The following is a 144,179-nucleotide window of genomic DNA, read 5'->3' as shown; positions in this document are numbered from 1 at the left end:
ACAGAGGCAATTTCCTTTCCTACCAGGGGCTTGCAGGACGGGTACTGAGAGATTCAGGCAAACCCCAAAAGGAGAAAGGAAGACTGACTTCCCCATTATGGCTGCAGGGGCTTGGCCCTTACTTGGTGTCACCCCACACTGCACTGCGGTAGTGTTAGGGTCACCCTCAGTGGTACCCACACCAGACCAGTGTCCCATCTTATCTGACAGAGGGTGGGGTCATACCGATTCTACCACATAACTGTCGCCCCGTTAGTTAACTGATGTGCTCTACTTAAGGTGGCCCCGAATTTTGGTAATTGTGTTTTTATCCCCTGGGAAACAGCATTTGGAAGCTCTGCCAGCAGAGTTCTCCTGCGTGCATCAGAAATCTTTGCAAATCATGTCCATGTTAACGAATGATAGGACATTTCGAGGCAAATGGAGCAACCCTAAACATTTTCATCCACTTATAGTCACCAGAATCTCACGCTTTAAACAGATGAAAGAGAATTTGAAAGGCCCAAGTCATGGCAGAAATAGCCCTGGGCCATGAGTTACTCTATTCTGTTACATAAAGTCTTGCTGCCCTGTGTAACGGCCTATAGACTAACGCAATACAAATGGATCTAAAGATTTTCTTAAATAAAGATTTGATATTCTCAACCAAAGCTTCTTTCGAAGATCACATTAGGACAGGCACTCAGATTTACTAATATAAATATTTTTGTAGCACAAATACCTGCATTGAAAAAAAATACCAATAACTCCAGACTTCAAAGGTCTGAACTTCAAAAGGTTTCTTGCATTCTGCTTGATGGGACAGCATCTTACGCACACATGCTTTTTCTGCCCTGCTAAATGCCTTCATAATGAGCTTGGGTTCAGATTTTGTGAATCGGAGCCAAGTAAGTCTATTTTATTATATTTGCTGGGAAATGAACTAGCTCGGGGTAATTAGGAAAGCAATTTTATTAGCTTCTATTTCATAAAGATTGTTTTTTAATCAGAGTCAGAACTTACTAGAAATGATTCTGTGCTCATTGCTTGGGTCTCAGGAAATGAAGGGAGGCACCATAGGTCCTAACCCACGGTAAAGGCAACGTGATGAAGACAGAAGCTGGGCTCTTAATCTCCTATGGTGCTGTAAAAAGAACCCCAAGCTGACGACACTGTAAATAAAAGGGTCACAGCTAACGAGTACCTGTGTCTAGTTTATTAGAGACGGGAACCTTGAGAGCTAAAGCACCAACAACTTACTTTTAATTGACTGTGGAGTCTTGGATTCAAGTTGTGGCTTGGCTTGGGGGCCAAGCAGGGGGCCAGAGAGAAGGAAAACCACACTGGGTGACTGTATCAGCAAGAGACAAATGTGAGCAGGAATTGGGCCTGATAGTGCATTCAGATAATATAGTGCAGCTGCGAAAGACAAATGTCTTCTGGGCAGGCAGCATACACGGGGGGCAGGTGCTGAGAGGACAATGGAGATCGCCGCTCATGCTTCTCCCGGCAGCCACGTCGGGAGCCCAGCGCACTGTTTGGGGCCACCTTATTAGAAAGAAGACATCCATACTGTAAATTAGTGAGAACTCAGAAAAGGGTGACGAAAAAGATAAAAGGATTAGAAGAGACGACCTATAAAGAAAGGTTAAAGGAACATAACATTTAAAGCTTGCAGGGGAAGGAGCCGCAGGGATGGAAGGCTATGCTAACTGTCTACAAATATTTAAGCAATAATAATTTTCAGGACGGATAGGAGTGGTTGAGAATGGTCTAATAAGAAGTAACGGCGTGAAGCTGAGGAAAGGGGAAGACGTCGGTTAGCGGACATTAGGAAAAATTTCTTCCCAGTAAGGGCAATTAGGCACCGAAGTGAACTGAACTGCTGATGTTTGTGAACGTACGTGTGTGTGTGTGTGAGTGAGTGTGTGTATGTGTGAGTGCATGTGTGTGTGGACTGCAAGTGTAGCCAGTCTATAAGGAGTGGTAAACTGGGTGTCCAGGGTTGTGCTCTGGACAGCACAACCTAGCCTCTCCAGAGATAGCCCTGCCTGCACCCAGGGAAGCTCCTGGCTTTGTTCATGTCTGCTACCGTCACCAAAGGTTTTTAAATGAGCACACGCAGGCTGGAGGCGAATATGTAGCTGCTGTCCAAGAAAAAGGCCGTCATATGTATATGGGAAATGCCTTTCCAGAAAACTGTTCTTTTCTACTCTCAGCCATTAGTGTTGGTAATCTTTCTTTCCCTCGCCAGCCCTCAAGACATTTACCGAAATCACCACCCAGCACCCCAGAAGTCAGAGCCAGTGGGAAGGCTGGGTGCTTCTGACAGGGGAGTCTGCCTAGAAATGAATGGCATGTGGTTGTGCAAGCAAAGGGAAATAGAGAAAATTGCCGTGTTTTGTCATGTTGGACGAGCTTGAGCGGGTGACACCTTGATCAGGTGTGCATCTATAACCAGCTCCCCAAACAATCGCCATGTGGAATAATCCCCCTCCCAGATCTTGCAGCTTCAACTTATTCTGTACAACTGACTCATAAATCTTGGTGTTGAATGTGAATCAAGAGTCCGAGCTGTAGGCTCAGCGGTTTGTTGGATTTATTCAACTCTACTCTTTATTTATAGACATAAAAGTATATTATTGGTTGTAATATCCAAACAAAAGAAAACAGATTGTAAGCATCCACTAATGTTTTCCCAAAAGGGAGACGGCACATTTCTCTCGGGTCTTTCATTCTCTCTCTTGTGCTATTAAGATGATGTCATAAACTTGTAATTACTGTGTGATGGTCTTAAGCCCTTCCCACATCACTTGGTACAGAGACACAAACTCCCTCTCTGATCAGATGCACTGAATGATTTGGTGGCTTGCCATTTAGAGATCTGTGAAGTTTTGAATCCATACAATTCAACTCTGTTTTCTCAGGGAGAAGGATACACTTCAAATCATGGACATTACATTATGTACATATGATGAGTTATTAATCTTCTGGATGTGTTATTCTTATATCAGAAAGGAACAATTTTGGGGGCTAGTACATGCCTGGAGGAGCTAGGTAAAAAACCATTATTTCATTAATCATGGAGACTTTTTTTTAACTCAATAATCATATCCAGGAAAACAAAGATACTTTGTAGGAGGGATCACTTATACATCATAGTATTAGATGCATGATTTTTAAAATATTTGATTGTGTTTATGTGTTTGAGGGGCACATGGTGTGCATGTAGCAGTCAGAGGACTAGCTGGAGGAGTAGGTTCACTCTGTAGGTTTGTGGGACTTGAACTCTGGTCGTCAGGCTTGTTGGCGAGTGCTTTTACACGCTGAGTCATCTTTCTGGCCTGGGTGTTTGGCTTCTAGGCACTTGCTTCTTTGGGTTCAGAAGAGATAACCCACAGGGCTCTGAGAGAACAAGAGGTGACCAGCTGCTGACTCTCCCAGCACATCCCTCCAGTGCTGCCGGAGGCGCGGCCATACAATCCCCTTCCATGTATCTTCTTACGCTTGGCTCAGAGCTCTCCTTGCTGGTTGCTAGGCACTTTCATTTCTGACCTTCTCTGTTCTACCAGACCCGAGGACTGACTCCCGGATTTCCAATGCACCGATTCGTGCTGTTGCCAGATTCCCACACCCCTAGTATCAGCTCTGTAGAGAGAAGGGGTTTCTGTCTCAAGCTTTGCATGTCTTAATAGCTGTAAGCTGTGGAGACCGAGTGGGAACATTTCTCTGAGTGGGGTTTGCGGCAGGATGAGGGAGCCAGGATCCTGTAGGTTCTAACCTGATCAATAAAGCTGTTGACTTGTTTGTGAGGCAGGTGGGAAGGGTTAGGAGAAGTCTGCTTCTTCTGCCTGGGCCTCAGTGCCATCTTTCTGAACTGGGGAGGCAGAGCTCTTTTGCTTTATTTTACCAAGGGCTCAAGGGCTCGGGAACCATCATGAAGGAGCTCAGTCCCTTCATCATGTTTCGGCTGCTGCTCTGCTCTTCAAAACCGATAAGCAGACCAGCGATTCTGGGTGCTCTTTGCCACCCCCAGCTGTTTGCTTCTAGTTCGTTGCTTTGCCCACTTCCTACAAAGTTTTCTCTGCATACCCCCCCCCCCGTTCATTTCTAGTCCTTTCCCCTTCCTTTGCTTTCTTTATGCCTTAGGCCTCCAGCGAAACCACCAGACTTGCGTGAGCTCTGCGCACGTCACTCTGCGCACATCAACGTCTCTCTCCCAGGAGGCATGCGTTATGTGGGAACACTGTTCAGACCTCAACACAGATGCAAGCTGACGAGCTTCTTTGTCAGAGTGTGGGCATGCCCCACGCCTCGACCATCCTGCTTAGCTATTAGCATCTGAAAACTTAATCATATGCTCTAAGAGGGGGCTTTCATAAAGAATTTTACTCCTGCGTGTTCATTTAAGATTTAGGCTTGACATATTAACGCCAAATTTAAAATTGTGTCCTCTTCATTGCAATCCTCTGTAGTTATGAGGTTCTAATAAATATTATGTCCTCCCATCACGCAATTAAAATTTTCCACCTCATTTCACAATGCAAAACATTCACATGTTGTCAATCATTTTGAAACATGATTTTTTGACATCATATAATTTCACTTCAGTTTTGCAGACAGACATCGCACCAGGAAATTATTTAAGGAGGAATCCTATTATATCTTTATTTTTCCACCAAATTTCACCTTCCAGTGCAGTCATTTGTGTACATTTCAGTAATTTCAACAATAAAACGTGCAAGGAGAAAGAATGGTAGTCCTGAGGCAGAAACTCACCAGCGGGTTTGGCAATCCTCAGGGCCGAGGCTCAGTTGCCAGGACCGGTTAGAAAACTCGGTTTAGCCATGGGAAGTTTGCAAGCCTTGCTGCAGAAAGTGAAAAGGTTGCTGTTTCAGACAGCTACCACCTGGGGAGCTGGGAGGAAAACATGCCTGGGCTTTTGAACTCTCCTCTGTTTCATAACTAGCAGACACTAATGATTTGCCAAGCATCCTGATTTAAAATGGCGGGAGTCGAAAGCAAGGCTGCCTGCTGGCTGTCAGGTAGCCCACCTGTTCTCCACGCGAAAGGTGCCCTGACCTGTGCCCGGCAGAAAGCTGTTATCCTCGAAAGCGCTGGTAGACGCGCGCCTGCATCTTGTTGGGTTCTCCTGCTAACACTCTGTCCTGCTGTCGGCCAGAAGCGCCTTCCTGGAAACTCCATGTTGCCTTTTTAATGAAGGAAGATCCTTGGGGAATGATCTCTCGTGCGCGTTCAGTCTTTGGAGGGGCTGGGATGGGAGGCTGGCAGGTGCGGGACGGCTCCTCCCATCTGAGCAGGGAAGGAGAGCCCCCATTGGAAGTGTGGCCATGGAACTGAGCTCCGCAGTCCCAATAGGAGGAAGAGTGCTTCTTCGATTTTTTTGAGAAGGGTCAACTATGTTTTCAAGGTCCAGGTCCAGTGTCTGCGGGAGGAAAATAAGAACGAACCTAGACGTTGAGTGTGGAAGAGATCCTGGCTAAGAGAGTGTAGTGATGGTCTGGTCCGGTACAGTGGGAAACACGATGTTTAGAGCAGAACACATTTTGTTGTTACCTAAAGTAGAAGAGGATAGTAAGCGCCAACTTGTCATCATTTGTTATCCCAGGGAAGTTAATTTGATTAGCCTTGCACCAAGATCGCACAGACTTTATGATGGTCTGAGTCATTGTTTCCAGCTCATCACAGAGTGACAAGAACACAAGAACCACTTATCATCCACGAGGCTTTGTCCTCCCCCACTGTTTGGTGCTTGGTTAAGCTGATCTAGGTTTAATGTGAATAGGGCAACATAAGTGTCAATATATGTATATATATCAGAGGGAAAGTCTTCGTCGCATAAGAAAGAATTCTCAAAAGTTGGTTACATTTGATTATTATATTAATTACGTTCAGAATTTTGAGATTTCACAGAACAGTCTACTATATGTTGTGCTTTAGGAAATTACGTCTCTTAAGGGCACAGTGACTCAATGGATTTGATATTATTGTCTCTGTTTGACACTGTGCATTCCAAATTGCAGGACCGGAGTGGCAGAGCTAAGGATCAGATCTCCTGCATCCTAAATGTTTGTTCGATGATTGTTGACAATTAAATCCATACCATATTCATTTATGGCTATTCATACATGGTTTTCCATTAATTATACCCACATGTGTCAGAATTCCCATCTGCTTTCTGATGGACTGACTTGAAAAATCAGGGCGCCTTCATGATTAAAGCACAGGCCACGGCTTCCCCATTCTATTTAAAGACCGATGTAATGCTCCCAATCCAGAGGATTGTCTCCAGGGGCAAGGGATGCTTAACTTTGGTCTCTAAAGCCAATTGTGCTACAATGAAGATCACAATTAGCATTCATTGTCCTTGGTGATTTTTCTCTACCTCTATGGGGTTACATGGTACTTACCGCTGTGCTATCTGAGCACACTGACATGCTTGCTAACTTCTCATGAACTAACATCCCCATCCTCTGAAATGTTCAATGCCTAGTTGTTGTAATATGAGCGGCGGGGCTGCGTCCCCGGCACCCGGCCGCCCGCATGGCTTATGCCCCAAAATAATTACACGGAAACTGTATTCTTTTGAACACTTCCTGGCCCATTAGTTCTAACCTCTTATTGGCTAGCTCTTACATATTGATCTAACCCATTTCTAATATTCTGTGTAGCACAACGAGTTGGCTTACCAGGAAAGATCTTAACCTGCGTCTGTCTGGAGTGGGAGAATCATGGCGACTCACTGACTCTGTTCCTTTCTCCCAGCATTCTATCTGTTTACTCCACCCACCTAAGGGCTGGCCTATAAATGGGCCAAGGCAGTTTCTTTATTAAATGAAAGTAACTCCTCCATCACCTAGTTAGTTCACCAACAACTGTGGAACCTTGTCAGCATCTCAGCTGTATCATTCACTGAACGCCCATATTGCCTCCACTTGTGTGACATTGTAGCAAACAAAAGTGTATGGGGTAGCAAGTAACCCTATCAATTGCAAGATACACTTAAAAGTCAGAGCTGTGTGTGTCTACTTACTAATTCATCTGGCAGGAATTACTTGGTATAAAGTAGAGGAGCTGCTCCAGACAGCTTTAAAGAAAGTATCATTAAAGGGCTTCATGGACATTTCCTGCAACCCTCTTGTACTAACAGGGATGGGGAAATGAACACCGCATAAGCCCTCTTCCTCAACCCTTCATCGCTTTTCTGTTCCTTTTTGTCTTTATTTTAATTTTTCTAAAGATCGTTTTTTGACTTACATATTACTCATCATGGCTGCCTTCAAATGGTGACCTGAGTCTAGAAATCTATATCGTTTTTCAGTTTAGTTTATGTTCCTCGCAAGCTGATACCATTTCTAGTTTGCCATTTCAGATTCCTGAGAGAAAAAGTCCTCACCATGGGTCCACTCACATGGCCTTTTCCTTTCAATAGTGATGACCAGGGAGGGTAGGTAGAGATGGAAGGACATAAATATAGGTTTTTATACTGTGAGCAAGTCTCATAAAAAATAAAACAAGGATAGAGAGGTCCGTATCTTTCCAACCAAGTCTGTAAGGATGGTATGTGGGGCTAGGCTATGAAGTAGCACAGACAATGATATCAACAATTAATGAATGGGACTTCCTGAAACTGAAAAGCTTCTCTAAGGCAGAAGACAAAACAGCAGCCTACAGAATTGGAAAAGATTTTCACTAACCCCACATCTGACAGAGGACTGATATCAAAAATATATAAAGAACTCAAGAAACTAAACATCAAAATACCAATTAATCCCATTATACGGATATAAACAGAATTCTCAACAGAAGAATCTTAAATGGCCAAGACACATTTAAAGAACTGTTAAACATCCTTAGCTATCAGAGAAATGCAAATCCCAACAACTTTGAGATACCATCTTACACCTGTCAGAATGGCCAAGATCAAAATCACTAATGCAGCCAACGTTGGAGATGATGAGGAGTAAGGGTAACACTCCTCCACTGATGGTGGGAGTTTAAACTTGTACAGCCACTTTGGAAATCAGTATGGTGGTTTCTCAGTAAACTGGGAATTAATCTACCTCAAGACCCAGTGACAACACTCTTAGGCATACACTCAGAGGAATCTCGATCATACCACAAAGATATTTTCTCAACTATATTCAAAACAACATTATTTGTAATGGCCAGAACACAGAAACAACTTAGATGCCCCTCAACTGAAGAATGGATAAAGAAAATGTAATATGTCTATTCAATGGAATATTACTCAGCAGAAAAAAACAATGACATCATGAAATTTGCAGGCAAATGGATGGAACTAGAAAAAAATCATCCAGAGTGAGGTAACCCAGACCCAGAAAGAAAAACATGGTAAGTACTCACTTGGAAGTGAATATCAGGTGTAATGCAAAGGATAACCAGGCTACAATCCACAGCCCCAGAGATGCTAGGTCATAAGGAGGACCCTAAGAGGGAAGCATGGATCTCCCTGGGAAGGGGAAATAGATGGGATGTCCTGGGTAAACTGGGGTTAGGGTGGAGAGTAGGGTGGAGGAGATGGGGGGAATGGGGATATGAGGGATCAGGATGGTTGAGTTGGGGGCAGGAAGGATGTAGAGAGTAATGAAAGAGATATCTTGATAGAAATGGCCATTATAAGGTTATGGAGAAACCTGGTGTTACAAAAGCTCCCAGGTATCGACAAGGATGACCCCAGCTAAAACTCCTAGTAGTAGTGGAGAGGGTGCCTGAACTGGACTTCCCCTATAATCAGATTGGTGACTCCACTAATTGTCATCATGCAGCCTTCATCCAATACCTGTTAGAAGAAGATGCAGAGATCCACAGCCAAACACTGGGCCTCTGTGAGTCCAGTTGAAGAGAGGACAGAGGGATTGCATGAGCTACGGAAGTCAAGATCATGATGGAGAAACCCACAGAGACAGCTGTCTTGAGCTTGTAGAACTCACAGACTCTGGATGGAGAGCTAGGGAACCGTCATGGGACCAACCTAGGTCCTCTACATTTGAGTGACAGTTGTGTAACCTGGTCTTTTGTGGGGTCCCAAACAGTGGGACCAGTATCTGTTCATGATGAATGAGCTGGCTCTTTGGAACCTGTTCTGTTTAGTAGGATGGTATGGGAGGTCCTTCTGTCTATGTGTTGCTTTTATTGGTTAATGAATAAAGGAACTGCTTTGGGCCTATAGCAGAGCTATAGGGGAACAAAACTGTGTGGGGAAAACTAAACAGAATGCTGGGAAGAAGGCGGAGCCAGAGAGACGCCATGGAGCTGCTGCTGGAGATAGAGGTGCTGAAACTTTGCTGGTAGGCCATGATCTCATGGTGATACACAGACTAATAGAAATGGGTTAAATTAATGTGTAAGAGTTAGCCAATAGCCGGGCGGTGGTAGCTCACACCTTTAATCCCAGCACTCGGGAGACAGAGGCAGGCGGATCTCTGGGAGTTCGAGGCCAGCCTGGTCTACAAGAGCTAGTTCCAGGACAGGAACCAAAAAGCTACGGAGAAACCCTGTCTCAAAAAATCCAAAAAAAAAAAAAAAAAAAAGAGTTAGTCAATAAGACGCTAGAACTAATGGGCCAAGCAGTGATTTAATTAATATAGTTTCTGTGTGGTTATTTCGGTTCTGGGTGGCTGGGATGAACAAGTAACCCCCTCTCCCAACAGTGGGATGCCTTGTTCAGTCTTGATCTGGCGGGGGAGTTGAGGTAGGGAAAGGTGGGGGGAGGGGCTTGATTCTCCTCAACTTGATATGCTATGATTTGTTGATTTCCATGGGAGGCCTTAGTCCATCTGAATAGAGACAGAGGAGTGGATGGGGGGGTGTAGAAGGGAGAGGGGAAGGGAATGGGAGGAGAGGAGGGAGGGAAAACTGGTTGGTATATAAAAAACAAAACAACACAACAACAATGAAAAACCCAACTCCAATATGGAAGTAATACATGGAATATTTTAGGTTCACCTGCTGCCAGAGTGACAGGGAGAAGAAATGGCTGTCAGAGATTTGGTGTCAATTCTCCATTCTTCCCTTGCTGAAGTCACAAAGAAGTGAACAGAAGCTTAAATTTCTGTTTTCATGTACAAATAAACTTGATGGGGTTGGGGGATAGAAGTTGATTTCAGCTGACTCTTCTTTCACCCTGTCTACCTGAGAACACACAGAAGGCCATCTTGTCCACCCTGACCTCTGTGTGTCCATAGATCTGCTCAGCCATCACCAACCACTGCCAGAATTGCGGGAATGGTACCAGTTGTCTTCTGGGCACTGGCAAGCTCAGTTCTCTCTTCCTCTGTTTCTCTCAGGAAAATAACCAGCTTCCCAGAAACCTTGGGTAGATTTCTGTGATTTGCTAAGAACAATTAGATTAGACTTAATGTTAGGAAGGGTTCCACTGAAGGCCAAGTTCTCTGGGTCATGATATTGTCTTACCTAACTACTTCTCTCAGTTCACTAGTTTTCTGTTAGAGCAAGAAAGCTGATTCATCCCCATGAGCTAAGAGTATCTGTATTCTATCAGGCTGAGGTATCAAGTTCCTTCCTTTCAATTTTTGATCCCAAGCAAAAGTATTATGCAGATCACAGGATGAAAAAATGTGTCTGATTAAGAAATATGATACCACTTCTAATACTTTATTTGCATACTTTTTTTTCTTAAATGGTTTTTGGTCCTAAATTTGTGGCTGTTTCCACTTTTAAATGGTTTTCCCCCTCAGTGAGAAACAGACCGACTTGGAGGAGCATGAAGCCTATGTTCTAATCCTACTGAGAGACACGTACCAACACAGAGCACCACTGCATGTCCCAGGTTCTAAAGACCACGGAGGTGTTCCTCTCAACAGGGGTAGTCTTCTGCCCTTCTGAGGGGCTTAACCTTGGGGTGCGGATACTGAAAGATGGCCATTGTATGCACCATCTAACTGTTCCATGGGTAGAATACAAAATGGAGTGAACCCCAACATGACTGCAATCGTACAGCAACATGAAGAGACACTTGGTTCTTTAAGGGCTGCTGGTTTATTTGTTTTAAGGATTGTTTCTCAAGAGGGAAGAGCCTGAGTCTTTCAGGACCCTGTAAACAATAGGACTAATAGAATCTAGTGAGTATTTATTAGACCAAATGTTCAACATGACTCATACTGATCATCCCACTTAATTCTAACCCTATTTTTGAGGTGACATTTTCATTATCATAACTTAGATGAAGAAGTTGAGGTCCAGAGAGGTTATATAACTTAACCAAGAGTCACAGAACATACAACAATTTATTTCGAATCTGAGCCAAGTGTGAGTCCAAGCCATTACATGCATAAATAACCATTATCTTATATTGCCTTCTGGATAAGACTCAAGCCAATCCACTCTGATGTGTATGCTAAAAGGGACTGGACTTCCAGTCATGAACAAACTCTCCCTTACACCCTCTGAAGACTGACGGCGTGCCCACCTATCACAGTAGAAGGTTGAAGCAACCAACAAAAAAGAAGATAACAAGCTAAAGAGGAGAAGAACCCAAAGAAGAAGTGGGGAGGGTGCCAGGAGGCTCATTTGTGAAGCCTGGGAGGAGTGTGGAGGAGGAGAGAGGTACACTGTCTCTCCTTTCTGGTAGCGTCCCTCTGCACTCAAGGGGCCCATTGGTCACAGTAGTTCACCAGGGGGCAGATTCCAAAGGGCAGGGAGAGCTGTCCTAGATATGGAGACATCAGCGTGAATTTCCCACAATGCGTCTATGCTCAAAGAACTGTCCCTGCTGGAGAATGTGGGAAGCAGATGCTGGGTTCACCCACAGCAGAGGAAAATCAGGACAGGCCTGTCATGAGGAGGGATTCATAAGAGATATTTGGGCAAAATCTAGTTGGGACATTAGAAAGTGGTGAGATGGCAATGAGACAAGGCACAGACCCCTGGGTAGACAGGGAACGAACTGCCAGGTTCATGGGGGGGGGGTAGTGCCCAGGAGAACCTTGCTTGCCGCCCCCACGCATCCCTGGCCTTCAGACTACCTCTCTGGACACCATGTGACTTATTTAGTTGTTTGCTTCCTCCTCTTGGGAGTGTAAGCCTTGTGTGATTAGGGTTTTTTATGTTTTGATCACATTTTAAAAGGTTTATTTCATGCATTATAAATAGTGTTGAGCAACTGAATGTGTCATTGGACATCCAGCAGGACAGCAGTCTGGAAGTTGACAATGTCCCCTGCTCAGCCTTGTTCTTTGAAGCCTGCACTGCAGCTGTTTATGTCTAGGTGTGGTGCATGCACTCGCCTGTCCTTCTTTTTGCTTCTCTGCTCTCCTGTCTTCATCCCCCCACCCTCACCCCTACCCCACACTTCTCTATTCATCTCCCCCGCCCTCACCCCTACCCACACTTCTCTATTCATCTCCTCTATCCTCACCCTCACCCCTACCCCACACTTCTCTATTTCTCCTCCACCCTCACCCCTACCCCATACTTCTCTATTCATTTCCTCTATCCTCACCCTCACCCCTACCCCCACACTTTTCTATTCATCTCCCCCACCTTCACCCCTACTCTCACACTTTTCCCTTTCTCTCCCTTACCTCTATCCTCACTTCTTCCTTCATCTCCTCCACCCTCTCTTCTACCCTACACTTGTAATTCCACCTAGTATTTTTTCAAGTCCCTATTTCAAGTTTCTCTTTTTGTTTCTTTCTCCCTATCTTTTCCAGATTCTGAATGGCAATCCTTAGGGTATGAAAAGATGGAGGTGACAATTTCAGGTAAACAAGATGACTAGTCATGAAAAACTTTTGCAGTCAAGGAAGCAGATCCCAGGGATTACAAGGCCTCTTGTTCTGGATTCATAGAACACAGTTTGCCACGATATAGAACCAGGGCACCTGTGCTCACAGCAGGCTGCGTTTTAATGATTTGCCACCATGAATACATTCAGACGCAACGGGCTTTTTCATTGGCAAGAAAGACTTCAAACTTTGCTCCTTGGATAATGTTTTCCAAGTAAATACTATGTTTGTGAGGAATTTTTCTTATTTATCTAACAAACATTTCTATAGCTCTTATTATACACCAGAGATGGTTCTACGTAGCTTTAAAGCAAATATTATTACTCCCCTTCACAAACAAAGAAACAGAGGAAGGGGGCATCGGTTAAGCCGCTGCACATCACTGCTGTCATAGAGAACTGCAGCTTCTGTCCCAGTTGGCAGGTCTGCCTGGTCCCCAACACACAGCCCCACTCCCAGCTATCAGCCCAGAGAACCCGAACTTGATTTGTTGGTGGTACCGCTTGTGGTCTCATTAAGAATCTTCCATGAATTTTCTACATCCTCACGATGACAAAAATCCTACAGTGGAGGTAAACAACTGGTTTGACTTCTAAGAAACAAGAGTTTCCTACCTGACTTGTCTTAATATATTGATTAGCTAGTATGTGTATGTGCATAAATTACATTTTACATATATAAGCATACATATCAGAATGTGTGTGCTTATACATATATATTCAAATGCTACATGAATATATTTTGCCTAATCCATAGAGAGCATCATCAATATTTCTTCTTTATTCTTTTTGGTGCCAGCAGCTTTCTTTATGCATTTCCATTTTTCAGAGTGATTGGATTAGGTCGCACACACTTCTCCTGAAATATTAAGTACATACAATCACATCCACACACATTGGGCCCGTAGTTATGATCTATCATTTTAAAAATCCACATGGTAACAAAGAACACAACAAGGGCTGAGTGCGGTGAAGTATTAGATCCAAAGAACGTCCTGCCATTTGTCTTCTCCTAATGCAGGGCCTAACAAGACCCTGGAGTTGCTGCCCCACTGGCAGATCCTCTGTGCTAAAACTCTGAAACTACACACAAATGCAAACATACACATACTCAATAAAACACACACTCAACACACACACACACACGTATGCATATTACACTGGTCTGCTTACACTAGCCTCATCTTTATTTATGAGGAGGAACCCATGTCATACAGAGTTATACCCAAGCAAAGGGTGGCTATGGAATGTGCCATGCCTGGGCTTATTCACAGGTAATGAAATGCCAGGCCAAGTGTCCATCTAACTTGTGGAATTTTGTCCTCACATGTAGCTCTGGAAAGAGCATGCTAGATGCAGAATAGAATAGCTGGGCCAGACAGGTGTCATTTTTAGGCTCATTGACTCCACCTGACTCCTCTCTCCATCTTGTTTTCCCTCAGGAACCCCTAGGTTGAAGGTTATGTGACTAGGTGTCTAGGTCTCACCTGGTTCTTTTTCTTTCCTCACAGGTTTTTCTCTAACTTGTGGAGAACAGCATTTCTGCTTCAGAGACAAGTCGTGTAGAGTATAGTATAATTTCCTGGCTGGTAGATTTCACTATGCCTACTTCCTAAACATCTCCATGTTTTCCACATCAAGTCATTTTATTTTGTATTCTGACATTCGATTTGAGCATGCATCGACTTTGGTATCATCTTCCCTTAAAGACCAGAGTTCCAAACTTCTGCATTCTTGCTCTTTGCCTTAGAACAGTTCACAATTGATCTAAAGTTGAATCTATGAGTAGAAAGAATAAAACTACCAATATCTTCGGTATTTTCACATACAATTCATGGAGAAAGAAATTTAGTTTAATTGGCCACTTTGTTCCACATGGGAAAAATTATGTATCTCGTGAAGACACGGGATGATTTTTCCATGTGGAAAGCATGTTCCAATCATTTCATAGGTGACTCACGGACTAGTCCAACCATAGCTATTTTATATCACCTACAAAACTCAAGAGCCAGATTTAGTGGTCATTTTGTCCATACAACTTAACATATAAGGATTTTCTTACATATGTACAGATCCCTGTGGTTAAAGTCATGGACCAAACAACCTGGTTATTTTGTGCTTTTGTTGTTGTTGTTGTTGTTGTTGCTGCATTTCAGCTGGATGCTTTGGCTTTGCGCAGACAGACTGCAGCATGCCTGCCAGTATGTATCCTTTTGAATCTGATTTATTGATGTAGAACAAAGTTTCATTTGCTCACCGATTTTAATTTGAAAAAGAAAAGCTAATGAATGTTGGATTGCATTCTCCAGAGAAGGTAATAAGCCTCGCATGTTTTGTAAAAAGCTACCGCCCTGATTGTCAAAGTTTACTCCTTTCTTTCCAGGTTCTTCTTTGTATTGTTTTACAATCTAGGTATATCTGTTTAACATGAAATGCAGAAAATGACAGGGCTCAGACAGCTACTGCATCCAGTGACAAAGATTACTGTCATCCTGGCTCATCAGTTAATTCATCATTGGCAATGGTCCATTCCATTTCCCGGTAGCCTAGCAACAGCCAATGATGGGGAGGGCTGTTTGCCATGTGACAATGGTATGTGGTACTTTCCAGAATGCTTTTACATAAAAATAGGATGATAATTTATAAATTTACATTTTTATTTTAATAAATGGGGATATTTGGTTTTAGGAGTTGACTTTCACATGGGAGCCGATTTTATTGTGCAGACCGTGACTTTAAAGCCCCGGACTGGTGACTGGAGGACAGAAATAAAGCCGTCAGTTTCCACACATAAGTGGGGTTTAAAGTTGAGAGCCCGAACGCCTTACTTTACCTTACTGTGAGTTATGCTTTCCCACAGCTTAAGCACACAACAGTAACATAGTGGAGGGGCAGCTGTTCTTACAACAGTGTGAGCACACACACACACACACACACAAGCACGCCCCCCCCACAAGTCCGCACATGTGTGTGCACACACACACTATGAGATTTTGATTCTACTCTGATGTCTAGTGTTTTCACATTGATTGTAATTTTTTTAAAAATGCAAAGCCATCTTAGTGTAACAACTGTTGTCCTCAGTGCTTAAGTTCAATTTGCCAGAGCTCCTAAGCCTCTACGGACGACGCACAGCTCAGTAAGTCATTTCAAACCCTGGCTATTTGTTTCCACTGACTGAATTTCCCAGTTTTAGTGTGTCTGGGTGTACGAGCTGCTACTGAAGCTCTCTTCTGCTGAAGGAGGCATGGAAAGTCCGATTTAAATGCCATGATGCTTTTTCTCTTGTTATGACAATATCATTAAGTAAATAGTTTTATTTTAGTGCTATAGTTAAGAAAATCTATAATCACCTCCATATAATTTTTTTTGAAAAATCTATATTTAGCCCCAGCTTCAGAGACAGAAGTGGAAAATAGGCAACTACCTAAGACATGAATCCCGTTAAATATTAAAGAGAACTCATCAATGATTTTATTAGTCTCTGAGCTCAGTAAAGGCCTCACTGACATCTGAAGTCTAATGATTTTTTTAAAATATATTTAAAGCCTTGCACTGCACCTTTAAATATTGAACAATATTGAAAAATATTGAAGCCCTTTTACGTATATTAGCTTTAGGCAGCGCTGTTGTGTGATTTCCACTCTTCTCATGACATTGTAATGATGTTACCACATACAACTTTATCTTGCATGAAAAGGTGAAGTCATGAGTGATTTCTCCAATTTAAAAGCACTCAACCCTCACAGTGCTAGAAATGAATATTTTGCATATATTCATGCAACAATGATTCAATTTAAGATTTCTATTTTCAAACATTGCTCGAAACCTTCAGTATGTTAGCAGTAAAATTGCCAAAATGTGTAATAAGATTTATTATAGATGAGTAGCATTTTATTTAGTATTTCATGTTAACACGCTTTTAGGGTTACCTGCGTGAGCAGGAGAATCCATCTTTCTAATCAGTGATAACATTTTATTGTAGTTTTTAAAATATTCCTTCCCAAACACACATATTATGACACAAACTGATTTTTTTTTTCCTGGCAATGCAAATCCATGCATTACTTGTGTCGACACTCAGCACCCTCACACAAAGCCTCTCTGGTTAAAGACAGGGGCGATGTCCTTCGGCATCTGCTCTCTGACTGTGACTCCTGCCTGTCCTGTGCAGAATGTCTGGGGGCCCCTTCCCGTGCATCCTTTAAGTGAGCTAAAATTTTTTCTGTTGAGGCTCCATTTTCCAGGGTATTGTCCCACATCTGTTTCTATGGTGAGGGTGCTCAGTGCCACCGAGAATGAAAAGGCTCTGAGTGTTGACATCAGATCATTGAGGAGAAGTCCAGGCTGGCAAAAGCCATGTTTCTGGAAGAGGTCTGCACAGACTGATGCAGGAATGTGTCTGAATGTGGTTACCTGTGGACTCGGAGATGAGAGATAAGGATTGTGGAACCATTTCTCAGCCGTACCTAGGATTGTCACAGCGAAGCACAAAGAGATGTAAAGTCACCCGGTTTCTGTGGTCATGGTTCCTCTTCGGTTCTAGTCTTGCTTGCATCTGAGTGTTCAATCATGTCAGCAGTGAACAAGGGGGGCTCTTCACAGCCTGCCTTTGTGAGCTTTAAAACAGCACCGTCCCTCTTCGAGGGTTTCCATACACGTACACAGTTGTGCTTGTGGGTGAGTTTCTACCATTTGTCTGGACACAGGATGGACAAACTGACTGATTTTCATATAGAGGACACCTAGAGTTCCTGGGAGCTAGTTGTATGCGCAGTCATTCATAGAAGACAGAGCAATACGGATGCAAATTTTTCTTTGGTTATCTTTAATTACGCTGTATGAAAAGTTAGTGCAAACCGGAGAGGCATCGTGGCAGTTAGTGACTTGTCCTGTATTTTCAGGAGGGAAAGATGGTAGTGATCTTATTAGGCCCCTGGGTGGGCCAAATTTTCCTAATTACATGGAAATCAGAAGCAGCCCTTCGACTGTGGTCTCTTACCTGTGAGGAGTAAACACTCCCCTGCTGTCACTAATGTCCTGTAAATCATGTTAAAGAGAAGCATAATTAACATTTTTGATCAAATCAAGCCTTCAAAGCTAAGAGGTGCTTGAATGAGTACAGCCACATTTCCTAGTCTACCGTGAACAGATTGTTCAGGAAATGACAATACTTAGGGCATCGCTGCACGCCTCTCCAGCCTCCCAGCCTCACTCTCCGGACACCTACACTAGGTGAGGAGAGCTTTGGGGAGAACAGCCTCAGCGGTCCCTCCTTGGGTTTCTGGGACTAAGGCTCTTGGGAACAAAGGATGTGAGGTAAGATGCAGTGAAGGGCAGCCACCCCGGGTCTGAGAAGAAACCTCCTACTCTCTATGCACAAAAGAATCTATTTTCCGGGCATGACCAAATTAGCTCTGCTTGTCGTACACAAACCGTTTAAGGAGAACAGTGTTCTTGGTTAAAAGACAGGTGGCTTGGCATGAACTATCCCCATCTTCGTGTTTTTAAAAAATGTACTTTGCAAAAAAGATTCATCAAATTGCCAAAGGCTAATTAGAAATGGAGCGGGTGTGCAGGTGAGTGCCCAACTGGAAGAGTTGAGCGATATTTCAAAGGCGTTTAGACTCCCAAGGACACCGCGCAGAGACAGCCCCTGGAGTCTCTACAGGAAACAATGCGGTACATTCTTTCAAGGACAAAGAAAGACGGTGTGGGGCAGAAGGGGAGGAGAAGGATGGATGGGTGGATGGGGTTGGGGGAGAAAGAAGCAGAAGCCACCTCCCTAGAACCTTGGGGACAAATATGTTTCAAAGTCAGCAGTTAACTTGGTCTCTTATTGGGACTTTAGTGTGGTCTGCGGTTGGCTCTGGATCTGGGGAGCCATGGAGAAGCATCATCAACAATCAAAGCAGGTTTAGGGATGAAATCCATCTCCTGCCCTCTCATCCACTGAAACAGAGGGAAAAGAATTTCTTTGTAGGTCCTCTTTTGGGTACCAGGGAGGAAAGTTCCCAGGTGACATTGGGTTTTGGAGTGACCTATCTGGGATTAGTTTAAGGCTCCTCCTATATCTCTTCTGATTCCTTCTGAAGCATGTGAATTTGCTTCTACAACCCCAAGATACAATGTTGCTTAGTGGCCTCCACCTTGGGCTGAGATGAGTCTCTCTGAGGAAGTGATCTTACTCTCTATTAGTCGGTTATGCGAATGAGCCAAGTCCAATCACTGTATATACCTGGAAATAAACTGTATTTTCTATTAGGATCAAACAAATAACAGTTATTTTAACCAATGTAAAAGCATTGCCGCATAGAACAGAGGGACTGTAGGTTGTATATTTCTGGAGTCTATTTCAGTTTTAAGGTTTAAACACCTTTTACCGATACAGACATGCAAGTGTTGATGTGTGTGCAATAAAATGTACATTTTTGCTTATATGACTATACTATTTTTAAGAAATGAATTTTAAAATATAAGAAGGACAATACCATTTTGTAATTTGAAAGTTGTCTATAAGAATTCATAAGTCAGAAAAATCCCAAGTCTTTTCTAAATTAAGACTTAAGAAGTGTGGAGAGTACAGATGTGCTGACTGATTCTCTTTTGGGGGCCAGAATGCTTAGAAAACAAATGGATTGAAAAGACAAATCTGGGCTGGGGAGATAGATAAGCTGCTAACATGCTTGCCTTGAAGGTCGCTGTGAGGATAGGAGTTCAAATCCTCTGTCTGGGGATGGTTGCCAGCCTGTAATTCCAGCCTCAGAAGACTGAAGAAAAGGAGCGCTCTGGCTAGCGAGTCTAGCCAATGTCGACGGAGTTCTGGCTTTGACTGACAGACCTGTCCCAGTGAAAGAGGTGGGAGTGGATGGTTCTCAACATCAATGTCAGGCCTCCTCGTGACTCTTGCACACTCGTGCATTCATACCCACACGTGTGCATACAAAACCACCTACATACATCAACAAATAGGTAAAACCATGAACACACGTGTGTCACACACTTGGGGTGGTGGAAGGGAGAAGGGAAAAAAAAAGGCGAATCTAGTCATGTTGAAACTGTGTTTGCTTTAAAAGCTAGGTCTAACTTTCCTGGTACCCTACCCCAGAGGGAGTCCACTTCAGCACTGCTCTTTCTTCTGATTTGGATTTGTGTTGTTTCTGATGAACCAAGATGAACTGGTCCGTGTTTAAAACAAAGAGAGGCACACCAATTGCCTTGTTCTGAGAAGCGTGTTCATTCCCTCTTTGCAAAGCGGGATCTCATCAACATGAGCAGAGTCCCACAGGGCCTCTACACCGCGTCCTCCTTCCTCTGAGGATGGGCTCCAGTTACCCTTTCAATATGTTGCTGGATCAATTTAGTCATTTCTGTCCAAAGAGGGAACAGACAGCATGTTCAAGTGATGGCTAAGCTTTAATCTTACTAGGTTGAGGGTCTTTATTCAAACAGCATCCTCTTGTGAAGGTCTTTACTGACCAGCATATTTTAAATTGCATAAAATCTCTCTCTGAATTTGCTTTCTGCTTTCTTTTCTGTTAATTTGTCTCTAAGGTACATACTACCATCAGGTCTGAACCCTCCCGTCACACACACCATAAAAGCTCTACAGAGGGAAATACCTTTTGTCCACTTACTCACCAAATCCCTGAGGCCACAGACTTGTGTTTGATACAATGTAGGCAATTGAGAAATACTCAGTAACTATGTTAAGTGGAATAAATGAATTTAACCCACCAAGTAGGCTTTTGTTTTTTTAAAAAAATGTAACAAATTTAATAATTCATCAAGCTTAATTTCCTCATTTGTTCTCTATGTCTTCCTGTCTTTGCCTGTTCTATAATTTTCAAAGTAACTTGTTGTTACTTTGATAATTTATGTGACATCAAAATGTGGGCAAAGGAAAAAAAATCATTTCTGTTGTTTTACCCCCCCATAGACCAAGAAAACTGACTATGTCAGCAAAGGTTTTGCTTTCAGACTGGTTGTTTTGACACCTTGAGGACAGTTATTTCTTTCCCTGATGCTATGTTTCCATCTCTGTAGTTTCTTGGCATGGGAATTTGGTCATAAGATACTTGAACCATGACCTTATCAAAAAGGTAGCTTTCATACCGTAGATGTCATTTGTTGATTCAAATACAATTATCTAATCCATAGCTATTGGCTTCCCACTATTTTAAACATACATACTGCGCATATCCTATTTTTCTTTTGCTTTTGAGGATATTGAACACACACACACACACACACACACCTCCTCTTTGGAAATCATCACCTATCTATCTGCTTATCTAACCATAGAGAGGGGAAGAGGAGGATGGTTAATGAAGTAAGTAACCTGCAGGATATGAACACAGTTCTGTTCTTTGCACTGGGCTTCTTCTGCAGGGAGGGAGATGCAAGCATGCTTTATACCTGCTGGAAGGTTCTGGGAGAATGTTTGGGATTTTCCCATGGCTTCTACAGAGGTGGTTGCGCTTCAGAATTGAGTGACTATTCAGAACAGCCTACAGGCTGCACACACTGAGCAATCATGAGGAATTCTTCAAAACAACCTCTCAGGTTGGTAAATTTTTCCACCCAAAATAATAATAATAGCAACAATAGCAGAAACAGCAACAATAAACAAGATATGCCCTGTATGCTTCCACCCAATTATTAGCTAATAATGCATAATTATGATTAATTTCACTCTTTAAATGCAGATTCTAAAGAGCAATAACCATGTATTTGATGTTTTCACGTTATTTCCTGCCCGTCCTTTATGTCAATTATGTGTTGTCAGGCACATCTGATTGTGCTCCAGTGTGGTTTCGATGCTTTGGTAATTGTACATTAAAAAAAAAATAACAACACGTGTTTAGTATAAAAATTAATTATGTTAAGCATTGCTACTAATTTTGCCAGGCGAAAATAAATGTTATCCCACAAATTTTGCGCGTAAAGCGGGTCGCCAGCATACTTAGGGGCTTTATGATCTGTGGCTGAGTCTGTGGGGGAGTTGTTTCTCAGAGCTGAGACAATGCAGTGGACGGCAATCTGCCACGTCTCTGGTCCCTGTGTTCCCTTAAAATCTGTCTTTGGCCTCCGCCTAATCAACCACTTCCCAATTTCAATTATAATAACACTGCCGAAAAGATCATTTTGAAAAGATGCTGCATTCCAAATCCACAGAGCTTCTGCCAGCAGGCTGGACGGTCAAGGATACAGTTCCCGTCTTTTAGATCAGCCCTCTTTATAAGAGGCCGATTCTAGGTGATAACGAAGAAACGCATTAGCTATGCAGTAGAAATCTACCCAGAAAATTCTGTGGGAACAGGGAGGGAAGACGGCAGAGAGAGAAAAGGGAAAGGCAAAATCGGGTTGAATTGGATGGAACAAAGTCTGCTCAATATTGCAGCCTTTGGGTAATATTTTATTGTGATGTATTAAAAAAAATATTTGGCTCTTAAAATAATGTTCTGCTCCTGTAACCCAAAATAGTGTTTGGTGGCGGGGGGGCGAGGGGAGAGGAGCAAGTAGTCGGCTCTATTCTGAGGTCTTATCACTCTGATTCCTTTGATTTAATCAACCACGAACACAGTTACCAGCAGACGGTGACTTTTCCCTGAGACACGCTTCCTGCCCAGAACGCTGCCTTGTGATTGTAGGTTAATGTTAATGAAACATGAAAAGGCAGGCCTTTTTTAGGAAAATTTGTTATTAACAAGTAAAGGGTTGGTAACATTTAGAATCACACCACAAGTCCCACACCGTCGGGAATACGGCTGGAGCCGACTCTAGAGTCAGCCTGCCCGTGTTCAAGTGATAAATTTGTTTACATCCCTTAAAAGTTCTAACTCACGACAGATGAGGTGACATCCTCCTTTTCACATTCATGCTCGATTCCCAAACATAAGAGACTCTGAGCCATTAGGAAAGCTTTCATTTTGGCTGGGGAAGGACGAAATGACGGTGATAGTGGCTTTCATGGCAGAAAATAATTGTATACTTTTCTTATTATTATTTTTGGCAAGACGCGCACATTTCGGCTTTCCGGTGTATTACATCATTACATTGTATAATGCATCATAATGATAGAGTGAATAGAGATGAAGAAATGCCAGCGTCTGCTCCAAGTCTAAAGACAGAGAGACATTGCGTGCATTTTCAGCCAGGGAGGCTGCTGCTTAGGAAGTACTCTCTGAGATGAAAGAAAGCTGCCTTCCCACTTGGCGTCCACATTAATTGTGGACTTGCCAACCGGCCAGTTTCATTGGCGTAGAAATTAGTGGGGAATAATTCCACTTGTCTCAAGACACAGAATATCTGAGGAATGCTTCCTGCGCTGACGATGGCTGCTTTTGCTCTGTTTTGCCCTGAGCTACACAAAAACAGCCCGTGTTCTCCCCCACCATAACCTGTCTGAGAGGTGACGGTGGCCACCATGACAAATACAATGTGTGTGTGTGTGTGTTTTTTTTAATTATTCTTTTAAACAGTATTTTTAAAAATCTGTTAAAGTAAATCCATTTTCAAATCCTCAGTATTATAAAATGAAAATCTACTGAAGCCCCAGGAAGGAAATTGAAGTATTCTGGTTGTTAGTAAGAATACCAGGAACTTTTAACCAAAAGACCCAGGTGATCGGAGCTGCCGTGTGGGGTGCCGATGGGAGCTAGCTGAGATGTTTACAGGAGAAAAGGAAGTCTTGTTCTATTTGTTTGTTTGTTTGTTTATGCAATTGTGTCATGCAGTACTTTTTTCAGAGGCTAATTTTTAAAGATGTATTTATTTTTATTTTATGGCTATTGTTTTTTGCATACATTTATGTCTGCACACCGTAAGTGTGCATTGGCCACATAGCCTGGAGAAGGGCTTTTGCATCCCCTAGAACTTGAGCCAAAGCTCACTGAGAACTGCCTTGTGGGTGCTGGGATCAAACCCCAGGTTTCTGGAAGAGCGCCTAATTCTCTTAACTAATGACTGAGTCATCCCTTCAGGACCTCAATTTTTTGTAATAATCCAAACTTATTTTCCTGCCAAATTATTTTATACTTTTAGTTCTATAGCCGTGACCCCAAATATATACATTAATTAAATAATAAACTTCAGGATTTTGTAGCACAGGCTGGTCTTGAAGTCCTGATCTTCTTGCTTCAGCCTTCTGAGTATAGGGTACAACCCTAAGCTTTGCCCCCCTTTAACAGTCTGTAATGAACTGTATGAGAAGTATTCGCTCCTTCATAGGTCCCCTAACAGTGAGACTGGCATATGCTTTGCATTCTGCTAGCTATGAAAAAGAAACAAAATCAACCTGAATCCTCCCCCCACAGTTAAGAGCTTCAGACCTCACTGCACTAAATGACATAGCAATTCTGGCCACACCAGGGTTTTAACATTCGCATAAAAGCTATTTCAAAAGTCGCTTTAATTGGGACATTCAGACTCAGATTTATTGAAAAGAGGCACACTGGCCTAAATATTTTTCCGTAGTTTTAAATTTTAGCAAAAAAGAAAAAAAAAGATGGAACCAGAGAGTAGATGCTTTGCGCTGGGTGTGGCTAAGTGTTATTTTGTGCTCAGCCTCTTCAAGGCTCTGGGTTCAACTGCCAGCATCAAAATCAACAGTAACTATCAGTTTTCAGGTGAGAGAATGTTTTGTGTTTTCTCCACTTTGTGCAATGCAAGGGCTACTTAACCAAGTAAAAAAATAAAATGGACATGTGTTTAGTTATTGAGAAAATTCATAGTCTGGAGTTAGCTAGCTAGCCCCCTAGTCGTTTTTGTGCTTGTTGTTTGGTGTGATGGGCTGTGTTTGCTGATATCCACACACTACAGCTCCTGTGTGTTAGCCTTCACAAAGTTCTTAGACACACAACTTTATTGTTTAGTGGCTAGAATCATGGGCTTCTGAATCATGGATGAATAGGCCTGGGACCTTAACGTCTTGAAGCTTCAGTAATATCCTAGAAAGTTAGAAGCGTTCATTCTTCAGGATTTTGATGAGTAGATGAGATGACTCACATAAAATAGCCTACAGAAAACACTCAGCCAACAGTGCATTGTGTTTTGATAATTTCTAAATCTCGTTACAACCTTATGAAGGAGTCCCCTAATGAGTTCTCTAAATGCTCTTACTTTTTTTTTTTATTTCTGCATGACTACAAAAGCAAGGTCCCTTCCCTGGGAGTCCTCTGTTACCTTCTCTGTTTGAGTATTTGCCACTCATTTCTTTGAGCTCCGTTAGAGGTCTCTCTTGACTTCAGCACTTTAATTCAATACATTCACTCACCATAAATATTTATCCAGTCCCACTGTAGACTGCCGGCCAATGTGTCAAGGGCTAGAAAAAACACTGATCAATGTGGTAGTGGCCATAGTTCTTGTCACCATGCATCTCCCGTTCCTACTGAGCAAGTGAGCCTCTGTCAGTCCTGCAGAGATGGCTAATGCCTTGCAGCAGGCGACGAACACAGAATGTAAGGTTCGGACTGCAGCAGGACATGTCCCTGGGCCCTGGTGCAGTCTGGGTCTGAAGGATTTTCTCAAGGAGGTGGTAGTGGGCTGGCATATAGAAGAGGACAAAGAGGAAGAAGACTACTAGGTAGGATGAGAAGAGACTCTCTCTTGTTCCCACCTGCGCAAAGTCCAGAGGCGCTCAGCCTGCCATCCAGGAACAGCTGATTTCAGAGCACATTTGCTAACCCCACAGTGAGCAGTCAGTTGCCTCTCCTTGGCAGCTCACGTATAATTACTGTCAAAAATATTTATTTGACTTCCTTCCAAATACACCTCATTCATCTATCCGTTCATTTAGTCAACAAACATTTACAAGACATCCAGGGAGGTCCCTTTCATACTTTGTATATCAATCCTGGAACCACACACCTCCTAGGTGTGTTCCTGCGTCTCCAGAGCTGCTCTTATTTAACCCCATGGCGTGGCTTCTGTGTCAGAATCTCCTTTGCTGATAGAGCAGCGCAGAGAGGTGGCAACTCTCAGAGGTTATGTGTCGTGGGGACTAGGTCTTCAGGAATGTGTTGATGTCGTCACCATAGAGTGGAGTGGGGTGCTGATGGAAGAATGTGCTCCCCTTCTTGCCCTCCTGTATTTCCTTTCTGCACACACCTCTGCTATCTGCTACTGTTCACTCTCTTATGTGGCCCCTCAGTCTCATACATCTCAGCCAAACATACTCCTATTGTATATTAAGCCCAAACTCACTCCTATTAAATATACTCCTATTGTTTATAAACAGCCTAGCTCATGGTATTCTGTAGAAACCGCAGAAAAATTTCTAAGACATCACGTTAAAACCCTGCAGTAGGAGACATCTTTGATGCCCCACTTACCGACTGGCGCATAGCTGCCACTCCGGAAGCTGATGACCTTTGACCTCCGTGTGAATATCTCCCACAGCCATCATCCGTTGCCCTTTATAAGTCCCTGGCAGCATCCTACAATGTTGAATGTTTCTAGCCTAACAAAAAACATAATTAGGAAGGTAAATCTGCTGAAGCTGAAACAAATCATTTAATTCATTCCACAAGCCAAATGGAAAATGATTTCGAGATTATCCACCGTATTGGGTTATCTGCTCTACTGCTCAGTACCATTAGCTTAGGCAGTTGGGAATTGCTCGCAATTCACAAAGAAGCAGATTGTGTTTGGTTTGCATTGGCTGTGAATCCTCCTCTGAAGAGGCTATGAGTCCTCTCCAATTTAGCGAAGGCAGCCAGTCAGGGCGGCCTGGAAGCCAAGTCGGGTTCTCCTGTGTTGGTGCTTGTGTGCAGTGTGAGCATCTGCATACGTAGACGGATTTTCTTCTGCTTAGTTTATCTCCTCGGGGTTCTGGGAATGGATCAATCATCTGGGCTTTTGGGTGACAGAGACTCCACTTAGGGTGCCCCTTTTTCTTAGGAGATGTGATTGGCTTGATACTTCCCTATCTAGAGGTTCTAAAACCTCTTCACTGTAACAGACTTTGGGATGCTGAGCATCTGAGTGGTCAGGTTCTCTTGGATGTCGTCTATGCTGTTCCTGCGTCTGGGATTGGGGGAGGGGGAAGAATGGTAGGGCCACCGTGAGTCATTTTTTGCAAGCTCAGAGTAAATCTATCCTGAGAATTTCTTGCCATCATTTAAAGATGACATTTGAAGGAGCCTAGCAAGAGAGGCTATGACTGTGAAGGACGCAGTTCAAAGACAAATTGTCCCAATACTACAGTTTTGAAGAGAGTTTGGCTATTTGCAAAGCCTGAGACTGAGTCTTTCTGAAGTATACAGGAGAACATATGGATGCATGGATAGATACGTAGAAGATTATCGAGTACATAAGGATTCGCTTCTCTTGTGCTTTTGCTCCGAATATGGCTAGTTAGTCTTAAGAGAGTCTCTTTGTCCTCTTCCCCAAATTAATTTTTTATTTTCTAGAGTGGTGTGGCTGCCAGTGATGGTAGGTCCAGCTGCATCTTTGGGACCAATGTGAGTCACCCTAGTAAGGTTCGGCCTCTTAGGCCAACAGAGGCAGAGGCAGGCATTGGAAGGTATCACACTTTCTTACTGGCCTTCTTATGAATTTGGCTGTACTTTCTCAGAATATAGGAGGGTTGAAGTCTTAAGGGGGAAACAGTTAATAAAAATGTAATAGCTGGTCCAAAACAGAGTATATAAGATGATGAGGAGTTTACTAATACAATACTACAAATGATGTTTTTAATGTTAACCCAGATAGAGTAAAAGACAATGGAGAATATCTTATTTTGTAAAGTAGTGTAATACTTGTATTAAAAAAAAACATTACTTTAGAATAAAAGGAGTATATTGTCAACTGTATTGGCAGGTTTTAAAAATACAAAACAAAAACAAAAAAAACCCCAAAAAACGAAAATCAACTAACCAACCAAACGAACAAAAAATCCCAACCAACTTAGGGTGTTACCACATGATAGAAATGATAGCTCAGTCCTTTTGTCCTAAGAGAGCTCCTGAGCTGTTAAAAAATTCCCATAAGACTTTGTTAATACCAACAGCGCCAAAGAATACTAGATGAGCTTTGTCGTTGCTCCTATGGCGTTGTCTTCCCTGTATCTCTGCTTTAATGTTCAATTCAAATGTTAAGGGGTGGCTCTTAAGGACAACTGCTAAGAAACTAGCCATATGACCACAAGCTCTGGATTCTGCCAACCATCGGGAACAGACCTCTCCCTGACACTGTGACTACAGACCTCTGAGACCCTGTGGAGAGAGACCTTCAGCAAGCATTCCCAGACCACTGGCCTGCAAAAACTATGAGATAATTATTGCATGCAGCCTGAAGTTACTATATTTAGATAACCAATATAATTATTCTTTTTATTAAATACTACATATTCACACTTTGAAAGGGTCAGGTCTGCGTACTCTTGTAGGATCTAATGCATGAAGTTATACTTTGTCTATACTTTTTGACCTATGCATATTACAATATTAGATGCCTTGCTTTATATTTATGTCTGTGCTCCTGCTACCCCACCCCCGCCCCAGGTGTTTCCAGCTCCAAGGGATAGAACTGTCTGGTACCTAGAAACAATCAAGCATGTTCCATAGCACTCACGATCTATCATTTCATTTGGCTTCACAGGCTTCCTCGGTCCAGGTAAGACTAGTTAGCTCTAAGGGGCCTGAGAGCAACCGCTGGTGACAATTCTTGCTTCACTAAGAGGCCTACCCATATTGGAATTTCTGCTGAAGCTATTCATTGATACTCTACAGGACTATCTAGGCAGCCTTTCATGTTGGTCCTTTTCTGTTTCGCTCCGGGGGAGAATCTGACCAACTATATATTCATTGCTATTTTCCCCATTATTTATTACCTAGACAGAATAGCATGATTAATTATTGATCATAGACCAGTAACTGATTAAAGTGAGGTTCTGATCAGGAGTCAGAAGTCATCTGTTTCCAGGCATCCGTAGTTCCTGCATACAGAGTGACAGAGCAACGCCTTCTCTTATTTTCTGTAGACAGACTGGATTTACCAGCCAGGTTGGAGCCCTTCAACAGCACTTTGTCTTAGTAAATGTGAAATAGGGATTTGCCAAAAGAGAGAAACTGTTTGGAAGATTTACATGTAGTGAACGCGATGTGAAATATAATAGGACGTTCTAATCAGAATTTGTTTCTGATGGACTGAATGCTGAACAGAAACGCACTAGGAACATCTCTCGACCATCTGGGAAGTAGATCAGATTTTGTCTCATTCCTCTCTGTCTCTGTCTCTGTCTCTGTCTCTCTCTCTCTCTGTCTCTCTGTCTCTCTGTCTCTCTCTCTCTCTGTCTCTCTCTCTCTCTTTCCCTCCCTCTCTCTCTTTTTCTCTCTTTTCCATTCCCTTCTTTTCTTGTTCCTCTCTCACTGTTTTTCTTATAAATTTTTCATTTCATAGTCCTGAAAATAGTCAATTACTGAGGTATGTCGGGGAAGGAACTCAAGGCAGGAACCTGGAGCAGCAGCAACCGCAGAGGCTACTGAGCGATGCTATGCCCTTGCTTGCCTTCTCTGGGTGGTCCATGACCCTGCTGGCTTCATAATTACCTGACTATTTAATGGTACAATGTTCTGGGAGGTAGGATGATGGGATGAGGGGTTTCTGAATGACATGCTTGGAGAGCTAAGTAATGAATAGGTATTTGGCAAATAGGGTTACAAGGTAACACACTGGTGAGGGTCATGGTTTATTTGAGAGTCTCCTGGTGGTATGGAAGTAGAGGGAGGACTTGGTTCTATAGCTCAAAAAGATTCTTTAAGGACCCACAAAATATCCAGTCATCCAGTCAAAGGTTTCATAATTCCCTCTGCAAGGGGTTCTGATTTGTTATCATTGTTTGTTTCTACCTAGTGTCCAATTTGCCACTAGGCCTTCTTCTCTCAACAGTTACACAAGCTCCAAGTGGCTGACTCATTTCAAGACCATTGTTTCTGTCCACTTTGGATGCTTTGCAGGCCATGTAAAAAAAATGAAAGTCCAATTATGAAAATCCAGTGAAGACCAGAAGCTGGCTGCGTCCAATTTGCAAAACTCTTCATCAGAGGCTGAGAGTGAGACTGGAACCTGCCTGCTCTCTACAGAAAGGAACAGTAGGAAACACTGCAGTCCTTTAAAACAAATTCTTAAAAATCAGGACAGCAAGGCTAAAATTCACCAAAGTGTTGGCAAAGCCTTCAAAATTGTCAAAGTCTCTAAAGCAGAGGAAAGATGTCTTTATGGAGTGGGAACTAAGAGATGGAGGCATGTGTGGCTGATTTCGACTCTCAGACATACATAGTGAACCCTGAGTGGGGTTGTTGGGTTCTCTAATCTGAGCTGTAGAAGCGCACTCAGAGAAGGTGATGGTGTTGAGGCACAGGTCTGAGACTTGAGCTAGTCAGGCTTGTACTTGAGCTCCCGTTATTTCTATAGCCTTGGCAGAGTCTCCTAACTCTCCACTGCATATTCTCTTCATCTGTACCACGAGAGCAAGATTAGTGAGATTCAGCTGTGAGATTCTCATGAAATAACATGTGTAAACCCAGTAGTTTCATGGCTGACACACCAGAGGCCATTGATACATCTTGGCTTTTTTTTTTCTTTCAGATAACTGTTATGGGAATTTAATTTCCAGGAGGTCTGGGTGGCATTACAGAACGATTAGGGCTGAGACTCATATTTGCCCACACGTATTCAGAGTGTGCTCTCAAGTCAATTAAAACCAGAATGGTGCTTACAGAGCAATTTGTGAATGCAGATTTCTAAATGTCTGTTGAAGCATGGACAGCAGAAGGGACAATGGGATCTTTAGGAGACAAGTCTATTTACCGAACACCCATTGAAAAAGCATTATGTGCCAGACACTGGGCAATGGCCTGGGAGACAAAGATAAATAAAATGTTGTTCTTGGCTCAAGATTTTATAGTCTGGTTACTCTATGAACATGTGAGGAGAAGATTGTGAGTCTGCGTGAAAGTGTCAGAATGGGGGCTATGGGATTCAGATGGCAGCTTGGGCACAAAGAAGGATACGTGCAAGAAAGAGCGTTTGAGCTGAATTTCAAAGAGGGAGCCAGGGCTTTGCGGCCAGATAGGTGAAGGGAGGACCTGACAGGCAATGGAAGAGATGCAGAAAGAGAAAGTATGGAAGCGTAGTGTTTCTGTGTCACTGGAACCCAGAGCGCATGGTCGCGATGGTGGAGGGAATGCAGCTGGATAGGCTGGTCAAGCCTGCACACTATCCCACACATTCTATTTGGACCTCCTAGATGAGGAAGAGGAAGAAAGATGCATAAGGGATGCAAGGGTATACAGGTGAGAGGAGGGTGCAGAGCACTCATACAGCTGTTGGGAATAAGATGCAGGAGTTTCTCAATCTGCAGAAGCACAGACTGAGCATAGACTCTGTACTTACCTGGGAGCCCTTCCTTGGCCAGCTATGAGGATCTCCTTGAAATTCTAAACAGACTATAGTCATGGCACTCCAACTCTGGTAATTGTTGATGTGGCTTATGATGGAGGAAGGTCATCTGTCTATGTGTTACTTTCATGGGTTAATAAAGAAACTGCCTTGGGCCTTTGATAGGACAGAAAATTGGGTAGGCGGAGTAAACAGAACAGGATGCTGGGTAGAAGGCAGTGAGGCAGACGCAGTGAAGCTCTGACCTGAGACGGATGTAGGCTAGAATCCTTCTCGGTAAGCCACCACCTCGTGGTGCTACACAGATTATTAGAAATGGGTTAAACAAGATATGAGAGTTAGCCAAGAAGAGTCTAGATATAATGGGCCAGGCAATGTTTAAAAGAATACAGTTTATGTGTTGTTATTTCAGGTGTAAAGCTAGCCATGCGGGAGCTGGGCGGGACAAAAAGCAGGCCTGCTAACCTCATCACTACAGGCTTAGCTAAAAAGTTAAAGAGTACCCATTGTCCCACTGCCTGTGAACTTCAAATTGTTGTTGAAAGGATTTGTAAAAATGAAGATGTACACATTTTCTAAAAGTTATAGCTTCCTGAACACTTTAAATAAAAACTGTGACCACTAAGATATCATGTCTAAGCACAAGTTATTGGAACCATCTATCCATTCATCTATCCATCATCCATCTGTCAACATGTTTATGATCCCCTTTGAAGAACCATAAGAGCCACTCCTGAGCTTTCACAGATAATATGAATCGACTCACCAACCAGTGGATTCTGAAAATCGCTGAGAAAATTTAGGGTGCTAGTGTGGAACCACCCTTTGTAAAGCTAAACCCCACAAAAATCTGTTTACTTGCTTTCGTTATGCAAATTTTATGTTTGTTATTATCTAATATGCAATTTTATAAATGCAAATGTAAGTATTTTACACACGCATTTTCTATGTCTGTGACTAGAATGTTTCAGAGAGTTCCCTCCTAATAAAGTAATTACTGTGGATATAGACTTTGGGTAGATGCATATGTGTACAAATATGTACATTTTTGTTTGCATATGTGTATATATATACTTTCACCTTGATTCTTTACATATGCTAATCTCCCTAGATCAGGTAATATTAAAAGAAAATTTGGTAGTCCTTTAAGGTTCCGTCTTTGTGAATTCATTTTATATTCATTGTAATAGCATTGATCAAAATGAATTCATTTGGTATTCATGTAGATGTCACATGTACTTCCATAGGTGTTTCATTGTAAATTAGCATTTCTCAGAGGACACTTAAAATAAGTGTTACTGAAAGTCTTCATTACACATATTGCTGAGATTAGTACATTAAGGACCATGTACTTACATAATACTAATGCATTTCTGCCACTTAAAATACTACATTACCCATTTCTGATATCTAGCAAATATCTAAGGCAATTTTGAGAATTACTGACATCCTAAGGAAAGTAGTACTTCTATGAAGCCTGTATTTTGCTGATTTTTTAAAAGCAAAAGTATATTAGATACAAATAAAAAGAGAATTAGAAATGAAATTTATGTGATGACCACAGTGATATTTAAATGGCTTTACATAGTCAGACACCAAAAAAGAAAATAAAAAAAAATAAATAAAAAAACTTGCCAATTTTGATTTTTGACACAAGATCGCCCTTTACTTTTTTAAAAAGGCAAATGAAGTGGAGAAGTTGTGGATGACATATTTGCCCAGAAAACATTGAATTGCTGGAGGTACCCTTTTGGAGCTAGATTCATCTGAGAAACAAAAGCAAATAAACCACCACAAAAAATAAACATAGGGCCATTGATCTTGCCTATCTACGCCTTCCTTGTACTTTTCCGGATGTTATCTTGGGCAGAATTTTGTTGAGATTATCATAGTTTGGGCAAGAAAAAAAGCAGCTCCAGGGCCACCCCTTTGCTGGAGCAGTCAGCAAGGGCTGGGTCTTGCTGATTCAGAGCCAAAGAGCAATCTGGCAGCAGGCTTGCAGGTCCATGCTGTGAAAGTTTGGGGGCACAGCAGGCTACTCCATGTCCTGGTGGGGGTGACTGTGTCTTCTTAGAACCATGCTTTAAAGATGATAATGATTTGAAAAGTGGCATTTCCTGCTACACTGTGCGGTTGTGAAGCAGCTCAGCCACAATGGAACATAACAGGACAGATTTTCGGAAAATTAAAGCTAGAACCACCATATGATCAGGAAATCCCACTTCTGGGTCTTTATCCAAAAAAAGATAAGATCTGGATCAAGAAGGGTATTAGCACGCTCATGTTCATCGCGGCACTTCCCACAACTACAAAGATGTGAAAACACCCAAAATGCCCATGGACAGACAAATTGACCAAATTATATCAACACACAATGGAAAACTCTTCTGTTTCAATCAAGTCATTACCATGAGGGCCAGCGTGGGTGAACCTCAAGGACATAAAGTTAAGAGAATACAGTCAATCACTAAAAGATACATATTACCCAAGAAGTCTAAAATGCTCAAACTCATGGAAGCAAAGAGTGGGATGGTTGTTGTAGAGATAAAGGGGAGGCTGAACTAGGAATCACTCATAAAAGGGCTGTAAAGTACAGTTCACGCAAATCTGAACGAGTCCTAGACACCTGCGGACAGTGCTGTGCCCACCGCACAGGTCAGTGTTTTGTCCTTAACAATTCGTCAAAAAGACAGGCCTCTTTTCGCATTTCCTTACGACAATAAAACATTTGAAGAAGTGTGTTTCTGGATTGAAAGACTGGACACACCAGAATTTGGGGGCCCGAGAGGCAGACCTTTACTGCTTTCTAAGACGCATGACTCATCAACTCTAGAACCCCAATTCATCGACTTTGTACAGATTTCACTTGTTTTGAGCCTTCCTTGATGCGGATTGCCTGACTGTCCTCCACACCTGTTACCGTATTCCAGGGCCGTCCCTTAGAGCCGCTTTGCTTTCTCCTTCCAGACACTGTCAGGACACATCACCTTATTTGGTGCTGACTCAGTGGGAGCCAAATTTCCAGCGGTCTACCAACTCACACCTGCAGAATTTGCCGGCACATCCGTTTTGCAAACACACAAAATGGGTAATTGGGTACACAAATGCCTATTTGCATTGCAATTTGGCATTTGTATACACAGTGATGGATTTTTTTCATGTGCAAATGAGAGGGACACAAGCGCAAAATGGATGTCCTCAAGTAAGAAGGGTGCCTTTAAAAACACAGCCATCTTTCCGGAGCCCTGCTGAAATTGTGAGGCACGCCAGGAGGATCGGCAAGGAGTGGACACATGGTCACCTGGCCTCTTTAGGTAAAGTCTTCAGGGAACACAGTTCATTCATAGCACCCCCACTCCCCCACACACCCAAGAAAAGCAGAGGGACGGCCATCAGAGTTGTTGCTGTTGTTTAAAACCATAACAAAGGACTTGGGGAAAGTATCACAAAATCAAGTAACAAATATTAACACAATGGCTGTCATGAATGTAAAGAGGTTTTACATTCTTACAGTACTTGGCATTTTCTGATGGCAGCCTTATGAGGCCACCCAGTGCCACCCAGTTCTGCTACAGTGGTTTTAAGGTGTGCCATTCTGTATAGCAATAAAATTAACGCACACACATATACACAGAAACATTTGGAAATATATAATTTTTTTTGAAACTAATTAAAAGGAGGCAGAAAGTAACGATGGGCCTGCACCAGGAAGGGGTGCAGTTTTGAGGTGACTCCCACGTTCTGGCTCTTTCTCTGGTTGGTTTGTCTCTTCTGTCCATCCTTGACACCGTCAGTGCTGCTCAATCCAGCCTCCTCATGTGCTGAGGGGCCCAGGACAGGGAGTGGGGCTCACTAAATGTGTCCTTAGTAGGTGTCTGTGCCCTCCTCTGTCAACCCCACACTCTGTCTGTCCTAGCTCCAGTCCTTGGTCCTGCCTTGGCTTCCTGTGGTTCTCTCCATTCTGCCTTTGGCAGCTCAGAAAGACCTCCTTTCTGCACTTTTAGATTGTGAATTTCCTGTTTGCCCTTGGCTTTTCTTTCTTCCTGGGCTCAGGCTATTCCTGTGATACTCCAAGGAACCGCTCCCAGAAGGGTCTGCCTCTAGCTTTGGGCATTCCCAAGGCTCACTCCCAAGAGTAGTCTCAACCTGAGCTCTTGTGGGAGGGATAGCCAGGGCTGCCTGTGCACGCTATTGGTGTGGTGTCTCTGTGCAGTCACCACCTCTGAAGGAACATATACCCCACCCCAGCCCCACCCCCTCCAGGCCCTGGCTGCTTTCAGTTTCCTCCTCCTAGTATCTGACTTGCTGGCTCAAGCCTCCTCATCCCCTCTCCTTCCGTTCTCATCCTAAGGGCCAACAAACCTCTTTTGGAAGGAAGGTCTCAGGATCCCAACCTCGCTGTTCCCTTCAGGCAGCATGGTCTTGCCCTACGCCTAACTGTGGCAGTTTTTCCACTGTGCTCCGAGTGCAAGCCACCACCGTGCTTCACACAGTGAGAAAGGAAAGCATAAGACATGGATCTATCAGACACTAGTCTCCCTCCGTGCAGTCTTTACACTTCTTTGGCTCCAGCGCACCTCTTTCCTGTGTGTTCCTGCACTCTTCTGCGCGAGCATATGCTCATGCAGCTCTCACCCCCCCTCCTCCTAGTTCTCTAAAGCCAAGTGCACTGCTCATGACTGACCGGCTAGAACGTCAAAGAAGCTGAGTCTTCCTCAGCCCAACACTGTATTGCTAACTCACTCCTACAGCTTCATTAGGGTTACCCTAGCCATTTGATAAAGTGCTGGAAATGAAAGAAAAATGTATATACACTATACAGAATTATTATTTATATAGAAACATGCATATACTATGCGATGTAGATATCTTTTGTAGTCCTTCACTAGTCATACGGTACACAGAAAGCTTTAAGTGAATGCTCGCTGATTTCCTTCTCCTTCCTATCACGGGGAACTGAAGGTCAGCAGAAGGGGCTGGAGAGTTAGTAGCTGGGCAGAGCCCCGAAGCTCATCTAGTGCTCTGCCTTCAGAGTGAGGCAGCCCATCAGGTTATTATTATTGCTTTATATTTAAACTCCGGTTCCTCCCCTTTCCGCCTCCTCCAGAGTAACAAGGGCCTAATAGGCTTCATGTACAACTGCCTATTTTTATTAAAGACAAGTGTAATCTTTTGTAGACCAAATGTCCCTATCATAAATGTTAACGTAGAAAAATATTAGGACTCATTTATTTATGAACCTGTTAATAATGAGGTGCAGTTATGAATAAAGGCTTCCTCAGCAAAAGCTCCTGAACAAACAATGCACAGTGGGGAAAAGGAGCTAGTTAGCCTTCTTGACTTAGATAAAGCTATGGAGAAATGACAAGTGCCAGTAATTAGCGCAGCCTCTTCAACAAGATAACCCTATAAATCTTTGTCTATTTCAATCACCAAAGACTCCGATCCAGTGTAAAATTAAACCTGGGACGCCATCAATTTCTGTTAACCTCTTTATATTGTTCTGTGTTCGTGCCTATGTGATAGATAGATTTTGTCATGTTATTAAATGGTGACATCTCCGCACACGTGACCTAAAAATCTGTTTGCTCCTTCGCAAAGTGTTCTTAATCATCTCCTGTGTGCTTTAACAACAGGACAGCTGCGGGCCTTCCTGTGTGCTGCCCAGGAAGTCCTTGTAGTTAAGGGCTCAGCATCTATGTGTGTTGAGCAACTAAGACCTAGCTGGAACCCCAGTCAAGGTCTAGGATAGAAACCAAACTGCTTATTCACATAGCATTTAAAAAGCTAGATTGGCAGGGTCTTACCTGGTCCAGCCCTCCAGCCTATTTTAAAGGCCACTAATTATCCACATTGCAGCAGTACTTTTGACCTAGGCTCTTGACATTTTTTTATTGAAGTCGCTGCCAATAGGTTTTCATTAATTTATTCATTTGCTATTAATCAGAAAAAACAGCAAAAGCCAGCATCAAAATTGGGGTGCTGTTGGAAGTGATAAGACGTCCATTTGACCTAAGGTAGGTTCAGGTTCAGATGCAGGAAATCCGGGTGGGCTCAAGAACTTGTAAAACCTCCTTGGTGCTCTAGAGGCACTGGCCAAGTGGTTCTACAGCTGTGGGTGAAGAAAACCCTCAACCAGGGCTGAGGAAACATCACTCACGTTAGAGGGCAAGAGTCGCGTGTCACCTAACATGAGTCACATGTCGCCTAGCATGCTCTGTGCCCCTGTTCTCCTTCACTAACTTCAGTAGGATGCATCCAGACACTTCCAACCAGGAAGTTCCTGCTTGCCCTTTTCCTGGGAACACTTGTGGCTTGAGCCACATTTTTGTTTTAAGGTGTCTCTCTCTGCTTTGCTTAGCTCTCTCTCCCTTCATCTCAACTAGCAGGACAACAGACTTGGGCCCTCGTGGTGAGAAACGTGCTAAACTTCAGCTTTTGTAAACTTCCCACTTCAGGAGCTGATTGGCAAAGCTAAGTCCTTGGGAAATATTAAATATTATTATTTAAAGTTATTTTGCATAATATTTTAAAGTAGATATTCCCTATCCGGTCCTGCATAACATTTCACATAATATAAATGCAGTAAATGCAGTAGGGCACATTGAGGCGCTGTTTAGAAGCACAAGTTTGCTCTGTGCTAGGTGGGGAGGGGTGTTTACCATGAAGACTCTTCTGGGCCTATCTGCCTTATGGGAGGTCCCTGTGTGCTACATAAAAAAGACCAGCAAGAGTCACTCTGATCATTAAACCGGGGAATCATCAGTAGTTAAGAAAGGTAGCAAGGGAGGGGAAGGGAAGGATGGATGGAAAACTAAGAGGTACCCACAGACACATCGATACATGTACACACACATGTATATGCACACATACACAGGCACACATACATACACATGCGTGTGCACATACACAAGCACACACATGTGCATGCATGCACACACGGGAGCACACACAAACAGATACACTCACACGACACATACAATTGCGTACCTTACTGGTAAGTGCTTAGGACCTGGGCCGATGGAATCATGGGGCAATCCTCTGAAAGGCTGGCTAATCACAGAAACCCCAGTGCAGTGGAGAGGGGAAATTTGTACAAAGCTCTGTCAAACAAACACAATCCATGACAAATGGAATGGTTTCCTTTGTGGAGAAAGTGGTGTCTATGTTGCATCACAGGTACTGAAAACTTCCCAGGATCCAATGCTCCAGCTCACAGGCAAGAGGCTCTGCGTGGCTCCAGTTCTTGCTCCTGCTTGCCTGGATCTCCAGCTGAGGCCCTAGCACCCCAGGCACCAGGGGAGGCCACGTGCGAGGCTGCCATTTCTGCTCACGTCTTTCCTGCTCGCTTCCCTCCTACCTTTCCTCTCCTGTGGCTTAGGAGGTTACATAAAAAATGTAGGTGTGTTCTGAGTTTCCCTCTTCTAAAAAGGAAGGAAGAATAAAAGAAAAAAGAGGGGAATGGAGGCAAGGAAAGAGAAAAAGAAAGAAGAATAAAGTCGCGTGTGGTTTAATTTTCATTATTTTTAGGTGTTAAGTTTTTGATTAGCATACTATGTCTTAAACTACTGTATTAGAATGCTGCTTGACTCACTTCCAAATTGAAGACCTTTTAAAAAAAATTGAAGCAGTCCAATAATTTTAAATCACTCTACACTGTGCATTGCAATTTAAAATTATTGGAGTGCTTCAAATTTTTATAAGCCCTTGAATTTGGAAGTGATCAAGGTTCTAGGCATACTCAGTGTAGAGCAATTTAAAATTATAAGAGCTGTCAAATTTTTATATAAGCACTTCAGTTAGAAAAGGGATTTGGGTTCTGGGCATGTGCAGAGAAGAGCCATTTAAATTATTAAAAGTACTTCCAATTTTTTCCCCCAAGCACCTGATTTTGGAAGTTTTGGTTTGTGCAGCGGAAAGCGACAACTTCCTGTAGAGAATCAGTGTGGAGAGACTCGGGAACTTTCATATAGGACTGTACTGCAGGAAGAGCAGAGGCTGCTGGCTTTCTGATGGGATCGAGGGTACAACAACTCTCCCTGACGATTTCTTCAGTGGCTTGGGGACATGTCACTGCTACCTTTCTTTTGGGGCTAAAGGCAGTTAGGGAAGACCCCTGTTAAAATGACATTCTTGACAGGTATAAGACTGCACGCCTTTAATCCCAGCACTTGAGAGGCACAGGTGGGTGGATTTCTATGTAGGTCCAGCCTGGTTAACAGTGAGTTCTAGGTCAGCCAGCCAGGGCTACTTGGGGGAACTCTGTCATAAAAATGAAGTAAAATAAAATAAAATGTCAGTAACTTGAGACAAATCACAGATGCACGTATTCTTCTCATAGTTTGGATCTAAACTGTCCCCTCGTGGCTCATGGCTTTGGGAATGTATGCCCCAGATGTTGGCATTATTTTGAGAGGTCTTGGAGCAGTTGGGACACAGCCTAGCTACAGAACATTCACCACTAAGGTTGGACCTTGAGAGTTCTAGTCTGGTCCTGCCTCCATGCTGAACTCTCTGTTTCCTAAGTCAGCAGGTTCTGAATGAGCCTCACCCCAAGCTTCCGTTGCTATGAATGATACTGTTCCAGCCGGCATGCCTTTCGTGCCTTCTCCACCACAATAGCCATCTCGCCCCTTGCGCCTTCTCCACCATGATAGACTTGGTGAGTCTTTTCTCCGCTAAGTCACATCTGTCAGCCACTTTGTCACAGTCCTGAGAAACGTGATGAAGACAGTTATCATATATGATTGGCATATGCCCGATGAACCTGAGCTATGTTCTTCTTCACTAGGGATAGGAGCGGGAGTTAGACACATTTTGGTAGCGAAGAGGGGAGAGATGGCTGTCTCATGTAGGTCTTGAACAGGCAGCATGGGAGATATTGGTTCCTAAGGGTGTGGCTGAGAGAATTTCAGATGGTATTATAAAAGGAAATGGTCAAAAATCACAAAGTGTACTTTAGCTGTGTGAAGATTTAACTGAGTGCAGAGCCCTCCCCAATAAAATCTAATCATTAAGAAGGGTAGATTCTCTGATACTTTTAATGTTCATTTGCATTATGACTTGTATAGGATGTCAATATTCTCTTTTCTGAGAAGGGAACATTATTCATCTGAAAGATTTTAAGGGAAAAATTGAAAGGCAGGTGGAATCGATAGGTTCAGCTGGAAGGTTGATATTTTTCATTTCATCTTTTGGCTAGCATTTCACATCTGTGAAGGAAAAAGGAGGGGGCACATATAACAAAATGAAAATAACGCTTCCCTTATAAAGATATATTTACAACAAAGGGGAAGGAAAGACAAATGGCATAGGAAGTAAATTCTTCACAACTGTGATTTGGACTGATTCCTGTCCTTCAGGGGACCTGGGAATCCATTACAAATATTGACTTTATCACAAATGAGACAATCACGATGTTACAAGTGACTTACGATTTGCGGAATGTTTTGGGAGGGATTGGCCTCAATCAAGGGTCTTTAATATTAACAATAATTTACTCATTTAATTTTCTACAAGTGACTGCAGGTTTTCTCTGAACGTTGAAACTGTCATTTTCCGCAGAGTGGGAAGCACACTACACCCATTGTGTTCCGAGGGCTCCACGCCCATTGTGTTCTTGCTCAGGAACCCACAGTCAAGGCCACAGCCTGGAGAGACGCTGACCTCCCACAGGCCCCTTCCCCAGCCTTCAGAAAAAGGAAACACTACTACCCTGGCTTTCCTGATGACTGGAGGGAGGCCCTGAGTAGTGTTTAGAAGGTAGGAGCCATTAGAGCTATTAAGTGGTTTGCACTTCCATAAAAAGTAGTATGATTGACAGGTATCTCCACCTGTTCGAAAATTAAGCAAATGCTTCAGATTTGATGGGGTTTGGTCAGAGCCAGCAAGCTCTCTTCCATCTTCCATCCTCACAGGGGGGTGTCTTTGGGGTGCAGTTCTTCGCAGACTGTCATACGAGGATAAGGCAATTTGGTTTTCTTTCTTTCTTTCTTTCTTTCTTTCTTTCTTTCTTTCTTTCTTTCTTTCTTTCTTTCTTCCTTCCTTCCTTCCTTCCTTCCTTCTTCCTTCTTTCCTTTTTTCCTTTCTTCTTTCCTTTTTCTCTCTCTCTTCTTCTCCCTCCCTTCCTCCCTCTATCTCTCCACCCTTCCTCTCTCTTTTTTTCCCTCCTCCTTGCAGTGCTGAGGATTGAACCCAATACTTGTTGCTCTTTCAGAAGACCCAGGTTCAATTTCTAGCACCCATATGGCAGCTTACGGCTGTCCTTAACTCCAGTTCCTTGGCAAACCTCTCTAGGTCTTGGTGAGCACCAGGCATGTGTATGGTAACGTGCACATGGGCAATCAAACACTCATACACATAGAATTTCAAAAGAATTCTTAAATTTTTGAGATAGTGTCTCCCTTAATTGGCCACGCCGCCTTTGAACATGCCCTCCTGCCTCAGTTTCCCCCATAAGTGGGATTACTAGTCTGTAACCTTGGGCCCAGTGTGAGGTTCTGTTTCAGAGCTAATAATGTGGGGACAGCTTTCTGTTTCTTTCAGCTGGATGAGTTTAAAGCTAAACTGTCATTCCTTCACATTAATCCACAATTAAGAAATTAATAAGTATATTAATTAATGAGTTACCATCTGTTTATTGAATACAAGTCATTGTGTTAGGTGCTAAGAGATACGGAGGTAAATGAGAGACATTTAATTTCTCGAGAAATAACAACAGAAATATGGGCACAAATGGTTAGGCTCATACGATACATTTTATTATAACTCATGTTTATAATCTAGTATAAAGCACGATAAAAATATAACATATTCTATAGAGTTGTTACTGTTTATGGTGGGCCTAATTCACTGTAGTATCTGTACATACAGCACAATTACTTTACATGGGTTATTTGTTCAATAAATACATGTTAATTAAATGGGGAAAGTAGAAAAGAATGCAAACCAGTTCCTGAACAGAGCTTCTCAAACTTGGGCCAAGTGAAAATAACCTGGGACCTCTCAAGGAATGCTAGCTTCCCAGGGCTTCCTCCCCAGAGAGCCAGAGCAGACACAGCTTCTGAGGCTGAGAATGCTGCATAGTCTAGGTAGAGTGCCTGCCTAGAAGCTGGGTCCTGAGTTTGGTTCCCAGCAGCAAATACATTGAAGAGGTTGTCCATACCTTGGTCCCAGCACTTGGAGGCAGAGGCAAGGAAGAGTTCAAAATAATCCTTGGTTATACAGCAAAGGCCAGACTGTACATGAGACCCTGTCTGAGAACAAACAAGGAAATAGCCTCCTTGTAAGAATTTACTGTACCAGGGGACCTCAGTGGAAGAAAAACTGAATGGCACCTGATGAGGGAAACAAGGCTATTTTTCATAGGTAGTGGTGTCTGAACATGAAAGGTAGGGATAACATGAGCAGGGGTTGCTGGGAGTTGAGACGGGAAGCATGGTTGTCCTAATAGTTGGAATAACAAGGGCAAAGGCAGAAGCAGACAGGTCATAGTCTGTTCTGGAAGAATCAAACCTAACTTAGCACGACAGTGTGACAAGGAGTGGTGGGGACAAAGAAGAGGGTGAAGCAGTTGAGTTAGTGCGTTTCCTCAAAGAATTCGACTTTCTTCTCCCTCTTCTGTGGGAGCTATTGGAGTCTGGAGGCTGAAAGCAGGGAGTTTATCTCCGTGTCTTAGGAAAACACTGGGGGCGCTACAGAAAATGAATGGGGTGCACGGTGAAATGAAGGGAGAAAAGTAGTTTGGAAGTCAAAACTTAGGGACTGAGAATCTGAGACCTGGTGGGATGGGACTGGGGTTTAGGGTTTGGGAGACAGGTATGAAAGAGCCTTAGCTAGATTTTGCTGGGCAGTTACGGCGTGAAGATGAAGACCAGGCTTCAGGTAATGAACGCTCAGAGGGATAGGGACACTGTAGGTACAACACCAGCCAAAAACACTACCTAGAAGTTCCAGGACAAGAGGTTACAGAAGGAGTGACCTGGAAGCTATTCCTCTCCTTGCTTAGGCCTTTGTCCCCAGTTTTCTTTCCATCATCAGCACATGAAGTAAACATCCACCTGTTGTAATATGAGCGGCGGGGCTGTGTCCCCGGCACCCGGCCGCCCGCATGGCTAGGTTATGCCCCGAAATAATTACACAGAAACTATATTCTTTTAAACACTGCCTGGCCCATTAGTTCCAGCCTCTTATTGGCTAGCTCTTACATATTGATCTAACCCATTTCTAATATTCTGTGTAGCCCCACGAGCTGGCTTACCGGGAAAGATCTTAACCTACGTCTGTCTGGAGTGGGAGAATCATGGCGACTCACTGACTCGGCTTCTTTCTCCCAACATTCTCTCTGTTTACTCCACCCACCTAAGGGCTGGCCTATAAATGGGCCAAGGCAGTTTCTTTATTATTTAACCAATGACCTTCCTCCATCATCCACCCAGTTCCCATTCTCCCGTCTTGCTCGCCAGAGCTGCTGTTTCAAGACAGCTAGAAGGGTGTCCGTTTTCTATGCGTGTGCTACACTCTGAAATGAAAGTTTTGACTAAAAGCCAGTCTGAGAATTAAGTCGGGGCAGGGCGGTGTCAGGGGTGAAATTCAAAAGACAATACGTAATAATTGGTTTTAAAACAGGTGCCAGATGAATCACAAGGTCAGACATATGAACAGAAAAAGCTTTCTTGAGAAGACTTGGGACTGAGGCTTCAGGAGCTGTCAGGAAGCCTGTGGCAGTGATTGTGGTGGGGTCCAGGTGTGGCCAGCTTCCTGGAGGCTGCGTGCCATGTACAGTGGTCTGAAAATGCCACAAGAAGGCAGTTCTGCTTCTCCTCCTTGCCCATTGTTTCCACAGAAATCTATTTTCAAGGTGTACCCCGTCATTGATGGATTTACGTCCAGAGACTCCTTGATCTTGGGAAGGAAGAAAGGTCAGGATGTCACTGTCTTCGCTGGAAGTCTCTGGTCACCGATGGTAGTAGCTGATGGAGCGGAGTGTAGCATCCCAGAGAGATACATCCACATTTGGACCCGAAAAGGAGATGAGATGTTGCCTTTCACTGCAAGTTTACACCGAAAGTGAGTGAAGAGTGACATACTCAGTCAAGGGTCTTGGTTGCAGTGCTGTCAGGAATGAGTTCTGGACTTCCAATCCAGAGCTGGCCTTCCTACCTCTTCCCGAGACAGGCCACTTCAGTTTGGACATCTGTGAGGTCCTGGACCACAGCCAAAAGTGTGAATGCAGCTTGGGATTCAGAAGCCTTTTTGATCTCTTGATCTCTCATTCTTTGCTCCACTCGCTACTAGCTTTAACTCTTGTTTGTTTTCCTGAAGTGCAAATTTCAGATGGCCTTTGGGAGTTGGCATACAGGAGGCTGAAATCCGATTTTTCCATTGGAAGCAGTAGGCAGTGATTGTCCAGGTGTGTATTTCCTCTGCTGACATGGCTCCTCTACCTGGTAGTGAATACTACAAGGTATTTATTTATAGATTGAGTTTATTTTATGTATCTGAATGTTTTATCTGCATAAGTGCCTGGGCACCCTCATGTATCGTACAGTTCAGAAGAAGGTATCAGATCCTTTGGCACTGGAGTCATGAATGGTTGTGAGGCACCATGTGGGTATACTGGAACCATGACCAGGTCCTCTGAAAATACAAGGCTTCTCAACCATGAAGCCGTGTCTCCAGCTCCTAAAAGAGATTCATTGTTAAGTCCAAGTATTGATATTGACAATGTAAACCCACTAGGATCCTCTGGGTCAAGGCCATCCTGAACATCATCCCCCAAGCATCGTGAACTTCCTGACACGCCACTCAGACCATGGCCAGCACAGAGCCAGCGGTACCTTCCTCTCACACTGCCCACTTGGTATTTTTCTGAGACTGGGAAGCGCCACTGTGTTTCCTTCTCCAGGTTCACATTCTGCTCAGTTCAACCTTAGCTGTTGACAGCAGAGTTCCTGTGACTCATTGTCAAGACTCAAATGCCAGCTCCACCATGCCCTAATGGTTCAACCTTGGTGTATTGGCTGCTTTTCTATTGCCGTGACAACACACAGTGACCAAGGTGACTTATAAAATAAGAGTTTAATTGAACTTACGGTTTCCAAGGATTAAGGTCTATAATGGTAAGGGCAGGGCGTGAGTGCGGTTTCCAAGGATTAGGGTCTATAATGGCAAGGGCAGGGCGTGAGTGCAGGAACAGCTGAGAACTTACATCTCACACCTCAAGCCGGAGGCAGAGAGAGCACTGGGAATGGAGGGAGGACTTTGAAACCTCGAAGCCTGCACTCGGTGACACCTCCTCCTCCAACACGTTCATACCCCAAACAGTTCCACCGACTGGGAACTAAGTATTCGAAGATATGAACCTATGGGTATGTCATTTTCATTCAAAGCACTGCACTTGGTCACATCTTTCTGCTTCAATTTACATAGTTGTAAAAATGTAAATAAGAGTAAGTTAATAAAAACAAATAGTAAAATAAGAGACTTGCTGTGTTAGAGAGGCTCCTGTATTTTGTGCTTAGGATGAAGGTATATCTACTCAAGCGCTGAGTTCCTGCTCTATTCCTGGTAATCCTGCCGCTGTGATGCTGTCTGAGTTTGAGCCTGGAATGTCCTCTGATGGCATGCATGTCATCATTTTGCTACTATGGAGAGATGGCAGAAACTTTAAGAGGCTAAACCTTACTGGAAAGAAGTGTTTTCCCCGTGTGTTGCCTTCTGAAAGGCTTTAGTGGCCCTGGTGGAGCTTTGGCCATGGCTGCCTTTGTCAAGGTCACTTTTCCTTAGCAAGGGTTGATCTCAGAACAAGCTTTACTCTGAGCCTACAGATGAACTCTGTGCAGAGTAAGACGTACCCATTGAAACGACCTTCACAGCAATAGTGTTCCTAGGGAGCACAGCCTGTTCCAGCCCAGTTTCTACCTCCATCACCTCCCAAAGTGCCAGGCACCTAGCGGAGCTCACCTCTGTGTTCAACAAATAAACGGGGCCATGTGTGGGCTAAGTGGCCAGGCAAGGAGAGCTTATAAAGCGAGAGAGAGAAGGAATGGGCCCTTGGGGAAAGGATGACATTTTCAGTCTTTGGTGTCCCTGGTGGAAGTGTCTTGTGGGACAGCTTTCCAGCTATAAATGTGTCCCTTTTTATCTGCGGTCATAGACCTCCTTCACTTGTAATTATTCAATTTAAAAATGTCTAAAATAGCGGACATAGGACACTCAAGACTTGTACTTATGTAGATTTATTATAGATTTTATTTTCCATTAATTTAACATTAATTAATTCATTGCATTTTTAATTTCATGGTTGCTCAGGGTTTGGCTGCAACCTTTACAGTGTGTGGGAGCCCTCCAAACTTTGTGATCTGGCGACGGTGCCCTGCTTTTCCTTTCCGTTCTCACTGGACTGAAGGGGGAAGACAAACACACTGAAAACCTCTACCAACGCGTTAGCCTCCATCTCTCTGGGCTATTCAACATTTAAACCATTTAGGTTCTAGTAAGTCCTGGTACCTGAGAGATGGCCAGTCTCGCTCCTGATGCAGAGGGTTAGCTGTGAAAAGCCTTCAGATGAGTTTTCTGAGTTAGAACCTGACCATCTCCAGGTGGGGCTTCTGTGGCTTTGGAAGGGTTATTTTCTTTCAGAATCGGCAGAAATCTCTGAACTTGTAGACAAGAGGTATTTGTGTGTCCACCCAGCCAGAAGGCAGCGCAGCCTGCTGCAAGGTCAACACACCACAAGCCATCCCCATAATTGAATCTAAGGCTACTGTTTCTTCTCGACTCTCCCAGTCGGGGAAATGGAAGCAATTTTCAACACTTGCTTCATTCCATTACTTAGAAAAGAAATGCAGCCAAAAGGGAAAAATGAAGGGATTTTTGTAGTGAGGCGCCCGGCTCCGGCCTTTTGCATCTCTTTTCGCCCACCTTTGTTTAGTATCTGCTCCATGTGCCCAATGCAGATGCCTAGATACACTTAGAGACGGTTGGGGAAGGACACAGCATTTTTGGAGCCAATTTGTACCGTGAAGAATGAGAACAGCCGATGCTTGTCTCGTGACACACTCCGCAGAGAGACACTCGCAGTTGCCAGCCGGCTTTTCCCCTTGAACAGAAACTTCCCTCCTCGCCTCTCACTTCACATGGGCTTTCCCTAAACCTCTCTGTGGCTGGAATCATGCTAATGTTGACAGCTCTCCCCGCCCCCATCCCCTTTGTTACCGCGTGCAGCCCAGGGAGAATGGGAGGTGAGCTTGTCGGAGGAGATGAAAGATGGCAAGAAATGGGTGTTTGGGGACCAGTTCTTTGGTGACATGGCTCCACTATCCTTTTTTCACTCTCCGGCGCCTCACTCCTCTCTCGCCTTCTCCCTCTCCCTCGCTCCCCCTTCAGCCCCCTCTCATTCTTTCTGAAATGGTGTGTGCCTCCGGTAATTTACATAATACTCTTCTGACACCTTTACTTCAGTCATCAATCACGGTACCTTCTCTCAGTCTATCTTTTGTGTGAGCATGTCTCTTCTTTATCAGGCCATGCACAAAAGATTAATTTCACAGTTTTTCTCCCTTCTTTCTTTCCTTGCAAGATACAAAGCTCATGAAATGACAGAAGCAAGATAATGGAAACAACAATGCAAGCAATTTTTTTTTTGTTCTTGCGGGTTGGATCTCAAGATACTTTTTCTAACCTCATTGTGTGCCATCTGTCTTAGAGAAGGTCTGCTCTGTATTTTTTTTTAAATACCTTTCCGATTCTGCTCAGTACCTGGAAGGGGGTAGATTCCATATTTAAATCAGGTCAGAGGCTTCGGTTTTCCTAATCTCAGGGACAGTTAAAGTGGGGGCCCACCTCTAAGGGCAGCATGGACTGCTGCACAATGCCCACACCCCAATTAATATTAATGAGGTCTTATGCATAGCCAATTTATGACATTTGATTGACTCACCCAACTACCCTTCAACCTGTCTTATAAAGTGAAATATATGGTGAAGAGTGTCTTGTTTGCATATGCATATGTTCTTAATATTAATTAGGCTAATGGGTCTAAGGACTTGGAGATAATATGGGCAAAGAAGAAAAAATTTGCCACCCACAAGACAGTAAATGGTTCCCCATCCTGTCCCTGCGTCTGTCTGAACAAAAGAAGTTGAACCAGAAGCTAAGCCCAACTTAGGGCAGGCTCTCCTGTTTTCTTTCCTGGATTCTACAAGGACCGCTAAGCTTGAACAGGGAACATGCCTGCCACAGGCATTAATATGATTTATTGTTTTCTCACTTAAACTTGGAACAACTTATAAACATAAAAGCCTCATTCCACGAGTGCCATAGGTCAGTTCTGTCAGCTAAGGTAATGCTGCGGCTTCCAGCACATTCAGGAATATATACTGATCACAGGACAAAGGTGGTGTCAAGAGGAAGCATACCCAAGAACACCTGCTTTAACACCTCCCGAATGATTTCTGTCCCCTCAGGGCAGCTGGTAGAAACCATTTGGTACAGCCTAATTAAGCGTATGGCTAAAAAGTGTGGGATCCTCGTGGATTTTGTTGTTGGATGTGGGCAGAACATGCTAAAGCTCTCTTTGGATGTGATGGTGAGATTCTCCAATGATACCACAGATGTGACTGCTGAGTGGGCACAGGGGAACATCCCAGCACTTGGAGGCTGAGGATGGAGGACTACACAAATTTGAGGCTAGCCTGGTCTGTGTAGTCAGTAGTAAGCCAACTTGAGCAACAGAGTGATACTCTGTCTCAAAATTATTTTTTTCTTTACTAGTTCACTCTCTGTATACTAAATAAAGGGACATTCAGATAGGCCAGTCGCAGTTCTAGGATCTGCCTTCATGGCACGCTTAATTTATCCAGACATCACGGGAAGCAGATTCCACATTCTATCTTTTCCAGCTCTGCAGAGTGACATCAGAACCCTCCTTGAGAAATCACTGTTGCTGTGACCTGAGCTAAAGGGACCTCATGGAATTTGTCCAAGATTATACCGCTAGGAATCCTGGGGCTGCATCTCATACCAAGGGCTGTGCTTTCCAAGTCTTTGGCCTGGTTGTCCAAGGTGAAGGCAGCCCACGGTGGCTGTGGACTAGAGGCAGTGGGTGTGACGTCTGTAAAAACAGCAAAGGGCACATCTGAAGAGAGGGACTCTTCCTTTTAAGACCCCTGATGGCTCAGCTGCCATCACAGTGCACACGTGAATAGTTCCAATCAGAAAAGGAAAGTGAGGTAAAGAAAAAAACTCAATTTATCAATAGGTCAGTGGGTAGTTAAGAACAATGTGCATTTATTTACTGTCAACACTTTGGAGTGAACGCTCTGGAGAATGGAGTCTCTCACTGGGCAAACATCTTCTAATGCTGGCTCAGGCTCGCACTCATGGAGAATGAAAAGGGGTTAGGGAAGAGAAGGCTGTGGGAAGCAATCCAGGAGGTAGCATCAGACACAGGGAAGGAAAGGAGGCCTGAGGGACCAGACAGGGCCCTGTCAACCCTTTGTATTTCAACTGCCTGTCTTCTCCAAGTCTTGGCAGTTGGGCACAGCTTAATCCCAAAGCTCTAGAAGATTCCTATTGATAATATGCTATGCCATGCCCCTCATCTGGCTTTCTGGCCAAAAGTGTGCGCATGTGTGCGTGTCCGTGTGCATGTCTCTGTGTGTGTGTGTGTGTGGATGTGTACTTATGAGGCGAGAAGGGGAGAGGGAAGGGGAGGGTTTCACTGCAAGAACAAGGGGATTAGACACCCCTCTTCTCAAAGGCCCCAGCTTGAGCTCAGCATCTGTGAAGCTGGTGGGGGGCCATGATGGCAAGTCCTCACTGATAACCATCTATTCTGCTCAAGCTTGTTCCCTTTCTCTTTCAAAACAATCTGTGCTGCCGAGAATGCTTTGACTGCGCTGTAAAGACGTGACAGGTAGTGAAAAAGAGTGTGGATGAAGCAATCACGGAGCTGATGTGCTTTATTCTCCTCTCACATTAAATATGTGTTCATTAAACAAGGGCTTGTTTGCAGAGACAGTGGGAGAGGGAGGTGGGAGGAGAGAAAGGACGGAAGTGCGCCTGGTGCCGGCTCTCCACGTCACAGCTGCTTGGCAGGAACCTGCCTTGCAGGATGGCAGTGTGTGGGCTCAGTATCCAGCATCCCCTGCAAGCTGGGTGCCCTTGGATCTGTTACTTAACCTCCCTGCACCTCAGTTTATCCTTAGGGAAACGAGGCCCTGTAAGAGTAGGGGCTTCTATAAGATTGCCATCAGTGCAGAGCAAGTGCCCAGTCCTTGGCTAACTGTCCTTATATTATTTCCTGGGTTTCTCTACCTACTGAGTACATTAAACCACTCCCTTTTCTCAAGAAGGAGTCTTGCAATTCCTTCAAGTATCATTCTCTTTTAGGGAATATATGTTAGGGTTGCCAGACCCCATGCTAGCTGCTGAACTCAAGGAAGGTACTGACCTCTGAGAGCTTAGGTTCCAGCTGTCAGAAAGATATTTAACAGCTGGAAACGACAGAATACATGGAGTGGTAAAAGGGAAGATTGATGAACATGACCAATGAGACAGAATAGGGATTGGCCTGGGTTCTAATTCCTAGGCTGGGATGTGAAGGGCAGTTCAGAGAGCTACTGGAGTGGGTAGAGCTACAAGGCGGGTGGGATGGAGCTGGTAAGGACAGCCGCGGGAAACATCCAGAGCCGGATTTCCGGTTGCCAGCCAAGCGGGCTGATCCCATTGGTCAGATGTACCTTTAGAGAAGCTGGCTACCCTGGAAAGACAGAGGGAGTAAGGACAGACAGACCCTTAGGTCAGAAGCAGGCAGCTCCAGGGCTATGGTGGGGTAGAGACGGTGGCTCTCCTCTGTCCACCCACAGGCTGGGCATCTAGCTATCAGACAAGGGGGTCACATGAAGGCAGCCTGCACAGGGCAGGCTTCGGGTTGCAGTACTGGGGAGGGAGGGAGGGAGGGAGGGAGGGAGGGAGGGAGGGAGGGAGGGAGGGACGGAGGGACGGAGGGACGGAGGGACGGAGGGACGGAGGGACGGAGGGAGGGAGGGAGATCCAGGCACCAGCTGCTAAGCCTGCTTACTTTAACTTGCGCTTTCCTTAGTCTTAGGTTGCCACCCTGATTTGCTAGAAGGACAAAGTGTCAAGACCATTTCAGCTGAGCACAGAAGCCATTGCCCCAACAGTGGGCAGAGCTGCAGGGTCCCCTGCAGGAAGAAGGAGCAGAGAAGGTCAGGGGAAGGGCTTTCTTCTTCACCATGCTTCCTTCCGGCACACGGGGAGGTTGCACACCAGGCGTGCAGACTGTTAGGCTAGGCTCTCTCTCTGAAGACTGCGGTTGCTGTTGCTGACTCCTCCTCCGGTCTCCCAAGTTATTAAGGCAAGAGTAGCCAGGCTTTCGCCGAGAACAGCAATTGCACACTGACCAGCCCCGGAGGCCCAGATGTATGCCATTTGAGGCGGCTGCCCGTCACTCCCCTAGAGTTCCCGAGCTTGCAGGTTGCTATTTGGACCGACATGTGGGAACCAGAGTGCTTATGGAATCCATTTTGGAGTTGGCAGTCAGAACAAAGAATCCAGACTGGAATGGAGCAAGGAGGTGTAAACGTGGACCAGAGCTGGGGGCTATCTGGTGTCTCCTAGCTGACCCTTGTGTGGCAGGCAGCACTGTGGGGGGGGGGGCGGTGGTTGGGGAGCTGCTTTGGAAAGGGTTGTTTAAACCTTTACAGGACAGACATGGGTGAGGAAAAAATGCAAAGGAGATCTCTCAGCAACTGACTGTCAGAGATGAGAAGCCCCAAGCCCTGTTCATTCCTCTAGAGTTCAAAGGGTGTTGTTTGCTGCAGTCACGCCCTGCAGGATAAAGTGTGAGGGCTATCTTGTCTACCCACTGGGACTCCTCCGGGTGCACTGAGCCCACTGCTAACAGAGTGCACCACTTCCGGGAGGGCTAATGCAGGCTGTGTTTCTTCCCTTCATGCATTCTGTAGGATAGGGCACTTGTATTTCAACCACTGGGCACCAGCTTCCCACCTCCCCTATCCCTGGTTCTTTCTCTCTCTCTCTCTTTCTCTATTTCTCTCTCTCTCTGTCTCTCCGTCTCTCTCCGTCTCTCTCTGTCTCTCTCTCTCTCTGTCTCTCTCTCACACACACACATACGCATGCACACACACACACACTAGTGAGTCTTGTTCTGCTTGAAAACCCTCTAAAATATTCTCTGTCCTTCATATATGGGGAAAACCCCTTTAGGCATTAGATACTGCAGTAATTACTATATAATGGAGTAAATACTATACTATAATAATTAACTTGTAAACCTTGAAATAACATTTACTGTAATTTAGACCAAATATGAACTGTGAGTAATGAAGCCCGATCCAACATGAAATCATTTGCAGGGCACTTTAAACATATGCCCGGGAAAGAGAAAGCCGCAGTTTGACATCGTTACGGCAATGGGCCCGAACGAGGCCCTCACACACTGTGAGTGCACGCGGCTGCCATTATTTTGCAATATCTTGTTAGCATCTTTTTTCCTTTTCAATAACTCGCTTCCCTCTTGCCTCTTTTTAAACTGTCCGTTCAGGCTGTCAGAAGACATGCAGGCATTTGTTTGGTTTGCCTCCGTTGACTGCAAATTCTTTGTACAAAGCTAAAACAGAAAGCCTGGGCAACAGTCTTAGACTTGGGTGAAGAGTAAGAAGGTTCTGGGTTGCCCACTTCAGAGTAAACTGTGGCTGCTTCTGCAGAGTGGATCTAGGGGATGAAGCTGATTTTGGTCACCACATTGCTAAGGTCCCTTGTCTAGAAGTAAGGAAGATATTTGCTTACTTGTTTCTGAAGTCCTTAGCTCACCATAGTCTTGCTTATCTTCTGTGGAACTCCAGAAGGGAGGTAGAGACACAGAGTTCTTCTCCCATGCCCCGTAAGTAGGTTCTCACCAGGGGTAGGGTAGGGATTTGCAGCCCGTTGATCCAGATGAAGCATTGCTCAACGTGCGTAGCACATGTGGTGTGTTCCTCCAGCCGCTGAACTATAAAAGGTACCCCAGTTGTCTCTGCCACCTGCCAGTCCCATGCTCCCCCCCTCAGAGTCACGCTTCTGCAAACAGCACCTATTTTTTTTTTTTACTTCTTTTCCAGCTCTTCCCTTCTCTGTTCCCCAACCCTTCTTTGTAGCTGGATTGACTCATGAATTGTTTCTCATCAACATTTCTAGCTTTGGCACTTAGCTTTCTCTCATATATTCTCTCCCAGGATCTTTTTTTTTTGGGGGGGGTGGCTGATTCGAATCCTGTCTTGCCTTTCTTACCGAAACCGAGGTTCTTGGGTGGGAAAACCAGACAGTCTTTAGGGTGCACTGCCTGGGGACATCACAAGGCTACTCCCTCTTCAGCAAATTCACCTGATAAAGGTTTCTATTTCTCATCCTATTGTAGAGATAAGACAGCTGACAGGCACCAGAAGCTCCTAGCATGTCTCAGGTCGCAAGTTTGACCTGCCAGGAGATTTTCCCTTGCTTATCGTGGCCCAGAGTCAGTGATCACGTGCCAGCAAAGGGCGGTCCACACCCACCACCTCAACCTGCTCCACACACACACCAGTGCCTGACGGAAGAGCGGGCTTGAGGGGTCTGTAGGCACTGTAGAGGAATCTAAGCAAGTTACTGCACTCCTCATAGCTCCCTGGCAACTCCAAGATGCTCTGCCCACTGTGAGTGCCAGGCCGCATGCTGTGTGGACAAAATCCAGGCTCTCCAAACTAAATGAGCAACTCTATTCCCTGTTAGAATATAGGTAAGAAATCATGTTTATTTTTTCCATTTCAGTCAGACTGTGTTTTGGTGATAAGAGAAAGAACCCGCTCAGAGTGTACCACCCCATAGGGCATTGCCAGCGTCAGCGTCAGCTAAGTCACTGTTCAAGGCCCTGCTTTACCTTCTCTGGGAAATGGTCCTGCCATTTCTCGTTACACTGGCAGCTGAGCCATTGACTGGGACGTAGGTGAGGTAAAACGTGGCAGCCAGTAGAGATTCAGGTGTGTGAGTCTCGTTGTCTCCACCATGAAGGTCTCTACTGAGATCAATGATTTTTGGAAGAAACGCATCCAACTTAGGAGGGGGCCACAAGCTTACTCTTTGTTTGTTTGTTTTTTTCATTTCAGGGACACTTCAGCTGTGTGTGGAATCCCCTTTGCTACATTTAGGGTGTCCCACCTTTTGTCTATCCCGTCTGGAGTCACCTGGAAAGGTCCATACTCTTCTTCTGTCCATTGTAAGTCACTGGCTCCGACATCTGCAGACGAGTTTTCCCGCAGCCTCGGCACAGGCATCCTGATATTTAACACAATGGCTTGAAATCATATTTATTGTTTCCATTTGCAGAGAGGGATTAGAGATGGGGGAGTTGAATACTTTAAGCAGTTTTTCAAGAAACAAAAGGCTACATTTTTGAAATGCCAACTCGTCCACGTTGAGACGCTGGGAAGACGGCTTAGCTCATGCCCCTCCCTCCCTAGAAGGGGGCAGAAACTGCGCTGAGATGTGACCATTGAAACAGACTCAAAGTCAGTGTGCATAATTACTTAGCACCGGTGGTTAATGTGCCCTGAAATCTCCCAGCTCCCCTCAGCCTGGGGCTCCACGTCTGATATTCAGATTTCTGTGATAAATGCTTGGCTGATACCGTTTCCCCCAAACACCTCTGGATTGCACACATGCCTCCTTCCCTTGCATTTAGATACCAGGCAAAAGCAAAAGAAAGTCCCGGAAAGATGTGGTGGGGGATAAACCTTGCCCTGAAATTGATAAAGGGGGCCACGACAGACTTCTCCCTTAAGATCAACAGACACATCTCAGATATAAGGAAACTGAGAATTGGGTGGTGGGAGGGGCTTGGCTAGTTGACTGAGAGCAAGAGCCTGACTCCTCCTATACTCACTGTGGGGCTGTGGCTGTGGACTCCTCACCTGAGCTGCAAAAGGAAAGGACTGATTCTTGGTGGTGGCTATTCCAAAGCTTTCTTCTCTCTGTCTTATTCTGACCACCCTTCTCGAATACTCTTCTCTGGAGAGAGATTTTTTTCCACAGGTATTTTTCTTCCAAATGCCTTGGTCGTTGGGCATAACAGGACGAGTGCAGGAAGGCGACGCGTGGTTTTAATCCAGATGCTTTTTCTGTTTTGCCTCCATCCAAGGCAGGTTAACATTTCCAGGAAGCACCAAGTCCAGGCACTCTGAGAGTACAAACTAAGAAGCACACTGAAAACAAGGAAAACTTGGGAACCCCAAACCACTATACAGTAGAGGGTTTCTAGAGTATAGGAGGAAGAGTGTTGGGTCCCCTGGGCATCCAGAAACCTTTGTCTGAGAGATTGTGGTTGAACTAAGTGTTGAAGCAGGCGGCTGGGAGGTAGTTGGGGGAGTACTGAGAGAAGAGATTTCGCGTGGGGAGGAACAATATGGAGGGGGTACATGGCAGGCCGCCTGATCTGCTGAGCAAGTGTGTTCTTGGCTCCTGACTGGCAGCAAGTCATCATAGTGTACTGGCTTGCAAAGCAGACCTTAATGTACAGAGTTCAATGGTGTCTGCATACCCTTTGTCCAGGGGTCAAGACTGCCGGTGACTGAGCTCTCCCCAAGCCTGACATATCATCCCAGGTGGGGATGCTTTGACTCTGTTTACACCTCCTGCTTCTTGTCTTCGCAGGGTGACCTCCACTCTGGCACCTGCCTGGGTGCCTTCTTTCTTTCCTTCGGTATCTGTAGCTTCGGTTCTTTAAGCATGCAAGTACCTGCTCCCCGTGAACACTTCAGAGGGTGCACAGCACACAGAAGAGTCCCGCCATAAGTGCAGGGACGTAGTAGTTGGCTGTTTCATAATTTTCTCTCCTTTAAAAAATAAATTTTATTGACTGATTGATGATTGTGGTGTGTGGGTATGTGTGTGTGTGTGTGTGTGCATGTGTGCGTGCGTGGACGCGTGCACACAGGCATGCATGCTCAAGTATGGTGTGTATGATGGGAGTGCATGCTACAATATGTGTGGGAGGTCAGAGAACAACTTTGTGGAGTCTATTCTCTCTTTTCTTTATATGGGATCCCCCAGGGGACAAAATTTGAGTTACCAGATTTCTCAGCAAGCATCTTTCTTTACCCACTTAGCTCTCTCAATGGCCCCCTCAAAATTTTCTTCAGATCAAATTGTCTATGCCTCCATGTTCTTGCCTCCCAGGCTGATGAGAGATTCATTCCAGGCATCAATAGGTTTAGCCTCAGTTCTAGAAATTATTATATAAATCTTATTATGGCTGGCATACCAAGAGTAAGATTCCTCTGACTTCTAGTCCGTCATGGTTGCTTCAGACTGCTCCTCCCTTCAAACCTATGTCTTCTTTCCTGCTGGGCAGCCACAACTCTCTGGTCTGGCCACGTAAGTTACATTTTGACTTAGTGTGGGCACCTCATTGCCCAGGGTCAAACCTTCTTGAGAACACTTCAAGAAAGATGTCACCAGTTACCTCGGAGGTGGCTACCAGTTGGCCAATTCCTTCTTTATTTTGCTGCATCTTCCAAGCCATGCATGTCTCCCTGTGACCTTTCTAGGGGCTTCAGGCTTTCAGGAAAAAGGGAAGAGGGAGGTCTGTGCCTTCAGCCTCTGTCCTCCAGTACAAACCTGGAATCAAGTGAACACCAACGGCCTACCCTCAGGAGGAAAGGTAGCCTTCCCTGTAAATAACAGGGAAGAACACAGGTACTGAAATCCACAGTCAAATTAGTGTGCCAATAGATTATCAAAGGCACAATCTCACCCATACTTTGGGTTTTAAATTTACCTGTCTAGAAAAAAACCCTCTCTGATACAGTTTCATTATCTATAAAATAATGATAATAATTATTATTATCATCATCATTACTTTCCAGGGTTGTTCCAAGAATTAAATTACTTAATACCTTCAAGTTATATAGAACAGCACCTGGATTGCAGTTAAGCCCTTAAAAACTGTGAGCCGCTTTATTAGTTATTATCCATATGACCATTAACATGCCACAGAGGACCGGAATGACTCTATCATTAGGATGGGACCAGGCTTGCACACTTTTAAAAGCCCTGGCCCACTGCAGTGCTCAATGCGTTCTTGGTGATTCTAACCTGACAGAAGGAGCAGGATTTGTCCCACAGATCCCAGAGGAGAGTCTGCACCCTGAATAACTATTCCAACTATTGCTCACCATATGTCCACAACCAAAAAAAAAAAAATAATTTTAGAGGGCAGGAAATGAGCACACATGTGCACGTCTGCAGAGATAGCCTGCTGAAATCGACACGTAAGACATATTTACCGCCAAGGCAAATGCCTTCATGTGTTTGTAAGTAGCTATTTCTGAACCTCCAAAAGGGAAGGAGAGAGAAGCCAAATTCAAATGGCATCAGGCGTTCGTTATTCTGGAGCAAGGTTATGTGGAAGGAGAGCTTCCTTCTGCCTGGAAAACTTTAAGGGGGAGAGATGAAGTATTTAAAGGTATTTTAATGATCATGAAAGGCACTGGCTTAATAGGGCAGGAAACTACAGTTCTCTTTTTTCAGTCCCAGAAGGAAAATAACGAGGCTGCAGCATAGCCTTCCCGGAGGAGTCATAAACTGGACTGCAAAGAGGCAGCCCCTGGAGACCCCCCTCTCTGGGTCTCTGCGGCCCCTTAACCGTGGGTCTGTCTGCCTGGGGTTTCAGTGAGCTTATTAATTAGTGATTGTGGCACCATGCTTAGCCAGCAGTCACCTGTGTCTGGTTAGGGAGGAGTCTTTTGCTAACGGGACCCCTATCTGCTTCTCCATTCCTATCCTTTTCTTCTTTCCTACTCAGAACAGAAGATTGGTACTCTGCTCAGAACTCCCGTCATCAGCATCTCAAGCCACTGAGTCTTGGCACATGCAACCTTTGCATCCTACAAACTCATCCCGGAAGACACCAAATCAGTGACTAATGAACCATGACTCCAGGGTTCCTGCAAGGCTTGCTCACACTACATATAGCCTTACTTTACACGGTTCTGTTTACATACACCTTAAAAGCTGCCACCCGAGCCCGGGAGTTCATTAAAGACCTGGGACCTAATGGAAGGCAGCCCTGGGGCAAACCCAGGAGCTCTCCCTCTGTGAACAGGCTGTGAGACTGACCGGCCACTAGAGAGATTCCCTTGTACTTTGGGCCAGGGTCAGAATAGCCAATCATATCACCTGTTTTGAAAGACTCTAAAAGCTTCTTTTCTTTCTTCATTTCCCACCCTGAAGTGGGATTATCCTTTAGAAGAGCTGAGAATTTGGTATAGGTGCCCTGAGCGGCTTCATTCTACTGGATAGAAACATTCCTTGGATCTGCGGTGGGTTCTTGAAGGCAACACACCAAGGACACCTGCTACAGAGCCCGACACACATCAACTCTCTTCTGACATTACCTCCGGTCGCCATTCCACACGTGAGGGGAGCTGGAAGAGTCCCAAACAGAACAGCTCCAAACAAGTTGACATCATGGCAGAAGGCTAAGAGACCGCATCTCCAGGAATCCCAGATGTGAAAGGCACTCCAGAGTGTTTAGCAATGCACTCGAAGCTGCAGCGTTTTACGGCCCAGTCTGAACTGTTTTCCCATGGGGAGCAGTGGAGACTCCTCAAGGAGAAGTCTAAGTGTGCTCATGTGTTCTTCTACTCTGGTTCCGTGCATTTAATTATTTTTATATTTTACTTCACCCCAGTCGCCTCTTTCCTTCTCTTTACACTGCTTGACCTCAATTCTAGAATTCCAGGGACTTTCCTCCCCACCCCTCGGCCCTGTCCCTCTCACACAGAGGGGCATGTGACCATTCTGGGTTGGAACTCTGACAATTTTCTAAATGTGGAGGAAATGAGTGTTGGCAATGGCCTTCTCTGGTGCTTTGTTCTGGGGCTGAGTCTGTGAACATAGAGGGTACATGGCATGTTCTTCAGCATGAAAGGGATTATACCAGTGGAGAATATCATGTGACCTAGCATGATGGTCTATCCCCGTGTAAGAATACTACTAGCTTCACAGAGCCGTCTGAGGAATAGCCTCACAATTGGGAAGCCGGGGTGGAGGAGACGTGAGTCCCTCAGGGGCAGAGGAAGACTTGAAAGTCCTGGGATGAGCAGCAACTGCTCAGGTTTATACAGAGTCTCAAAATGAAGGGTGGACACACGTTCTTGACTCAGGAATCAAGTCTCACTAGCATGTGTCCCCGTGACCTTTATGCCTGGAGGAAGCTGGTTTGGCTCTTTGCCAAACCATGACAGTGACCTGGGCATCGTCCAGATCTCTTTTGAGGCTCCCTCCTTGGTGGCTGATGGGCTCCCTCGTTTTGTGAACAGGAATGCCTGCTGTCCTAGTGACCGTGCACTCTGATGGATGTAGTTACTGTAGGGGCTCTCAGTAGTATCTTAGCCCATGAAGTGTCTTTGGGGAATCTGCCTGTGAAGGGTGAATCCAGTCGAATTAGCATTTATGGATTTTGGAAGGTATATTATCATAAACACAATCTCACCATGCAGGAAACATTTTCTTTTATAATGTGCTTTTCCCCTGGCTCCTTCCCTTATCCCCCACCCTTGTCTCTGTTTTCTTGACCTTACAAGGAAGAATTGGTGAGCTCAGGATACAACCACTTCCCTTCACCTTTCTCTTTGGCCCATCTTCTCAAAAGCAGTGAGAGTGCTCGCCTTCCGGCAGGAGAGAACATACAAAAACTGATTTATCTCAGACTCTAGGATGTTTATAGGATAGGATGTAGGTAGCATCGGGTGCCAGGTCCTCCTGGGTCCTCATCTGGCTCACAAGAGTTCTGCCCTTCATTAAAGCTGAGAATGTCCCTTGAGAGCCTCTACCACTTATGCTTTCCTGAACTTGTCCCTCCCTAGGGCAGACAGGACCCAGAGCTTCTGCTTCCAGGCAGCCCCTGTGAAGGGTGAGGGGTAAAGCTGGAAGCCAATTACTCTCTTCTGGAAAAGTACTTGGCTGTTACTGGTACCATACTGTAAAGTCTCACAACGAGAGACCAGCATTGCTAGTGACAGCTATAGCCGATGAGAATACAGTGGTCACTACTGCTTTCTTCACATTGTATGTCACCATCAATGCCAATTTCTTCACACTGTATGTCATCATCAATGCCAGTTTTAGAAAGATGGCAGGTGAAAGGTCAGATCAAGTCAATGCCCCAGGCTGTAAGACTGCATAGGAACAAGAGGGAATCAGCATCACATAGGCAAGATGGGGAAGAGATTGAGCTCACTCATCAGCTGGGTCACCCAGGGACTCTCCTTCTGTCCTCTCAAGAATGTATCAGGACACTGGATGAAGATTTCTTAATGTCAGAGTGAAGGGAAGTCAAGTTGCCTATTGCTTGTAACTTTGGACCACGGCTGGCTGGGGAAGACACATTGAACCTTAATCTGGTTTTCAGCATCTCTAAGAAGGGATTCTCAAGGCCTAACAGACCACAGTAAAAATGTCTTAACAGCCAACAGAAAGCCACTCACAGGCTGTTTGTTAGCTTTTAGGAAGATAACACATAAGGATCCAGCTCAACTTCTCAGCTAAGTGGCCAGCAGAACTACCTTCCCAGTCCCTGGTTTGCTTAGCATAAAATGCTGGGCTTCACACGGGAAAATGGGCATGGTACCTCACCTTGGCAGCACACTAGAGCTGACCCTGTTGGCAGGGGTCCAGGTGTGCCGGGCCTGTGGGCATGAGAGCAGGGGGCTGTCCTTTCCTCCTCCCCAGTAAGCCATGGGATGGCAAGGGTAAGAGAAATATGCTCTTGTCCTCACCCCTTGTCCGCTGCGACAGGTTGAGAGCCAGGCTCGGGGCACGAGAACAGAAGAGCTAGTCCTATGTTCATCCCTGGTTGCTTAACTCAATAAATAAATAATTTAAAAAGTGTTGGAGAGGTCTATCAACTTTTTAGGCAAGAAATATGGCATTCCAGTTATGATAATCTAACATATGTCTTTAAGCCCCTCCAGGGTTATGTCCTGAATCTAAAGAGCTGTGTTTTCCTGACAGGGGGAAAGGAGGATTTATTTACACGACTCCAAAGGAAGTGTGTCTTTAGAAACAAAGCTTTCTCATTTGCTCCTGGAGTTAAATAGCAGTTGATCTCAGGATTTGCCAGCCACTAATCATATCAACAGGTTCAGTTAAGTGACAGAGCAGAGTTCCTTCTAGGGTTAACAAAAGTCAGTGTCGCACATCTGTCTGTTCCAACAGCTGAGACAGGAAGCCACAGTTTCTGCACTAAAGACAAAGGCCACAGAAAAAAACACATCCTGCTCATGTAAACTTCGGGTATTAAATTTGAATTCTAATTCAAAATTGAGCAGACAGGCCTTTTTCTCGACTGTATAAATTTCGGTCTTAAGGAAGTTACTGGTGAAGCAGGTAGGTGGACTGTCTGCAGAGGAGAAGGCCCAATGGAGAAGCACAAACATTTCCAGACAACAGCAGCTGGCTTGGGTGGTACGGTTTCCATTATAACTACTTAACACTGCTCTGAGAAGAAAGCAATGGTTTGGATAGAGTCCACACTACAGAGTTCTGGCCTCTAATTTATAGAACACTTAAGACAACACCCTTGTTTTTTTTTAATATAAATATAGCAACACACACATACCCATACATATACATGGACACATGCACACACACACGCATACACACAATGTATATACATACACATGCACACACACAAACATACACATGTATACACATACACACAAGCACACACAACATATACACGTGCACATGCACACACGCAAGTATACACACACATATACATGTATACATGCATGCACACAAACATACACAATGTATACATTTATTCATGCACTCACACAAACATACACACACACAAACATGCTGTCATTTCCAGGGGAATTGAAAGGAAGAAGAAAGTGGGATTGTTCTGGTGTTGAAGCACTCTTTCTTCAAACAAAATTACTTTCTTCTCTCACCATACAAGCCAACCATGTGCCACACAACATGGATACCAATCCCGTCTGAAATCCGAATATCCTCACAGCTAAAACAAAGACCCTGGCCATGGCAAATGTTTGTTTTCAGACGCATCTGGTCATTCCCAAGTCCATGCACACAAGAACTTAGGACTCAGTCTGAGCTAGTGACTATATTTGGTATTTTATAGCCAACTCATTAAAAAAAAAATCACAGCTGTGTGCACGAAGTCCTCAGGTGTTTCAACTTCACCTGTTTCCACTTACCACTCATTCCTCCACGCAAAGAAGCTTGAATGCAGACACTGTAAAAATCTTTCTTTCCCATGTTCCCTCCATCACTGGGGGCCTTGCTGAGTCTACTCAAGGAGCGTGGGCTTCTCCGCTGTGCACTTCTTGCATAGGGCAGGGGCGCCTGCATGGAGAGCTCCTGTGTGCATACAGGGCTGCAGGGGAAGCTGGCCAACAGACTACAGCATCAGGTTTGTTACTTCTGTCTGCTGCTGAGGGGGACCGCAGAGCCTGAGATAGCCCTTCTGTTTCCAGACTCCCTCCTCCATGGACTGGGGTGAGTCTCTTGAAGATGCCCAGTGACTTCTCTTTGGGGTTCTGTGGGTGAGAAGAAGGCACAATAGACAGGGTCATGGTGGTTTATATTTCCCTCAATCTCCTTTTCTTTGCATACTAAATAGGCAGACTGTAGAGTTCTGAAGGAATGTGCCTAAGTGTGGTGGTGGCTTTGAAGGAAACCATGTCTTTGAGGGAGGCTGGGACCAAGGTGGAGTAGAGATGTGGGGTCCCTGGCCAACTTCTCCCGGGAGGTTGAGAAGTGTTTTCTGAATCACAGAGGTTGGCTCTCACACGCTATGGCAAGTATTAAGGTGCTGTCGATAATCCAGCAGTCCTCCCTCTGCAGCCTACAGGTAAGACAGGGGTGTGTGACAGCGGTGCCTAGTTGGCAAGTAAAATGAGGCTTTGTAGTAAGAAGTGACCTAGTTTCTTAGTTCTTTGATCCTTGATTACAAAGCCCGAACCAAGCACATGGCCAAATGGGCATGAAATCTCACCATTCTGCAGCATGTAAAACAATGATAGCTTCAGCTCCAAGCACCTTATGCGTGTCAACGCGTACAATCCTCCCAACCACCTCGTGAAGTTAGTAGTACAACCTGAGGCACTGTGGGTTAGGCAGCTTGCTCGAGAAGGAGAAAAAGGTGCCCTTTATAAGGATAGAATGGCTGCTGGCTTGGGAAGTTTTTTTTTTTTGTGTGTGTGTGTGTAGGTTCTGGGAAGATTTACCTGGGAAATGCAACCCTTGCCTCTCCCTCAGAAGGTTGGGCACGCATGCCCGCATTCAAGCAGCCAATTCTGGCCATGAATATGCCTTTCACAGCACTGAGCTCTTCTTTCTCTGACCTTCCTTCCCATAGCTGTATCCCTGGTGGCTTGGCCTGCCAGGTTCCTGCAGTGCAAACAATCTAACAAGAGCACACTCTATCCCAACTGCCAGGATCCCTGCAAGGACCTGCTGACTGGTGTTTGGAAAGGCATGCAAGAGCTGGGAACTAGTCCACCCTGCCTACCACCTCTGAGGCTCAGCCAGAGGGAAGGCATCATTTGTGTAACAGGAACACAATAGGAACTCTTTCGGAGGTAGTCCCGTTTTGTGTTAGATGCCCTTCTCCTTTTGGAACTCACATGGCTCTGTCCATAAGTAGAGTTTAAAACAGAACTCTGGCCATGTGCCTAAGGAATAGTCTGGGCATGTTGCATGGAGGCTGGGCCATTCCAGAGCTCGCCAGTTGTATGTAAAGTTCATAAGTTACTTTACCTCTCTGAGCCTTCGTTTCCTTCTGTTTAAAAGGAGGACCGAGGAAAACATTCTGTAGACTGTCACGAGTGTATATGATATTACAGACTAATATTGATAGGCTAATAAGGCTGGTGAACTCCAGGTCTGAGACGTTGTCAATGTGAGTTCTTGTGGTCCTAGAAGAACCAGCTAGAGAGAGAGAAATATAGTGGATAGGAGGGACAATGTGTAGGCAAAGCTCTGCACCACCAAGTTCACAACTTGAGCCCACATATTCTCTGCCTTAATTGCCAGGAAGAAGCAGATCAAATTGTAAACAAGGACTGCTTTTTCGTTTTCCGGTCACCCAAACCTGAATAATCACACAAAACTATATTAATTATAACCCTGTTTGTTTGATGGATCATGTGTGTTTCTAGCTAGCTCTTACATCTTTTTTTTTTTTTTTTTTTTTTTGGTTTTTCGAGACAGGGTTTCTCTGTAAGCTCTTACATCTTAAATTAACCTATTTCTACTAATCTGTGTATCACCACAAGGGTGTGGCTTACCAGTAAGGTTTTGGCATCTTTCTCCTTTGGCAGTTACAGGGAGTCTGCTTGACTCCATTTTCTTTCTTCCTCTATCTCTGCTTGGATTTCCCACCTTGCTATATACTGCCCTGCCATTGGCAAAGCAGCTTCTTTACTAACCAATGGTAATAATACATATTCACAGCCTACAGAGGGGAATCCCACATCATCAGATAGTGACATCCAAGCTCCTGTGGGATAGAGAGATTACAGCCTGCAAAGAGCCTGGGTCACCAAATGACCACATGGATCAGAGCCTACCTTGCTAACTCTCAGAGGTCGGGTAAAAAAATGAACTACCGTTCTTTGAAGGCACTGGGTGGTTGTTCTCATTTACTGTAGCAGTCACCTTGCCCTGACCCATGCTAGTTAGAATATATAGGCACCCAAAACCAAACAGGGCTTTGTAATAAGTTAGGTATGAATTGAAAAAGCTTAGACTAATTTGGTAGAGGTTGAAGTGAGAATGAGTGAAAAGTATTCCCTTGGGCAGAGTCACATAAATTAGTGACCAATTAGATAAGGACTGTGTGTGTGCATGCATGCGCACGCGTGTGTGTATGTGTGTGTTTGTGTGTGTGCATGTGTGCATGAGTGTACGTGTGTGGAGGGAAGGGTTGGTCTAGTGATTAGCAAAGTGATGGTACCACTGTCATAAACTAAGATGTCAGAAGGTAAAATGGATCTGGGCAAGACAAAACACAGTTGATTTGTGATTAGTGGTGCATTTGAGGAGACGGTATAAAGGATGTGTCTAGACAAGAGTTTCTCAGCTTCAGTCTGATGATGGCTGTTGTATGCCCACAGTTCTCTGTGTGGGAAGAGTCTTGCTCTGTATAATAGTAGAGCTGTCCAGGTCCCTACCCCCTCTCTGCCTGCCTCTGCCTCCCACTGGTGGAGAGAAACCAAGGGCCCTCTAAACACTTGCTGATCCTCCAGGACAGTGTACAATCACTTCTGGTTGAAGCTCCCGGGCAGAGGAAACTAGAGATGTGGGTGGGCTGGCATGGCCTGGCCTCTGAAAGAGCTGTGTTTCTCTACCCAGGCCACTGCGGTTCTGCGGGACTCAGCATTCTGCTCGTGTTCAGAGGTGAGCTGCTCAGCACACGCCCTGTGGATGGTGTCTTCAGGTTGCTGGGCCCCTCTCAACCCTGAAGAGGCCTGAACTCTTGTGGGGGCATGCATGTTTTCTTTAACACATCAGCCGAGCCCGGAACAAAGCTTTCAGATGGAATGAGCAAGTCTCCTAGACCGCAACTGGCAGCGTAGTTTGGGAGGATTCCCTTTTCATTTCCTATGCTTTATGATTTTTTTCTTCTGATTTTCAAAGGACATTTTTACAAGGTAGTATCCTATATTGCTCTGCCTGTTCTCTGAGAAAAGATAAATATTTTCAATGTGTTTTCTCAGGCATATGCTCCCATTGAGAAAATATGTCCCTTACGGACGTTGCTATTTTCGACCTCATTACCTGCGTAGATCAGAGGAAATTTGACAAACAGAGCCCTGAATGTCCAGGAAGTCTCCCTTATTTCCAGGGGGAACGGGAGGTTGGAACTACTGGGGGTACACCTTTGGGTTCCTCAAAGGGATGTCTCTAGGGCCGAGGGGAGTCTAGTGAGCAGGCTCATCAATGAGAAGCCTGATGAGGTGACCTGGCTCTTGGTTTCCAACTCCGGGATCCCACTTAACAGCGATAGTGATGAGAGACTGGCGAACAGGCTCAGAATTCTACAGAGGCTCTGGGACCACCCCAGGGAAGCTAGCACAATCGAACCTTTCCGCAGCTAGCCACAGCTGCTTTCTCCCTGAAAGGTCTTTCCGAACAGGCGTCATAGGATGCAGAGTGACCTACTCCTCCAAGTTAGACTAAGAATTCCCTGGTTTTAGTGCTGAAACCCTTGCATCATGGGAAAATCTCTGGTCTTTGAGAACCTGGGAAGGTTCGGTTACCTTCCTCGAAGGAATGGGTCGGAGGGGAACTCTTGTACCCTGAGAAAAATCTAATAGTATGTCTAATAAGGTTCCCAAGTGCATTCACAACACCCTGCTTAGCCTTTTACATCTTTGGGAAATCCCGTACTATATATTGGTCCCAGAACCCTAATTTTAGAGTTTTATTAGCTAGGTGACTTCAGATAAATTCTTTCAGCTTTCTTCATGTCGTTGTTCTCATCCATGATCTTGGGTAATTCTTCTTGCTTTCACATTATCATGGACCAAGTGAGACCAAGTTCATGTAAAGCACTTGGCATATAGGCTGCCAGAGCGTAGACAGTAAGTGACGGTTATTACTATAATTAGTACTTGGTTCTCTAAGCCCTGTATTAATGGGTGGTAGCGGCTATAATCTAGATCTCAGAAGCCAACATCTCAGCTAACAAACCAGGACAGCGTTAGATCTCATCTCACCTGCATTACCCAAGCCTCTGCTCGGTTGAGAAAGCTGGCCTCAAAATGTCACGAAGTGCTGTCGGCTTGATTTTGAGACCCCGTTGTCTTTGCTTCCTTCTTTTCTCACTTTCCTTTAATAGATCTTCTTTAATTCCTAATCTCTGCTTCTTAAGGACCTAAATTCTCTTATTTGCCTGACCATAATCTTAACCCACTAGCCAGTATCTCACTTATTATCTTCCCTGAAAACACCTAAAGTTTCTCCTGTATCCACCTCCCATCTTATATGTAGATTCATAGAACATGTTTATTTTGCCTGCACACACTGGGGTCCTTTGTTTGTATTGGCAGTGTCCAGACTTGCCCTCCCCTCTGATGAAAATTAAACGATTCTGTTATTCACTCCTTGTCCATTATTCTACCACACACTCCATTTTGGTTCTTGAAGGCTATTTCACTCCAACAATCCTTCCCATGATCTGCTATTCTGGACAAATGGGTCTGAGACATAAATTCTTGGGCAGGGGGGGGGGCATCCTCCCAGTCTTTCCTTCAAGGCACAAAGGAGCAAATGAAGAAGAAAGCACTTTCCTTTTGTAATGTAGCTAGGGTTAGAAACATTTGGCTATTGCAGTCATGTCCAGGGACATGACTGCTCTTGCCATATCTGTGTTTTATTTGTATTTTACAGTCTTTTAATCATGATGATAGGTTGATGAAAGAATGCAACTGACTTCTAAACTAATATATAAGGGTTTAACGTACATGATGTGGCACTGTACACAATTTTATCACCCACTTCTTCATCATTGTCATTCCATATATTTTTTGAAATTGTCTTTCTGAAAATCTTATTTATATAATGAAGTGGAGATGAAAATAATAATTAAATAAGCACTTCTTGTCATTTTGGGTCCAATCTTTTGAATAGCATTAGAGATAGTAAGTAATGTTTCTTGAGAGTAATTGTAATGTATGAAAAAATTTATTGGTAATACATAATCATTAATTTCTTTTGCTGTGTGACTTGGATGGGCTGTTTGCCCTACCATATAATTTTTTTTGTTAGTTTGTAGAATGAAGAAGTCATACTTTTCTACTATGAAGAGTCTTTCAAAGTTTTACATTCTGTTGCCTAGCGAACCATTTGGTCATCTGGCAGTTCAAGAATTTACCTGAGTTCTGATGTTGCTTCCTGAGTATTTATTTCTTCAGCGGAAAGTCGTGTATGACGGCTGTGTGTATATACTAATGCATGCGTAGATGAGTCTATGGAAGGTGAAGGTTACACATTTGAAGAATTAAGATTAAGGACTTATTGTGACCTTCCCGTACTGTTTGACTCAGTCTCTTTTTTCAAACAAAGCCAGATTCAAAATTATCTAAGCAGATGAAGTATGACTGCATTTTGAAATTCACAACTCTTATCATTTTGGGCTTGTTTTGAGAAATTCCTTTGCAAGGTGAAACTAAATCTTTCATGGAATTCTTCAGCCATGGTCTTCTTTACTCTCCTTGGAGATGGGTGGAGACATATCTGGGAAATATGAAACTCGAAGATGAAATATGAATTTACACCGAATCAATGAGAAAATAGATAGAAAGGAACAACAGTCATATGGCAAAGTTGGAAGCAACAGACATGTCCTTATGTCTGAGCAGAAAGGAGCACCTACTTGCTTATTTATCTACACACAAACTTTTCTGCCGTCTATTTCTCTGTCAATGGAAAACAAATAGTGGCACTCCTCTGGTGTGTCTGCCCTGTTGCGATGTTCGTGATTCTGTCTTCCGAGGCAAGAAGATGTCAGGAGCAGTCATCCATGCTAATGCTAGACATACCACCAAACAAAAACTCACACGGAAGTGTGAATTTGAGGGCCATTTAACACTGTGAATTTCCCTCTTGTATAACAATTATGGAAACATGCATGATAATTGACAATGCATTGCACACAGTGTGAATGTGAACAGTGTTCACTCGGCCTCATAATTCCTCTTTTTATGGCTGATGGTGAGCCTGTCCAGAGAATGTCACATCAGCCCTTACTCGGGGACAGCTCTTGTAATTGAATATTGCCTAGCATTCCCCACAGGTGTGTTCATATGGCTTGAGCCAATATTTGCTCACTGTGCCTAGAACTCAGGCTTTAGATTCCAAATGCATACTGATTGGTTTGTTTGACAGCTCAATTGGTATTTTATTCTATTTTTGTCTTTTGTTTGATTTTTACTTTCTCCATTCATTTTCCGTCTTGGGTAGTTGAGGCAATTAGTCCCACAAAGGAATCTTTGGCTTACGTTGAGCTTCCTGCAGTGGCTGGGAACATCACGCTGTCAATCTTACATACCTACTGGAGACCAGAATTGTATTCAAAATGCAGGTGGTTTAAAAAGAATTCTTTGTTCTTATTTTATGTATATGAGTATTTGCCTTCACGTATGCATGTGCATGTGATTGTGTGAGTGTGTGTGTGTCTGTGTGTGTGTGTGTATCTGCGTGTGTCTAGTGTCCCTGGAGGCCAAATTCACTGTAACTGAAGCTACAGATAGTGCAGAGCTTATGGGGCAGGGTAGGGGTGTCACGATTGGGAATGAAACCTGAGTTTCTACAAGATTAGTAGCATTCTTAAATGCTGAACCATCTCTTCAGCACCCAAAAGACAAAGGTTTTTAAAAGGTAAATTAATCATAATTAAACTCTCCAGTATTCTGGTTTCTTCTGAATACCATGTGTCCAAAATTATGTTGACTTCTCAGTGAGTCCAAGAGAGAAGGATAAAGCTGGCCATGGCAGACCACACGTCTGGGTTGGTCCAGGGGCTGGATGTGTGGCTTCCACAGATCTAATGAATGTCAGCTTCCTCATCTGAAGCAAACTAAAGAAGTGGATGGTACCATGCTTGTGGGCCAGTGAAGAGCAGAAGGCCTGCTGTACGCTGACTTCTCGGGAACCATTAGATTGTCTTAGGAAGAGTCTGGAAAGTGTGAGGAGGACCGACTGGGACAACCAGGTGCTCTGAAACCACAGGGTAGAACAAGGACTGGCACAGCATTGCATTTAACTCCACAACTACCAACCCCCTGAGGACAGACAAGCCCACAACACAGACTGTAGCCCTAATGGCAGGGAGGTTGTAGATGAGCCTATGATTGAAGAGCACAACCCTGCCATGCCACATAGTTGTTCTGTCCTTAAGTGATTACAATAAACAACTGTGCCTCAGAAATCGCAAAAGCTATGCCCATGCCATCCATGTTCCAGTCTGGGCATGGGGCATCATGTCTTGCATTGGTTCCCTTTTGTTGCTTGAAACAATGCTACACACTAAAAAGCTATGGCTTGTAGTTCTGGAGTTTCAGGGCCAGAGGCATCATCTAGTAATTGACCTCTTTGTTGGCATATTCTGGAGGTATGCAAAGGGTGTGCACGTTGTCCCTGGTCATTTTATTCTAAGGCTACCATGGGGAGACCCCCTCCCCCAGTGATATCTGATCCCATCCCCAAACACCACCTCTAAATACTGTGGGCTAAGATTCTACTCTTTATACTTTACAGCAGGAATTCCGTCTCAATACACAGAATCCCCGGATGCACACTCAAACCACCTTGAAGGTATAGCATAACTCATTTATTAAAAAAATATTTAAAAATTAAAATGTGGGTACTGGAGTATGTGGGTAAACAAAGGTGCACAGCTTGATTTTCTGCCCACACTGATAAGAAGCCAGGTGACGAAGGCACAGATCCATCATCGGTGTCCACACCCACCAGGCTCCACCTTTGTCCTGTACCATTCCAACTCTTATGAACTGTAAAGATGAATCTAGGCAGAAGAGGAAAAACAATTGGTCAGGCATGCAAGGGAGAAACAAAAGAGAAATAGAACATGGTGATGATTAGATTTCAAGATGATCTTAGTGTCTATTAAAATTACAACTGAATTTGAGCAAATCTCTTTTTCATCAAAAATTTTATGGTAAGTACTTAATTTGGCAGTCTGAGGAGTTTTCAGCCATGTGTCATTAGCAAGCTGGTCCTCACTCAGGTGCACATAGTGTAGAGAGGCATTTCCACTGCATGTGGTGGGGTTTTTTCTGTCTTATTTTGTGCTTTTATTTGTTTTGTTTGTATAACCTCTCAAATCCACCCATAACTGTTCCCTTCACCATCAATCTCGCTTCCCTTCTACCTATATATATCTTCAATTCTCTTTTCATACGATAAGTCAGTCTCATGGGCTGTGGAGGGTGGGGTACGGCAGGGAGACACTATTCGATTATAACATTTTATGGGTTGTCATAGCTCTAATGACATTAGCCACCTAACTGCAAAGAAAAACCTTTGTGATGTCACATAACAGGTTGCCACAGGCTTGACAAACCTTTGCAAAACAAACAAGAGAAAGGAGCTGAAAACAGCACCTCTCTCTGTCCCCACCCGAGTGCCCAGCACCATCCACGGCCGTTCCTGTCCCGCTTATTAGCCCCTGAAGGGCATTTTTAATATAAAATATAGATAAAGTCTTCCCAAATCAGAAAGGTCTCCAAGTCTCCAATTTAATTGGAATGGAAAATGCTAACTAATTGGCATCAAAATTTGATTTGTGGAAGAAACCTCCTTTTTGTTGGAAACACAACAGTGTGTCTGGGAATACAAGCCCAGTCCTTCAAAATTCATCTGTGTGTGCCGCCGAGGAATCAATTAAAGTTGATCTGGCATATCTGCATTTGACAAATATAAAGAAATCTCTGATTAGGCGGAGGGGGAAAAAACACTCCTTTTCTCGCTCTCTCTCTCTCTCTCTCTCTCTCTCTTCCTCTCTCTTTCCTCTGCCTCTTCCTTTCTTCTCCTCATTTCTCTTTAAAGGCAGTAGGGTGTCAGAGGGGGTGGGTAGTGATATGCAAAACATGGCCTCCCTAACCAAAGTAGCCTGCAAAATTAGGTGTCAGCATGCAAAGCTTATTGATGTATGAATGCGGAAAATGAAAGGCGGCAGTAGACAGCCGGGGCTAAAGGTGAGGCGGGCACAGCGAGAGCAGCTGTAGATCCACGTCAAGGTGCTGCTAGATGAGCGCCGGGTTTTTTTTCTGGAGGGCCACAGCCTAACAAGGTAAGCCTGGCCATGAGATGATGGAACAATACAATATAGGCACACACACAGTGTGAATACCAAATAAATTGACATGGTGTCTCCCCACCCCCCCTCTTCCCATTCTCCCACCCCCTTCGAAGTATGCCTGTGTATTCATTAATAAATTCATATTCCGGGTTTTCAATAAAAGAGGAAAATGCAGTGTAAACTGGAGTTACTTAGTGACACCCAGCTCATTGCTTTTTATTGTCGCTTGCAGCTACGAAGCCTTCACCGTGCACTAGTAGAATTTATTACTGTCTGTCTCTGTGGCAAGTTGGCGAAGTGTGCCTTTTGAAGAAAATTGACCCACACTTCATGAATATGATGAAAAATGCCAATAACACTACAAAGACGAAGCTCTTGACATTATTCTGCAAAGAGCTAAAAGACAGTAATGAAAGTATTGCAATTACAAATCATTACCTCCTTTCTAGCCAATCGCCATCTCTCTCTCTCTCTCTCTCTCTCTCTCTCTCTCTCTCTCTCTCTCTCTCTCTCTCTCTCCCTCATACTCTGGATTGCCCCTGGTGTTGTTTCGCACAGCATGATGGGACATTGAAGGTTCAGATGACTTCTCAAAGAAAAGAAAGGAAGCAAGAAGCAAAGAACTAAAAGGTGGGAGGAAAGGGGACACTTGGACTCCTGGAACAAGGGTGGTAGTGGTGGCGGCAGCATGTAAATTCTTAAAGCCAGAGGTCAGAAGATCATGACCTTGTTGTGGCCTCTGCCATCTGAAAACTGGAACTAAGAACACACCAACTACTTCTTTGCTGAACTGTTCTCTCTTGATTGGGAATCTTTTAGTCTGGCTTACGAAGAATCGCTCTAATCTTTATTTCTTTATTATCTGTCATAAATTCAGTTTAGATATCAGCACATTACTTACTAAAATAATATAGTCATATGTTTTCTCTGTGAGGCACTTGCCTCTCTACTAGAAAGAGGCAAAGTAGGCAGAGTGATGGAGAAGACATTGCGGAATAGGCCTGTCACCCCAGCACTTTGGAAACCGAGGTTTCAGGGGTCACAAGTAGCCAGTCTGTACTATATAGTAAAATCCCATCTCAACAAACTAGTGAAAACCCAAAATAAATTAGCAAAACCAAGAGGGAAAGAGCCTAGGTGTGGGCTCTAACTTTAGACTTTGACATATTAGATGGCAGAGAGACTGTGCTAGTTCTATAGTTTTGTGGTGTGGGCCTTCTGTTGGGCTCTGATCTCAGTTTGCTTTGCTTTTCATTTAGTTATGATCTAGGCAGAGGGGGTGTTGGAATAGATGATTTTTTTCTGACTCATGAATACCCTTATTATTTTTGTTGTTTAATAACCATATATGTATATAATGAGTCTCGGTCATTTTCACCCCCCAATCCTCTCCCTCATCCCTTACCCTCTCCCCGGGCACACTTCTTAACAGGCCTCTGCTATGTTCTTACCTTCCTTTTGTACATAGCCTACAGAGTTTGATTACATGACAAAATGTTGGTGGGAGGTTATTTGGGAGTAAGCACAAGACATCTGTGACTTTATCACTGAAGAAAATGACGCTTCCTCTCCCCAGAAGGACCACAGTAGTCCTTCTGAAAGGGATGGTGCCTCGAGCTCCCCTTCACCCATGGTGAATGCCGATAGGCCCAAGTGCAACTCTGGTTGTCTGTACCGGATTTTCATCAGACTGGGCCCTTCAACCCCTACTCTTCAAGAAGAACTGGCGCTTAGCTTACCACGAACATGACGGGGCCATCTTCTGCTTCTGTTTTGAAACAGGCTGTTAAAACTCCAGGAAGTTTGTAAAGAATGTCTTAAGTTGTACATAGATCAAGGAAGAGTTTTTGAAAATGACAGTGACACTTGAAAAAGCTGTCCTAAGGTTGGGGTTGGGGACCAGAATGGCACCTACATTTGCTGTTATGTAGCCCTCCTGTCTATGGATCCAGATCAGAAAAGTGTATTTACAATGTTCATGAACATTAAACCAAATATTTTCTTTTTCTGTTATTGTTTCATTCTTTTCTACTATTGTTTAATTACTTAGCATATGAGTTGGGCTCGCACCAAACAAAGGAGTTCTGAAATTTTAATGGCTAAGCATTCTAGAAATGAATTCCTTATTCATAAAACAATCTTGCACAAGTAATGCTGATTTGCATAAAGCTTTCAGTCATGTGAAAAAGCTTACAATCTTATGATATCATCTTGTAAGGTCCTCTTTGTTAAGCCAGTGGACAGGAAAACAAAGTTTGTCCATGGCACAGAATGGAATTGCTTACATTCCATTGATAAGAGTCCCCCGTTCCCATCTGGTGACAGGGAAAGGAGTTCACCCTGGACACCAGCTTCCTAGGGAAAAATCTTTGTGTCTGGGAGGGTGCCTCTAGCTGTGGTCAGTACAGTGTGATGCTCAGCTTGTCAGAGCTTCCCTTACTCTCTGCCAGAGAGAAACCCCACCTTTAGTAAGGTTCTCTGTTCATACTTCCTGAAGCTGGACACCAAAGTCCCATCATGGGTAGAAGCTGTGATGCACTTGGGTAAAGGACGATGGTGAGGGGATGCCAGCCTGCTGGTTTTGTCACAGAAAGAAAGAATTAGCATGGTGGGAGACCTGGGAATGAGCTCAAGTCATTCCCAATGCCTAGGTCTCCTGCAGGACAAAGGTCCAAGTGACTGGTGCAGCCTGGTAACACTGGCAGAGCTAATGATAAGAAGACCTCCTTTCCAGGCCTGGCCCTGGTGGGAGTGCTGCTGAGGTTGCAGGAGACAGCCACCGCATCAGATCCTGTCTGCTCTGCTTCTACTTGGAGGACCATCCCAAGCCCTTCGCCATCATAAGTTCTCAGATCTGGATAGAGTATGGTGTTCCATTCTCTTAGCTCTGCCCTGCCCCTCTTTGCCTGGCCCATGTTGGTGCTGATGGCAAACAGAGGGGAAATTCTGAGAAGTGTGTTCTCAGAACATTTGCTCTGAGAGCAGAGAGAACAGTAAAAGGCCTTCAACCAGGATGCTGAAATCATGGGCTCGTTCTGGTGTCCATCACTTCTACCCTTGCTCTTAGGCTTTCCGTGAGCGGAATCAGTGTAAACACTATCATTTAGACACGGTGGAGCTAGCATGGTGATGCTCCCTGGGTTTCTTAGCTCAGCATGCTTCTTCTTCTTCTTGGATTGGCTGTAATGTTTTCATTGGTTTTTTTTAAAGGCTGGTGGTGCTTGTGAATAGTCCCAACTGTCTACATTGTTTTTGAAGGAGTAGGGGTGAGTTTGAGCTCAGGAGGGGGCCTGTTTTATTGTGCTATAAGTACCATATTTCTTGGTGGAAATAAACACCAGATTGTTGAAAGAATGTAGCAACTCGTCAGCAGTTTTAGGTCGAGGTAAGTCAGTAGTTAAGGATTTTTTTCCTGCTTAGAATTACCCGGGGGGAGAGGCCGGCCTCAGGAGCTCAGCAACCTGGCCCTACTGCCTTGTTACTTAGCCAAAGGAATTTGAATGGGATTGTATACAGAGATTCTAATATCCTGGGCCATTTCCTTGCTGTCAGTACTGTGGTCTCCCCTCCACTTTTGCATTTGCTCTACACTGGATGACCACAAGGCCTTGGCTAATGCCTTTTAATATCTAAGCCTTGTACATCTAGTGCTTGGTTAATAACAGGGAAAAAGCTCCAGTGACTCACCTTGACCTCCAGAGGAAAAAAACATCCTTTTAATAATGTGGGAGTTGATTTGGATCGAAGGCATACTGCATGTTACACAATCTTCGTGGAGAGCACGCAGGTCAGGAAGTGGCACCCTTGTTTTTTATGAAGTCAGCAAAGACGTATAGGGGCCAGGCTCACTGCTTCTCTGAGAGCCTTCAAATTCATCTTTAATATGTAACCCACTAGCCGAGCAGAAGCCCTTGGTGAGTTTAATGGACTTTTCTCTGAGAACTTTTCTAAATGTCTAACCTTTGCTGCAATTAAAGTTAAAGGTACATTTTCTGAATGTTCTCATAAAAGAATGCCCACCTATTTTTTAGGTTTGCCCTACACTCTCCAGTACCTTGTAACTTTTAACTTTCGTCCTACTACTAAATTGGGAACAACTTGAGGGCAGAGGGAATGCATGGATCAGTAGTGGACAGTAGCGCTTTAAGATGACTTGTATGAGTGGAACATGGCCTCTGAGCCACTGAAAGGCCTCAATCAAGGGCAGCTTTGGCGTCAGGGATGGTATATGATATCCGGAGATATTTTGCTTGTCCCAAAGGGCAAGGGGCATGGAAAGTACTGGTATCTAGTAGGTTGAGGTCAGAGATGCTGCTAACATGTTGCAGTAGGCAAGACAGATCCCACCACAGGGCAGCAAGATGCCAGTAGTGCTGAGGATGAAGAACTCTACCCATAAATCCCACAAGACAGGCGTTCAAAATACCTGCAAGGTTGCTGTTGATCTTTGGAAGACTCATTCAGGAGATAGATATTGTTTAGATACTTTATACTGAAATTCAACCAAGGTGCCACCTGGAAGCCTTCTGCATTTTCCCTATTCCATCTCCCCACATCTCCCTCATTTCTTGTCGTGCCGCCATCTTCCCTCCCCTTGCTGTCTTTTCAACACCTATGGGAAAAACGTTAACGTGTCGCAAGAGAATGCATAGAGTATAAAGTACAGTTCTTCATAGTTACTCATTTAATCACAGCCATATCTTTTCTGGACCATTCCTCCCAAAGATAAATATGTTTATGCTGCAAGTGCCGCCCAGCACAGCTCGGTGAGCCCTTTGGAGATGGCACTGAAGGTAGAGAAACACATTCACAGGATGTTTACTCTAATGATGCTCTCAGAAGCATTCGGGAGTTTTAAACATATGCTTCCAGCATCTCCCTCTATCTTTACATGGCTGCTAAATTGTAGAAAAGCTGTAAATAGAAATAATGGGCCCGGTTTATTTTTAATTAGAAAGCTGCTGCTTATAGCTGCAATCGTGACACCACCAAGCCTGCCTCCCTTTCATCTGGAAGGAAAGAATAGAGGATTCCTAGGGGTTTGAATCGGAGCCAGGTTCCCTGAGTCGGCTGGTCTCTGGACCCCTGCAAATCCAATGCCTTTCTGTGGCATGTGGCCATAGGCTGATTCTCTGCACTACTTGGTGAGGTCTTTAGTTAAAGCACAAATGCCACTGTTTCTATCAAGTTAGGAGCACATATTTTAAGTTGCTCTTTTGCTTTCTCATTTTTCTGCATATTTAATTGTTAACCTCCATTGTTCCATTTAGTGAAATAAAAAGTCACATTTAAATTGTTTCTACTTCTTGGGGATGTTCCTGTTAAACATTTAGGCTGAGGACAGAAGCAGGGTTTTTTTTTTTTTTTTTTGCTTACTATCTCACGAGTTAACTGTATTCTGAAAACATAACATTTATCCTTGGATTATATTTCTAGGGCTCTGGTTCTCCCCTACTCTCCACCCAGCGACAAGATTTCTGAAAATGAGGACAAGTCTAGTATCCATTTATCTAGGAGTATTTGGGTTAGTAGGACTCTTCATGGTTGTGACCTAGTACTTTTCGATGAGAGTGAAGAAGCTGCCCAGTAAATGATGTCAAACTCTGAGTTTCCTGGTGGTAGCCACACAAAGATCTACCTCTGCACTTGCTCATGTGCTCTCTCAAATGCTGTGACCAAAGGCATCTGTCCAGCTTTGAAGGGGGCGTCCCTCTCTTTCTCTCTGGTCCTGGAATCCCCCCCCACACAAAGTAAATATTTCTTATTCTGCAATAGGACTCTCAGTTTAACATCTCATGATCTCCAGGGAGAAGGTTTACTGTGGTAGATTTGGATCATAGTGAAATAACTTAGAAGGGGGCTTCAGGCTTCATAAGAGTGGCGTGTTTAGTGATGCCTAATTAGGCTTAATTGAAAATGCTGGGAGGAAATTGGGGTGAGAGAAAGGGTAATGTTAAGAGACGACTTAGGGGTGTATTCTCTAGCATGGTGGCTACTAGGCACACATACCTGTTGAACTCTTATGCTGTGACTAGCTGAGCTGAGGAAGAATATAAGCATGAAACACACACCAGGATTTAAGAAATTAGTGTTGCAAGAGACTGCTTGTTTGTCCTGGCCACCCAGAACCTAAATAATCACACAGAAACCATATTATTTAAATCATTGCTTGCCCTATTAGCTCTAACTTCTTATTGCCTAGCTTTTACATCTTAATTTAACCCATATCCATTAATCTGTGTATCACCACGTGGGTGTGGCATACTGGCAAGGTTTGGCATCTGTCTCTACCAGAAGCTCCATGGCTTCTCACTGACTCCACCTCCTTTTTCCCAGCATTCAGTTTAGTTTTCCCTGCCTACTTCTATTTTCTGTGTAGGCCCAAGAGAGTTTCTTTATTAACCAATGGTATTCACAGCATACAGAGGGGAATCCCACTTTTCTGTTTAAATAAAAAGGAAGGTTTTAGCTTTAACATAGTAAAATTACATATAACAGATCAGGTATCAAGCAATAATTACAGTTACAATATTTATATATACTTAATCTTTTATCATAACTAAGGAAAACTATAATTACAAATCCTTCAACTCCTTCAAAGACTCCAGAAGAATATAATATTACCTGGTAAACAGGAAGTGCATTGTAAGCAACTTCCAAAACTCTAGAATTGACAGAGACATCTCATTGCCTAGACAGTCACCCAAAGTTCTTCTGTATCATTGGGGAATCCATCTTCAGCCCATGGCCCATAGTATCTGGCAGATTTTCCATGATGCAGGAAATTTCAAAGACAGTTCCACCTATATTGGCAGTTTATCAGTAATGTTCTTAAAATCCTAAGCGCTTCTTAAAAAACCTAAGCTGCGGCATTGCTAGGGTATATATAGTACTTTCTGCTTGCTCTGCCCAGTCCAACATGGTGGAAGTCTGTTCACTGCCACTATAAGCTCTACACATTGCCCCATTTCCAAGTATGCAGCAGCTCTATTTTGAGCCATTAAGCAGTTTGTAACACGCTGCTTACAAAACCCATCTAAATGTTCAGCCTCCTGAAAGAGCTAGAGGCCACTCTGGCAGTATAGCCCATAAAGTCAACATTTCAAAACTGCAGCTTTTTTTTCTGTTACCACTGAATCAAGAAAACTTCTCTTAAAGGAGTCACAACATGCCACCAGCAAGCAACACCCATTCAGAAAAGAAAATGTGGCTAAACTTTATTTTTTAGTGTCTAGAATTCCTTTGCAAGCCCTCTCAGGTTTTAAGTGGATTTAAGTTGGCCCCACGTAGGATGCCAATCTGATGCAAGAGGCTGCTTGTTTGTCCTGGCCACTCAGAACTGAAATAATGACACAGAAACCATGTTATTTAAATCACTGCTTGACGTATTAACTCTTATTGGCTAGCTTTTACATTATAATTTAACCCATTTCCATTAATCAGTGTATCACCACATAGTTGCGGCTTACTGGCAAGGTTTGGCATCTGTCTCTGGTGGTGGCTCCATGGCTTTTCACTGACTCTGCCTCCTTTCTCCCAGCATTCAGCTTAGTTTTCCCCACCTATCTCTATTCCCTGTGCAGACCCAAGACAGTTTCTTTATTAACCAATGGTATTCGCAGCATACAAAGGGGAATCCCACACTCAAATAGCTTGAAACAACTTTTCTTTTGACAGAGATAATATCTACATAGTTATATATTTGGATGTCTTTCCTTAGATAAATATGTTGCAGCATAAGTTTTATCCATCTCTTTTTGCTTTTCAAATGTAACTATGAGAAATCTTAAATTTATCAAGATCATAGCATCAACTATCCGGAAAATTTCATCACTTTATTTGAAAGTATTAGGCCACAATCATGAATAGTCACACTAATTGAAGCATTGCTAAAATGATCTGATATTAGGTTTGTATCCATGTGCACCCGAGCAGCAAGCTCTACAACAGTCACAGGCTTACACTTCCATTCTAAATATGAAGTAGATCTCATCTATAAAAATGTTTGTGACTTGCCTTGTATCTCTAGGGCCCATGCTGCTTTGAAAAATTCTGTAAGTGTGACCAGGTACTGAAGCATGCATTCATGCCTACAGGTAAAGTCATAACTAGGCTATGGCTGGTTTACTCCACACTGTGTGCAGCAATTTCAAGTTCTATAAGTGGTAACCTCTGGGGTCATATAATCAAGATCAATGACAGCACTAAGGGGTCTGTGGATAAATGTCGTTACAATTCTGGACGTAGCATCAAGTTCTTGGAAGGACCCCTGACCAATACTTCCAATGTGCAGCTCCATTGACAACCAAGCCATTGAAGTTGTAGGGTAACTGGTATTTCCCTGCACATCTGGGTGCCACAATGTAGTTGTTCTGATCCCAGTTGAGGAACATGGACCTGAAGGAGGACTTCCATGGTAGCCCTCTTACTTTTGTTCTTTAATACTTGGTGGCTTGAGGTTGATTTCAGCATAAAGCTCATATTCCATAGCATCACATGTAAGTTCAATTATGTGGGAATCCTTCTTCATCTACACATTCATATGCATTCTATCCACAAACCCTACAATGATCTTACAGTGCCACTTCTATTCTAAAGGAACATACTTGTCTTCTTTTTAAAATTCTTTCCTTTTCTACCTTTACGAATATAAATTCTACTCAATATTAAACTAAGTTATAAAACAGCATATAGAGAATAAATTTACTTATTCCTTACAGAATATATAAAATAAAGTCCTCAAAGATCAGATATAAAATGATATCAAATATAATTTAAATAAAAGCAAGAGAAACAGGCATATTAAGCAATGATCAGTGAAATAAAGATATTTCATCAGCAGAAACATTTTATTTAAAATTTAATGTCCTATAGACTACTATAAATCCTGCTTAAAGCCAGGCATTGGTGGTACAAGCCTCTAAACACAGTACTTGTAAGGCAGAGGCAGGTGAATCTCTGTGAGTTCAAGAAAAGCCTGTAGATTAATGATTTATTTTTAATGTTCTTTCCTACTAGTGCTTAATAAATTCAAATAAAAACAAAGAATTTCTCTTTTATTCCTAGAATACCAGGTGGGAACTTTTATGTGGAAGTTGCAGGGCAACAACAATAATTGTGTCAACTCTTTGGAAGACAATTTGTTGCTATCTTATCAGAAATCAAAATATGTGACCCAGAAGTCACATTTTCTGTTCTACATAAAAATTAGAATAATTGCACAAAAATACAGATACAAGATTTCATAGTGATACTTGAAGTTAGGTTGAGTAAAGTTTGGGTCAATACTTTCACATAGTCACCAAATAGTCAAAGTCATCAATATGGACCACTTTGTGAAAAGATGTTATTTATTAGAAAACAATGAAGTATGATACATAGCTAAATGTTACTTTAAAAACTGGATTTCTGCATATATATATTTCTATATAATATAGAATATATATATAATATATTATATATAATATATAATATATATATATTTCTGTCAAGTAGGACTAAGCTCTCACCTTGTATTATCATTGGGAGAGGCAAACCATTATGAGGAATAGGTTCCTGGAAGCCACCCAAAGCAATAGGGACAGGCCCTGCTCCCATCACTAAAAGTCCTAAAAGTAGATCAAGCTACACAACTGTCACACATATATGGAAGGCTTAAGTTGGTCCTATGCGTTTTCCTAGTTGTCAGTACAGACTCTGATAGTAAGCTCCTACGAACCCAGGCTAGTTGTTTCTGTGGGTTCCCTTGTGATGACCTTGACCCTCCTGGCTTGTACACACCTTCTTTCCCCTCTTCAGCGGGATTTCCTGAGCTCAGCCTAGTGCTTGGCTGTGGATCTCTGCACCTATTTCCACCAGTCACTGAATGAGGGCTCTCTGATGATAATTGGGGTAGTCAACAGTCTGATTATAGGAGATGGCTATTTCAGGCTACCTACCCACTATTGCTAAGAGTCTTAGCTGGAGACATCCTTATAGAAAATGGTAGTTTCCTTGGCACCAGGTTTCTTCCTGATCCCAAAATGCCTCTTTCCCTGCATAAAGATGCCTCTTTTATTGCTTTCACCTCCCAACTACTTCCTCAGCCCAATCCCTCATGTTCCCATCCCCACCAGCCCTAGTTCATCTAGAAGATCTCTTCTCTTTTCCATTTGCCAGGAAATCCTTGTCCCCCTTTGGAGCCTCCTTGTTGCCTTTCCTCTCTGGGTCTGTGGATTGTAACATGGTTATCCTATACTTTACAGCGAATATCCACTTATGAATGAGTACATACCATGTTTATTTTTGTGAGTCTGTTTTATCTCATTCAGGATTTCTTTTTTTTAGTTTTATCTATTTGCCTTCAATTTCCTTGTTTTAACAGAAGACTAATATTCCGTTTTGTAAATGTGTCACATTTCTTTATCCATTCCTTAGTTGAGGGACATCTGATTTGTTTCCAAGTTCTGGCTCTTACAAATAACACTGCTATGAACACAGCTGAACTTTAAGAACTTTAAGTCTCTGAAGAAAGAAATTGGAAAAGATATCAGAAGATAGAAAGATCTCCAATGCTAATGGATTAGTGTAGTCAAATTTTTCTTTGGCCCACCAGCTCACAAATAATGACACAGAGACTTACTAGCTTAGGCTTGTCCCATTAGCTCTTACAACTTAATTTAACCTATTTACTTTAATCTGATTTCTGTTATGTGACTTGTTACCTCATCTCTCTGTTCTGTCGATGCTGCCTCCTCTGCATCTGGCTGGTGATTCTGCCTTCTTCTTCTCAGAGTTCTCTCTCTTCCCAGAATTCCAGCCTATACGTCCTTCCTAGCTATTGGCTGTTCAGATTTTTATTAACATCAATCACAGCAATACATTTTCACACAGTGTACACTTATCCCACAACATTTCCCCTTTTGTCTAAATAAAAAGGGACAGTTTTAACTCTAACACCATAAAACTATATACAATAAGAACAATCATCAGGTAAGAAGTATATTCACAATGTCAAGTCCATTTGTATTTGGTATGTTGGGAGAAAATACTCTAGTATCTATCTTATCTATATGAATGTGAAATTTTATACCTAAACCATTTTCTATCATAAAATGTATTATCATCCTAAAACTATATTTTTAGGTGTCAAGACATTTTCTTCGGTAAACAAGGTAAGCTTTTTGCCTCTCAACCTTATGCACTTTATACCCCTTTTGTAAGTTTCTTTTTTGAATTTGATAGCAAGGAAGACTGCAATTCTAACTGTCTTGTCTGAATAAATAGGAAGTGCAGAGCAAGAAATTTCAAAAACTATAGACAGAGACATCAGGCTGTCTGAACAGTCACCCCAAGTTTCCTCTGGGCATTCATCTTTGGCCTATGAGTCTAGAGTAACTGACAGACTTTTCTGTGAAATATGAATTTTGAAGGACTGTACTACATTCTTTTGACCAAGTTAAGCAGTTGCCTTCTTTTGTGTCCAGTTTGGGCAGCATAATGTCAGCAGTTGAGGCAAGAGCAGTTTCTTGCCCAAATGGCTAACTTTGCAATATTGAAGAGGTTCTTTGATACACATCATCCTTTTTTGAAGAAAATTGGTGCTGCTGAGAGCAAATATGTCTCATTGTCAAGAAAAGCCTTATATCATTAAAACATCTTAAACTTTATGTTCCATAGGTCTTTGGAGTGTTTGAAGGTCATCTATCTATTTAAAATACTTTATTTGACCTTGAAAACATACCTAACATGACTATAAGTTTGATTTCTAGATATGACTATCTACTAACCTGTATTTCTTTATTATTCTAAATAGCTCTCGAGGACTAAAAAATAATATTTCTAAATGAGCTGTATCTTAAACAAGAATAGAAACATATATACAGTATAACAATAGCCAAATTTGTATCAATATGCAAAAATCCATACCAATATAAAATACTTGAGACTTGTAGCTATTCTAAAGTAGACTTAACAATCCACCCTCTTATCCCACCATTTCTATACTACATCCCTCCTTTTTTGTCTTTTAGAAAGAAATCCCTGAATCTAATCTCCATTTTTCAGCTTTTATTCCAATAACAATTTGCAACCAACCTCCTCTAAATGATGACAAACACCCATAATCCACCAAATGACCAAAATCACTCACCCCACCTCTTGGGAATGTGGGTGTTGTGTTCTCTAGACATCTTCCTGTTGTCTGGGGGTGATGGCATTTTTATGAGACCCTGAAAAAAAATGGGATAATGATCAAGTCCTAGGAAAGCAAGCTGTATTATTTTTTTGTTTAGTCTCTTTATGATGGGAGAGTATAGAGCTTATCTGAATTCTTGGTTGGATAGTCTGTGATGTTCAACCACCTCAGTTCACAGTTTTGAAGTTGTTCTGGATGCAGATTTTTGAGGAAACTGCAACAGAGGCATTCTGAGTGGTTGGATCACTTGATCACCTGGGCTGCTTGATGTCTGGTCTTTTTTTCCTGAAAACACATAATTTTTTTAAAGGTAACATATATATCTATATTAACAAGTACGGAATGTATGGTGTCTACAAGAGGATATTTTGTTTCACGTTTGAGCTAGTAAAAGGCATCTGTCAACTTTATAAGTTTGTTTGGACTGGGTTACCAAATCTCTATCCATGCTATATGAAATGATAGTATATAATAAGTGAGGAGGATTATGCAACCCACAAGATTTGTCATGTCTCATCCAGTCACAGAGATGCTCCCATAGTAGAGGGATCATCATTTATATAACCTGCCCCAGTAGTCTTTCTTGGTTTCTTTTTTCATGTCTGTAGTCAAGATTTTCAGGAGATCTCCCCCAATCATATCTAATGTTCATTAATTTTGAAGAGAACCATAACTTTTTGTTTCCTGCGGAAACAAAGGTGTAACATCTTCCCAAATGTAACATAGTTTTGACTTCCATTCTGAAGTTAAGACTATATATATATATGTATATATATATATATACATATATATATATCAGCTTTCATAAGTCAATGCTTCTTAGAAGCTATTGTTTTTATACATTAGAATTTAAAAAATTCAAAGTCAATAAAGCACCATACAGGATCCAGACTCCCTGTGTATTTTCCATCCTTATGTGGCTTATTCTTTTTGTATTACTTACTCTTTCTCCAAAGACTTTATTTTATTAATTTTTTTTATTCAGCCTCTAAGCATATTTTTTTTAACACACTGTAGCCCATTCAGGTGTTTTGTTAGCTAGACCTAGATTATTTTTTTTTTCACATCTGCATCATCCTTTGACCATGTGAGCCAAATCTTAAACTGCTAGGCTATCACCATATGACTCAGCTTAGCACATGCCATGCTGGCAGCTGGCTCTGCCCCCTCCCTCAGTTCCATGACAGCCTAGTCTCCTGCTGGCAGGTACTGAACATGGAGCTCCATTTATCCATCCCAGCTTTGGGTTTGTGTTGTGTCTGCCTGAAGCAGTTTGTACCCAGTGCCTGCTGCTCAAGCGCTCAGCTGTGCAGCAAGGACTCTTAAAAGAGTCATGCCTTTGTATACTGAGCCTACTGGAGAGACCACTCTCTTAGATCCTATGTAGATATTTGAGCCTCACACTAGGTGCCGTATGTAGTCAGATTTATCTCTGGGTTACCAGCTCACAAATAACAACATGGAGACTTATTATTAATTATGAAATCTCAGTCTTAGGCTAGGCCTGTCCCACTAACTCTATGTTAACCCCATTTATTTTAATATACATCTGGCACATGGTTTGTTACCCTCATCTCTTCAAACTGCCCATGCTGCTTCCTCTGCATCTGGCTGGTGATTCTGCCTTCTCCTTCTCAGAGATCTCTGTCTGCCCAGAAGTCCAACCTATACCTTCCTAGCTATTATCCATTCGGCTTTTTTATTACATCAATAACAGCAATATATTTCACATGGTGTACAAATGCAACAGATCAATAGGTTAACATAGTATAAATGGCCATCTTACCGAAAGCAATCTACGGATACAAAACAATCCCATTAAAATTCCAACACAATTCTTTATAAACTCTGAAAGGACAATATTCAATTTCATATAGAAAACAAACAAGCCAACCAACAAACAATCCAGTATAGCTAAAACAATCCTGAACAATAAAAGAACTTCTGGAGGTACCACCATCTCTGATTTCAAGTTCTACTACAGAGACATAGCAACAAAAATAGGAAGGTATTGGAATAAAAACAGATAGGTGGGACAATGAAATTGAATTGAAGACCCAGACATAATCCATACACCTATGAACACTCAATTTTTGACAAAAAAAGTCAAAATTATACAATGGGGAAAAAGAAAGCATTTTCAACAAATGGTGTTGGCAAAACTGGATGTCAACTTGTAGAAGAATGCAAATAAGCCCATATCTATTTTCCTGTACAAAACTCAAGTCTAAGTGGATCAAAGGCCTCAGCATGAGAATTTGAATCCAGAGATTCAAAGGAATAAGCCTTGAATGCATTGGCATAGGAGACAACACAGACCTCCACTGGCACAGATACTGAAATTAACAATTAATAAATGGGAGCTCATGAAATTGAAAATCTTCTATAAGGCAAAGGAGGTCACTATCAATAAGACAAAATAGTAGCATAGAGAATGGAAAATAATTTTTATCAACCTCACATCTGTCAAAGAAATAATCTCCAAAATATATAAAAAACTCAAGAAACTAGATGTTAACAAACCAAATAATCCTATTAAAATGTACCTTTCAATATTTTCATATGCTAATGAATTTTCTGTTTACTCAATAACAGACTATTGGATTAGGGCATGTGGTGTTTTGAAGTCTTAGGAAACTCTTTGGTCTTGGTGAAGCCTTTCTGGGTCTTAATAAGGAAGAGTAGTCATCTGATCAATATCCCCTCATTGACCTCGTCTTCCTTGTGCTTTAGTTTTCTCTAGCTTCAACAACATCTTTCTCTAGTGTTACTGGAAATTCTTGAAGGAAGGAGTGGGGAAAGATAGGCGTCCTCCTAGTGTCTTACTGAAGTAACAGCAAGAGTGACAGATTAGGAGATGTTGAGGTTGTTCAAGCTTGCCTTCACTTTTGTCTGACGAGTGTGCTGTTCTCACGTGTGGGCCCCTGGCACCTCTCTGGGACATCGGGCATTATATTTAGTTGGATGTCAGAATGAAGCAGAGACTCATGGCAAGTTCTATTTAATTTTCTTGGAATAAATTTAGAGAAAAATACAAAAAGTGGATTATTTGAGAATTTATCAGTCTTAGTGTGAAGATTATTATAAACATGAAATGAAAGCATCATTAAAAGGTAAACTCCTCTCCTTTGGCTTTCATTGAAAATGAAACACTCCCTAATAAAGTGGGAGTGTGTTGAAAGTCTTCACTCCATGGCACCTAGTAGGTCATTAGAAAAGGTATCTGCCTGAGTTGGGGTTTCTCTTGCTGTGATGAGACAGCCTGATGCTGGCAACTCTTATAAAGAAAAACGTTTAACTGGGGCCAGTTTACAGTTTCAGAGGTTTAGTCCATTATCTTCATGGTGGGACATGGCAGCATGCAGACAGACATGGTGCTGGAGAAGGAGCTGAGAGTTCTACATCTTGATCCTCACGCAACAGGAAGTGAGCTGTTTCGCTGAGCATAGGAGACCTCAAAGCCCACTCCACAGTGACATGCTTCCTCAAACAAACCTATACATATTCTAACAAAGCCACACTTCCTAACAGTGCCACTGCTTATGGAGCCATTTTCTTTCAAACCACCACAGTATCTCTGTATAGATATATCAAATGTTAGAGCTCCCACCAACTTTCACAATAATCCTGCATACAAAAAGGACAAAGTTCAGAGAAATCATTCATTGCTTAATCTAACTGTAGAGTCATTCACCGCAGAGCAGTAACCTATCAGGGATAATGTTTTAAAAGGAATTGAACTCACTCAGTTATTCATATGCTCACATACTGCACTGTCTCTATCCTTGAGAATAAGAGATTGTTTAGTCACCTGGGAACAATCACAGGTCCAAAGGATCAGTCGGATGCTTCTGGAAACTTAAGAGTGATTATTTCTTTGCAAAAGATTGTTCTGAGCTAAAAGCACAAGCTGTGTCTAAAATCCTAAGCAACAGTCTAAACGATGATAGCCACAGACATAATTGACCTCCATGAACTCTTGCAGCCTGCTGGGCCTGCTGGTATCAGTTGGTGTTTGCTGGGGCCTGTTGGTGTCTTCTGGGGCCTACCTGGGCCCATTGCGGTCTACTGGGGCCTGCTGGGGTCTGCTGGGGTCTGCTGGGGTCTGCTGGGGCCTGCTGGGGCCTGCTCGGGTTGCCTGGGGTCTGCCAGGGTCTGCCAAGACTTGCCAGGGCCTGCAGAGGTCTGCTGGGACCAGTTGAGTTTGGCTTACCTAAGCTTGGATGCTCAGAGGCCTTTCAGTAAATAGGTGAAAGAACCTTTGCAGTGTTCTTCCTTGTATCCATGTATTCCGCTGTATTTCAGTTTATTAGAATTATCTTTCTCCACAGAACATGTCCCCCAGCAGACTAGGAAGTATGGCCTTCTAGCTTACTGAGAACAAGTTTTCCTTGTTACTTATTTAATCAGGTGGAAGGGGCTTCCATGTCACAGTATCTTACTCTTTGCTAGTAAGACATGAGTCTTTGTGGTCTCCATCCAAAAGAAGTAAAGGGAGCTAGGGGTGTAGGTGGAGGATAAACAAGACTGACATAGTCCTTGTTTTTGATGATTGTTCTATTCTCCTGGGTGGGTCAAGGGTCCTTGGGAGCTATTTTGAATGGGCCGATTTCTCATATTGAGGAACAAGAAACTTACAGCATATGTCAGTTATTTGAGAGAGAACACTGATAAACAAGTTCGAAAAAGAGGAGGAGCAATAAGAAGGAGAGGTGGGAGAATTAGGGGGACAGTGACGCCAATGCTGGTGATGACCACTTTAGTGACAGCCCATCAGTAGAGGTCATTAAGTATGTCCTGAGCAGGTGCAGAGATCAAAGCAGCTAGTCACTGCCATCCTCTCTGTCTCTCTGTCTCTGTCTCTCTCTCTCTTCCAAATCTGTAACATTTTATAAGGCAAAGTCTGCAGAATGTCACAGAAATTCTTGAAGGAAAGAATCATTCATAGGGGGTATAGAAAGTTTCTAGACTGTTTGGTTTCACGTAGGTAGGCACTAAATCATTCTGAAATAGTCATTGAGCTTTCTATTCCTTCAAAGAATCATTCTAATAGAGTGCCTTACCAGACTAAGAAACCGTTCTAGTTCTTGGTTTGTTGAAGAGCATCTCTTGGTGTTTGTCTAGAAGAACTTCACTACTAATACAGATTTAAAATTTATAAGGCATGTACTTCACATAGTTATTATATTTTGTACCTGGCTCTAGAAAATGTACGGAGTATTTTTTTAAATAAAAATCCTTGCCAGGTGGTGGTGACACACACCTTTTATCCCAGAACTTGGGAGGCAGAGGCAGGCAGATCTCTGTGAGTTCGAGGCCAGCCTGGTCTACAAGAGCTAGTTCCAGGACATACTCTAAAGCTACAGAGAACCCTGTCTTGAAAAAGAAAACAAAACAAAAAAAGAAAGAAAGAAAGAAAGAGGAGAAAAAATCCCTGATTTTAACTGATTTAAGAGTTTGCTGAGAGTTCTCAACAGAATAAACATCTCAATTGCTTTTATGCTGAGATTCACAGCTGATATCCTCATCAACTACAAGCATGAGGCTAGGTAGTCAACAGGGTTTCCTCAAACCCTGCTTTGAGGAAGCTGGTGGAAGGGATGAACATTTTACTATGTGGCTTGCACTATCCAGCCGTTAAAATTCAGAAACACGAGAAGCCACTGCAGGCTACAGAAAGCCGTGCATGTCATAGCACACGCACAGGAAAGCCTGTTTGGGTGGTCTAATTCCATGCACATTTGTTTATTTAGTAAACAGCTACGAAGCAGACTTAGCTTCCAGTGTGGGTGGCTGGTGTTGGTAGCTCAGGAGACAGGGCAGTGTTCGAGTACGAGACTGCATGAGTGGCCGGTGAAATATCATCTACAAGTTGTAGTTTGTTGGGGCTTTGGCGAATCCTGACTCATCTTTCCATGTTAGAGATGCAGAAACTGGGTCAGCATGACAGAAACAACTGGAGGCCTGGACCAGGGACCTGGAAGCAGTAAGTCCTGGCCAGGCATCCAGACTCCTGCCCGCTTTTATGTCTTCATCCAGGGAATGGGGCACTAAGGTGCTGCAGGACAGATGTCCTGGTATAGTCCATTTTAGATGCTTGGAAGGGATTGCTCCCGAGAATGCCTCAAAGTACTGTTGAGGGTGTAGAGCTAAAACAGAAAGACAATTAAAAAGCAACCGGGAGAAAGAAGAAAGGAACAAAGGCTCATTGTGGGCGGACTCTCTACTAACCTCGATGTATTCTATTCTTTAATCAGCGTATCAATCCTACCAATAAAGTAGTCTTTGCCTCGTTTTACATGTGAACAAACCAAGTCTCAGAGTGGCTATGGAACTTGCTCAAGCTTTACACACCTAGCAAACTGTGGAAAGAAGACTCCAACTTTGATCTATTAGGTTTTGGATCTTACAATTCTATTGACTTCATAGATAAAAGCACTCGCGGTACCTTACATGTTGACTACGCACCCTCTCTCTGGCAATGACGACAGTCTGCCCTTCCTGGCTTCTTCTTGTCATTCGGGGTATATACATACACATATACATACACACACACACACACACACACACACACATATATATATATAGTAGTGGCAGCTAGCAACCATGATTTTTTTGCTTGCAGTATCATGTAGTGTTCACCTCTCTCTTACCTTCTGAATATTAGTTCCACTTTGTAGGACAAGGAGTTTCAATGACCTGGACTCAGGCCACCTTTCTTATAAAGCACTGACGTGGGTCTTGATCCAGAGGCTTTCAGTTCAAGTCTGTCTTACTAGGCTAAGGATGTGGCTCTGGGGCAGAGTGCTTGCACAGTGTGCGCAAGGCTCTGGGTTCAGTCTCTGGGGGAGGAAAAAATACCCAAGCCTGTGTTACTTTTCTAATATTTAAGTTGCCAAGATGCAGAAAGGAAGAAAATTCCTTGCAAGTAATTGAAGGCCAACTGTAGCAGGTCTACTGTTTCTAGTTTGGGATGGGGTCCAGAACCTGAGACTCTTATCCGCCTTGTTTTTCTGTCTGCACCTGAAATCCTTCCCCTATATTTTGTTGTGGAGCCAGGTTTTAGGGTCTAGTCTGACCAGTTATCCAAGAATAAGGTGCCAGGCTCCAGATGTCCCGCTATCAACTCTACACTGCAGAGATGTCCAGGCCCTGCAATCTGTCTGCATAATCTCCTTTCTCTGTAGAGAAAGACATTGGGAAAGGATGACTCTCTAAGATGGGGGGACAGGACAGGCACCTCCGCTATCGTATGAGAACCATCTGTTTAAGGAGTTAGCACTACTAATTGGTCTCTCACCTTCAATATAAAAAATGCACCTCTCACTTGAGGTCACTGTATAGTTCTCACATCAAAATCTTCATTAGACGAAACACCAAGTTGGGGCATAGACCATACTTTGTTTTCCCCCTTCCTTTCTTCTTCTTTTTTTCTCTCCCTTCTTCCTCTTTTCTTTCTTTTTTTATATCATGGAAATTGAAATGACTGCCAGGAAGGCACAGAGAAAGCTTGTGTGACAGATGGAAGAATTTCTGAGGCCAGGGAAGTCTGTAATTTATATTTCTTAGGGCCAGTACAAAGCACTCTCCAAAGAGCCCAGGCTGCCATGCTTCGGGAGGCTGGCCGCTGAGCTGCTAAATGTGGAGACTCTGATAGCTTTGGGATTTCAGAATGTAATGATCAGACAAAATCCTTGTCCTCACAAAACTTACAATTTGCTAGGTTTTTACCTCTCTCATAGGAGGGTTCTGAAACGAAGATTGACCTCATAATGAGGCAGAGTACGAAGTACTCAGGGCGATTTAAGAGCAGGTTTTAAAGATGCATCCATTCTCCTTTCCCTAACAAACATAAGACAACTATACTGTTTTGCTGGGATGGATTGCTGGCACCTTCTGAATGTGGAATTTAGAAACATGCTCTTACTAGCATGGAAACATTTTCAAAGAGCACCTCAACATGTGTTTTTTTTTTTTGTTGTTGTTGTTTGTTTTTATTTTTTTTCTCAACAGACGTGGGAGGACAAAGCTCTGGGCAGTGGAGACCATGCTGGTGGATGGAAAGGTGAGACCTGATGGTCTAATAAACCTGAGTTGAATGGCCAATAGCAAGGCCCAAGCACAAATAGGAGGGGCTGGCCTGCAGCGGGGATAAATAAAAGGAGAAATGAGGAAGGAGGAGGAACAAGAGAATGAGAAGTGGACATCAGGGGCCAGCCACCTAGCTACACAGCAAGCCCTGGAGAAAGAAGTAAAGAAAGGTATACAGAAATAGAGAAAGATAAAAGTCCAGCGCCGAAGGGTTGTCAGGATAATTTAAGAAAAGCTGGCAAGAGGCAAGTCAAGCTAAGACTGGCATTCATAACTAAGACTAAGCCTCTGTGCGTGATTTATTTGGGAGCTGGTTTGGAAAGTACCTCAAAAAGCCACAAGAATAAAACATCACACAACAACTTGCTTTTTCAGTTTTAAATTGTTGAACCAATGAGAAGACAAATGGCTAAGATGTTGAGTCAAACCCAACCCACTCCAGGCTCCTTCTATTTCTCCAAATGACTTAATGACAACAATGTAATTAATTCCTAGCCTCTGATCCCTCTCCACTCTGTCACCGCCACATGGAATGCCTCCCAGCGACATCCATATTTAGAATAACCCTCCTGTTATTGCATGTCGTACTTGTCCATGACGTACTTCTTTCCTCGTGGCCTGCATAGTCTACTCTTTAGACTCTGAATGCTCTTACCATTTTCTTGGACTCTTTACTCTTCTGCACTCTCTGGCCTCAAGTTCTCAGGCATTTGTTTTCTGAGCTGTCCACACTTTTATGAAGAGAGTTGGGGCCTTCCACATGTCTAGCATTTAATGAGGTGATTGCATTTGTAATACCTCTGAGTTGAATCGAATCGTTCATTTATCTATTCCATTCCAATGCTAAGTTGCTAGGCTTAAGTCGGGATGACCAGTGCCAAGGGATAGAAGAGAAACATTAAAGCTGATCAAGTCTTCAGCACAACACTGATGCTACAAATCCTACATCCCCCGTGAAGTTTGGAAGGAACACAGGCTCTGTGTACGCAATTGCTCATCCCTGGGAGCCAGAGGCTGAAAAGAGGGTTGGAAGGGTGATCAGAGGAAAGGAAGAGCAAATTACAGATGAGGGAACTGGGGATTTGTACTTTGAGGACAGCTCATCATTATGCTTCTCCCAGGCCAGAGTTTGGTAGTAAGGTATAGTTTTAGAGGCAAAAAGACACCAGACCAGAAAAGCTTATTATATATGAACTCATAGAAATCACTGGGATAGCTTCTCTAGGACCACGCATAATAGGCTCAACGTCCCCTATTCATGGCTAGAAACCAAATATGAGTGAGTACATCCCATGTTCCTCTTTTTGGGTCTGGCTCACCTCACTCAGGATAGTGTTTTCTATTTCCGTCCATTTGCCTGCAAAATTCAGGAAGTCATTGTTTTTTACTGCTGAGTAGTACTCTAATATGTATATATTCCATACTTTTTTCATCCATTCTTCCATTGAAGGGCATCTAGGTTGTTTCCAGGTTCTGGCTATTAGAAACAATGCTGCTATTTAGGAGGTGAACCCAAAGAAAAACATTTAGGCGATGAAAGGAGACAGAGACAAAGACCCACATTGGAGCACCGGACTGAAATCTCAAGGTCCAAATCAGGAGCAGGAGACAGAGCACGAGCAAGGAACTTAGGACCGCGAGGGGTGCACCCACACACTGAGACAATGGGGATGTTCTATCAGGAAATCACCAAGGCCAGCTGGCCTGGGTCTGAAAAAGCATGGGATAAAACCGGACTTGCTAAACATAATGGACAATGAGGACTACTGAGAACTCAAGAACAATGGCAATGGGTTTTTGATCCTACTGCACGTACTGGCTTTGTGGGAGCCTAGGCAGTTTGGATGCTCACCTTACTAGACCTGGATGGAGGTGGGTGGTCCTTGGACTTTCCACAGGGCAGGGAACCCGGATTACTCTTAGGGATGATGAGGGAGGGGGACTTGATGGGGGAGGGGGAGGGAAATGGGAGGTGGTGGCGGGGAGAAGGCAGAAATCTTTAATAAATAAATAAACAATAAAAAAAAGAACTCACTGGGATAGGAAAGAAGGGAACATTCTAGAACTGGAAATGTAGCTGTGGACATGAAAAAATGTGAATAAGACCTCTTAGACCCAGAGCCTAGAAACTACCGTGTCCATTGGGAGTTACAAGCATGCAGTATCAGCCAGGACGGATCTTGCAGAACATCCAGCTCGTGGGAACCTGCTTCCAAGAGAGAAGACTCCTCGAAGGTAAGGGCATATCTCAAGGTGGGGTGCCAGGGAAATGGGCTTGAGAGAGTTTGTTTGTTCAGCAGATAATTTGCCCTAGTCTTCGGGTGTTGAGGCTACATGCCACCTCAGCGGGGAAGCTTACACTTTGGACAAAGACGAGGTTGGGCTCTGGAGAGAAAAAGGCAAGTAGAGACCAAATCTTTACCCAAGCACTGTATGAATAATCTCAGCCTGTGTAGTTCTTACAGCGTGTCAACGGCATCTTTTGTTTGGTGTTCCTTGGCTGGCTGTCTTCACCACCATTAAGTTTACGTATTCCTGACGTGAGATCTGTTACTGCCGCAGGAAAATGATTTGACGTTGGAAAACTTCCAGAAGGCACAGGCGGGTAAATGCCTTCACCTTCCCAGGACTGAGTCTTGCCCATGACCTCAGGCGCAGCGGTCTGTTTTTCCATCTGTAAAGTTGGATAATGACTCTGCTCTCACTGACGTACCATGGGAATAAAGCTTCACCAAGTACCTCGTTTGAAGTCAGTGTGTGGTCACTGCCCTCATGCCCTCACCCTCTGCCTTTGAAGGCACAGGCACAAACCTGAAGGCATCTCAAGCGCACTTGCCTCACGCTCTTAGCCTCCTAGCAGAGCTGTGGGAAGGGAGCCTCACATGCTTGAAAGGCTGAGTGGGGAGAGGCGTATTTGAGAGGCAGAAGATAAACCAGCCAGCGGAGAACTTCAGAGGCCCGCAGATGTCGTCAGCCCAGTAATGCAATGGCCACCATTGCCAGGAGGGCCACCCCGAACATAGCCTGACTTTTATAAAGTGTTCCCCCGGAATGCTGTAAATGTCTAGGAAAACTCTGGGGCTCCTCAGGGTTGCAAGTTGATTCCAGAAGCACCCTTTACAGTGTCATAAGGATCACATGATCCTGGAGCTGTCAAAGGAGCTATAAGTTGGAGCATTTGTCTCTGAAGGTAGGTATGTGTCCTACTTTGGTGGCAAGATGGCAATTTCAATGGGAATTCCGACACGTCGGACATGTGCCTCTATATGCAGATTTGACATCAGCAGAAAAACTGTGGCCACCATTTCCCTCTCTCCTTTTTTTCCCTTTCCCTCTTTCTGGGCTGATTCTATTAATTTCCCCCCATGGCATGTACAACCCTGCGGTGACGCAGCCCTTGATGCTCTCCTTATCCGTCTCTCAGGAGAGAGGCCGTTTGGAAGAATATATGTTCCCGATTTTCTTTGCATTATAAATTCAGTGTTGTGGGGAAAGGAACAAAATGGAATGGCAAGGCCTCCACAGAGAAATGTCCCTATTTCGGAAGAGGAGTTTTATGGGGGGGGGGCAATTGACAGCCTCTCACTACACTGGGCACATTTTTTTCCCCCGTACAACTGCATCACCGCTAATGATAAATGAAGAATGTTTGATAGCTGGCTCCGTTGTCTGACAGCTACAGTTTTGGCCAGAGGGCCGTGGTAGGCTTTAGACTTCTGTTCAAAATGAGTTAAACATATTAGGCATTATGAAGGCACAGAAGCCCGGAGAAGGAGTGCTGAAATGAGTGATCCGGGTAGGCTCCTGGGTACACAACTTGCAAAGTAGATGTCATTCTAATAATGTGTGATATAGAACATGCCTGGCCTAAACCCTGCTGGATGAAATATGAAGCCCCGTTGGTGATATTTAATACCGTTTTATGAGGTGCCATCTTATAAAGACAATGCCCGCCGTATGTGGAATGCTTAAGGTATTTTGCCAAAGGCATAGGGAGGTATCTGGAGTAAGTAGAATTTTTATTATTTTATAAGCCTTTACTTTGTAATATTTCTGTTTCCACATTATTGTGAGGGCTCACTGCCCTAACCCTTTGTCGAGGGAACTTGATGAGCGGCTTGCCACTAGATTGAAGGATAGCCCTCGCTCTTCTGGAGGAGAAAACTGGTTCCTACCTGCATGCATTCTTCAGAAAACCCTCCAAGAGGAAATGCAGCTTTGCTACAAGCATTCTTCAAGCAGGGACTCTGAGGCCAGCATACAAAAATATTGCCATTTTCCAAGTGGATCATCTCTAGGGCTAACGGGGGATTTGTGTGGACTGCAGCTGCTGAACGCTTTCCCCTTCCTCTACAGACTCTGGGGTGGAGAATCCATAAAAGCTTCTAATTTGGGGTTCCCTTCAGGGCATCCCAAGGTGGATGAGGTTTGTGAATTGTAGCCAAAGCACAGCCAAAGCATTATTGTGCAGCTTGCTGCCCCGAGAGCCCTAAAAATATCGAAGTGTGTGAGGTGGGATGGCTCAGGGCTGCCAGCAATTTCCCTATGAGGTGTGTGCAGCGCAGATGGAGCAAGAGCCTGGCTGGTAATGAGAGGGCCCCATTTGAAACACACCACATCACTTTGGTCGTCTATGCACCCTCGCATTTACTACAAGTCTCCACAAGGCATCCCAAAGCAAAGAGCCACGGAACTGCGGGATTCTTGGGGAAGGCAGTACATGTCACAGTTTCTAAGTAGAGCAGTGCCTGTTTTGTATAGCTGATGTTCTGGGCAATGCCATTTGCTGGAGGATCCAAAATGTGACATATCCTACATGGTTATTTATGCAATGGAGAAGGCTTTTTTTTTTCATTTTTGTTGTTATATTAGGTAGAATTATCTTCGGGTTTTGAGTTAGACAATGCAGGAAAAGATGAAACAATCTCCCACATCGTATGCTAAATTACATAAGTAAGGACAAAATTCAGAATCAGGGACAAACTATTTGAATATATCTTTGCCTATCAATGTGTATTGTGTACTTATGTGTGTGTGTGTGTGTTCACACATTTCTGCAGAGGTCTTTGACTTTCACCTTGTTTAGATGGGGTCTCTTTGGTTGTTTGTCTGTCTGTATGCCAGACTAGCTGGCCCAAGTTTCAAGGGATTCTCCTTACAGAAACTCTAAAGTTACAGATTCTGAGGATTCAAACTCAGGGCTCTATGCTTACACGGGAGCAGCTTCTTTACCCTCTGGGACATCTCTTGATCCCACTGCCCTGTTCTTTACTCACTAGAAGCATACAGACAGTGCTTAGACTTTACTAATGGTTGTGTGTCCTAAGTAGGATGCTAGAATGGCCATGCTTTTCTATGGCTTCTCTGTTACTATCAGCAAAACCATTTACTATACATAGTTTGGTGTTTATTTTCCCATGCATTTATACCAATTGTTCTTTTCTCATTACTGTGTAATTGAATTAAATATTAGTAACTTGTAGACTATGGCTACAAAAGAAAGGGAGATTGCTTTGTTATGCTAACACATGCTTTGGTATTATCAGTGAAAGTAAGTCACTGAGAGAGGCACACTGTTGGACTAAGCATACACATAACATGTATGAAGGTTCAAGAGGTTATTACAATTAACAGCACTTTGGATTCAGGTTGCTTCACAGATGTCTTAAATCTTCCTCTACTGTGAAGAAACCAAGATTGGAATCGCAGCCTGCGGACACTGGGTGTGCTTGGTTGAAGCTTTGAAGGGATCAGAAGATTGCAGACGGCCTGTCTGTGTGGTTTCCCCTGAAGAGAAGTTGGAATCATTTATATAGATCACGTGGAGTCACATGCTTTAACCACCGATTATCTCCCAATATGCCCCCTCTGGAGATGACCTGAGTCTAGCAGAGTTTATATTCTCAGTACAATAGCAAGCAGAATGGCTGTCGTCTACATTTGTGGGAAAGCATTGGTATTTGAAATACAGTGACAGGGAGATGAGCAGGGACATGTTTGCAACTTTTGGAACTTGATGGCTCATGTCTGCTATTTTGTACAAATAATCTTGAGTAGATATGCCAGCCTTTTTCAACCCATTCCTGCATCTGTAAAAGAGAATAATTATATTTCCCCCCACTGGCCTTGCACCATTTCTCGAACTACGACATGATATAGAGTGCAACCCTTGACATTGTCCATGGATGGGTCACCTCTGCTGTGGCTACCAAAGCTTCGAGGACCTTGACCATTCTGTAACCCTCATTCTGTGTTCTGTGGCTGACAGAACCAACACTGTTCTCACTTCCACCCAGCTTTGCGTTGGAAAAAAAAAGGGAACTGCTGGACCACAGTCTGGGAAACCAGTCTTCATCCTATCCCCTTCATCCTATATCCTACATCTTCTTCATCTTACCTTCTTCATCCTATAGCCTATTCCTTTTTCATCGTATGCCCTATACTGTCTTATCCTATAGCCTATCCCTTCTTCATCCTATAGCCCATTCCTTCTTCATCCTATACCCCATTCCTTCTTCATCCTATATCATATACCATCTCATCCTATACCCTATACCTTCTTCATCCTATATCCTATACCCTCTTCATCCTATATCCTATACCCTTTTCATCATATATTATGTACCTTCTTCTTCATCCTATACCTTCTTCATCCTATACCCTATACCTTCTTTATCCTATACTCTATACCTTATTCATCCTACAGTGTATGCATTATTCATCCTATAGCCTACACTGTCTCATCCTATACCCTATACCTTCTTCACCCTATAGCCTTACCTTCTTTATCCCACAGCCTCTACCCACTTCATCCTATAGCCTATCTCATTCTATATCCTATACCTTCTCATCCTATGGGCTATACCCTCTCATCCTATACCCTATACTTTCTCATCCTATAGCCTATACTTTCTCATCCTATAGCCTATACCTTCTCATTCTATATCCTACACCTTCTCATTCTATAGCCTACACCTTCTCATTCTATGGCCTATACCTTCTCATTCTATAGCCTACACCTTCTCATTCTATAGCCTATACCTTCTCATCCTATAGCCTATACCTTCTTCATCCTCTACCCATGAAATGAGGACTTCCACCAACTAGAGGCTTTCATGTTGCTCTATCCTGTTAGTCCCACTGCTGTATGATTTATGCTGTGATTCTATGCACATCTCTGTACATTTCTGAAACAAATCAAGAAAAGTTCTCATATAAAAGACATCACTGAATTGTTAGCTCCAAACTTCTTATTTTTTGTGAATTATTACAAGGCAATCCATCCCTTTGTGGTGGCATTAAAACAAAAAGGTGATTTCCTCATTTGCTTCTCTGTACTGCAAATGCCCCAAGTGGTTCCTACTAGGAGTTTGCTGTGGGCTGTTCTCACAGCCCTCTGTTACTACCCCACTAGGGAAGATCCTGGGTGCAGCTTCAGGCCCACGACTTCTATGTGCTCTGAAAAACCACCTCACCCAGAAAGAGCAGCAACCTGATATTTCCTGGTCAATGGAATTAGAAGACATTGAAACCTTTGCTGAACTTCTCTCCCCCAATAATTTCAATGGTTCCCTTCCCTTTTGCAGTCACAGAATCAAAACTTCTAAGGATCCCAAGCTCTCGTGGGCTTCCCGAGCACTGTTCTCAAGCACTGGCCTAAAGAAGCTTTAATGCTCATAGAGGACCCTGGCATCTCTCTGTTCATATTTGCATTTATAATCAGGATTTCAGTTGCTTGCCATCCATGTGCACTAATGTACACACCTCCAATAAAGCCTTTGTCTTTCCTCAGTAACACGCAAACTTTACAAGCAAGATAAGATAACTGAAATATCCAGGAAAGAATATTTCGATTGTTGGACAGGTGTGTCAGATACTGTGTCTGCTTGTTCACTGCACTGTATCGGAATTTGATAATTATGCTTTTGAATGGTCAACTTGTGGAACATAAATTTGATTTGATGCATACGACTCTTGAGTACTTGAATGTTAAAGCTATTGATTCAGGTGTTAGTATTAAGGCATCTGCACTGGCCTGCCCTCGGCGTGCTGACAGGCTACATCCTCAGCTGTAGCCACCAAGAGCACCCCCTGTGCATATTTGCCATGCTCCCTTTTAAAAGGGCCCTGCTCATCTCCTCTCCCATCTCTCTTTTTCTCTCTCCCTCTCTGTCAGTCAGTCTGTTTCTTTCTATGCTTCTCTGCTTGTCTCTGTCTCTGTCTCTGTCTCTGTCTCTCTCTCTCTCCTTTTCTGCTGCTCCTGTCCCCGGAATCTGATCTCCTCTCTCCTGTTCCCCCTTCTCCCATTCACTTTCCCTCAATAATAGCCCCTCCACCTGAACTCTGTTGCCTGACATTTTTCTCTCTTGTGCTGCTATTTTTTTAAAAAAAAAAATTACAACACCATACACATACACACACAATATAGAAAAGAAATTCTCCTTAAAAGTTAGCTGTAAAGTCACTATTTGCTATCTCAGAGCACAGGGAAGCAGAAGCTTCACCATGTTAGAGTAGCTTCCATGCTCACAAATACCTGGCTACAAGCAGAGAAGTCCTGTTGGAAAGTCTACACAAATGATGTTTACCAGAGGAAGGATCAATGTTGTGTTTATCAGTAGAAAAAGAGGTATTAACCTTTGGCTCATCTAAGCCTCACACAGGAGAGGAGGGATCTTTGCCTGGTAGCCTACAGGTACAGTAGGGATGAGCATGCTTGACATCAAAGATGCCAACTATCCAATAGCTTCTCTGTGTTCTGACTTCTTTTGACTGCTGATGAGTTTCTTCTTGCCATGAGCTTCTAACCTTGGACAGAGAGAGTACCTAGGCAGCCAAACTCAAGGACTTTGGTTTGGAAATAACGTAATCTCTCTAAGTACATAAATGACTCCTCAGAGGCATGGATCTCTTGAGGTTGGGTTTCAGGAGTCTTCCAGAGAGAGATGGGCTGTCCTGGTAGCATACAAATCATTTTCTAGAGTCTTTCAGCAATACAGGATGGTTTGTCTTGTGTCTGTTAAGGTAAACACATGAAAGAAATGCATATGAGAACTCACAGAATACAGCATTGGTACCTTCCCCAGGAAGACACAACTTTTGGCTATCTGTCTTGTGACACCATTGCCTCTGAACAGAACTCTTCAAATCTTACAGGCAAGGCCAGTTCACACATCAGTGGTTCACAGCACTGTGGGCTTCCCTGCTCTACTTTATCCCAGTGACTGAAAGAAAGCTGTGCAGGGTCAGGTCAATTAAACATATTTAGTTTGTAATGTACCACACCTAGGCTTTGATTAGGTTTGTTTTTCTTTTTTGACCCCTTCCATTACTTTACTTATTTTTTTAAGTGGTTAAAGGCTCGCGATAATGAGACATCTCTAAAGTGTACAGCTTGATAAGTTTTGTAATATTTGTACAGTTTCAGAACTATTGCCATAACTACTAATAAAATGTCTCTTTTCCATCACTTGAAGATTCCTAGTATCTTTTAACATTTCTATTGACCACATTGCTTAGAAAATTAGTCACTGACTTTTTGTCCTAGCCTGTATGCTAAGCCCTGCTCTTGTCCCATGTCTCTGTACTTGTAAATGAGGACCACTGTAACCTCCTTCGACTCACGTGTCTAATGAACTTTTCTGGAGTCCCTAATTCACTTCCTACTCTACTACTTTCCCATTAATGACCTCCTTGTCTGGATCATGCCCCATAGTTCTCTGCTAAAGTCATCTTATTTCACGGCCCTGCTGGGTGGTCCACCTGCTTACCTGCTGCATCCTTGACATTGACTTGTTGGCAGCTCGCTTCCAACCTGTCAGTGGCTCTACAAGGCAAATAATTTCGTACCACCTCTACTCCACTGCCAGACCCCTGGCAGCCTAGCTGACTTCACTTCCCCACTGCCAGATCCTGGAAGTGTTACCGAAGAGAAGAACTGATTGATGATAGTGACCTAATCAGGTTTTAGCTTTTGGACGTCTTGGAGTGAATCCATCCCTCGTCAGGTGACTTTTGCACTGCTAAGAAAACATCGACTACTAACTAAAATTAAACCAAGACTATGTTGGCCGTTTTTCAATTCCTAAATCCCCTTTGAGTCACAAGCTACCTCACTGACACCATCATGAATGCTACTGACCTATGGGTAGATTAAACTGAGTTACTGGTTAGCAGATGATTTGGGTTGTTGGAAAGATAATAAATTGTGATGAGAACTTGATTTCAGATGACGAGGACAGTCAGGGTATTGTAGACACTATGGGTCACTGTTGAATCACCATGGCCTTCTGTTTGGTTTTAAACACTCAGAGTTTTTATTACTCAGAGCTTTCCAATGGAAACAAGTTAACACAGCTTCTCCACCTCTGCCTCCATGAACATGAGGAAGTGAGCTTAAACAGCAGTACATTTACCTGAGTTCTTTAGCACGTATAATGTCAGCACCACGGTCAGGTGGAGCTACTGGTGTTAGATTTAACTGGCTGAAACCATTTCTTCTCTCAAGTTCCTTGTAGCTTATTGAACAGGAAGGCAAAATTTCTGACCTAACATCAGAAATTGTCTTGCAGACTCTGTCTCAGCCCTGAAGTCAACTTGCTTAGGGAACTTTCCTGACGTAGATAATGTGCCATCTCAACCTTAGACCTGATTTGGAGCAACCACTCCCTAGGGTGACCAATATCACTCCAGAGGTGTTCTCAGAACTTTGATGCTGTCTCGCATGTATGGTAGATCCCTAATCTAACATCAGAAGTTGTCTTGCAGACTCTGTCTCAGCCCTGAAGTCAACTTGGTTAGGGAACTTTTCCTGACTTAGCTAATTTTCCATCTCAACCTTAGACCTAACTTGGAGCAACCTCTGCCTAGGGTGACTAATATCACTCCAGAGTGTTCTCAGAACTTTGATTCTGTCTTGCATGTATGGTAGATCCATAATTGAAAACCTCCCACGCTCATCCTGGTGAGATGCTCTAGTATCGGGACATGGAAACGGTGGTAGTTCAGTGGCATGCATCAGTCACTGAGTCTTTCATTTCTAGATTTCTCTTTGTACCCAACTGAAGCTGGGGTGCTAATTTTTCCTGTTTGTCCTATGAAACAATCAATGATTTTTTTTAAATTCCTAATAGTGTTTTCCTATTAAAAGATGAAATTGTGAAGAGAGCTTGGGGCTGAGGAAGCAACTAGGACGCTTCCACCTAGAACTCTTCCCGCTTTGGAGGAGAAAGTACAGTATTTCCAGAAGTATCTTTATATACTTAAATAGCCTCATGACCATTGTTGCTAGTGACTTTAGCCAGCATTCATTAATCCTAGCATATTTATTTCTAATTCTAACTATGACTATATCAAGATACTGTCAGTTGTTTAGGAATCTTAGTATATATCCAAAACACAATTAAATTATGTTGATAAACTTAATATATCAATTCACATAGTTTTTTTTTTTATAAAAATATTGCCTCATAGAGACATAGAAGAAAAACATCCATCTTGAGACTTCTTCAAAGACTAGAAGTGGTATCTCTAGAGTACGCTGACAATGTCTGGTGCCCATGAGATACTCGATCAATTTGAGCGACCCTTTTCAGACCAATTAGTTTTATACACAGTCTCTGCCATCCAGTAAATTGTAAAAACAGCCTTAGCCAGACCTCTTTATGTCTTTCTTTGATGGAATTGATGTTATTTGTCTGTTTTGTGCATGTTTGTGGGACATGAAAGAAAGTAGAGGGAATATTATGAAGAGCAGGAACCCCACAGTTATGTCCACTCTGCACAGGGCCCGTAGAGACAAATAGAGGGAACGCTATGAAGGGCAGGAACCCTACAGTTATGTTCACTCAGCACAGGGCCCGTAGAGACAAATAAATGAATCACCATCTTTTTAATTTGGTATGTAGTTAAATTATTTCTATTCTTGTAGCTTCTCTCTTGAACCAATTTCTGTTTCAGAGTGATTGGGCAATAGTAATACATAGGGAGATAGTACAGCAGGTCTCTTTGGAGAAAGAAATAAATAAAATTAGCCTAATCACCTGCACAATGTCCTGAGATATAAATCACTAGATTGTTTCACTTTTTAAACCACTCATTCAACACCTGTTTATTGTGCTCATATATACACTAGACACTGCAACTATTAGGGACATAAATATAAATTTGCAAAGTTTCTTTTTCAAGTGTGGGTGATAATGACCCTTATTTCTTTGAAACAATGAGCTGCCAGCACAGAACATACCTCATGGGCTAGATTTTTTAAGTTTGTGCGAAAAGAAGCCAATTTCCCAAAGCATGTGCTGTGGAACACTAGCCTGGATGTATCTTGGGACACACACAAGCACACACTCACATACACATGCGTGTGCGCACGCGTGCACACACACAGGGATGGTGAGAGAGAGATGGAAGGGGGAGAGAGATCTGAAAATTATTAGTTATTTTCTTACTTGAGGAGTCACATAGCACAGATATATATTTAAGACTGAAGATTTTGACTAACTATTGTTTAATCCAACATTTCCAAGCTTATTTAATTGGGGTACCCCTCTCTAAAGTAAGCATAATAACTCCCATGGAACTCAGGTTAGAGAAACACAGGATTAAGTAAAAGTGGGAATCGATGTCCAGAAAAAGCATTCAGTTTCTCCCCTGTCTTTGTAGCAGAGGCATCATCCCTTAGAGGCCTCATTACTTTGCCTTTTACACTTTAGCTCAGTAGCGTTGGTAATAATGGCATATATATTTAATATACAGACTATGCATACATATATGTATAGTTTATAAGATGAAATAACAGAAGACCCCCCAAACATACCAGCCTTAAAATTGAACCACTTTCTCTTCAAATGTAGTTCTTATGCAATCACAAATGCTTCCAGTAAAATCTTAGGTACATTTCCATCCCAAATCACCTGGACCACTTTTCTATTATCAACTGCATGAGTAGAATTTAATGAGACCAGCTCAAATAAAACTTGCCCTCACACTGCCTTTGGCTGTCGGATTCCATTTCCTCAGCATCACTGATGGAGGTTCCACCCAGACTCCTTTTTGAATCTTTGAGGGATCCTTCTATGCTTAAGAACTATAAATCAAGGTTAATTGAAGAAAAATGAGAGAAAAATGTGTTTTTATGTTGCTCTGATGGAGCCGAGGCTGGCCAATAATTGCAAAACAATGTGTAGTTGAAAAATAGAAGCTGACAATTCAAAGCAGCAGATACTGATTGCATGGGATTCCAGGATTATACAGGACGATGTGACTCCCTGTCCCCCGTGATTCATTGGAGCAGGCTGGGAAACCAAGTACATACTACTACAGTAATCATTTTCATTATACTGGCCTTTCATTGAACAAGACCTTTGGTTTGGGTTTCTAAAGTTGACTTTATTGCCTTAGCAGTGTGGTACAGATTTCTTTTATGTACAGCACTTGTCTCAGGCTTCATGAGATCTCCCCAACTTGCTTCCTTCTGAATATTGTTGCTACAGTCAAATGGGACATACATAGAAATCAGAGATTAAAAAATGTAAATTTTATAAACAGAAATCAAAGGTCCTAAATCCTTAGCAAAGAAAAGCTAACATAAGTAAGAACATTAAAACACACACATAAATAGTGCTTCCAGGCTGAATATGCTAAATAATTCAACAGTTAAGTCATAAGCGTTCTTAAACTTAAGTATAAAATGCCCTTGACAATATTTCACAGTCGTGATTTCTTTAAAATATTTAGCATTCTCATTAAAGAGAATGACTTTAGTTTATATATTAGTTACACTCCTGCTTGTTAATATTAGGGAATTTAGGAGAAAACAGCATTCTTATGTATATAAGCAAAAGGCAATTTACATATAAAGTTGGACAACTCTTCACTTTTTATTTATTTCTGAATCATCAGTGTCTACATATAGCTATGCAACATTTAAACAAATTTGTTCCTTAATGTGCGATATTAATATTCTCGACCCCAATGTGCCATTTGCTAATGCCATTTGTGAAGACAGGTTCCTTCAAAGCTACATGAAGTCTGTGCTTTCGAAAGACTTAATGAACCTTACACTTTTTGGAATCCCGACACTGTAATGCCTATTACATATTCATTGCCCGAATGGAAGACTTCCTTTAACTCTGCAATTCCTGGTCTAGTTCTCTGTAAAACATTGTCAAAAGTCACCAGAGACTCTCGTGGAAAATTGTGACTCTTGATAGCAGGATGTAATAAGGGAGGTTTAGAATGGGGAAGCCGGGCGTCGATCGCCCCACAGGGAAACGTTCTGACAGACAAATGGATGGATAATACAATTTTTTGACATAATGGGATGAAAAAGTTTATGCCAGAAAGAAGTGAATTAAAGTTATTACTTTAAAAGAAAGTCTGAAGTTTGAAATCATCAGAATTTCCAATGCATGCTTCATTTTCCTGCTTATATGCAGAAGAGGTTTCTAAAGGGGAGATACTGCCAGGTGGTGCAGAGTTACTAACGAGGCCTCTATAAAATTTTAGCTACCTCTTTGGAAGTAGCCACAATAATAAATACAGTAGATTTTTTTCCTCCCATATTTTTAATGAAGAAAATCTAACATTGTTCTTTTTATGTTTCCGCATTCCTCTTGCAGAAAGCAAGGGGACAATGTGCAGAGGTATGGAACATAAAGGAAGGTAGCCTGGCATCAATTCCACCTCGGTTGGAAAGTGCTCCTAAATGTAATGACGGGCTCAGAAATCCTCAGAGACAGGGGCCACTGGGTCTCCATTAATGCAGTGGAAACTGATTTGAAAGACTCCTCCTTTATCTCTAGCTTGAAGACTGCCCTAAAATGGTCCATCCCTCCTCCAAATAAACCCCTCCTCAGCACTCACCTTTATTCTCTTAACTTTCTCCATTTACATTAGGCCCCGAAGAACTGCAAACATTCTCCCTCCTTCACATTAACACTCATCCCTTCTCCCCTTGCAAAGCACTGACATTGTTGCCCCTTCACCCGTTACTGCTCCTGCTTCTTTGCCTAAGTAATAGTCACCAAGTCTCTTTTCTGCTCAAGCCCGGGAGAGCCACCCACACCATGACTTTTCATCTCCACCTTTCAAAGCTTCCCAGGCTGGGACTAACGTGAAGTGAGTAAGGCATTCTCAATGCCAGACCAGCAACTGTTTGTTTATTTATACTCCCTAAGTCTCTCTCTCCCTCTCCTGGCGCCCTGGATCTGGCATAGTGCTTGGCACACAGCTGGAGCTCAATCGACACTTTGCAAAGGTGAAAGTGTCCTAGAAGATGAGACAGACATAAAGTATATTGCATTTTTGTCTGAGGACACATCTTAATAAAATTGTTTTCTTGCCCTTAATTTTTTTTTTCCTGAGACAGGGTTTCTCTGTAGCTTTGAACCTTGTCCTGGAATTCTTTCTGTAGACCAAACTGACCTTGAACTCACAGAGATCTACCTGCCTGTGCTCTTAAAGTTTTTGAAGGCATGTAATTATCAGTATATCGTACCTCCTAGAAAACGGTTTCATTTAATTCCATAGGAAAAGGAACAGCTGTTCTTGGGAGGAAGAAGCACCCCCCCACCCCCCGCCCAAAAAAAGCTAAGTAAAGGCTGGAGAGGTAGCTCGGCAGTTAAACGTGTTTGCTGCTCTTGCAGAGGATCTGACTGTGGTTTCCAGCACCTACTCCTATAACAACAGATTCAGGGCATATGATGCCCTCTTTGGCTCTTATGAGTACCCACAAGAATATGTGTGTGTGTACACACACATATGCAGACACACACATATGCAGACACATAGATGCACACAGACACATATATACACAGACACATGCATACAGACACACAGACACAGACACATATACACATACAAACAGACACACACACACAGATACACACACACGAGAGAGAGAGAAAGAGAATATATCTTTTTAAAAAATGCTTGTTATCTGCCCCTCCTAAGGACACAACTGATAGAATTGTCAACCTGCAAAGCTCTTCTCTAACTGATGCCACATAATGGTTTTTATTTTTTTTAATTTTATTGGTTTTTTTTGTTTTTTTAAAATTAATTTATTTATTTATTAATGATTTCTGCCTCCTCCCCACCACCACCTCCCATTTCCCTCCCCCTCCCCAATCAAGTCCCCGTCCCTCTCCCTCATCAGCCTGAGGAACAATCAGGGTTCCCTGCCCTGTGGGAAGTCCAAGTACCACCCACCTCCATCCAGGTCTAGTAAGGTGAGCATCCAAACTGCCTAGGCTCCCACAAAGCCACGTGCAGTAGGATCAAAAACCCATTGCCATTGTTCTTGAGTTCTCAGTAGTCCTCACTGTCCGCTATGTTCAGCAAGTCCGGTTTTATCCCATGCTTTTTCAGACCCAGGCCAGCTGGCCTTGGTGAGTTCCCGACAGAACATCCCCATTGTCTCAGTGTGTGGGTGCACCCCTTGCAGTCCTGAGTTTCTTGCTCGTGCTCTCTCTCCTTCTGCTCCTGATTTGGACCTTGAGATTTCAGTCTGGTGCCCCAATGTGGGTCTCTGTCTCCTTTCATCGCCTGATGAAGTTTAATATTCAGGAGGATGACTATATGTTTTTCTTTGGGTTCTCCTTCTTATTTAGCTTCTCTAGGATCACGAATTATAGGCTCAATGTCCTTTATTTATAGCTAGAAACCAAATATGAGTGAGTACATCCCATGTTCCTCTTTTGGGGTCTGGCTTACCTCACTCAGGATAGTGTTTTCTATTTTCGTCCATTTGTATGCAAAATTCAAGAAGTCATTGTTTTTTACTGCTGAGTAGTACTCTAATATGTATATATTCCATACTTTCTTCATCCATTCTTCCATTGAAGGGCATCTAGGTTGTTTCCAGGTTCTGGCTATTACAAACAATGCTGCTATGAACATATAACCCCAGCAGCACAGACATTAAGGGCATCATTGAATAAATGGGACCTCCTGAGACTGAGAAGCTTCTGTAAAGCAAAGGACACTGTCACTAAGACAAAAAGGGAACCCACTGACTGGGAGAAGATGTTCACCAACCCCGCAACTGACAAAGGTCTGATCTCCAAAATATATAAAGAACTCAAGAAACTAGACCGTAAAAGGCTAATCAACCCAATTATAAAATGGGGCACTGAGATGAACAGAGAATTCTCAACAGAAGAAGTTCAAATGGCCAAAAGACACTTAAGGTCATGCTCAACTTCCTTAGCGATCAGGGAAATACAAATCAAGACAACTTTAAGATACCATCTTACACCTGTCAGAATGGCTAAAATAAAAAACACCAATGATAGCCTTTGCTGGAGAGGTTGTGGAGAAAGGGGTACACTCATTCATTGCTGGTGGGAATGCAAACTTGTGCAACTACTTTGGAAAGCAGTGTGGCGATTTCTCAGGAAATTCGGGATCAACCTACCTCTGGACCCAGCAATACCACTCTTGGGAATATACTCAAGAGATGCCTTATCATACACATAATGGTTTTTAAAAGCCATAATTCAATTAACTTTGGTATCCTGAGCATTGGAAGGAAGTAGGAAAGTCTGAGCTATAGCTAACGACACAATATCTGCTCAATATGAAGAAGCCCCTATGCTCAAAAACCAGCATATACACAGACACACAGACAGACACACACACATACACACACACCAAGACAACTAAAAATAGGCATTGATATCCAGCTTTAAATATGTAATCCCATACCGGCTTGAGGCAGAGGATCAAATGGAAGATGTCATGAACTCCAGAGTTCTTGTCTCAAAAAGTAAAGAGTTGGGCAGTGGTAAAGCTCATCTTTAATCCCAGCCCTTGGGAGGGAGAGGCAGACAGATCTCTTTGAGCTTACCTGGTCTACAGAGTGAGTTCAAGGACAGCCAGGGCTACACAGAGAAATCCTGTCTGGGAAAAAAGGGTGTGGAGAGAAAGAAAACAATCATCAAAAATTAAAGGAAAAGAGAAAGAACTAGAAAGAGGTGAGATTTCACCATCTTCCTTTACTCAATTTATTAATGACATATATGTTCAAAGGGCTAAGTGTAGTAGGAGACTGTTCATTTCCTGGCCACCCAGACCCGAATAGTCACACAGAAACTATATTAATGACAACACTTTTTGGCCAATGACTCCAGCATATTCTTAGCTAGCTCTTACATCTTAAATCAGCCAATTTCTATCACCTCTGTATTGCCACAAGGGTGTGGCCTCTTGGTGAGGTTTTTAAGGTTTCGATGTTTCCTTCTCCTTTGGCAGCTACTTGGCATCTTTCTGACTCCACCTACTCTCTCTATATATCTCTTCCAGCCTAGCTATATTCTGCTCTGCCACACACCAAAGCAGTTTTATTCTTCAACCAATAAAAGCAACACATATACAGAAGGACTTCCCACATCAGGTTAAGCTGTGGCGTGTGTGTACACAACCAATATTCTGGCCATCCTCTGACTCCTAGGTACTTCTATAGAAGTCAGTGCTCAGTATTAATGGGGAAGACTAACCATAAACTTGGGGAGGTGATTTTTAAAAAATAATATGCAATGTTCATGATACATAAATTTCAACATTACATTGTCTATCATTATGCAATTTTATTTGTAAATTATGCTTTAATAAAATAGGGGAACTCAAGTCAATTATAAGTTTCTGAAGCTGTTCAAGTTTTGTTTATTTAAAATTTAAATAACCTTTTGAGAGTGTGTGTCTGTGTGTGTTGCCTGTGTGTGTCGGTGTGTGTCTGTGTGGGTGTGGGTGTAGACTGGCAGGACTCCCTCCACCATGTTGGCACTGGATATTAAACTAGCTCACTAGGGTTGGCAGTGAGTTTTCTTACCCACTACGTCAACCCTCATTTGAGCTTTAGGAATTCCCCTTTGTTCAAAGCAATCGCAAACTCAACATTCATTTGGAGAGCAAAACTTCAGTGTCTCAGCTTTAGAATCATCTGTGGACTTTAACTCATAGGCTATGGAGGTAGAAGGAATGTTCATCAATCTTTTGATGCTTCCTAATAGCATAGATGTGTTCATATCAAAGACATAAGGATAATTATGTTAATCAGGAACACCTTTGTGGCAGTAGAATGATAATGGGAAACATCTTCTAACTCCTCATATTATTTCATGAGACACTTTCTCTGATGTGATCCTTTCTGATTCCCACAGGATTCCTGTGGCATGCAGATGTTAGAACCCCTAACATATTCTAAAGGAAATCAAGGCAGAGTGAATTTAACTAAGGTCAACTGGTAAGAGCATGGATTGACCATCCCATCTTCAGACCACATGGTTCCTTTCCTGCTATCATTAAAGCATATCAAAAATCACATCACACAGTAAAACCATCACTGAGTTATTCTATAAAGTATGCCAAGAGCTACAGGCCCAGCTTCTAATAGTTTAATTATATGTGCTTGCATTAGCATATTATATCCATTAAAGTACTTCTGGGGGTTATTTGATGCTTTTTGGGATGACTTCCGGGTTTTAAAAAGGCATAGCTTGTGGAGGTGGAGTCTATATCAATATTCAAAAGGACCGAGGAGATATCTACCATAAGCTATTTTGAAAGGAAAAAAAATGCTGTGGTTTCCTAATTTTGACAAGCACAAAAGCACTGTTTTTAATCAATACCCTGGAGTCTTACAAAGGAACCATCAGGACAAGCCAGCAGTTACCACTGAATGGCACTAAACATCCACTGGGCCTCTAGAGCAGACTGGCACATTGCTCAGTAGTGCATTGGTTAGATTTGGATAGCATTTTTCGGGAAATAATCCAATACTGACCTGCCAAAGTCCTACACAAAAGCACTTGTGCCCAGTGTCAATCATTCCCCCTCAACAGTTCAGTGAACATCCTCTCTTGGATGCCTTTCAGCCATGCCAACACCCCAAATACAACAGACAAAGCTGTGTGACTTGAGACACACACATAACCTGACTACGCTACTGTGAAACCTCAGAGAGAAGTAATACCACTCATTAGTTGCCAAGCGTTGCTAAGCAATGCATTCCAGGCAGGCCCAGGACTGTCCTTATCGCTCACAATGTGGTTGACAACCAGTACCCCCACCAAAAATACATCATCTGGATACCTAAGGACCTGCCACAAAAGCAAGAACATGAGGTGCCAAAGGGAAGACTGAAATTCTCAGACTCACGGCGCCCCATCAATCAATCTATCTATCTATCTATCTATCTATCTATCTATCTATCTATCTATCTATCTATCTATCTCTTTTTCTCTCTTTCCCCCTTCTCCCCATTTCCCTTTCTTTTATCATACATACACATACACACATTCAAACATATGTGACTAGAAAACACAGTATATGGAAACTGATAACATCTATCTATTGCTAAGCATCTATATATTTGAGTGATTTTAGATTCTTGCATGAGATAATTGGGAGAAAGGTGTGAGTTCTATCGCCTAAGATTTTCAGATAGTCACAAACTTCCAGTGAGAAGCACCACAGTCCACAGAAATTCAAGTTTTGCATGCTCTCTTAATTTCTTTTCAAACTGGGTTAAATACATGGGAACTACATTGGCAATGTACAGACCTCTGTGAAAACTGGTTGTTTGGTATTTGTTTACCCTTAGTGTCCAGAGAAGGTTAATTTTTATCAAAAATGGGGGGGGGGTGAAAGATAATTGGAATTCCTTGGAAAGGTATGATCACATTGACTTGTTAAGAAACAGCATGGCTTCCAGTGACACCCAGCATCTGTGTGCTGGATTTGAGGACTCTGTCAGAGGAATGGAACCCATCCAACAATATCAGGCGGAACATGAGAGATGTATTACGAGGAACCCTGGAAACAGAGATACAAGTGACCCGACTTTACAGCAGAAGTGACTATGAATCTGAGTAAGATCTTGGAGAATTATCTTTGTAATTTCACACAGAGACCGAGATGGTTGTTCCGTAAGACAAACTACATATGAGACACCACCCTTCTGACTAGTGGGAAATAGCTCTTCCCTGTGGAAACAAACACATTCACAAGTCTTTTTCACTCTTGGTTGGTTTTAATTACTTAACTTTTTAGCCAGGGAACTTTGCTGTGGGGTTGGATGGTGATGTTTGGGACCAAGGGAAAAGTGTCCACCTGCTCCCTTGGTAATGTGCAGCATAGGAAGGACTAGAGTTCCACAAGAGCTGTGCTGATGTCCACTGGTCAGTTAGGCTTTCCTGCAGTGCAGGGTGAGGCACCTACTAGCTCGAGCTGTGCCTCTGCTTCTTCATCATTGAAATGGTCGGAAGAAAACTACTGACTATTCCAAACCTGGCCATTTTACTGCTCTGTCTTATATATCATTCAGTGAAGAAAATTCCTTACTAGAAGTCCTACTTTTTAAACTTTGATTATATACCATGGACTACTTGAATGCTCTTTAATTCCGACATACATCTGGGTCTCATGACTGAGTATCCTGGGAGTCAGGCATCTGTGACTCTTGTACCCTTTGCCTAAGGGACACTGATCTTCCCCAAATCTCTCAGAACTGGCTTCAAATGTATCCAAACTGAGGGTCTATCTCTGACCTCTTCCATTGAGCCACCTACCCAGCTTCCCATCCCTGCACACACTCAACAGTCATACTCTAGCAACACATTGTCCAGTTTGCAAGATAAAGCCTCTCCTTGAGGCACGCAGACACTGGTAGAAGGGAAGGAAAGATAGACACACACTGCAGACTAAGTATCATCTATGTGAATGAGGGAGGGGACCCCCATTTCATAGAAAGAGCAAGAACAGGCAGCATCCAAGCTGCCTCTGCAGGCTGTGTCCATGTTGTTTGGATTAACGAGGGTCACAAAGAGTGGCTTTGATCAGAAAAGCAGCGAAGGAAAAGACAAGATGAGAGAGAAGTTAAGGCTTATTTAGGGAACTGCAGCAGATATGTAAGAGTTTCTGTTAGGGAACACATTTGGAAAGCCATCTGATCCCAGAAAGAGGCCAAAGGATGGAATTTCTTGTTTATCATCCTGTTGCCTTTTGAATCTGGAACAATTGCCTGCTCTTTCTATGATGACGTGTTCATTGTAGAGATAAGTAAACATCAGGTGTCAACTGACCACTTGCATTTTTATGTTGTTGTCATCGTTATACTACAGGGCATAAAGCATAATTAACAGAGGTGTAACTATAATCCATTGTAACTATAAACTATCATAGTCACCCGCTCATTTGGCTAATGTTGACTGTAGGTATGCTAAATGCCTGACACATTATTGAATTCAAATATTTTCAGAATGACCACTCGTACCTTTAAATCAGAGGGAGGAAATTGGCACAGTGAAGTTATAGGATTTGTCATGGGAAACATAGATACTGTGGTTGGAATTTTCAAAATCTGAACTCAGAGGGTGGTAAAGCGAAAGGGAAGAAGGGAGAGGAAGAGAGAGAGAGAGAGAGAGAGAGAGAGAGAGAGAGAGAGGAAAATAGCTTTAATACACGCATCTGATAGTGAATAGCATCTGCATGGGAATTGGGATGTTCATCAAACATGGACCTAATATGGTGGCAGAGACACAATCCTGTCCTTCACGGGCTCAGCAGAGAGTCCTCAAAAATGAGACTTGATCTAGAGTGTAACACAGGCCTTGAAAAATAACCCTGGAAAGAAAAACATTGTAGAAGTAAAATCCTAAGCAGAAAGTAGCCAACCACCCTTTGTTACTCACTAAGATGCACACAGTTGAATGTCTGCAAACAGAGCTGGGAAACTTGCAGTGGTCAGGATATACTGTCCAATTACATAAAGACATCTAAGGAACAATTTACATTATATCCAAAAGGAGAAAATGTTGAGTGTAGGACCTGATTTCTTCCAGCACCTTCCTTTTGGAAGATTGCTAAGACCTCTACGATACTGCTGTCCTAACACAACTGTTACCATCTGCCAGAACAAACAGCTTCACACTCTAGATATCACTTTCTCATTGGAACAAGTGCTACCCAATTTCCTTTTGTTTGTCCATGTAGCAAAACCGTTTATAATGTCACCCTTGCCATTGCTGCCTGTACTTGCCCAGCGTGCAAACACTTTGGGCTTCCAAGCCGTGGCACCTTGACTGCAGCTACTCAACTAGGCTGAGAATAGCTACAAACGAAACTCAACCAACAGGTTGGGCTCCAAAAAAACTCCATTTGTGGGCTATGAAATTTGGATTTAATAAGATTTTCATGTGGTAATAGTTGAAATCTTTATATTCAAAGTCCATTAAAAATGTAAGAAACCATGTTTAGTTTACAAAAACAGGCAATAGGTTGACTCTAGCCTCTGGACCATGCTTGCTGGTCTTTCACCATGAGAATCCAGGGATCTTGAGATGACTAGATTCTTCAGTGGACGTACCAAAAGAAGGTGTTTTAACTAGCTTCATCAGCATCTTGAACTCCAACTCTTAATTGATTTTATTCCTTACGTCCCTGTTACATTTTAAAGGATGAGCCTAAAGTCATTATATGGATGGGGGGCTATTTAAAATATATATTTTAAGTAGTTTTCAGGCAACTGGTTCGAGATGTATGGGGATGACCATGAGTCATCACTAGCATCACTATGTACCTTCTCTTTATGTACTTTATGCTCCTCGTAAAGTTGAAAGAGTTTAATGTAACAGTCTAATAAGCAATCGATTTTCCATTTTATCTTCTCAGCTCTATGTGACACCAAGGTGAGGTCTGGCTATGACTCAGGAAAGATGGGGTGTTTATCCACCAGAAGTTGAGTGTCCCTGCCTGGAAATCACACAGCCAGAAGATGGAGAGGTTCTGACTCACTACAGAGGCACTGATAAGCTTGGGAAATACAGCCATATCCTGTCCCCACCTCTGGGAATTGGAGTCCTCTTTAAATCTTGGCTATTATAAATTACCCTCCTCAGTTCATGTGTGCTCACCAGAGAAAAAGAAGTCCCTGTTACTTCATATCCACCTGGATAGGAAGGCCCTGCTTGTGTCTAAGTTTCCCCATGTGCAGACAGCAACTTTCTTCTCCCCTTTGGATGTCTTTGAAGTAGGGGTATGGGTGGACTGTCCAATGCACCCTCAAATTCATCATCTTAGGTTTCACTTTCTTAATTGATTTTACACTTTTGAGTCACAGTGTAGGCCACTGGGGTGAAGACAAAGTTTCAGTGAAAAATCTTGACCAATATTGGAGGCCTGACCAAGAGTAGAAAGAGCCTGGCCACCGCTATGGTGTATAGGCCTGCAAGTGCCCTTTTGGGAGAAGGTGAAGGATGGGCCAGGGTCCCAGGCAATGGTTTGTCACATTTTCCTGAGAGAAGCCAAAATGAAGTGGCTACTTTCAAATTTGACTTTGTGATTTGATCTCTTTATAGGCATTTAATCCTCTTTCCCGACAAGACGTGATTAGCCCTGAACAGCAATGAATACCCCACAGATGTAATATTCACTCGAGAAACACAGCTTTTCAGAGCTGAAAATAGGATTTGTTTCAAATGAACAATCCTGTCAAAACACAGACGAAGTCCCTCAACCCATCCAATTTTTTTTTTCTGAAAATGTCCACATTTCCATTCATTCTCATGACAAACCTGGCCTTTGGGAGATCACTATTTTTTTTTTTTGAGTAAGTTGCCTGCAATTTCCTGAGCTGCATTTTGTGAGGAATCTGTAACAGACAAGCTGGAGTGAAAGGATTCTTTCCCAAGGATGAATGTTCAACTTACTTACTTTTTAGGAACGCAGCGACTTTACTTCTGAGGGTCTAGCTCTATGCAAACTCTGCTGTGGGCCGCATAGACCTGTCGCCTTCAGAACCTGGGATGGGGAAAAAAAAAACCGCCTGAACACCCAGACCTGCCTTGCTTCCAATCTGTGATCATCTTCCTTGGCTTCTCTGGGGATTGCAGCCCTGGGGACCTGGAGCCTGTCAGCATATGAGACTGATTGTAGGAGTTCCCTTTCCCCACCCACGGAGATGAATACAGACAGAGTAATTTGGCAATTACTCTGGATCCCAGTGCCCTCCTGAGTTGCTCCAGCAATGAAATAAACTATGCGGAGGGGATATTTGCACAAAAATGGGAGGAAAATCATTTCCATAACCTGGGCATGGGCTCCACACAGCTGGTTCTCTTCTTAGGCATGGAAGGAAGAGCATGGGGGTGAAGGGTGGGTGTAGCAGAAAGTGATCCTGAAGGTGAGGCGCTTGGTAGCAAGATGTGGTCTACCAGGTGGGCTGGGCTGGATGCTGTGGATGGCAGAAAGTTGTCAGTGGCATATGGGCATGCACTGACACATTTAATTAGCTGTAGATGACGACATGGCTGTGACTTTTTTGTGTGCGTGTCATTTATATTGATAGTACCAGACATCCTCCTGTAGAAATGTCTGGTGTGCCAGAATTGCTTTTGCTGCTGGGCTTAGACAATTCCAAACAGGTAAGACACTGGGCCCCAGGAGAGGCTCCTTTCAGAGTGATGAAGGCAGAGGTTGATGGAGAGAGAGAGAGGAAAGAGAGGGGGCAAGAAAGGAAAGAGAAGAAGGAAGGGAAGGAGAAGAGATTAAGACATCGGAGCACTCCCTCGCACACTCTGGTTATAGAGTTTGGCCTGTGTCACAGGCGGTAGAGACACAAAAGACAGCACATGGAACGCAGGTTCCTTGAGAGTCAGCTCCTTGCTTCCCCTAGGAAGGTAAGGAAACAACCACAAAAAGATGTGTAAGCCACCACTGGCACCTGCTATTGGCCATTAACAAACAACCATGTACTGCTAATCTGTGATCATAAAAGGGCCATCTGCTAATGCTCAGAGGTCATTAAGATGCCAGCCGTGTTTATCCTGCTCTCATTGGTCGAGCCAAGTATTCCTAAGAAAAGAGGAGCTTAAATGGCTATTGTGGTGGTGCCTGTTAAGCCTTCTCCAGCTAGGGGCCTGTCAGTGTTTCCATTACCCCTACCCTCAATGGTTTAAAACACAGCCATAAAAATAGCAGGTTGACTGTGGGTACCTGCATATGTTCACAGACATGTAGGATGTTCTTTTACCCAGAGGGAATATTTGAAGTGTGCCGGTTTGACTCTATTCATGGTCAATGGTAGCTATTTCTCAGTAAGGAACAGTCATCTCTTCATGTGAGACCTTCTGGTATTGAATGTGACCAACAGACAGATGTTGATAAAAGTCTGTCCACAGCCCTTAAAATCTGTTTTTTTTTTTTTGAACAGTAAACATTTGTCTGAAGACGTATCATCCTCTCAACTTGAGGGGGCCTTGGCTTGTCCATACTGTTGAGAGAGTTGCATTATATGAAAGACTATGTCACTGTGCTAGGTGTTTTCTCCAGAGAGGAATTCTGTGAGCTTGAGCTTGCTTCCTGTTCGTATTCGGCTTTGCTTCTCAAGAGTTTTAACACAGAGCTTACCCAATTTATCTTGTTTCGTTAACCTTTTCAAATAGATTTGTACATGTGGTTTTCTCTAAAGAGATAGTAGAAATGGTTTCTTTCTTTCATTTATTTTACCCCTTCCGTGTGGGTTAAATTCTTCCTCTCAAGAAGCTGAGATATCAAAGGTCTTGCTAACATTATAGCAGTTGGTTAGAACTAACATCATTACATTTGAACACACACCCAGGATGTTATAGCAGTGGCTTAGAACTAAAGGGTCCCATTACCACAGTTGAATATTGTTGGTGGAAACTACTCTTTCATTTCCTAGTCACCCTGAATAATAACACAGAAACTGTGTTAATTACAGTACTGTTTGGCCAATAGCTTAGGTGTATTTCTAACTAACTCTTACATCTTAAATTAACTCATTTCTATTAACCTGTGTATTGGCACAAGGCTTTGGCTTATCAGTAAGGGTCTGATGGGCATTTTTCTCCTTCAGTGGCTACACAGCATCTCTCTGATGCCACCTACTCTCCCTCTATATGTCTTCCAGCCTGGGTATATTTTGCCCTGCTATAGGCTGAAGCAGCTTCTTTATTAACCAATGGTAATAAAGTGTATTCATAGGATACAGAGGGGAATCCACATCAGAACACATAGGAGTTCGAGGGATCTGTTTAGAACGTCCTCCTTTTGGATCCTCTTCAGAAAGAAAGGCAGACAAGCAAACAACCTAGCTGACAGAAGGGTTCCAAATGTTACACTATTCTCAAATTCCACCCTTGCCTACCTTGGTGACTGGCAAGGAACACATGTCACATCAGTGGGTACCCGAGAGATTCTGCCATGAAGTGGGAAAAGTTGAGTCCCCTTAAAATGTGAATATTAGTCCGTATGTATTTCGGGATAAAACAAGGGGGTCAGGAAGGTCATCAAGATTATAACAACTCAGACCTATGAACTTAGGCACGACTTCCACAAGTCCACTTTCGAGTCTCCAGAGTCCTAAGTCACAGAGGCCGGTCCTGCCCTCTGAGTCTTTTTCTCCTTCAGTTCTGATAACACCATCACTTCCCATTGCCTCCTTGCCTTTCATTCTGCCAATTAACTAAGTAGTCAGAGCCTGGCTTTGAAAAGTTCTGAGTAGTTAGTAAGCTCCTTTATTCTTCCCTGAGCCAAGTCAAAGTGTCCTCTGGAGGCCTCTGAATGACGGGTCTGTCCCTTGTCCCCTCCCTGTCTGCCTGTTAGTGGAGGCCTGGGCTTAATTTTCCCCTTTCAACCAGTTGTAAGGGGGGGTGCCGTAAGGATGGGAGGGCGGCCGTTGTGTGTGTGGGGGGGTGACCGCAGGTGGCTGAAGAAAGGGGTCTTGTTCTCCTGACGCTAAATGCCAGCTTAGAACAGCCTTCCCTGTGAAATCCAGCTTCTGTCACTTCATGGTTAATTGCTTTATTATTCTCAGGTCCACATCAGACCTGATTTAGTAGTTCTATCAGGAGCCATGACTCTGGCTGGCATGGGGCCAGGCTCCACGCCATCTTTTTATCTGGGACTTTATAATCACACCCCAGTTTAGGTTATAGTAGGATGTTTGGTGTGTCCACTGGGCTTTCTGCTTAGAAGCATGCGGTAGATAGACTGATTTTAATACTCACAAAGGCAGGAGACAGATGCGGTTGGGTGTGAGCTCTGCCTCAGTTTCCCCTTGTGGTCTGAGGATTTTTTGGGTTTACTGGGCTTTTTGTCCTCTCTCCATCTATATAGACTTGGTTCTTTAATGGGGTTTCTCCAGCCTTCTCAAAGGGGTCCCAAGTCAGGTTGAGCTCTCCTAGATCGCAAAAGCTCTTCTGCATCCTCGGGCTGTCCTTAGTGGGAAACCAGAAAATAGGTGGTTAACCTGGCCTTCTTAATTGCAAGCAGTTGTAAGCGGCCGCATTCCCGGTTCTTGGACCCAGAACCAGCAACCACAGGCACTGAGGTAAGTGGGCTCCCAAGTAAGAGCCGGAACAGGGATGGCCTGGCTTTTTTTAATAGGCAGGGCTGTAAAACATTGACCAGGTCCAAGTCACAGATGCACCACATTGTTCTTTCAAGCCCGATTCCAAGGCTTCTCTTGTAACTATTTTTAACCTTATTTAAAAAGGAGTGAAATGCTTCAGTTTCATGAGCCCATGCTAGAGAGGCCTGCAGTCAATTTCTCTGGTTTATAACTCCACCTTTGATTCAGACGGCCAGCGGGCTTGCGAACATACGTCAAGGAAAATCTGCTCCAGATCTGCTCCTGGGAACTTCTCTCAGTGAGGGGGTGTGCTGGAGACCCGCGCCAGGTCCCCCCGCTGGAGCACAGGGGAAGCAAGGCTCTACCCTTGGATTTCCAGGCAGCTCAATCTTCAATTCAATCTTGCAAAGACAGAATTGGTGGCATTTGTGTAATAGAAACTCAGACAAAAGTCAGAAGAAGCACGGACCCAGGCAGGTGATGTCTGATAGCTGGAGCTTCACGTGACTGGTTTTCTGAGTGCAAGGTCAAGAGCAGGTGGAAACCAAGTGCTGTCTGCAGGCAAGGAAGAACTGGGGTTGGTGTTACAGAACTGAGGGTGTGATCTTTCTCTCTCTCCCCCCCCCCACACCTCCTCCTTTACTCTCTATACACGGTAGCTTCTCTGCCCTTAGCAGTAGGGACAAAACTCTTTTTTAATATTTCATCCAACCTTTTCAGTTTGGCAAATCTCTTTTATCTTTTGAAAGAAGAGTTTTTTTGGGGGCCGGGGTCCCTTTTCTGTTTGGAGGTTGGACAGGAGTGGGCTTTTGCTTGCTAATCCAGTGTGTGTCCGTCCTATATGCAGAACGGTGAACTGAGCTCCGATAGGTGGTCAGCAAGGAGCCCAGGCGTGAACTGATGTGACAGCAGATGGCTCTGGCTCATATTTTTAGCAGTCCTTGTGATGCCTGGGATGAGCATGTGCTGGGATTTAATGAGGGCTGGCAAGGACAAGATGGGGAGGAAAAAAATTTCTGTCCTCCAGACGTTTGTCATTTTATTAGAAACTCCACACCCAGTTATCATGGCGTTGTGCGGACAGGTTGGAGTTAAGAGGCTCTTGTGGATTGGGGCAGATTAGGAGAGGTTGTTGGGGGTAGCCTGGTAAAGGCTCATGCAGACTGGAGTGGGTGTCCAGTGATGGGGAGGGAGGGTTTTAGGGATTGAACCTGGGCACGTGTCCCTCCCCCGAGCTGCATTTGGTGCTTGGACTGCTGGTGCTTAGTCACTTCTTCCCACAGCTGGCAACAACATCCTTCTTCATGGAGGAGACTCCATGCAGTATGCTTGATACAGCTGGGTTGGTTCACTTCACTGTAATGGTTGAGTGTGAGATAGAGGCCTAGTCAATCAGTTTTACACTACTTTGGCCATGCTGATTGGCTCATGGTTGGGCATCTGACACCATCGAATCAGTCATAATCCTCTTACGGTTGCCCAGAACTTCAGGGAAGGCCCTTCCTCCCTCTGGGCTTGTCTGAGGTAAATAGCAGGAGGGGCTGCTAGCAGCTGTACTGCATCAGGTGGGGAGAGCCAGGCTAAGCAGATGGCAGGAGAAGTGGGTGACACCATTTGAACTTCAGTGCTATCTGTTTAAGGCCAGTTATGCTGGCTGGAATCTTCCGGCTCCATCCTGTTCTATAAAGAGAACCTGACCAAACCTTCCTAACCTTCTGTCAGGTGGCAGGAACAGAAGCATGTTGTATGGAAGAAGGTTGCTCTTCTCTATGCTGCTATCGATGGTTCATAAATTGCATGAGTAAATACTTTTACCCCAAACAGGATAAAATACCAGCAACAGAAACACACCTGGCCAACTCTTCTCTTGAAGACTAGCTCCTCCAGGTTCTCATTGGTGCGTCTATGCTACACAGAACATACTTTGGTGCTTTTGACTAGGATGTCCAAATTAAAAAAAAAATTATTTATCCCAGTGAGTCAGGCAACATGCTACAATTGAGGTACATTCTGCTGAACTTGCTAGATATGGTCTCCTTTTTGCAAAAACAAACACAATAAAAAAAATAGGGAACATGACATGTTTTGATAAGAAAGGAGTTGTTATATAATCTTATATAAATTAAACACTCAATGGCTAATATCTCTCTTAAGATACTCTCTCCCCTCTGGGCCTCAGAATATCCCTCCTGCATGGTTTTGTGCAGAAGTCTCAGCTTCTTCCTGAGGTTTGTCTGTTGTTGTGTTTGTGCTCTCTGTTGTTATATGACAACCTTGATTGATTTAATTGGATAAAAGTATGTTCATGTGTCTGAGCAGTGACACACCGAAGTGGAATAAAATAACCCAATGGCCATGTGTAGTGGGCAGAGTTCTCTCAATTGTAAGAATAAGAAGCATGTGTGATTTTCTTTCATAGAGGAACTCTATCATTTATGATGTCATTTAGGAGCTGGTTCAAGTTGCGTAATCAACCTGAACCCCATGTTTCCCAGCAATAAAATAAGGATGCAGAGTATCCACTTCATTGTATGACTAGGAAGATTAGAAGAAATAAGATAAGAAAAATCCCTAGCAAGACACTGGCATATCAAAGAAAATTTGTAAAGCATGCTAAAGTCAGTACAGGAGTCTCTTCTTGTCCAGGGAAAAACATTCTGAGCCCACAAGTGGATACCTAACACAACTGATGATACCAGACCTACACAGACTATAGTTTGCCTGGATTATATAAACCTATGATAAAGTTTAACTTATACATGAGGAATAGTAAATTTGACAATAGTAATTGCTAATAAGATTATATAATTATAACTATGAACAGTAATCATGCGTTAGATAATTACTGAGTCAAATAAAGATTACTTAAAGACTAGCTGTGATAGCATCATAGTTCATTGAGTAACTAAGGTGGCTCCCAAGTGGCTGCTGCATGACCAACATGGCCAGTGTGGGTATTCTGAGCACAGGGATGACCACATCTTGGGTAGGGCATAACAAGAGTAGTTTCGCCACTCAGAGCAGTATGTAATCTAAAATTAGGAGCTACATATTTACTAAAATTTTCATTTAATATTTTTGGATCATACGTGAGAATATAATTATAAAAAGTGAAACTTTAAAAAGGGGAGCTATGGCATGTAAAAGTCTGTTGAAAAACAATTTATTTCTATATTCAAAAACTATCTGTCCAAGATACATATAATTTACATAGGGATAATTGCCATTTGATAGTGGAGAAACATGACAAAGGTCAACAAAGCTCCTTCCAGGAGTTGCAGGGCGGATCTAAATCACATGACTTCTGATATTATCAAGTCTATTTGTGATATTTTTGGAAAAGCTAGAATAAGAAAGAAACAGACAAGCCCTAATCGAGAGACATAGCCTGTGCTCTTCACACATATCAAACTGGTAAAAGACAAAAAATGATTGAGGAATTGTTTAAATACAGTGTTTGATCCAAGACTGAAAACTAAATTAGAATGGGAAAAACTTTAATAATACAACTAGAAAAGTTTAACTATGGTCTTTATTTGATTATTGAGGTGTGTGGTGTGTTCATGCATGTGGCTCACATGCACACACACCTATGTGAATGCTGCTGTACAATTGTCATGGCATGCATGTGGAGATCAGAGAGCAACACTGAGTGCAGTACTTGCCTTCCATGCAGGTCGAGACAACGAGTCTGTGTTGGTTTTCCATTGTGTATACCAGGTTAGCAGGCCTGCGAGCCTTTAGCTTTTTAAATCTCTCTCTCCACTTTCCAACTCCCAGCAGGCGAGTCACCTACAGTACTGCATTCGGCTGCTTACAGAGGTCTGGGAAACCAAACTCAGGTCCTTACATTTCCACAACCCATGCTTTTACCCATAAGCCATCACTCTAGCCCAGCATGGTCTTTAAAGAAAATAATAATAGTGTTGTTTCAGTGCAAATTTCTTGACTTTGGTACTGGTACAATCGTTATATAAGATGTGAATACTTAGAAATCTGGGTGAGGCTATCTATGAATACATTATATCATTTGGGTCATTTTGAAATTATTACAGAATTTTAAAAAAAGTATCCATGTACCTAATCATGTTCTAATATAGGGATTGTCTGAACGCTTCTGAAATGAGATTGGCAGCATTAAATGTGTTTGTGTGCCCTCGGCTAGGGATTGGTGGCACTGGGTACATCTGCAAGGGTCTCCCTGCGCTGGTCTCTGTCTGATCTCTCCTCCCTGTCTCTACAGCTCCAGCAATGAGCACCTGTGTCAGAATTATCCCAACTCTCATAAAACCAGGTCACATACTAGGCGAGTGATGGCTAGCTGGAGCAGCTGAAATCCTCTCAGTGGCTTTGCTAACTATTTTACCCTAGATTCTATCGCTATGCTCTCATGTGCGGATGTTGTCTCTCAATCTCAGAGAACTAGGAGGAAAAATAACAGGCTTAAAATATGCTAAGTACCCAAGGATCATTTCCATATTGTCAATACATGTGTATAGCAGAGGAGAAGTCAGAGAACATGAGCAGTTACCGAGTGTGCGAGATGAGGACGTAGAGTGTTTTAGAAACGCCAAGGCAGAGAGGGGATCTGCAGTGTAGAGTGGTTGCTAGGCCTGTGGCCTTGCCATGATCCCACAGTGGTTAGTATTTTGCACTGTGAACCACACAGTGTGCAAGATGATGGAGAGTAGCCCTAACACCCCCACCGCCCCTGGCAGAAAGACTGGCTGCGTGTCAAAATGTAAGAGGACCAGTGCAAAGAGAATAAGAAAAGTAATTTTGCAAATTAATAGACAAATATAAGCCTTGTAATCGAGTCATGAATCCAAGCAGGGTTTGAAGAACTTTACTAAAGAAGTCGGCTGGAGACAAGTCAGTGAAACATCGTGGAACTGGACTTGTCAATTAGCAGCAGGGGTACATTTCCTACCTAAACCTGATTTGATGTCTTTGTTAGCATTGGATCCGAGACTCTGCATTTTTCTTTTTTTAATGTTGTGCAGTCCCTGGAAGATGGGCTCCTCCGTAAGAGGGAGTCGAAGGCGATGATCTCACAAGGAATGTTGTGAGGGCTAACAAATACAATTTGTAATGTGCACCGCAAATATAAAGTCCCATAAAAATGCTAATGAATGGTAATGTCTGTCCAGTCATTAGCGGGCTGGCGCAACAGGCAGAGGAGAATAGAGAAAGAGCCTGCCTTTTGAACACGCTGAGTGCTATCCTATTCATCCGGCCTTACACATGCCACCGTGGGAGTCTCTGGCCCAGCTCTCATTATTCACCCAAACAACTTCCTTTCCAGTCTGTCTGCGCGAGGTTTTCTGCTTGAAGAAAGATTCCTCGAAAGCTTGTGGTGCCATCCACAAGCAGCAACCAAACTTTGGCATGAAAAATTCCTTCCTGGAATGAAAAAGGAAATACAATGGGAATCTATCATTATAGATGCTTTGAAGAGAGAGGGGAGAAAAGATACCGGCTTTGTTTTGCATTTTGGTAGGGAATGATGTATAGCTACAAAGCAAAACAGTTTTATTAAACAGATCTTCTCACCCTGAATTCAAAATACGAATTGTATCATCTTATCATCCAGTCACTCTGGGATGAAAGTTAAAAATGCCGATACGGGGTGACTAGCCCTTGGTGCTATATCTCATAGCTGATGTATTTGTCTAATACTCTGCGTTTTTGAAGGCCCATTACTCAGGACCTGTATGCGGGGCTGTTCATTTTAATCCTTTCTGAGTACCAAAAATCAAGAATGCTAGGAAGAGTTTGCAGATAAGATTAAACCCCCGCTTCTTGTGTGGGTGGGTAGTGGGGCCTGAACCAGATAGTAGAACAAATTGAGTTCTCATCACACCCAGGACAGAGTTCTGGCCCCAGAGCCAAGAGTTTTGTTCGTGGAGACTGCTGAAAAGGAGAGAATCCATGTCAATCAGAGTAAGTCTTTACTCTTGTGACGTGAAGAGCTGTAATAGCTAAATGAGGAGTCGGGTATACATAACCTTGTGTCCTGGGACTTCAACTACCCTCACTTTGCAATAGAGTGATATACACTTTTCTTATATTTATTCTTTCCTAATCAAAGGAACTTTTTCCTATGCAAATGGCATATTAAAATCAATCAGGAGGCTTAGGTTTCGTGGGCTGTTCCATACTATGGACACTGAGGAGAATTTGGGAGTGGCTACTCAGTGGTTCTGTTGGGTCCCGTGAACTGTTTCAAGGAAAGCTAATTTAACGACCAAGATTCAGGTGTTTAACAGGGCTGGGGCCTGCTCAGTTGTTTGAAGCTCTACAGCAGTTATATCAATGTTCTCTCTCTTCCCCCCATTTAGTTCGTTCTAAGGAGTTCTAGATAATATGATGCCCACAATACTCAGTTTTAGAAACATTAATAGCTTAGCTAATTATATTGCCACTTTACAAACAGTGACAAAATGTCAAGTGCACTGAACTAGGAGAAGATCCAAAGGAGAATTTCAAAGTAAGTTTCGGGTTGATAATTCCCTTGGTGAACTGGGGTCTGAACAGAAGGGAGAGAACCCTTTACAAAGACTAACCTTTGTTCCGGGCTATTTTACCATACTTAGAAAAGAATTCTTTACCAACTCAGCCATAATCAACTGACCCCTGTGTTAAATGTGAGGCAGATGAAGCAGGCACTGTTTTGGGTCAGAGAAAATGAAAATCAAGGTGCACAGAGGGAGAGGAAGAGACAACCACGTGACCATACGTGATGTGGGGGAAGAGAGAGAACAGGGTAACTAGCATTGTGTGCCTCCTCATTCCATGCTGGGTATTGATCTCGTTCTGTGTTCCCTAGTACACACTCAGCTGCGAATGAGGATATCGAGTGAAGAAAAAGAGTTAATAAATCCACTTCCTTTGCCATAGCTGATAATGGAAATCCATGGGCAGTTTAAGTGCTGGTCAAGTAAAAAGACCACACAGGGAATAGAGGGCAGGGTAGACAGAAACGGATGACAGTGCGTCTGCAGCTAAAGCACTCAGAAGAATCCCTAGATTGTCTGCAACTCTTAGGATTTCTGAGGTCTAACCTAATGCTGTGTAGAGCAGGGCAGCACCAGGATCTACTCGTGGTAGATCAGGGAACTGCCGTCTCTAATAAACAGTTTACTGGCGCACATCTATGCTCAATCATAGCCATGCATTGGTGTCTACCTCGACGCTACCACGCAGTGGTACAGTTTGCAGAGTTGAAAGCACTTGCTGTCTGCCTTCTTCTTAAACGTTCTGAGCAAACATGAGCTTGACTGACTAAATAAACTGAAGAATATAGATTTTTTTTTTTTTTTGGTTTTTCGAGACAGGGTTTCTCTGTGGTTTTGGAGCCTGTCCTGGAACTAGCTCTTGCTGAAATATATTTTTAAATATATCTTATTTATTTACAGTATACACTCCATTTAAAATTCTTTTTTTCCCCTACCTACCTCAAAGCTGTCTGAGCACCAGCGGGTTACAAAGAGAGTAGGTGCATGGAAGAAGGCAGTTCCTTTTGGGTCGATCAGGAAGTGTAGCCAGTTAAAGCTTCACGTTTGCGTGAGATGCTATCCCCTGTGATACAAGAGTCCACAGGAGTTATTATTTCTACTTTGTTGAGGGTATCATTGCATTTCCCTATCATCTGAGGGCTGTCTAAGCAGCTTATGATAGGAAAAAACTCACCTAAGCCAACCTGAGTTCCACCTGAAGAAAACTCCCAATATGGAAAATCCATTCCATCAGGAGAGGTAGCTCTCTTTGAAATGTTTTGACTTAATTTTGAGATGAGGTATGGATAATGACGAAACACAGCTATTTCTACACCAAACTTCCTATAAAATATTTGGTAGCCGGCATGCAGTGAGTTTGTAGTCTAATGTCGTTTGTCAAGCGAGCCTTGCCGTTTTGTTGCTTCCAGTCAGATTTGCTCTCTGGGTGTCAGGTGTCTTGACCCCTGTAAAATCTAACCAGGCTTTTTACCACTTTCCAGACTATTCATCAACCAACCCAGTCAAGAGAGAAAAACAAAACAAACACAGGGAGGAGAAGAAAAAATAAAAGCCAACCCAACCCAACCCAACAAGCTTTGCCACCAGGCCGACCCGAGTTCACATCCTGGATCAGCAGTTGAGGGGTGATGGATCAACGGCTCATCCCAAAGAGCTCCGTTTCACCATTTGTGAGGAGAGAGTGACTCAAATCTTAGAGCTGTTTTGAAGATTAAATGGGAAGATGCTTGCAAGGGAGGTGGAAGATAATAGGCCTTCAATGAATGATAATAAGAAGAATTACTTGCGAAGATGGAGCACTTGTGTTTTGAATGACAGTAATTGCTTGTACCAATTAAGTGACACCTTTTGTATCTTGCCCTACATTTTGGTTTATCTTTTCATATACATATTTCCTTTACCTAATTGAATTCTGGGCTTTTAAAGAGTAGAAAAACATCTTCGGGTATCTGGTTGGCGTGCCTTGTAAATCATAGGTACTTAATAAGCATCCGGGTTGATGCTGAGATTTGATGTATTGGGGAGCTGTGGAGGGAAATGAGAAGGAAGAGGTTGTGTTTTGTAGGCTCAATAGATTACCCCCTGCCACTGGAGACTGTTGAACAGAGGTGGCGTGAGCTCTGCTTTGTCCGGATGTCCAAGTGTGAAAGACAGAGATTGGGCCGAGGTAGCGTTGATGTGTAGAATCCTGCTCCCCAGCTTGGATGCTCTCCCCCTTTCCCACTCAAATCACCAAAAAAAAAAAAAAAAAAAAAAAACCCTGACTTGCAAATAAAATTGTATCCATATTTCACATACTTCATATACAAAAATATTCTCTTTATGCCTGTAGGTGTATATTATTTGACAAAGCTATGCTATGTGTAACCTTCTAATAATTAAGACAAATTATTCCCATCACTCCAAAAAGTGCCCTCCTCTCTCTTGGTAATCAGTTTCCTTCCTCCTCCTCCTGGCCTCTGGAAGCCTAGCTGATCTGTTTACCAGCTGCGTAATTTTCCCTCTTCGAGGATGCCATATGGATGGGATCACGCAGCAGTTGTCCTTCCGAGTTTGGCTCATTTTTCATAATGAGGTGCTTTGGGCTTTCATCTAGTTTTTTTTTTTTTTTTTCCACATAGGCCATTCTCTTTTATTTCTGAGGAGGATGGTCTCATAGGAGTGTTGATGCTTGTCCACTGGTTGTTCAAGTTTAGTGATGACAAAGAAAAGTGTTTTAGATACCTGAACACAAGTTTGTGTGTCTTCATGTACAAAGGTATACAGGTGTGAAATTTCCCTTGTATAAGTGCTGGGTCACATAGCAAGCTCAACTTTATGAGGGACTGTCAAGTTCTATTCCCAAGAGATTTACCATTTTGTTTTCCCACTAGAATAGATCCTCAGTTATCACATAGTTTTGTAAGCATTATATGTTGCCTGTTTTAATTTGATCAGTTTTAAAATGCATATATTGATATTTATTGGTATTAATAGGTTTTTACTCAGTAAGTAATAATGTTTAATGATTTTTTTTTGCATGTTGCTTTTGCATCTATGTATTTTTGTTTATTTGTGTGTCTTTACCACCGAATTTTAGGGCAGAAGAAGAGAGTATTATTTGTATTTGCATATATTATTCTTTTCTAATTTATTTTTATTTTATATGCATTGTTGTTTTTGCCTGAATGTTTGTCTGTGTGAGGGTATCAGATCTTTGAGTTATAGACAGTTGTGAGCTACCATGTAGGTGCTGGGAATTGAACCTGGGTCCTCTGGAAGAGCAGTCGGTGCTCTTAATCACTGAGCCGTCTCTCCAGCCCCACATATGTCATTCTTAATTGTGCCATAGTTTTGCTAGTCACAGTGATTCAACTAGTCTGCCATCATACTGAATATTCTTTTTAGTTTCTTATGTCTATGACCTAATCTAAGTGTGATTACATTACAACAAGGTTTTCTGTCAGCATGGCGGGAGTGGTCTGTGTGATCTAGACCTCTTCTATGCATCCTCGAGCTCTGCTCTGCCTTAAGCTCCTTGTTCACCCCTTCTCAGCTGACTCCCTTCCTGGAAGTCCATATAGGGCAAGCTTTTCCCCTAGGCCTTTGAACTTGGGCTGCCTTTAGTTGAGAAGTTTTTTCAGACACATGCCTGGCTCTTCACTCCATTTAGGCCTCTGACCAAGTGTCTCCTTATTTGATAGATCTCCACAGGCCAGTCTGTGTAAACCACACTTCCTCCTTCCTTCAGTAACACCCATTGGAGCATTTATCTCTATAGGCACAGGACAGTTCACTTATGTTTATTCGCTATTTTTTCCCACTGAAATGTAAGTTCTATAAATACAGGAGTTTGACCTGTTTATTTCTCAGCCAGAAGCTGTGGAGTGGGGAAGACTCCCAGATATAGAAGACACTCCGTGGTGAATTTGAGGGTAAAATGACTGAGTCCTAAGGCGAAAGGTAAGTGAGAGAGATGCTGAAAAGACATCTGACTATCTAGACAGGCCCACTCCCAGTGTCTAAACACTTTTTGAGCCATTTCACTTTTGACCCTAAACCAACTCTCCTTGGCCAAAGTCTGGATAACATTTGCATGCGAATCTTTAAAACCTAGTCCTAAAACGACAGCTCACGCAATAGTAGCGCTTGATATTTTTTGAGAGTCACCGCACGTGCACACACACACCCCCTCCCACACACACATGCACGCATGCACACACACACAGTGTGTTGTGTTGGATGGAACAAAACTGAACTGACTTGATGAATCTAAGGAATTGAATGCCCAGCCCGGGTTACAGACTGTGGGTGAGCTCAGACCCTTCTCCTAGGGATTCATGCTCTTTGTTTTTGTGCTAGGCTTTGATTTTTTTTTGTTGCCCAGACTTTCTTGGGTTGCACACACAGACAGGATTTCTCTTGCCTGCTCTGTATGTTTGGTCCCTCTTGGTTAGCAGGGAAGGGTGGCTTTCCATCATGTTATGGTTGGGCTATCCTGAGCTAAAAGTTTCCAGAGCTAATAACTTCCAGAAGCTATACTTTGGTAGATAATAAGAACATTCCTGGTTCTCAATATATTTGGTCATCCCTTAGAATTTCTGCTCATAAACAGTCTTTGATCCAAGTTCAAATATAGAGACCCTCCTGAATGTTCGAATGGTCAGCTTACTGTGGACGGGCACTAGTTATGGTAGTGGTGCTAGTGGCAGGGTGGTGAAACAGTCAAATGACCAACTGTTTGATCGAATAAAATATTCAGTAATTAATGATTGTTGTTGAAATCAAGAATACTTTATGGTTACTCACCCCACCCACCCAAAAAGTGGAAAATACTTTCTATAAATATATTATTTCTCTTCTTTGATAATGACATTCTAATTTTTCTAATGTATTTTCAGCTCAAAAAGTATTGGAAAAAGATGTCAATCTACCCTACATTAAGAAAATGCAAAATACTATTTGGGCCTTTTTATTGTAAAGATTTCATGAATGGGCATGAGCGTTATGGGACACAAGGGGCCACTGTTTGTAGCTTCTCCCTTGGGCAGAATTCCTTGATGAAATGTTGAGTCTGGTTTTCAGGAACCTTCTAATCTGAGCATGCTTCAGAGCTGATCTTTGCCTCGTCAGTGATCTTAAACAAAAATATAAAATCTTCTCACATCCTGACGCGATCACACCAAGAAATCCTGGCAGAGGAGCTTCTGGAGGGTAATGGAGCTCTAACTGCCGCAGCCTTTTGGCAAGATCACATCAGACCTCGACACGATTCTAGGATGCTGTCGTTGCTTTAATTAAATATTGTATGAGCACATTTCGAAGGGACCCAAACACAGGGCGAACTCTGTTTTGGAACTGCTACTCCTACATTTAAAATGTATTTGAAATGTAATTTAAAAAAAAAAAACAGATAATGGGAAGGAAAAAAAACCTAAAATAACTTGAAACAAGCAGAATATAGTAGCTCATCATTACACTAATATATCAAACAATGTGATCTTAACTTAATTATCCCCTTTGAGACTTGAGAAAACTAAGCACAACCTTCAATTTACAGCTGTTTGGTGCTGGGAACCTGAATTATTATTTAAGAAGAAGGGGGGAAAAGTTTATTTATTGTGACCTCCACTCCGTTTTTATTCATCGTGAAGAATCTGTATATTCACAAATGAGGCCATTCATCCTGGGGCCCGCGGCATTCTTCAGCTGTCCAGGCCTACATCAACCGCACTTCTCCCGCTTTTGTGCGAGTCTTGAAGGCTCTTCATCCGGATTGTTCATCATCTTGATGGTCTAGCTTTATCTTGCCTTTGTGCAGCTGCATTCCGCTTATCCAGTGTGCTGAGGGAGCGGAGGCAAAGAAAGGAAGGAGCGAGCGAGTAGGAGAGAGGGAGCCGAGGGAGCTGCGGAACAGGAGAAAAAGGCAGTGGCCGGTGCACATATGAGGATAATTCGTAGTTTCTCAATAATAATAATAAAAAAGGAGGACAGGCTAATTACTGGCTTAACTAGGGCAGCCTGTGGATCTTCATGTCAAAAGGACTGCTGTAATTATTTGCCATCAAAGCACATTCATATTGTGGCACAAAAGAAGGCCCTTTTGCAAATGGATCCTGCTAATAAACAGGGCTGAGAGGAGCATTATGTGTCTCCCTGGTTGCAGGCACATTAACACAGTGACATGGAGCATAACTCCGGGCCTCGGGGAAAAAAAACACCAGAATGATAATTATCCCCCACCTCCCCAGCTTCCCCCCGCCTCTCCCTTTGTGTTGGACGAGGAAGCTGAACATGACCCATTGGAAGGCCCAAGGCAGGCTATTAGTGACCCCTGAGCCCTGACAAGGTGCCTCTGTTCTTTTAAAAGCTGCCTCTTGATGTCAGGAGGGCCACACGGACCAGCAGGCTCGGCTCCAAATGGTCCTGCACACACTTCAACCCTAAAGACACCTGGAAGGTCATGACCAACTTAATGCAAATGAAGACAGCCAGGGGAAGCTCTGAGGAATTCTGAGGCTGCAGCTGCTCACCCTTCCGGCTCGCTCCTTTGTCCACGCTGGCTCAGATGCACTCACGGACGTTCTGAAAACTAAAGTCAGGAGCAAAGACGGCCTCCCGTGTTTTCTTGTGGTAAATAAATGAAGTCTTCGGGAAATATTTGCCTGTCAGAGGATAATTTAGGGGAGAAAAGCCGTGGGACAATAATACGTAAGAAATAGAGGCGAAGGGTGACAAGGGTGGATGCAAATACAGCCCCTTACATTAGCCCTTCTTTTAGCAGATGTAAACACACCGGTTCCCCACAGGTAGCAGGTCACTGCAGGCCAGGGGCCTGGAGTTTCCTGAATGGCGCTGAACGCTTTTCCTGCTTCTTGCTGGGCAGTTGGTGTGAGGCTCCTCAGTGGTGCAAACTCAAGCAGACAAGCAACGTCCAGATGATGTCACCTGTGAGCTTCAGCCTGCCCAGCTTAGCTTTGGTGAGTCCTCGTTCTCCTCCCAGGAAGAGTGGCCCATATGGCAGAAAAGGCCAATGATCAGATTGCAAAGGGCCTTTTTCTTCCCTTCCTCCTCTCTTTCGAGCTGTGGTGGTTCTGTGAGAGGTATCTTCTGATGCCCATGGGCATCCCACAGCCCGGATGATGTGGGCAGGATTCTATTCTACATGCACCAGAAGCGAGCCCAATCCCTATAACTCTTATTTTACCCAGCAGAGAAATTAAGAGTAAAAATTTGCATTGCAAAAGAATCCCTACTTCACACAAGCCAGCGTCCCTGAGCATTTAAATATTTAATTATTTCAAAGGCTGGAGGTAGATAAACTTCAAGTTAAAATGTTATGAGCCATTTCTAATGGTAGATCTACCAAGAATGACTTGGAAGCATTAAAAGACTATGTGTCTGGAAAAACAAATGAAGAGGTTTTAGGATTTGACTCAAAGCAGTTTAGGAATGTGCCCTCTGTCTAGCCTAGGGATGCATTCCTTCTCAGACTGTAAATCTAGAAAGGCAATCAATCAATCAATCAGTCAGTCAGTCAATGGGCCAGTTGGGCTCTTTCTACTTGCCTATCTGCCTTTCTTTTTTATTTTCGTATTTTTCTTTCTTTTTTATTGATTTTATTGAGCTCTACACTTTTCTCTACTCCTCTCCATACCTCTCCCCTCCCCTTCAATCCTCTTCCATGGTTCCCATGCTCCCAATTTTCTCAGGAGATCTTGTCTTTTTCTACTTCCCATATAGATTAGATCCATGTATGTCTCTCTTAGGGTCCTCATTATTGTCTAGGTTCTCTGGGATTATGAATTGTAGGCTGGTTTTCTTTGCTTTATGTCTAAAAGTCAATTATGAGTGAGTACATATGATATCTGTCTTTCTGGGTCTGGGTTACCTCACTCAATATGATATTTTCTAGATCCATCCATTTGCCTGCAAATTTCAAGATGTCATTATTTTCTTCTGCTGTATAGTACTCTATTGTGTAATTGTACCACATTTTATTTATCCATTCTTTGGTCAAAGGGCATTTAGGTTTTATAACCTTAAGGAATTGAAATATGGACACATTAATTATAGATCATAGGTTTTTCAAACAGTTACAAATGATAATGGAAAAAAAGTCAAGTTCCATTATTTCTTATTTAATCTCTGTATTTCCTTAAGAACTTTAGAAGCCTGTGTCCTATAGCTCGCTAGGCCCATCCATATGCGTGCCTAACAGACATCTCAAGCTCCACACATTTCTCCCCTTTCACCTTTACTTTATTCCGTGTCTCCTAATGTCTGTCCTTGGTAACTGCAGCTTTTCCATTGTAAGGCCAGAAGGTTGTCGTCATTCTTGTTCCGGCTCTAACTGCTATCACTTCCAATCTGCTAGGAGTGAGTTGGCACTGTCTGCGGAGTGCCTTTGAAATCTGAGGACAACTCAGCCCCTGGATACCTTGGTGTGAGCCTCTGTCCGCTCTCCATTGCATTGCTCTGACAGACTCTACACAGCAGTCCTGGACCTATGATCTACTTCTAATCCAGCATCCAGTTTAGTTCTTCTACACTGCACGTGGTCACCTAGGAAACTGTGTCAATGACTCAAGAGGGTCTGGTATTATATCTTCTCCTCTTCCAGATCACCATCACCTATTCCTCCCACAAGGCTCCCTGATTTTTATCTACACACGGAGAGTATTTTCTTCTTGGCATTTTCACCTCCCTCCCCACCAAGTCATACTTCAAAACTTCCTTCCTCAATGACTCCTATTCTTTAGCTACCTGACTTTACACTGAAGACTAATCCGCACTGTGCACCTGTATCTTCCTTGCTTTGTTCTGTTGCCGAATTCTTCAATAAAGTTTACTGATGATAATATATAAGATACATTTTACTAATTGTTATTTGAATATTTTTGCTTATAAACTCTAAGAGGGTTAGTGGAATTTTTTGCCTATTGTGTTCCCTGTACTGACTTATTTCCATGTACCTACAATAGTGTCTGGAATATTATAATTTCTCAATAGATACTTATGGCTTGAATATTGAATAAATCAGTTTCAACGTTGAAGGAAATGGATATCAGTAATAGTGATTTGTTTGAAACATAGGGGCTAGAGAAATGACTTTGGTATTAAAAGCATTGGTTGTTCTTTCAGAGGACAGAGATTTAGTTCCTGGCGTTTACATGGTAGCTTACAACCATCTTTAACTTAAGTTGCAAGAGTTCCGACACCTTATTCTGGCCTCAGCAGAAGTCAGGCACGTACTTACAGGCAAACATTCATACCTATAATATAAAAATAAACAAGTCATTTTTAAGATAAGAAAATCGTAAAAGGTGTTCACATGGCAGAACACAGTTTGGCTTCATGAAGCTAATTAGGAGAAGGAGATCACTAAATAACACAAGGGTTGCTATGTGTGGCGTTCTTCTATTCATGACGGCTACAGACACGTGACCTCCCATCTCACCCTCACCCTATGGTTTAGCGGTTTAGCATAGGAAACAGTCTAATACAATAAGGAGGTTTGCCTCCTGCCTGTCTGAGAATGCTGTTTGTTTTGCAAATGTGTCTCCTCAGTTTCTTTAGCTGATGCAGTGAGTTACGGTGGAATCCTCAGGGCCGAAGTAGCTGCTTTCAGTTCATCTGCTCTTCCCAATGCTGAAGAATGGAACGTTGCAGCTAGAGACGCAAGTTGGAAAACAGCAACACACCACAACAAATACACCTCTGTTGCCAGTTTCAAACAGAGCCCTTCCAAGTAACATCTACGCTACCCCAAAGCTTTCTAGTTGAGCCTATCCCAATGTTAAGAAGCACTAGAGTTGCCAGGTACTTGGTTTGTTGTTTGTTTTGTTTGTGTGTTGGATGCATATGTGTGCGAGTGTGTGGTTCCTTATGCATGGGCATAGAAGCTAGAGGAGGAAGTCGTGTCTTCTTTAATTGATCTCTACCTTATTCTCCAGAGATAGTCTCTCGTTGAGTCTGAAGCTGCCTATTTTCTTGACAAGCCTGGTGGCCAGCAAGCTCCAGAGATCCTCCTATCCTCCTGCTCCCCGAGGGTTGGGATCATAGGTGCATATAACCTTACCTGGCTTTTGTGTGGGTGCTAGGGATCCCCATTCAAGTCCGCATGACCAGTTCTTTCACCCTCAGAACCATTTCCTTCGTCACTAGTTGCCAACTCTTGACTGCAGTCCTGGGATCAATTTCCTTTCTTAGCTATCTGCCTTCATTTCTCTATATGAATGTTTTAATAGAAAAATAGAGACAACTTGATAGGCAGTATTGAAATAATGATTACAAATTACTTTGCTGCATATCACAAGAAGCTTCTAGACCAAAGACAATGACATGGTAGGAAGAAAATCATGTTTTGGGGCTTGAGTTAAATACCCAGGGTCTATGATCTCAAGATTGAGACAGAACTTGTCCAGGTTTAAAAAAAAATGGTTTTTCAAGTCCATGAAGGATCTCTGAGCTCTCTGCATAATTGAGGAAAAGCAGTATGGAAACTGGGTATTATCTCAGACACCCTGTCTGTTCTAGACCAGCACAAGATTGGGCCTCACCACTGGATGCAAAATACTGTGTGGGGAAGAGACCTTGCATGGTTGAAACTCTTTGCCTCACCTTGGCAAGTGTGGTCAGAGCCCTAGCATTTCTCCTGATGTCCTTGACTAGTCACTTGGTGCTAGCAACAACCTGCAGAACGACCAACTCATGAATCAGCTAACAGAGTTGGAGGGAGCATTGTGTTAGCTCACCACAAACCTAGATTAGCTTATTGATCTGTGAACATATTGACAAAGGAGGTTGTTAGTGCATATCCAAGAAGGGTGAAAAAATCTTCCAGACCCATGAATTGGAGAAACCAGTGGAAGCTGGGGCAATAAAAACCAAAAATCTTGATTTAACTCCAGCTTAGTTAATTTTCTATTGCTGTTGATAAAACACTATGCCCAAGGCAATTCATAAATTACAACATTTGATTTAGCTATGCTTTCAGAGGGTTAGAGTCCTTGATGGTAGTGAGAGAATGACTGAGAGCTCACATCTTCATCCACAACCATAAGCAGAGAGAAGGTAGGGGAGGGAGGGAGTACAAACACTGGAAATGACTGAAACCTCAAAGTCTACCTCCAGTGACACGCTTCTTCTAATGAGGCTGCACCTTCTAATCCTTCCCAAACAGTTCCATCAGCTGAGGATCAAACATTCAATATATGAACCTATGGGGCCCATTTTCATTCAAATCATCACAAATTCATTAATGATATATAGAGAAAATTAGTTAGAGTTCAAATGAACGGATTTGCATAGTGTGTAATGAACAAACACAGTGTGTAATAATAGTACAAAGGTAAGTCTGGGAAGCATCCACTAGTATCTTTCCTGGAGGCTGTACTTTTGTTTTTTTCATATATGCTTCATGAGACATCATTCCAGAAAACCCTATGAGACCTACCAATGAATGCCCCTTTTCTGTTGATTAGCACATTATGTATGGTATGTGCTTAATGTTGATCCTAAAGTTCCCTAAAATTTGAATTTCAGATAGTTTCCTTGTCAATATTTTCAACTCCCAAATGCATGACTGTTTAAAACCATTTACTTAAAAAAAATCTTTTATGTGATGTTAACTATTGGCTTAAAAAACATAGCTTGAACAAAGCATTTTGTAATTGTTTCTATTTTCAAAATTAAAATATAATTTTATAATTTTCCCTCTTTCCCCTCCAATCCTTCCCATGTATCTCTGTCCCTCCCTTTCTCTCTCTCAAATTCATGGCTTTTTATTTCTTTAGTTATTGTAGTGTGTGTGTGTGTGTGTGTGTGTGTGCATACAACCTGTATAATCTACATAGTGTTACTTGTATGATTTTTGGGCTGACCACTTTGAACTCAATAGCCAAACTGGAAGTTTTTCCCCAGGGAAGAAGAATATTTCTTCCATTCTCAATCTTGATAGGTCTCACCCTTCATCAAAGAAATATATCCTCTCAATGGATGGAGACCATTACAGAAAACCACAACTGATGTAAATGAAGAACAAGAGGCCATGTGGTATCCAGCCCCAACTGCTACATCCACAGCAAAGCTCCTGTACTTAGGCTCAAAGCTCATAGCAGAAGGGCTGGGTAGAGATTTGAGAATGAGAGGAAGAGGAAATTTGCTATGTGGTTTCAGAGAAGCTGCATTCAGGAAGTCTTGCCAGCTGCCTAAACAAGACCTGAACAAGGACAACACCTATACACAGGCTTGTGTGGAAAAGGGAAATCTTACGGGGATATAACCTTAGACAAAGAACAACCAGCACCAACAGATGCCAAGTGTCTGCTGTAAGTAGTAGTTATTTATTTATTTTTTATTTTTGAGGGACCAAGACCAACAGTATCTGCTCTTTACAGATTTGAGAGTAGAACTATCTGGGATTCCCTCTGTGGGTCTGGGCATCTTGAGCTGAGTTCAACCATATTCCCAGACCCCATATGCAGGGCTTCTCCTGCTCACAAAGAGGGATTTCCTTTCTCATTCTGTAGGCTTTTTTTTTTTTTAACTAAGTGGAATCTTCTGCATAATTGTTTCCATAAGAAGAGGCTGCATTCTGCTGCAGCATCCCCTGTGTCCCTGAGTCCCAGAGCTTGCTTTCCAAGGGGATGCATTCTGACAGTCAGTAGGATGGGTGCCACAGTCCAAGACTCCCCAAAGGACAGAGGGAAATAGAGTGAGCCCTAATGCTGAGAGTGTAGCTGGACTTTTTCTTCAGTAGCAGCAAAAAAGAGACAAAAGTGTTTGTGCTGATCAGGACCTGGAAGGGGACAAAGTCAACAACAAACCAACAGTTTTGTTGTTGGAGCAGCCACGTTTAGAGGGCACATGCAGGCTGATTTTTCTCCAACGCTGTCCTGCATTGTCAATGAATTAATTCCTTTATTATTTATTTGTCAATTATTATTCATTATTTGTTTATTAATTATGTATTCATTCCCTATAAAAACGGAAGACTCACAAAATTTGAAAGAGAAATGTCAAAATTTAGTTCAGGGTAAATTTATTGTTTTATTACTGGAAATGATATTACTCAGTGTGTGTTTCCCATCTTGAAGTTAACTTGAATGTGTTTGTGTGCTGTATACCCATGTTTATAAACCAAACACACAGAGGCACACACGTGCACCTTTGACACACATGCCTACCTCTGCACTCTTCCTTATGCTTTGTGGCCATTGCTCCTTTTTGATCTGAAAACAACAATCAAATATTTCAAGCTAAGTTATACAGTCATTTTGTTGTTGACTTTGTCCTCTTCCAGGTCCCGATCAGCACAAACACTTTTGTCTCTTTTTTTGCTACCACTGGAAAAAAAAAAGGCTAGTTATGTCAAGAATTGTTTAAAAATTATTTCTAACCTCAGTTGAACTTTAAAGTTCCAAAGAGGACATTTTTTTTACATCAAGAAAACCAAGAAAATGCTGTGGAGTATTATTTTAAGGTGGGTTACATTTGTTTATGCTCTGGAACGTTTGGTTAATGATGCGAAGATGTATTGCATTCTTTTGTGTTGCATGTTTAACTTTGTGAAGCTGTGTTAGTTTGTCTGCCTAAAACACCTGATTAGTCTAATAATGAACTGACCAGCCAATAGTGAGGCAGAAGAAATGATAGGTGGGGCTGGCAGGCAGAGAAAATAAATAGAAGGAGAAAGCTGGGAAGGGAGAATGGAGGAGGGAAAGAATGAGGAGGACGCCTCCATGGGCCAGCCACACAATGACACAGCAAGAAATCAAGTAAGAAGGGAAAAAAAGGTATATTGGATAAAGATAAAATCTTAGAGGCAAAAAATAGATGGGATAATTTACATTAAGAAAAGTTGGCTGGCAACAAGCCAAGCTAAGGCAGTGCATTCATTGGAGAAACTAAGACTCTATGTGTATTTATTTGGGAGCTGGGTGGTGGGCCTCCCAAAAGAGTAAACAACAACAACAATAACAACAAAAGACCAATTACAAGATAATCTTTCCATTTTTTCCTGATATTTAATCATTTGCTTTAAACTATTGACAATAAGTGTTCTTTTTTTTAGTGAAAAATTTTCCTCCTATTTCAGTAAGGGCTCACAGACAATTAGCTTCATTTTCATGCACTTCTGTTTTTTCGTGTTGAAACCTTGCTCAATTCATAGGAAAATGTTTATAATTTGAGGAAAATTTAATAATATGAGCTGTGCACGGAAAGTCCAGGGAAGCTTAGGAGCTTGGTTCCAGCTGTTTTCTGTTTGCATTCTGTTGTATAAGGTAATGCTTGTCCATCTTTCCCAACTTTACTTACGTCTTTGGCCTTTGTTATCACTCTCTTTAGTGATTTAGAAGACAAAACAGAAACTCCATTCAAGAGATTCTCATCTATCTCCTAAGCTTTTAAAGTATTTCAATTTTTAAAGACTGTTTTAAGAGTTGAAATGTTCTGTATGATGATTTTAATATTAGCACATCATCTTGGGGACAACTCAGAAAGGAAAGGTTGTAGTTGAATAGTGGCACGTCTCTGTGTCAAGGGCTCAGTTGTGGTGGGAGTTCTTTGTCAGTTTGACACAAGATAGAGTTGAGGGAACCTCGGTTGGTAAAATGCCTGCCCAAGACTGACCTGTGGGCAAGCCCATGGGGCCATTTTCTTGATTCATGATTTATGTGGGCAGGCCCAAATTACTGTGGATAGAACCCCCGTGGCTGGTGATCCCGGGTGCTATAAGAACGTAAGGCTGAGAAAGTCATGAGGGGCAATCCAGTAAGCAGCACCTTTCCGTGGCTTCTGCCTGTTTCTTCATGTTGAGTTCCTGCCATGACTTACCTTCACGGTGGACTATTATCAGGACAGGTAAGCTGACAATAACCCTTTTATCCACAGCATGTAGCTTTCGGTCATGATGTTTTAGCACAGGAACAGAAACTGTGTGAGATCTATCATCTCACTTTCTTTGCTATTGGGCTGCTGGTCTGTCTGTCTGTCTGTCTGTCTCACCTCTTAGATGCAGTCTGCACAGAGAGACTGTGTTTTGTTCCTAAAGACAAATCTAAAGGTTAAACACATGCACGCCCATACAGAGCCCACACACACATACACACACACAAACACACACACACACTCCTTGTGTACTCAGTTTAAAGATTGACATGAAGCATTCCCTTGTCTTTAATTATGCTTTGAGGTCCCCAAGACTAGGGATGGATATCACTTTATCTTTATGAATGTCCTGTTGTGGGGAGCTGCGGGCTGTGTTCCTGCCACCCCAGCTCCTGGTCGCCTGGCTAGCTCATGCTCCAAAATAACGACACACAAACTGTATTCTTTTAAACACTGCTTGGCTCATTAGCTCTAGCCCTTACTGGCTAATTCTCATATCCCGATCAACCCATCTCTAATAATCTGTGTAGCATCAGTCTTACCAGGAAAAATTCAGCATGTCTGACCTGGTGGCTTGCTTCATCACGTCTGGCCCTGAGAGGAGCTGCCCTGCAACTGTCCGGGAGAGGGAAGCATGGCGTCTGAGCTCACTTCCTCTTCCTTCCAGCATTCTGTTCTGTTTACTCCACCCACCTATGTTCTAACCTATGAGGGCCAAGCAGTTTCTTTATTTTTTAACCAATGACCTTCCTCCATCAATGTCCCAGGCATCACTGCCATTACCATCAATCAGTCAACAAACTGTTGTTACCTACCATGTGCTGGGACTGTAAGGAGGAGTTAGGACTCCGTTGTTAAAGTCATAAGCTCTAAGACCACCCTGGTCTCTGTCTTACTCAGTTGAGGCTGATTTAGGGTTCTAGGACTTACAAATTCTATATGTCTATCTCTCCCTGAATGATATCTTAAATATTTTAATTTTGAATCGTATCAATTAAAATTTCTTGAAAAAGAAGTTAGGTGAAGAAGTTTATATCTTTTTTCTTTCCTTTGGGTAGAAAATATGTTCTTATTTATACTCACCTGGAGTCAAGGGCTGATTCACCGAATTCAAGTTTCAATACCTTTGTTATTCCACATAAATATTTTGGATAATATGGGAATGCATATACTTATTATTTAACTACTGAGGGCTTGTGGGCTTAAATGGGTCCCTGCTTGGAGGTTTTATGCACATGACATAGATCTAGAAAGATCTATTTCTTTTGGGGAAGTTTTACTTTCGTTAGGTTATCTGTTGATAATGAAATATAGAAAAATTTCAACTTTGCAAGGGTGAGTTTTAAAAATACATGTATAAACAGAAGTAGTCTATCGTTACTTCAAATCTCAATATGTGATTTTTTTTCCATTTTGAGGTTTTTATTCTTAGGTTCTATATATGCATATATATGTATATCATAACAGTAGCTTGCTATTGATTGGATGAGAGATGCCTCTGAAATATCCTTATCAAGGTCATCATGCAACTTCTGAAAAACAGAGTATCCTACTTTGAACATATTTAAGATGATGTAATGCATTTTCAGGACAAGATGATAGTGTAGTTGATTTTGAAGTTGGCATCATTGCTAGAGTACAAAACATTAGTCCTTGTCACGAGATATTTTTAAATGTAATAAGAAAAGACTGTGATAAGATCGCCCCAACCAAGGTGCTAGAAGATCTAAAGGCACCTGTTCGTGTCTTCCAGTTGATAATTTTGAACAAGTGTCAGTAGTATCAGTTCTTTGTATGCTAGAGATAAAAGCAGAGTTGCCTGCTTCATATATTCTTGATACTTTTATTCTCTGTCCAAATTCTTCTTCTTCTTCTTCTTCTTCTTCTTCTTCTTCTTCTTCTTCTTCTTCTTCTTCTTCTTCTTCTTCTTCTTCTTCTTCTTCTTCTTCTTCTTCTTCTTCTTCTTCTTCTTCTTCTTCTTCTTTTCTTCTTCTTCTTCTTCTTCTTCTTCTTCTTCTTCTTCTTCTTCTTCTTCTTCTTCTTCTTCT

This window comes from Chionomys nivalis, chromosome 6, assembly GCF_950005125.1.
Source record: "Chionomys nivalis chromosome 6, mChiNiv1.1, whole genome shotgun sequence".
Taxonomy (NCBI): Eukaryota; Metazoa; Chordata; class Mammalia; order Rodentia; family Cricetidae; genus Chionomys; species Chionomys nivalis.
Note: the sequence above shows the minus strand (reverse complement) of the source record.